This window comes from Phocoena sinus, chromosome 6 (genome assembly GCF_008692025.1).
Source record: "Phocoena sinus isolate mPhoSin1 chromosome 6, mPhoSin1.pri, whole genome shotgun sequence".
In the NCBI taxonomy this organism is placed as follows: Eukaryota; Metazoa; Chordata; class Mammalia; order Artiodactyla; family Phocoenidae; genus Phocoena; species Phocoena sinus.
Window position 1 is genome coordinate 53,701,222 of NC_045768.1, and position 144,179 is coordinate 53,845,400.

At 42.6% G+C, this 144,179-nt stretch overlaps 1 protein-coding gene and 1 long non-coding RNA gene across 8 annotated transcripts; one reads left to right on the forward strand and one right to left on the reverse strand.

Annotated features, from left to right (window-relative positions):
- Window positions 1-18,271: 18,271 nt before the first annotated feature.
- On the reverse strand, window positions 18,272-86,178 carry LOC116755670. Its single transcript, XR_004350424.1, has 3 exons — window positions 86,063-86,178; window positions 50,843-50,999; window positions 18,272-18,420 (listed from the first exon to the last, which is right to left on the reverse strand). It is a non-coding gene; the product is annotated as an uncharacterized LOC116755670 (long non-coding RNA).
- A 22-nt stretch (window positions 86,179-86,200) lies between these two features.
- Window positions 86,201-119,060, forward strand: VLDLR (very low density lipoprotein receptor). Of its 7 annotated transcripts, none has more exons than XM_032635449.1 (20): window positions 86,204-86,269; window positions 87,000-87,163; window positions 99,763-99,882; window positions 104,293-104,415; window positions 105,801-105,923; window positions 107,582-107,953; window positions 108,056-108,178; window positions 108,269-108,391; window positions 108,831-108,950; window positions 109,055-109,180; window positions 109,687-109,858; window positions 110,462-110,680; window positions 112,413-112,531; window positions 113,142-113,281; window positions 113,604-113,745; window positions 114,593-114,739; window positions 115,955-116,038; window positions 116,426-116,506; window positions 117,347-117,516; window positions 118,406-119,060. In XM_032635449.1, exons 2-20 carry the CDS (start codon window positions 87,082-87,084, stop codon window positions 118,439-118,441), a joined length of 2,622 nt encoding a protein of 873 aa, XP_032491340.1. In that variant the 5' UTR covers window positions 86,204-86,269; window positions 87,000-87,081; the 3' UTR covers window positions 118,442-119,060. The 7 variants fall into 7 exon arrangements, with proteins under 7 accessions (XP_032491345.1, XP_032491340.1, XP_032491343.1 ...); XM_032635452.1 differs by lacking the exon at window positions 86,204-86,269 and adding an exon at window positions 86,434-86,675 and having other exon boundaries at window positions 117,356-117,516; XM_032635451.1 differs by lacking the exon at window positions 86,204-86,269 and adding an exon at window positions 86,605-86,675.
- Window positions 119,061-144,179: the final 25,119 nt, after the last annotated feature.

Genomic DNA, 144,179 nt, shown 5'->3' on the forward strand with positions numbered 1-144,179 from the left:
TTCTATGGGTTTCTGACACATGCATAATATCATGTGCCCACCATTACAGTTATCATACAGAATAGTTTCACTCTCTTAAATAATCCCCTGTGCTTCACTTATTTCAACCCTTTCCCATTTTCCCTAAGCTGCCATAGAACTAGAACAAATAATTTTAAAATTTGCATGGAAACATAAAAGACCCCTAATATCCGAAACAATCTTGAGAAAGAAGAACAGAGCTGGAGAAATCCCATCCCCGACTTCAGACTATACTACAAACTTATAGTAATCAAAACAGTATGGTACTGGCATAAAAACAGACACATATATCAAAGGAACAGAATAGAGAGCCCAGAAACAAACAAACAAACCCACGCACTTATGGTCAATTAATCCACGACAAAAGATGCAAGGATATACAATGGAGAAAAGATGGTCTCTTCAATAAATGGTGCTGGGAAAACTGGACAGCTATGTGTAAAGGAAATTAGAACATTTTCTCACACCATGAATAAAAGTAAACTCAAAATGGATTAAAGCCCTAAACATAAGACCCGAAACCATAAAACTCCTCGAAGAAAACATAGGCAGAACACTCTTTGACATAAATAGTAGCAGTATTTTTTTTAATCTGTCTCCTAAGGCAAATGAAACAAAAGCAAAAATAAACAAATGGGACCTAATTAAAAAGCTTTTGCACAGCAAAGGAAACCATCAACAAAACAAAAAGACAGCTTACTGAATGGGAGAAAATATTTGCAAATGATATGACAAATGAGGGGTTAGTATCCAAAATATATAAACAGCTCATACAACTCCATATCAAAAAACAACCTGATTACAAAATGGGCAGAAGACCTGAATAGACATTTTTCCAAAGAAGACATACAGAAAGCCACAAATAACAAATACTGGTGAGGATGTGGAGAAAAGGGAACCCTAGTGACCTGTTGGTGGGAATGTAAATTGGTGCAGCCACTGTGGAAAACAACATGAAGGTTCCACAAAAAACCAAAAACAGAGTTGCCATGATACAGCAATTCCACTCCTGGATATATATCTGAAGAAAATGAAAACACTAATTTGAAAAGATACATGCACCCCAATGTTCATAGCACCATTATTTACAATAGCCAAGATATGGAAGCTATCTCAGTATCCATCAACAGATGAATGGATAAAGAAGATGTAGTATATATAAAAACAATGGAATACTACTCAGCCATAAAAAAGAATAAATTTTGTCATTTGCAACAACAGGGATGGACCGAGATGATATTATTCTTAGTGAAAAAAGTCAGACAGAGACAGACAAATATTGTGTGTTATCACTTATATGTGGAATCTAAAAAATAAAATGAACTAGTGAATATAACAAAAAAGAAACAGACGCACAGATATAGAGAACTAGCGGTTACCACTACAGAGAGCGGGGGAGGGGCAATACAGGGGTACGGGATTAAGAGGTACAAACTATGTATAAATTAAATAAGCTACAAGGATATATAGCACAGGGAATATAGGCAACATCTTATAATAACTATAAATAGAGTATAATCTATAAAAATTTTGAATCACTATGTTGTAACTAACTGAAACTAACGTAAATCAACTATACCTCGATAAAAAATAAAATAAAATAAAATAAAAAACTTACTGGCAGGGCTTTGGTAAAAGCAACAGTTTGGAATACCCCAGCATAGGGATGAGCGTGTAGCAAATGACCAGTCAAAATGAGCTCCCTTTTCTCCATTTTAAATGCTTTCTTGACTGTTTTCATGGTATACTCTTTGACCATTTTATTCCAAACATTATGAAGGACTGGCATAGTTATTATGAAATATCTCCCAACAGATGCATAGACATGCAAGATGGGTTATAATCTAGAGTTTTGCTTCTCTTGGAAACTGGCTACCTAGAATAAAGAAGTAAGCCTATTTGACAATCTTTTTTAGCAGGAAGTGATTCATGTTGAATCCACAGGAAGTTAATACTGGTCTATTTTTTAACTATTAGGGGAAGGGGTGAGAATTTACTAACTTCATGGAAACAATAATAAGTAGCAAATAGCACATATGATTAAAAAAAGGGGGGGGGGGGCGAAGAAAGTGATTTTTTTTTTTTTTTTTTAACAAGGCAAACAGGAAAATGACCAGGAAGAACATTTTTTTGAAGCAACAATGGACCTTTTTATGATGACACCTTTGTACTCTTAAATTTCTGGACCCATATACAGGCAAGTAAGCAAGCCAGAAAAGGTGAAAAGAGGGAAAAATAAAAGAACTATATTTATCAAGTCTTTATGCTCCAGGCACGCTAGGAATTACACATGTTTAAATTATTTAATCTTCATGACATATTTATACCGTTCTCACTTTATAGATGAGAACTGAGGACTCAGAAAGCCTAAGTAACTTGCCACATATGGTTCACATGGCAGAGACAGGAAGCCAACTGTGCCTCAAATCCAAGCTGTCTAGTCCCATCTCAAAATCATTGTACCATAAAAGCTCTAACTCTTTAATTTCTGAAAAGGGGAAAGAGCGTGGAAAATTTAATTTCCCAAAATACTGCCAAAGTTCCTAGATATTTTATAAACTCAATCCTAAATTCTGCTTATTTTCTTGTATGGATAGCCTAAGAATTCCTTTAGCAGTTCTGAAAGGAAAGAAATCACCTTTCATTTCTTGTAAGATACCGACTGGTGCATTTTCACAATGACCTCCCTAAGACAGTAACCCTCCTCTTGCATCTCCCCAGTAGTCATTAGTGAATCCCAGAGCCCTCCATTCCTGCTTTCAAAAGATCTGCCAGCCCAGCAGTAGTGGCACTAATGAGAGCTGGCCATGGCATAACAGACGCCAGTGACTCATAGGAGAGAGGGGCCAGGTCTAGCGATGCATCTCCCTCTTGTTGCAAACATTAAGCCCAACCAAATTCTTCACAGTAAAACTGATGATGAAACTCACAGAAGGGAAAATGTCAGGGGGTCAGAAGTGGTCACAGAAACCACTGTAGAACCCAATTAAAAGTGGGGATTTTCCAGCTTCCCTGTGACAGGTATTTTTGTGAACATTCCCCTCTCGTTTCCCCAAGGAGAGGTGGTGAAATATAAACCAAGAGTAGGAAACACTGCTCTAAGAAAGGAACTTACAGAATTTACAGTAGTGGGTGCAAAGCAAATTAATTAGGAGTAATTAAAGATACTCTAAGAGAAAACAACCCTCTGTCATGTCACCTAGGCTGAGATGGGGAAATGGTAACTGTTAACTTTTAGAGATTTTATTCCCAAGAGAGAAATAGGGCTGTCTCCCCACACTCATGCTGAGAATCTCAGGTGGGAGTGTTTTGAAAGCTACTCGTCTAGGGTCTGATCTTCCATTTTGCAAGTCCAGAAATTCAATTTTGTCCACATATTCAAAGCTACTCAGGTTCTCAGGGACCTTCCTGCTCACTGACTTATAAGATCCTAAAACACAGAACAGAATGCCAAAGGTGGCATTTCACTTATAATATTTTTGTTTCTATTTTATTTTGTTTATTCTATTTTGTTTCTATTTTATAAATTTAAAATAGTGGACAAAATTTTTTATCAGTTATAATACTAACATCAGGGAACCCTCTTGTACCAGCTAGCTACCGCTGTATAACAACCATGTCAAAACTTAGAGACGTAAAACAACAAGCATTTGTTTTTTCTCACACATCTAAATCCAGCAGCGCCGTTCTGGGCCAGGCTCAGCTGATCTCTCCTGGTCTCACACAGGCACTTGTGGTCAGCTGGTGGTTGGGCCATAGGCGGCTGATCTAAGATGGCCTCACACACATGTCTAGTGTTACGTGGCAATCAGCCATTGCAATATGAGTGAATGGGTCTTGTTTCTCATCACTGGGCAAGTTGGCCTGGGCATGTTCCCGTGATGGCTGTGCAAGGTTCAGAGATACAGAGGAGTATTCAAGACCTCATGAGACCTAGGCTTAGAACTGGCACACCAACACTTCCACCAAATTTTACTAGCCGAAACAAGTCATAAAGCCAGCCTAGGTTCAAGGGGTGAAGAAATAGTCTCTACCTATTAATAGGGTGAGTCACAAAGTCACATACATGATATAGGAAAGGAAATCATTACAACTATTTTAGCACCAATCTTCCATACCTCCCTTTCTCAGGTTCTTAGAATCTGAATTAATAAGCAGAGGTCACTTGATAAATACAAAATCAAATCTAGTTGGAGAGTGCTCCGGGGTTATTTCAACCAAGCTTCCAAAGAACTTGATCAACTATACTTGCTTCAAACCCAAAATGTACCGAAACGCCAGATTGTCCCTTTCCCTCTCCTGCCACACCCACACGCCCCAAATGTCTACTTGGAGATTATCTCTCAGACTGGACTCTTTCTGCAGATGCCTGCCACTAAACCCTTCCATTCTGCATTGTTCTTTGTTGGTTTCACTCTTCTGGTGACACCTGTTTTCACATAATAGATTTACTTTCTGTAGTCTCTACAATAATGACTATTTTAGGTTTTCAGTCAATAAATATTTAATTGCTGCTAAAGTTGATGCAGGAAAAGATAGAGGAAAACATTCTTCATCTCCCACCCCCTCCTCAGGGGTACCAAGGCAACAGCACTCCGGAATCTGGAAGGAGAATCCTTTTCTTTTTGCTTTCATTAGCTATTGCTGTAACGACTCGGAGTTTCTGGCCCTATGGTTCATAATTCAGTGGAAGAGCCCAAACATCTGTGGACCACAGGTTTCCTGCATACACAGGGACATTTCCTCAACTCTACCGGAACTGAAACCAAGTTATTTTGCAGAAATTCAAGGAGCTCAAACCCTGTGAGAGTAAATTAGCATTTAGGTATTCGACACGGCTTTGGGATGAGTCTTTCAGTCGAAATTAGTTTTCTAGGCCGCTATTCCATTATACAGTGCCCTCCTTAGGAGAGCCCAAGGGAGAAATTTCTCTCTGATCTCAGAATGGGAAATAGTTGGGCTGCTTCTTAGTACTTGGAGTGGTTTATGTGGTGGCTGTTACTACAGATAATGTAGATCATGCATATGAGGGCACCTCCTTGGTGTAGCGCCTAACCCGAGACCCATTTCTAGTAAATCTATAGGACTTTGGGTGTGAATTTTAGATATTAACCTCACACCTCACTTTGCCTTATCTTTTCTAGTTCTATATACTCTCTCTTCTGCTCCCCTCATTCAATTACTTTTATTTTTTATTTTTTTGGTCCTACTTAAGATACTTATAAAAACAGACTTAAATGCCCTTCAGAGCTTCAGAGAATAAACCAGCAAACAAACAAATAAGTGCCAATTTCTCAAGAAATGTATAATATTTTAAACACTTTAAAAAATTCTTCAATTTAATCCATTTTGACAGAACACTCCCTTTTCAATTTCAGATACTATGGCTAAGTTAATCATCTTCTCAATGGTTCATTATCATCTTTGGCTTAAGACCCCTCACATCTTTTTTTCTTTTTTTCCCCTATAACCCACTGCTATTCCTCACCTAGCCCAAGGCAACCATTTCAATGTGCTCAACGCAAGCCCTTTTGTTAACATGTGTTCTTATAAAACATATAGTTTTATATGCATGGATCTTAACAGTGTGTAAATATTGTTGTTGTAAACCTCAATCTCTCTGTTTTCATCCAGCACTATGTTTTGAAGATCCATATATTTTACTATGGGTACATCTAGTCTCTTACTTCTTCCTGCTGAATAGCATGAACCTTACACATTCTGCCTCTCCACTCCCCAAAGTGCCTCCAATCCCCTACCACCACAGAAACACTGTGAAGACAACCCTTACACACAGGGTGAGCACTTTTAAGGAACAAAAGGGTGCTATTCATAATTCCACCGAGACAGCATATGTACATTATAACTGTCCCAGACAAGCTAAAATGCCTTGTCACCTTACTCATACAGGACCTTAATAAACTCTGTGAGAATTCCTTCTAGATATGTACCCAGGGGTGGATTTGCTGGGTCAAGAAGTATACCTAGACCTAATTTGCTATTACCACCAGAATCCTCTGCAGAACTTCTACACCAGTTGGCCTTCCCATCAGCAGTGCGTAAGGGTTCCTGTGGTCGCACGTCCCTGCCAACACTTGGCATTAGCCTAATCTCGCCAGTCTAGTACATGCAAAGTGATATCTCAAGTTATCTTGTATTTTTCTGTCAACTAATGAGTTTGAGCATTTCTTCACATTCTTAACTTTTTGTATTTTTTCTTTCTGTGCATTTTGACTCTACCTTTGCCCATTTTCCATTGATGTATCCATTTTGTTGATTTGCAACAGAAATTTTTCTAAAGTGAGCACACACTTCTTTGTCTCTATAGTGTGTAACTAGCACGACTATCTTTTCTGGCAGAACTAGAGTCAATGATGATGAGTATAAGTAACAATGCTGGGGTTATAAGATGCTATAGAATCTAGAGTTATTTGGGTACACACCAATGGTTATGGACTGAATCATGCCCCCCCCCAAATGCAGATGCTGAAGCCCTAACCTCGCATGTGACTATATTTGGAGCTGTGGCCTTTAAGAAGGTAATTAAAGTTAAATGAGGTCACAAGTGTATGGGGGTCCTACTCCAATGTGGCTTGTGACCCTATAAGTCGAGAGAGAGACACCAAGCAGGTGGGGCACACACAGAAAAAGGTCACGTGATGACACAGTAAAAAGGCAGACGTTTGCACACTGAGAAGAGAGGCCTCGGGAGAAACCAAACCTGACAACACCTTGATCTCAGACTTCTAGCTTCCAGAACTGAAAGAAAATAAAGTTCTGTAATCTAAGACACCCAGTCTGTGGTATTTTGTTACAGCAGCCCTAGCAGACAAATACACCAATCAACATATAGGAAACATCTTTACATTTAGTCATTTGCATCTTCCTCTTAAGATAAGATGAAAGATGCCCAGCCCAGCCGTGTGCTATACCTGGCTCTTTCCGGAAAATTATTTACCAAGTCAAGAGCAAAAGTAGCCATATTCCAAATGATTTCCTCAGACCCCAGCAAATCTTTTTTTTTAATTGCAGGTATCAGTGTCATCTGTCTCAGCAGCATCTTCCAAAACAGCACAAAAAACAGATTGTGCGTACTGCCAGCTCTCTTTTATATAACTCACTCTGCTTACTCAAGGGTTTGAAGGAGGATTATCTCTCATCATTTAAGAATCTGAATGGAATTTCAGTGGAAGGAGTTTGCTTGAAAACATCAATTCTTCATCCTCTGGGGAAAATCACAGTTCTGAAGACATAATACCAGAACAAGGATGGAAAATAAGTTTGATTTCACATAACACCAATCAAATTGACAGTGGTTGTGCAGAGTGTCCCGTTGAGAACAATGCAAAGGTGAACATGAACTCAGTAGGTAAAAGTGCCATAATGGATTAGTAATGTCTGTCATGGCCCTGGGTGTCAGGTGGGGTAGGCCATATGTTTGCCATCTCTGTCTGTGTAGACCTTCACTTTGCTTTTAGTGTTTGGCTATGAAAAAAATTCCTGATGTAGGCATCTTTCAAAATTTCGTCTTGAATATTATGAGGCAGGAAGTTCAGTATGTTACTTACAAGTTGAAGAAAACCATTTGGGGGTTTCACCTCTCAACTCCATTTTCTTTTCTGGAAAATGCTTGGTTAATAGCAGCCTTGAGCACTTTTATGTACTTGGCACTGACGTGAGCACTTTGTATCTATTAACTCAAACTACACAGAATCCCCTTTTTACAACTAAGGCCACTGAGGCCCAAAGAGGTCAAGCAACTTTTCAAAGTCTTGGAGCCAAGAAGTGGGGATTCAAACCCAGAAGTGTGATCACTTTTAAATATTACATCATTTTGATGCCTGCAAAAAAGATGGTGAACACCTTAATAGGAATTAACGCTATTTTTCACAATGAGCTGACAATAAAAATGGTTTCTTATCTTTAGGTAAACTCATGGTACTGATGTAAAAATTAAAAGGAAAAATCATGGAACTAATCAGAAAAAAAATGTTGTTTATCCATCCATGTGTTTCTGGAGTGTCCGGGATGTGCCATGGCCTGTGTGGAGCTTCATGTAGATTATCTCATTTAATCCTCTAAACCATCCTATGAAGTGGTTATCCCCACTTTACGGATGAGGAAGTGAAGGCAGAGAAGTGAAGGAACTTTCTTCCAAATCACACAACTCACAAATGATGAAGCTGGGATCCCAAACTGTGTGGTCTGACTCCAGAAGCTCAGTCTTTAAAACCACTCTTTACCCTGAACCCCAAATTTGCAGTTTCACTAGGTGGGTCTCCAAGTTAGATACAGGTAAAAATCTTAAACTCCTTTAAATTGCTTACCTCTTTGGGCACTTGGAAGCATCAAAACTTGCTGTGTGACACTTGGAGTGCTTTATAAAAATCAGTTCCGTCATTTCTAGGAAACTGTTCAGGATATAGACTGTGTTCAGAAATCAGGTATTTCTTCCCCCGGTAAAGTCAGTGAATTCTTTTTCAGCTACATGATTTCTTTTTTTTTTTTAAAAAAAAAAAAAAACTTATTTTCCAACGTGATATCCTCTTCTGATTCATCAAGACCCCCTAGAGAAAATACACACGGCTCCAACACCTGTGTTCTTAAAAACCTTTTGCTTCTGCAATTTATAATGGCCCAAAGATGCTGGAGGGATCTATACGTTTTCCAGCTGGAGAAAGTTTGCCGTAGGTCCTGTAGGATGGTTTAGGGGACACTGCTAATTATTTTGCTTTTTGTGTGTATGCTATTGGCAACGTGTATAATCTCAAAGATTAGGATCAGGGAACTGACTGCAAGCCGCCATCATAAACTCCACCAGAAATGATTTACAAAACCTAATTTAACACCATGTTTCAGAATTCTCCAGAACTGACCTTATCTTGCTGGACTGTTCCCTATCAGACTTCAAATCTCCAAGTCACCAAACCCTTCTGGAGAGCACCCTTGAATTTCTAATGAATGTCCTGTGACTCCACAGAAGTTAACCGCACTTGGTCCAACTTTTCACTAACTGGCACCCTCCATCACCACCTTTGCCACCCACAGACCCCACTGGCGAGTGACTTCTGATCCTTTAGAGTAGCATCTTCCCTTAAACTTAAAAGACTTTCTCTTTTCCCCACTGTGGTATTGCTTTATCCTTTTTCCCCCTCTCTTCGCCACTGTATTTCTTTTGTTTACTGTTAGTATCATATCTGCTACTTACAACCTTCATGGCCACTGTTCTCTCTTCCTTCCCCTCCCACTCATATATTTTCACTTTCTCTTTTGACTTCTGTCTTCTCCCCCTATTGCTTCTCTCGTGCTCCCTGGCTTTGGGCTGAGCTGAGAATCCATTTGAGCGGCTCTCTCTTAGTTTGGCCCTATAGAGTGGCTCCCCTCCAACCCCCATTTAGAGAAACCCCCTGGAACTGCCTGGCAAAGTTGGATGTGTGTGTACATGTGGATGCATTTTTCTGGGGAGAGGACTGTGGCAGACCCTATGGACGGTTTACCCCCGCACAATTCACCATTTCCTATGCCCTTGACTTCCTTTGTCAAAGAGGCCAAAAAGCTAAAAATTTCAATTTCTCGACTTTTCTCATTTGACCAATGACAAGGAAAACACGCCTTTCTGAATAAAAAGCAAAGCTTCCCTAGGAGAAAATCCCTTCCCCTTTACTTTTTCCCATTATTCCTGTCTGGAATGTGGATATAAAGGTTAGATGTGTAGCAGCCATCTTGCAAACATGAGGCTGCCAGCCTGAGAGTGAAGGCCTGTATGTAAGGTAGAAGGGCAGAAAGTTGGAAAGAGCTTCAGTCCCTGGTGGCACCCTTGAGCCACCATCCCAGCTCTGGATTGTCTACCTCCAGACACATTTTTACATGTTATGAAATACACACAAACACGCACACACACACGCACACACACAATTTTTAAAAGGAGAGGTGAAAGCATAAACAGGAATTCTAAAATTTTCTTCCTGCTTCCTGATAGATTATCTTGCATGTGCCGAAGGGGCAAGCATCCCATTTTGGAGACCTCTGCTAAACAACCAAGGCACTGTTATATTAACAGAAATCAGCAAAACTTAAAACAGCAGTGATGAGGAGGGGGGAAATATACCCAGGAAAGTACACTATAAGACAGGGTGGGCTTCCCCGGTGGCAGCAGTGGTTGGGAATCCACCTGCCAATGCAGGGGACACGGGTTCGAGCCCTGGTCCGGGAAGATCCCACATGCCGCGGAGCAGCTGGGCCCGTGCGCCACAGCTACTGAGCCTGCACTCTAGAGCCCACGAGCCACAACTACTGAGCCCATGAGCCACAACTACTGAGGCCTGTGCACCTGGAGCCTGTGCTGCGTAACAAGAGAAGCCACAGCAATGAGAAGCCCGCACACCACAACGAAGAGTAGCCCCCACTCGCCGCAACTAGAGAAAGCCTGCAAGCGGCAACGAAGACCCAACGCAGCCAAAAATTAAAAAAAAAAAAAGACAGGGTGATACCGTGAGGTCACTTGTGTCTTGTATATAAATGACTAGAAGGATGTACATAGAATGTTAATGGTAGTTGTTTTAAACTACTATATGTTCATAGTTTTCAGCATCAACCATGTACTGGTTTTCTTATTTGCAGTAAGAAAAAAAAAATGGAAAAAGAAATGTTACTTTAAATATCCCAGTAGTGCAAGACAGGGCTTCCCCACTTTATAAAATCACTTTTTCCTTCAAGGTGCCCTTGTCGTGGAGCTGAGTGTCTCTCTGCCCTGCACAAACACGTTCTACCGTGAGCTCCAGCCAGGCAGGTGGGGTGGTAAGGACCCGAGATGAGATGACAGCTCATTTCAAGTGGCCTCCAGCCTGCTCTGGGGGGAAGGAGGTGATCAGAGTTGGGAAAATGAAGGCCCTGTGGGACGTCACCCTTGGTGACCAGACCACCCTCCCATGTATCAGTGCACTTTCCCCACGGCTCACTCTACTTGTCACAAAATTGCCCTAATTTCCATCCCTGTCACAGAATGATGGGCTTTTATCCTTGGAACACTGTCTAGTCCACTTCTACCTCTTCAGAGCTGGAGAAGAGCAAGCTCTAAAAAGCTGAGGGTACGTCCAAGGTCAAAGTGGAGACATCAGCAGCAGAGTGGGGACCAGAAATCATTTAGTCGTTAACAAGCACCATATAGAATCCTCCCTGCAAGCTGGGCATTGCCATCTTTCTTACCCATGCAAAAGTCCTACAGGACAGGTGTTGTCATCTCCATTTTAAAGCTGAAGAAACTAAGGCTGAGATAGATCATATGATTTTCCAAGGCTAAGAAAAGAAGCAGAGCTAAGAGTTGAACCCAGCCCTATCTGGCTTCCAAATCTGGGCCGTTTCCACCATCTCAGCTGACTAAACACAGTGCTTGTGTGATCCTGTGTTACAGATGTATCCACAAAGCAGTTTACCACCATCCCTCTATAGGCGTCCTTAGCTATGGGAGCCTCAGAAAATCCATTTCAGGGCCACCTCCCTCTCCTCCTTGGTATAGGAAACGCTTCCTGAGAGCCTGTTCTCTCAGCAGCTGGTGATATTCGATTTGATTAACACCCTGGGACCTATCACCAGACTTAAAGATGATGCTTAATTAATTGCTTGCATTAAAGAGCTGGCATTTTCTGCATTCGGGTCACACTTCCAGCCTCAATCATGTTTTCATTTCAGCAATAATATTTACATGATTAGCAAATAGTCAATTCCTACTCTGGTGTGGACTTAAGCTGTGTGTGGGACTTCCCAAAGCAGATGTCCTTGACAGGTGTAAAGAAATAGGCTTTTTTTTCACAGCAAGAGCCATGAACAGGATCTTCTGCTTATTTTTTCAATGAAAAATTGTGCCTGGATCAACAAATATTCATGGAGCACTGACCTCGTCTATGTGTCAGTCAACATTTCCAAGGTCCCAAGGGAGCTAAAAAAGACGTGCACTCACTGAGAAGTCACATTAGATTTAACTCTGTTTCTGTTTTCCCATTTTCTGGTCCAAGACCTAGATGCATAGATTAGGAAAGACATTTTATATGAGACATGCATAGTTAGAAAAGACATTTTATATTAGACATCTGAGTCTAATATAAAATAGATATTCGCATTCGCTAAGGTTTCCCAAAACATTATCATGCAAATGGAAGAAATACATGGCCTGCATGACACTACAATTAAGTGAGTTTGTGATGTTAAATGACACTAGGATGTGAATAGAGGTCAGACTGGAAAGAGGTGATGTGCTACAATATTATCCTATGCGATATTTTTCATCAAGAACCTAGATACTGACACAGAAAAGCATGATTACATCTTCCAATAGCTGCACGTTGGAAGGAATAAGACAGCATTTTGGATGACAAAGTTCTTGACAGACTGGACAGTGGGCTGAATTCAAACACCATGAAATTTTGTAGAAACAAATGCCATAGAACCACCAGAACCAGTACTGTACGGGGAGGGCATGGCTCTGAGGGGTGCCATCAGCCACAAGCTTCACATGAGGCAATGGTGGGATGTATGACCCAAGTCACTAATGCATCTGCTTGACTGCACGTGTCAACTACCGAGATGGAGGACAGTGAAAGCCCTACTCTCATTTTTACTTCTCAGCCCACCCTTAGATAGTGCAGTCGCTTGTAAGTAGGTTGACCACATATGATAATATTTCTAATCAGGACAGTTTTTAGAATAAAAGGGTTTGCAGGTGATAATTAAGCCTGGAAAATAGGCAAAAACTAAGACTCCTGGATAAACTGGGACCAATGTTACCTAGTTATAAGGGATATAGACAGATTGGAGGGGATTCAGAGGAGAAACTGCAGGATCGGCAGGTCTCAAAAAAAGAGATTATGGGGACTTCCCTGGTGGTCTGGTGGCTAAGACTCCACGCTCCCAATGCAGGGAGCCTGGGTTCAATCCCTGGTCAGGGAATTAGATTGTGCATGCCGCAACTAAAGATCCCACACGTGGTAACAAAGATCGCGTGAGCTGCAACTAAGAGCCGGTACAGCTAAATAAATAAAAATAAATTAATTAATTAAAAAAAGAGATTATGGTACATCTTTGAAGAGAAATGTTTCGCCTGAGGAAGAGCCGAGAGAGGTTTATATGAAAGCTATCTTGGGATATTCAAAGGCCAGCATACGGAAGAGGTGCGGGACTTGTGATTATGGGTCTTGAGGGATTCTGCTATGAGGTATCCACTATAGAGAAAATGACTGCTTCTCAGGGGTACTCCCACCCAAGAGGGGGTAATGAACAACTGACCTCCAGCTATAAAAAAAAAAAAAAAAAACATTTTGGAAGCCTACCTGGGTACATCCATCAATTCCTGTTCATGTGCTTACTTAGTTCTCCAAAAAAATTCCAATAAAATAGGAATAATTCCTTGTTAATGAAACCCAGCTTCTTTTCTTTTAAAATATTACTGTTGTTTAAATATATGGTGGTTCTTCTCTCTTTTTTTCAAAGAGAACATCCTTTATGGAAATAGACACACACGGGTCTGTGATTCCCTGGTCCTCCTCTATAGGTTTATATATGCTTTCTGCAGGAGATGATTTAGGGGAGAATTTTCTTCAATATTCTTAGTTGTAAAGACCAACACAAATACCACATTACACTGAATCTAAGACACCACTGATTATAAGATGCATAACTACTGTGGGGCATTTGAGAGAGAAAAAAATGCTGCCAATGAACTATACCCCGAACTTCACATTTAGATTCTAACCCTTCCTGGGCCAACTCAAAACTGTCATATTTGTTTCGGTTTTTCACGTAATATTAGTATCTGTGTCATCGAGACCATTAAAAATGCAGTATTCCCTTTAAAAGCATTCCACTATTATCTCCAGAATTTTCCCCCAAGCAACTAACACTTGATCTGAAGGTTTTGATGTTGTTGCTTTTTTGATCTAACCAGCAAAGGACAAGAGTAAGTTTTCAGACAACAACCAGGATTTTATTCTTTCTCCAAACAGTCCTTAAATTGTTTGCTGACTGAAACATTGAGGAAGTGAAGTCGCCCAGTTATGCCACCAAGAATAACAATAAAATTAGCTCTACATTGACAATGACAGCTCCATCCCAATTGGCACCCAGCAAACAGATGCCTGGGATGCTACAATGTGAAATACGGATGTTTGAGAATTGCTAACAGACAGCAACTCCATCTCCCTATCTGCTTTGTGGTCCTAGGTTATGCCCTTTGCCTGCTAATCCCCTGCCTGCTTTCCTTATTGGCTGTGAGAACCTCTACTAGCTCCTCTTTCTTTAGCTGAGAGTCTCCTCAAGTGCTCTCCTGGGTTGTCATTTCTATTTTATGCCCAACTTTGTCTACTTTGGAAGTATTTCCAATCTTTCCGTTTTAGCTACTTTTCCATTATATGCCCATCAACTGGTAGAACACAAAGCAAAAATGAAAACGTCAAGCAAGATTCTGAATCTCAAAAGAAGACACGCTTCATCTCTCACTGTTTTTAATAAGAAGCGCTATACAGCTTTATGGTAAAGAGGTAGTTCTAAGCTCTGGTTGTGAAGTAAAATAATTTGTAGAGATTTTTAAAATGTAGACTCCAGTGGGCTATCCCAAGACCTACTGACTCAGACACCCGGGGTTGGGAGTGGAATCGGGGGGAAGCAGGCACTTGTATTTTTTAACAGAGTAACGTGGTACGCCACCTATGTTGTAAACCCTCAGGAGGACATTAGGCATTTTCCCGTTCATGCAGGGATAATTCTACTGGCAAACACCAACACAAATTTGAAACCAAGAGCCCCAACTCTACATGTGCAGCAAAAAAAAACAATTCATATGGACAGAGGCCACAATTTTATTCATTCAAACCATAGTATTCATACCACCCTGTTTTCAACGTGTTTAAACTAAGGGGTGTGAAGGCGATCGTAATGATCGGGCATGGGGATGGGCACGGTGGGAGCACATGCTGGAAACAAAGAATGAGATTTCCTTTTTCCAGTCTTGCAACAACCCCCATGTTGACTGGTCTGAGGCCATGGGGAAGGAAATCTCATCCTCCACACTCTTTGCTACAGCTTTCCAGGGCCATTTCAGGAACAAAATGATCAGGGCACAATTCTGATTCCCTGATCTGAGGCTATTCTCTCAGCTGAGAGTGGAAGGCTGTACTAGTGAGGGCCTACACTACAAATCTCTGCACCAAAGGGCTCGGGAAGCGGTGTTTAGGGCTGCAGGAGAGTCCCGATATTCTCTACTAATCCTCTCCATTTTTAGAAAAGGTTCTTCTGAATTTCAGGCAAGCATGAAGATTCCCCACCTTGTGTGGCTGTAAGTAGATAATTGGTGATTCTACTGCTGGCCTTTTAATTGTGCCGGGGAGTTCAGAATGCAGTTTCCACACCAAAGCCCAGATTCCTCCTGCTTACCTCTTGGAGCCAGGGACCTCATGCTCATAACCAAGGATGAGTCTGAGATTCACTGTCTCTTACGAATTTCTTTTCCTTTTGGGCCTAAAGCAGAGGCTGCAAGCAAGAACTCTAGAAGCACAAACCATGCAAATCCAGTGCCGATGGCTGAAATAAATATTTACATTGTACTTTGTCTCTTGCTACTATGTAGTGAACACACACACTGTGCCTGGCCCTTTATCTACATTATCTCCTCACCACAGCCTGTGAAATAGGTTTCAGTGGCCTCCTGTTCTACAGAGCGGAAAGCAGATGCAGGTCAAGCAACACTCCCAAAGCCATGCAATGAGTAAGGGCCGAATCCAGGAATGAATCCCGGATCCGATTTCAGAGTCAAAAGTCTGTCAAACATCGGTTGTATGTGAAAAGCAGTGAGGAAAACCTAATTTGGATTGATGGCTAGATGGACAGATAAACAAGTAATACTACATAAATATATAGATACACACATATCATAGAACATACATTACAGAACCTAGGTGGTAGTTATATGGGTGTTCTCTGAAAGATTCTTTTAAGTGAAAGAGTAGCATTGACATATACGCACTACCAAATGTAAAATAGCTAGCTAGTGGGAAGCAGCTGCATAGCCCAGGGAGATCAGCTCTGTTCTTTGTGACCACCTAGAGGGATGGGATAGGGAGGGTGGGAGGGAGACGCAAGAGGGAGGGGATATGGGGATGTATGTATACGTATAGCTGATTTACTTTGCTATACAGCAGAAACTAACACACCATTGTAAAGCAATTATACTCCAATAAAGATGTTAAAAAAAAAGTTTCGTATGTTGGAAAAAATTTGAAATCAAGTGTTGGGGAAAAGAAAGAAAGGGAATGAGGGAAGCAAAGATATAGCCAATGAAACATTCTTTCAAGGATCTGTCTCATGTTTCACTAAGTATTTTAGAATTTTAAATTCAACTTAGTTTAACAACTATGTATTGAGGCTTTATTGTGTACCAGGCACCAAAACACCTGCCAGCCTAGGGTGCTAAATTCATGGCAGGTGCCATAACCACACACAACAGAACACTTCTGGGGTTCACATCCAGAAGCTCACCCTAACTTAACCTGCAGTACGAGGCTGACTTTGATAAAGGGCCGTAACGAATGGGTGAAGAGCTACAGAAACACGAGGACAGATGAACTAATAACTGACAGCTCTGGGAAGATGCCTGGGAACAGGTGAAATGTGAACTGTGCCTTGGAAAATAGGGAAGTCGGCAAAAGGTCTGAACTGTTTTTACTCAAAACTCTTCTAACCCAAACACGTGGTTCTTTTCCCCACACCAACCAATCCTCTGATACCACCTGAGTGTCCTACAATGCAATTCAATTTTGATACTACCTGCTGGAGGTAGAGTCAGATCCCACAAGTTAAGGGCTCAGTCCCCCCAAGACTGTCCCCAGTTTACTTATTTATTTTTGGCTGCGTTGGGTCCTTGTTGCTGCGCGTGGGCTTTCTCTAGTTGCGTCGAGCGGGGGCTACTCTTGGTTGCGGCGCGCGGGCTTCTCATTGCGGTGGCTTCTCTTGTTGTGGAGCATGGGCTCTAGGCACGCGGGCTTCAGTAGTTGTGGCACACAGGCTCAGCAGTTGTGCCGCACGGGCTTAGTTGCTCCGCGGCATGTGGGATCTTCCCAGACCAGGGCTCAAACCTGTGTCCCCTGCATTGGCAGGCGGATTCTTAACCACTGCGCCACCAGGGAAGTCCCTGTCCCTAGTTTAGATGCCAATCGAAGGTTGTGGGTCCTTTGTCATAACTCTGGTGGCACTTTTGAACACAGAAGACTCACAGCCGTGTGCTGTGTGCACTCAACTCCAGGAAGCTAGCTCAGACTCTCTGTACCTTAGATACCACTCATCCATTTCTATCCTGAGGTTTTGCAGTCTCCTTGGGCTCTACTTGGAAGTCATGACACCCCAAGCCATGTAGGGTTTCTGCATTTACCACCTTTCCCCCTGAGAAGCAGGGCCAAAGCCTCTTTCTCAGAAGGGAGAGGGGCCACCAGCTTCTGAGAGCTCTCTCTGCTCCCCTCTCCCTTTCCACCTACCCTTCCCTCCTCCTTACCAGCACACCTGGAAAACTGCATGTTCTCTCAGAGGTAAGAAGCCTTGGTCCAACTCGTCTTATCATTTCTGTGCCAAGTGCCTTTAGAGTCTTGACTTTTGAAAATCAAAAGCTTTTTTTTTTTTTTCCTGTGCTTTGGTGAAACTCCTTTCTTCCCTGATACAATAAATGATGCCCGAATGAGGTTAGGGGGAGAGGTCAAGGCAACGGGAGCTGCCAGAGGGGGAAATCTGTTCATATATTAAAAACATCACTCTTCCAGGGTCCTCACCACCCTTTAAATTTGGTTCATCCCTTGAGCAGAGGGCAAAGTGCACTGTGCATCCTCCCTGATAATAATTACCCCTCCCTGTTCTTGTGTCTCAGAAGAATTTCAGTTCCAGGTGACCTGCTCTAGACCGGCTGCAGATTGAATCCCAAGGGAAGTCTAAAACCTAAGAAGGACGCATCTCACACCTCGCAAGTTGCCTCAGTCTTAGAGAAACTTCTGACTCTCTGGAGGTTTTCTCAAGAAATTCAGCAGACAGGTCCCCGAGCTGCTAATCACCAAGGTGTGTAAATGACTCAAAACATAACTATCTTAGTCGTATGGCTGGTGTGCCCGCTATACGGTCTTCGAAAAATTATTACAACACAAGATCCTTAAGTTGGGGCGATGTGCTTCTCGAGCTTTCTGTGCCACCACAGCAAATTAAATATTTCTCATCCTCCTACCTGGCCACGCACAGCTGGTCTCGTGCCCTGTTCGTTGAGACGTCTGCTCCTTGTCACCCCTTGTGGCATGTCTTTGGCTAGACACTATGGTCCTTCCTTTGGTTTCAGTTACCCTTTCTGGTTCATATGACAGTCTTCTGTATCAACTATGGGGCCTGAAAGAGAAGTAACTTGTCAGTTGAAAAAAATCTAAGTCAAAAATGCAGATGTTTGAGAAAAAGATTAACTTGATGCTTTTATTCACCAGTTGCACACCCCAAATGAGGACCTAGGGAGTTTTAGTTCTGAAACATAACTATATATGAGAAAGACCCCTCAGTTCAAGTTAATAAATACCCATAGGGTCTCCCACCATAAACCCACACAGATAAAAATCAGAGACGCTCCTCTGCATTCAGCAGAAAGAAATTTTCCTTGTCACAAACTAAATCCTCCCTTATGGCTGTGGATTTCTCAGCAGACTCGCTCATAATGGGCACCTTATGAACGACAGCTGGGAACAATAAATCATTTCTTGTTACAAAGGCTGCTCGATCTGGTTCAAAATGGCAGACTTCCTGCTGGAATGAACCTTCTCTGGGCCAATAATAATATTTCTAGGGAAAAAGTGGATAGGATGGTGGCTGCAGTAGAGTGAGACACACACGTGTAGGATCTGAAAGGGAACATTCAGCAGCTTGTGGCTTCACCACCGTACATCTGTTCTAAAACAACACCCAGAGGAGATATCGACCTCAGATATGCTGAGTTTTTTCACCCACTCAGAGTTGAACATTAACTATTCAACTGAACTTTTATTATCTAGTGAAAAATAATACAAATGCACAAGATCATTCAGGGAGTAATGTTGTACGGCTGATACCATACGCCCCTCTGTTCCTCCCTTCCACCAGGGATGAAAGAAGCTTTTCACTTCAAGAACAGAAATTGAAGACATGTGACCAATAATGCTAGAAGATATGAATAAAACATTGATTGGGCTCTGCAATTCTGAGAACAAATCACCAACAGCTCAGCAGTGATCATTTAACCAAGACCCTGAAATATATTTGTTTAATTGGTGTTTTATCAATCACTTCCATTGTCTTCTTGGCACTGGGAGAAGTGCACAGGCAATTTCTCTCCCAACATACTCCCTGCCTCAAAAATAAAGCACATGCTACAAAAGATCTCTCTTACCTAACCAGACATTTTCTGAGAAGCACATACGATGGTGTTTTAAACTCAAGGCAGCACTCAGACCTGTGAAACATTTTTCAAAGCCCCTGAAAACTTCACTAAAGAAGCAGAATCCACATACTTCACCCAGTCTGCCTGACTTAAACTAGCGTGAGGCTAGAATCATCCACATGTAGAGTTAAACAATAACATTCTCCCAGGAGATACATGCTGTGAGAATCAATAACCTCCTCTCAAACCAGCAAATTGGCTTCACGTGTTTCGGTTCACTGGTTACATCCAACAGCCACGGATAAGAGGCCACCTCCCGAGTGAAAGGGAAGGGGGTGATGAATTCCTGAAAAATACGTTCTCATCAGAATTCGTGTGTCTCATACTACATGGATGGTGTTTGTAAAAATCTTTGGAAAGTACACCGGGGTTTACTTTCAGGCAATCCTCTTTGTTGGAATTTTAACAAAAATGCTTTTCTCAGAGCACTGTGTACTGTCTAATTTCGTGAAAACAACTCACTGCCAAGTAATTGTTTAAATAATTTGATATCTTCATGATTTCAGGTTTTTCTTAACTTTGCAACCGTATTATTCCTTCTAAAACAAAACATATTTTCTAGAAAAGTTACTGGTCCTTCTACTGAGCTATGGGCTCTGGGAATATTTGTCAGAAAATCTGGTCATTGAACTCGCACAAAGTTCATGTCCCTCATTCTCAGGCAAGTAGCCTGTGTTTTTTCTCTCTTTCTTTTCATTCCCTGAGTACCTTTCACCCTTCTCTCCAGCAACGTCTATCATCACCTCCATAAGTTGACTTCGCTCCCCTGTTCAGAGGGCTTCTATACCAATCTTTCTAACTTTGGAAACGCCTTTCCTCTTCCTCCTCTTAGAGTGGAATATTTATACAGAAATTCTAGCTCAAAGTACAGTTACTTCTATAGTCTAGACGCAAGAAAGGTCTTCCTCTAGAGGAACAGCTGTATCTTCTACTTAAATTCACACACTTTCAAAAGGGACATACACAGAATAAAGGAAAAGGGACTTACGCTAGCCAGTCCTATCAGCTGCCTTACGAGGTTATTCTTCCCTTGAATGGTCCCCAAGGCTCCTCTCCAATGCCATCTGCCCAGTCCCATGCTCACTACTAGAATGGCAGACCTCAGGACACACCTGTCAGAGAAGCCTTCCCCTATGGACTTCTGGGAGTTTCTAGTAATTGGAGTCCTCTTTCCCTCCACATCCCCTAAGTCCCTCTCAAGGCCCACAGGGTCTTAGTAGATTTCAAGGCTTGAAACTATGGTTTTAGTTCTATTCTTAATATTTTGAGGAATCTCCATACTGTCTTCCACAGTGACTGCACCAATTTACATTCCCACCAACATTGTATGAGCAGTCCCCTTTCTCCACATTCTCTCCAACACTTGTTATTTCTTGACTTTTTGATAATATCCATTCTAACAGGCATGAGGTGATATCCCATCGTGGTTCTCATTTGCATTTCTCTAATAATTAGTGATGTTGAACATTTTTTCATGTGCCTGTTGGCGATCTGTATGTCTTCTTTAGAAAAATGTCTATTCAGTTCCTCTGCCCATTTTTTTAATCAGGTTGTTTGTTTTTTGTGGTTGGGTTGTATGAGTTCTTTATATATTTTGGATATTAACCCCTTATCAGATATATGATTTGCAATTATCTTCTCCCATTCAGTAGGTTGTCTTTTCATTTTGTTGATGGTTTCCTTTGCTGTGCAGAAGCTTTTTAGTTTGATGTAGTCCCATTTGTTTATTTTTACTTTTTTCCCCTTGCTTGAGGAGACAGATCCAGAAAGGTACTGCTAAGACCAATGTCAAGGTGTGTACTGCCTGGGTTTTCTTCCAGGAATTTTATGGTTTCAGGTCTTACATTCAAGTCCTTAATTCATTTCAATAGATTTTTATGTGTGAAGTAGTAGTCTAGTTTCATTCTTGTGCATGTGGTGTCTAGTTTTCCCAGCACCATTTATTAAAGAGACTGTCTTTTCTCCGTTGTCCATTCATTGCTCCTCTGTAATAAATTAATTGTCCATTTATGTGTGGTTTTATTTCTGGGCTCTCAGTTCTGTTCCACTGACTTATGTGTCTGTTTTTTCTGCCCATACCATGCTATTTTGATTACCATAGCTTTGTAATATAATTTGAAATCAGAGTGTTTGATACCTTCAAGGTTTGTTCTTTTTTCTCAGGATTGCTTTGGCTATTCAGGATCTACCATATAATCTAGCTATTTCACTTCTGGGTATTTATCCAAAGAATATGAAAATACTAATCAAAAAGATATACGCACCCTCATGTTCACGGCAGAATTATTACAATAGCAATCATATGGAAACAACCTAAATGCCTATCAACAAATTTAAAGGATAAAGAAGATGCGCTATAGGTGCTTCCCTGGTGGCGCAGTGGTTAAGAACAGGGGACAGGCCAATGCAGGGGACATGGGTTTGAGCCCTGGTCCGGGAAGATCCCACATGCTGCAGAGCAACCAAGCCCGTGTGCCACAACTACTGAAGCCCACGTGCCTAGAGCCCATGCTCCACAACAAGAGAAGCCACCGCAATGAGAAGCCCGCGCACCGCAACGAAGAGTAGTCCCCGCTCACCGCAACTAGAGAAAGCCCGCGCGTGGCAACGAAGAACCAACACGGCCAAAAATAAATAAATAAATAAATAAAATTTTAAAAAAGATGTGATACACACACACACACACACAATGGAAAACAAGTCAGTCATAAAAAAAATGAAATCTTGCCATTTGCAACAACATGAATAGACCTTGAGGGTATTATGCTAAGTGAAACAAGTCAGACGGAGAAAGGCAAATACTGTACTGTATGATTTCACTCATATGTGAAATATAAAATAAACAAACAAACACATAGATACAGAGAACACAGTAGTGGCTATCAGAGGGGAAGGGAATTAGGGGAAGGGCGAAATGGGTAAAGGGGGTCCATAGCATGGTGACAAATGGAAACTAAAGTTTTGGTGGTGAGCATGCTGTAGTGTATACAGAAGTCAAATTGTAAACATGAAAGTTATATAATGTTATAAACCAATAAAAAATACTTTTAAAAATTTCAATTACTGCTTTAGAGACACTATGGGTTCAACAGGCCTTTGTGAGCTATCCTAGGCATCCTACTAACAGTAATTCTATTTTAGCTATTGATAACCTCATATACCTACTACATTTAGAGATGGGTTAGATATGATGGCCAATGTTCAGAAAGCATCGAGGAATGACTCACAGGTTTCTTAGGTATCCCATTTTAACTATTTGGTCCTTCGCTTAATCACGGACTACCCCTCTACGGTTTTTAGACTTATTATTTTTCTTTCTTCACACTCTTACTTCCTCTTGAAGGACAAAATTCCTATTACGTCAAAATTAACAGTGTATACGGCCCTTCAGCATTATTCTACCAATCCCCCAAATCAATTTTAATACATATAACTCCCAATTGATTTCTGTTATAATTTTTAAACTACGTTTAGTCTTTCCCCTTACATAGTTTTTCTGTTTAGTATATTTCCTTCATTGAAATGAGAAAACTGAATTTTGATATAGTGGTAGAAGATTTTTAGTTACAAATAATGGGAACCAAACTTGAACCAACTCAAATACAAAAGAGAATTTATTCAAAGAACATGACGGTGTCTCACGGATCAAATGCAGAAGTGCAACCAAGAGACTGCCCATTCCAGAATGGGCTAGAATCCCTTGGGAATTTCACTCAGTAACCTGTCTGCTCCTCTCTGTATGCTGGTTTCAGCCTCTTACCTTAGAAGTCTAGTTTTCTCCAACATTCAATCTATAATACGGCTCTGTTACAGCTCCTGTATTTTTATGTTCTGGGTTTATCCACAGAGGCTGACCCTCAGCCCCTCAGTGTCTCTACTCCAAATTTCAAGGAGGGGAATGTGGCCCTGATGTAGTCAGGTGATCAGCCCTGGTCAGTTGACTATGACTGGATGTGGGTGGGTGCAGGAGTTCAGGGCAGAAATAGCCAACATCAATTCTGAGTTCCCAGAGAAGGGAGAACTGTTACAAACTTGGCAGACACCCCATATGGAGAAGGAGGGAAACAATAGCTCCTTTACTTTAGTAAACATGTGTTAAGCGCCAATCATGTACCAGGGCCAGGCTAGGCTCACGGACACAAAAATAAGTGCAGCAAATTCCACCTTCAAGGAGTGTAACACCCCACGCTTCCTGTGAACACCCTGGCCTCCACATATGGTCACAAACCTATAGCAAATAGCTAAAAACTCAGTGTACTACATATAGACCCAACATGCAAGATAGACATTCTGTGGAGTCAACGTTCAGCTCTCATCTTGGACAAGAACAAAACATTTGCAGAAAGAAAACAAACAGTTAAAGTTTTATTTCCAGTTGCTGTCAGATGCTAACAGACGAGCAGAATCAAATATAAAATTTATAATGCAGATAACTGGTATTTCTATTTACCATCATTCATACATCTTCAAGGGAAAAAGGTATATGTCCTATATGTTCACCAGTAGGAAAAAAATGCTAATTGAAGATCTACAACATGTCAGTCAAGTTGCTAGACAGGCCCAGACACCAGAGTAGAGAGCACATAAGATTCTGAGCCAGAAGACCTGGAGTCTTATTATACTAGCTGTGTGACCCAGAGGGCCATACACCCTGTACAGTTTTACCTGTAAAGTGAGGCTCTTACCTCCCTAACAATGTCAGCATGCAGATGTAAGAACTAAAGGAAGAGTAAGAAAGTAGAAAATGAAGCACTGAGAAGGCAATCCAAATAGAAGTATCAGCTACAAACAGAAGTAAGGAAGCAGGAACCCACAAGAACTACTGGGAGGTTGGGAGGGCTGACCTGAGGAGAAGAGAGGGTCTGTAGAGATGCTGTGGTACGACGTAGGCTGAAGCCTCAGACAGGACCCTTCTGCTGAGGAGTGAGGAACTAAGGGAGTAGATAAAAAATGGGCCAGGCCACATAAAGATTCCTTCCAGACCTATGGCCTGATGACCAGATAGCTAACCTATAGGCCCTAAGCTTCCAATTTTTCCCTCACGTGACATGCCCCTCTCTTCGCAGATTTAGCTGTGCCTAGTCTTTCCTTTTCAAACAAAGCCGGGGAGGGGGGGGCGGTAAGCTTCCCTAGTTAATTAGTAACTTTCACCTACAAAAATAAACGTTACGAGCTTCCCTGGTGGCACAGCGGTTGAGAGTCCGCCTGCCGATGCAGGGGACCCGGGTTCGTGCTCCGGTCCGGGAGGATCCCACATGCCGCGGAGCGGCTGGGCCCGTGAGCCATGGCCGCTGAGCCTGCGCGTCCGGAGCCTGTGCTCCGCAACGGGAGAGGTCACAACAGTGAGAGGCCCGCGTACCGCAAGAAAAAAAAAAAAAAAAAATAGAAAAAAGAAATGTTACTATTATTTCCTTCAGCTTCCTTATCCAGCCCAATTTCCCTTCCCTCCTATTGCCTCTCAAACCTTTCTTTTATGTTTCCTTTTCTTGAGAAGCTTAAATTCAAATTAGCCGCCTCTCTAGAAAGCTTTCATCTTCTCTTCAATTTCTCGTATTTTTGCCCTCTATCAGATTTTATTTTTGCCTTTTCAGACTTCACTAAATCGCCATTCATTTGCATGAGCATTGCTGTCCATTTAAAGTGCTATAGACATTTGATCCTTATATAGCCTATAGGCACTTTAAATCAGCAGAATTGTTTTTGAGTTTTCTATTGCTCTCTCATACGATCCCAAATGCAGAACAAGTGATATTAAATGACTTTTAGTTTAATAAGTAATCAAAACATCATAAAAAAATATTTTTTACTTTTATAATTCATTCCTCTTTTATTTTAGAACATGCCTTCTCAGTGATGGTGCTATTGCCGCAAGAGGATGAAAATTGGTTCATGTGGGGCAAAAACTCATCTTAGATATCACAGAGGTTTGTGGCCCCCCAAACCTTGAACCTATCTAACTAGATCAATAGACATACAGCACACTTGTAGTATTAAAATTTCATGGTGGGAGAAAGCAATCAGTGAAGAAAAGTATCTACAGAGGCACCGTAGTAGGGAAATAATGAAAAAAATTTTAAAGGCTGAGGAAAACAATTTAGAACTAACCTATACTTGCATAGTACATCAGTTTATAAAAGCATTAAAGTCTTCCGTTTAATGTCCACAAAAACCAGGTGAATTGGGTACTATTAACCTCTTTTCCAGACATGTAAATTGATGATCAGAGAGCTTACTTCCTAATTGTAAAAGTGTGATGGCCAATTCCCCCTCCATCTATGACAGTACAGCATGTACATTTATTAAAGCAGGGCTCCTCAACCTCAGCACTATTGATGTTTTGGGGCAAGATAATCCTTTACTGCAGGGGGTTTTCCTCTGCAATGTAGGATGTTGAACAGCATCCCTGGCCCCTATTCAGTAGCATCCCCTCGACCACCGCCTCCACCAGTGAGGACAAACAAAACATCTCTAGGTACTGCCAAATGTCCCCTGGGGAACAGGGTAGGGAAATCACTCCTGGTTGAGAATCACTGATTTAAAGCCTGCTTATGAAGAGAAACTACCATCTACTATTTTTAAATTTGTATATAGTGTCATGAGAGCTAAGAGTTCTGGAGCATTTACCAACATACCAGGCATTTTATATGTATTGACTCATTTAATCCTCCCATCAACCCTATGGGGTAAATAGTAGCATCCATCGTGCCCCTTTTACAAACAAGGATACCAGTTGGAAGGACTGCAGTCAGTAAACTGTGAAGCTAGGGTATGTAGATACTGGTGCTGCACTATATCACAAAGAAGTGTTTAAACTATTGACCCAAATATAACTATTTAGTCCATGCAAAATAATCTGTGTCATGATTATGATTATGTTGATTTTGAATTTAAACCCAGAGGTTGCTGTAAATGGCATTATTTCATTCTTTTTTATGGCTGAGTGATATTCCATTTATACATTTATGTGTGTGTATATATGTGTTTATACACACACACACACACACACACACACACACACACACACACACATACCACATCTTCTTTATCCGTTCATCTGTTGATGGACACTTGGGCTGTTTCCATATCTTGGCTACCGTAAATAGTACTGCTATAAACATTGGGATGCATGTATCTTTTGGAATTAGTGTTTTCTTTTCTTTTTTTCCAGATATACACCCAGGAGTGGAATTGCTGGGTCATATGGCAGTTCTATTTTTAGTTTTTTTGAGCAACCTCCATACTGTTTTCTACAGTGGCTTTGCCAATTTACATTCCCACCAACAGTGTTGTTACACAAGGTCCCTAAATTCAAACTGCTTACAGGCTAGCAGAAGAGGAATACCATGTCCACAGATAACTGGAGATTACACCAGTGGTTCTCAAAACTGTAATTCTCTAATAAGACTGATTAATAACCTTTCCCGAATTTTCAAGTATAATTAAATTTAAAAAGAGAATTTAAAGTTTTTTACATTTTCTTTAAGTCTTAGATATCTGCCTCTTCTTGTTCCTAAAAAAACTACAAAAAGGCAAAACATGAACAAGTATGAAAATATGAATGAGTAGCAAATAAATGTCTGGGGCAGAATTTGGACACTTGAGTAGCTTAAAGTACTTATTTTGTGGACTAGGTAGTCATGCAATTTATATTATTTCCTATTTTGATGATAAAATTAAATATGAGTATTTCATGACTTCCAAACACTCTAACATCTAAATAAGGTTGAACTAGATTGATTTCCAGGGTGGGCTCTGCCCCTGATTTTCCTTTACAACCCCCATCAACTGGCATGTTGTACAAACCCTTTATGGTATTAATGGGTTTAATTATTAATGAATGAATACAATGAAGAAAGAACCTTAAGAAGAATAAGGAAAACAAATGGCATAAGAATTCAGAGGAGAGACTCCAGGCTGAGTTGGTGAGAGAGACTGGCCAGTTGTTCACCAAATAATTTCTCTCTTTTTTTCTTTTTTTTCAGGACACACAAAGTTAAACATTTACCAGCATATCTTGCATTTAGAGATAGAAATACAATTGATTTACATCCAAGGGAATGTGGGAAGAAGGCAGGAAACCATTTCTAGACCTGGCCCATAAAACCCACCAGCTGAGGAGAGAGGATTTTGAGGACCTGGAAGTTCGTAGAGCCACTAGCTGCAAGCAGCCTGAATCCCCGCAACACTGCCTGGAGGAAAACTACCCAACCAGGAACAATGCTTCCACAGTTCACGAGGAAGAAAAAATGTCTTATATTAGGTCACTGGGATTTGGAGGCTCTTTGTTACATTAGCTACCCTGACTAATACATTTGACTAACCTGAAACCAACCATCCCAATGCTCAAAACCAACCATGACACTGGAGTCTTTTTCAGATAAGCTGCTTCATAAAATCCCTAACACTTGCCTCTGTTTTGCCTCTAGAGACAACAGTACCACTATTTTTTAGGATAAAGATAGGTTTGTGAATAGAACACCTAAGGTCACACCTGAAATAAGCCTTATGGAATAAGGAAACTCCATTGAACTAAATGTGCTTTAAAAAGCCTGTCTTCATTTTCATGTACCTTTAAATACTACAAAGAGCATGCCTGTTTTCCCCATGGGCAGGAGATAAACATTAACATCCAGAAATATGCCAAGAACAAAAACTTGTCTGTGAGAAAATACAGACAATGGTTGCCCAGCAGACCCAGAGTATTTAACTTAGATCCTACCCTGCCCCATCCCACGCCATCCCATTTCTGATTAAGGCTTACTGAGCACCTACTGTGTGTGAGCCACTGTGCTTGTCACTAGGGACACGAAGATGAAGGAGGCAGCCACTGTCTGCAGGAAATACCCTGTTCAGGAGACAACTGTGTACACGATCAGTTCTACAGTGTGAAGTAGATATTTCTAGTCTATTCAAACAGGGCATAGTGACAACACAGAAGAACAGTGTTTACCACTACCTGGGAAGAATTCCCACAGGAAGTGCTCCATAAGGGTCCCAAGTCCCCCCCTGAAGTGGCAGCTTCTTTGACTTTCTTCCAATTATATATAAACTGACAGCTTTGACTGAACACTAGCTAATTATCCAGATATGAAAATACAGTAAAAAAAATTTGGAGGCCCCCCTCATCATCAAGAATTTGAACACTTGCCACCTATTTATATGTATTGGTAGTTAACATCTGCTAATGCTATATAAATATTAGAAACATAATGATGCAATGTTAACTTTAAAATAAATATTAAGAACCATTTTTACTGAAGTATAGTTAATTTATATTAGTTTCAGGTGTACAACATGGTGATGCAATATTTTTATAGATTATACTCCAGTTAAAGTTATTACAAAATAATGGCTATATTTCCCCATGTTGTACAATATATCCTTGTTGCTTATTTATTTTATACATAGCAGTTTGTATCTCTTTATCCCATTCTCCTATCTTGCCCATCCTCCCTTCCTTCTCCCCACTGGTAACCACTAGTTTGTTCTCTGTATCTGTGAGTCAGTTTTTGTTTTGTTATATTCATTAATTCTATTTTTTAGATTCCACATATAAGTGAAAATATACAGTATTTATCTTTCTCTGTTTGACTTATTTCATTAAGCACAATACCCTCTAGGTCCAACCACATTGTTGCAAATGGCAGAATTTCATTCTCTTTTATGACTGAGTAATATTTCATATCTTCTTTACCCATTCACCTGTTGATGGACACTTAAGTTGCTTCCATATCTTGGCTATTGCAAATAATGCTGCAATGAACAATGGGGTGCATGTATCTTTTCAAAGTAATTTTTTTCATTTTCTTAGGATATATGCCCAGGAATGGAGTTGCTGGATCATATGGTAGTTCTATTTCTAGTTTTTTGAGGAACCTCTGTACTGTTTTCCACAGTAGTTGCACCAATTTACATTCCCACTAACACTGTACTAGAGTTCTCTTTCTCCACATCCACACCAACATTTGTTATTTGTAGACTTTTTGACAATAGATAGCCATCGTGACAGGTGAGGTGATATCACATTGTGGTTTTGATTTACATTTCTCTGATAATTATTGTTGTTGAGCATCTTTTCATGTTCATCCTTTCATGGTCTGTTGGCCATCTGTATGTCCTCTTTGAAAAAATGTCTATTCTGGTCTTCTACCCATTTTTTAATCGGGTTTTTTCATTTTTTTAATATTGAGTGGTATGAACTGTTTATATATTTTGGCTATTAACCCCTTCTCAGGCATATCATTTGCAAATATATTCTCCCATTCAGTAGCTTGCCTTTTTGTTTTGTTGATGGTTTCCTTTGCTGTGCAGAAGTTTCTTAAGTTTAATTAGGTCCCATTTGTTTATTTTTGCTTTTGCTGCTTTTGCCTTAGGAAACAGACCCAAAAAATATTGCTACAATTTTGTCAGTGTTCTGCCTATGTTTTTTTCTAGGAGTTTTACGACTTCAGGTCTTACGTTTAGGTCCTTAATACACTTTGACTTTATTTTTGTGTGTGGTGTTAGAGAATGTTCTTATTTCATTCTTTCACATGTAGCTATTCTGTTTTCCCAGTACCACTTATTAAAAAGACTGTCTTTTGTCCCTTGTAAATTCTTGCCTCTTTTGGCATAGATTAATTGACCATAAGTTCATGGGTTTATCTCTGGGCTCTCTATTCTGTTCCATTGACCTATGTGTCTGTTTTTGTGCCAATACTATGCTGCTTTGATTACTGTAGTTTTGCCGTATAGTCTGAAGTAGCATAGTCGGGGAATGTGATACCTCCACCTTTGTTCCTTTTCCCCAAGATTGCTTTGGCAATTCAGGGTCTAAAATAGATATAAATTCGCTATCTTTTCCCCTATAGTCAACAAATGTCTTGGGCGAGATACTTTGAGACTCTGCAAATCCTTCTGTTCCTCAAACCTTTGCCCAAGGTTCCAGCATCCATCAGTGGATCCATCTATAACAATGATTCCTGTGGGGGTTACCTAGTGGTCATTTTCTAGACCCTTCATTCTTTTCACATTTATTAATTAGAATTCTACTGCAAAGAAGAGCTGTCACTTCTCCTAAATATACAGTCCATCCTTGTTATTCACAGATTATGTATTGATATTTGAGAATTTGCCTACTTGCTAAAATTTATTTGTAATGCTTAAATCAATACTTATGGCACTTTCCTGGTCATCCATGGACATGTGCAGAACAGTGAAAAATTTAAGTCATCCAAAGCACACATTCCCAGCTGAGGCTGGAGAAGGCACTGTTCTGCCTCCTTGTTTCAGCCCTCATACTGTGAACAAGAGTCCTTTTCTTGTTATATTTAGCGCCATATTTTCACATTTTGGTGCTTTTTGTTGATAACTTCACTGTTTAAAATATCCCCCAAGCATAGTGCTTAAGTGCTAGTCCTAAATTCAAGAAGGCTGAGGTGTGTCTTACAGAGAACATATGTGTGTTAGATACACTTCATTCAGGCATGAGTTATAGTGCTGTTGTCTATGAGCTCAATGTTAATGAATCAACAAAATACATTAAATAAGGTGTCTTTAAGCAGAAACTTAAAAAATAAAGCCAGGTATACAGCAAAGTATATTGATCAATTGATGAAAAGGTTTTGACCAGAGAATTACAGGAACCTAACCCTGTACTTCCGCCAGGAGCAACAGTTCAATATTCACAGGGACTTTACAGAACATAACTACCGCGAATAATGAGATTTGACTGTATCTATTTTAACAGTTACTTATTTATACCACTATGAACTCGTGGATATTTATATTATCGTATGGGTTACAATCTGGCACTAGCATTATCTATTTTATTGCTCAAAATGTTCCATCCTTAGCCATTTTGGGAAAGTAACTTCAGAGTGAAAAGTCCAGTAGTGACTCTCTTGGCCAGACAATCAAGATCAACAGCACCAACAGTAATACATATCAACATCATTAATGCTGTGATTTGATGTACTGAGAAGGATGAGGAACCATTTCTGTGGCATTTCTGATGGGGACCTCAGTCCAATCATGAGAAGACTCCAGACAGGCCTAAATCAAGAGGCATGCAGCAATATGATCAATATTCTTTGGGGGGTGTCCAGGTCACAAAAGACAAGGAAAGACTGAGGAACTGTTATAGAGTACAGGAGACCGGAGAGAAATAACTCAATGCAGTGTGGAATCTTAAATCAGATCTTGGGAACAACCACAACAGCAAAAAGATATTAGTTGGACACTTCAAAGTGAAGTTCAAATGCAGTCTTTAGTTCATGGTACTATGCCAATGTTAATTTCCTGGTTATGATAATTATACTACAGTATGTATGATGCTAACATTGGCGTATGCTGAGACAGGGACATATAGAAATTCTCAGTACATCTTGCAATTTTTCTGTAAGTCTAAAAGTAATTCGAAAGTTGACCATTGGATGGTCTTGCATACCCCTGGGTGCAGAAGTTGGAGAGTTGGGGGAAACTTCATTTCAGAGACTGTGGAGACAGGAAAGTGCTCAATTTTCCAGAGAGTCTTTCTACATTCAAAAACCTTTAGGGAACAGTGGAGAAAATAAATACTTTCTACTTTCAGATATTATAGAAGATTTGGTTGTTCAAAGACAGGAGACTTCTCTTCTAGCTGTTGACCTTGGGCAAGCCATACACATAGTTTCTTTATCCATAAAATAAAAGGGCTAAAATGAATAATCTTACCTTATATCTTATATCTGTTATATAATGAAATCTTATTATTCTAAATTAACCTTGTTATTCAGCATTTGAAATCATGTACTGTAAGAATATCCTTTTAGGATGCTTATTTATTCTACTTTCTTAGTAATAAGCAGTAGTAGTGACATCTCACAGCAACGCCAGGAATCAAATGGCAATAGTCTGAAGAAATTCTGCAGCAGTGCCCCCTGAAGCTCATTTATAAAATGGATATAGTTTACATACTCACAAACAATATAAATATATCTAAAGAATCAAGAATTATGCAGCCCTCTAAAATGTCTAAGTCACTAGACCATTATATGGAAAACCAGATCATAAATGTGTATAATGATTTTCAGATAACATTTTCCAACACAAATATTTTTAGATGGAGATAAGGTAGAACTTCTAATTATAGTCTGGAAGAGTATTATTTTAGAAGACATAACTCACTGACAGAAGGAAATACACATTATATACTGATAAAACATAACATTTGGAACAATAAAATATTTATTACATTTAATCTACTCTCTATTATAAGGGAAATCATAATGTTGTCAGATGTTGCCAAGTTGGCTGAGAACTTAGATTTCCTGGCCATTTCATAATTAATACCATTGGGGAAATATTAGGAGACTGGAATGAGAAGGAAGCAATGGATTTGATATTCATGAGTGTGTAATGGTCACTCTTCCAGGGCAACAGAAGAAGTGAGTGAAGGGAGTAGGTGAATGTGAATCCTTTGTGGGTTAATGAGATGATTTCTCCTCCTGACAAATTCATCAGTTCACTTAGGACAGTTAAAGAAGAAATGAGAAATGAAGAAAATGACAAGTTCAGTTTATGGCATCTCATATGGGTAATAATTCCCTGACCCATTTTATGGAGGACAAAAAAGGTACTGCTAAGAAATTTATGTATTTTTAACCATCATTAATACACATTAAATTATTTTTCTCAAAGATAATAACTCTTTAAAAAATTAATCCTCTAATCACTAATAAATTTAATTAAAATAATGAAATCTAATACTAATGAAGTAGAATGGTGACCAGAATAGTGTATCATTAATACTGTGGGCTCCTCTCTGCTTGAGTTTTCATCCTTACTTACTTTGGTCAAGTAATTTCATTCTCTGAGCCTTATTTCCTCATTTAACATGAGAACAATAGGTCATACTTCATAGGGTTATAATGAAGATTAAATGTAATAATGTACATAAAATGCTTGGCATAGAGCTAGTACACAGTATAAATATAAGCTATTATTATAATGTAACTTTTTAACAGAGAAATTGTATGCAGGTATCTGTATAATTAGCATATAGATGAAGGAGACAGGAAAGAAATACAGCAAAGTATTAACAGTGGTTATCCTGTGTGGTAAGATTATGGGTGATTATATTTTGCTTTATTAGTGTTATTTTGCCAAACTTCCTACAGCGGACAAGTACTTCTTCTGTAATCAGGAAATGCATGTTGTTTTAAAAACCAAGTAAGGTGAACAAGAACTATAAATTCACATATACTTTCCTTTATGTCCTTCTTTCTTTTCAATAATACATTATCTAGTCATTTCTGACCCAGGAACAAAGAAAGTAGGGTACAGACAGCTCACTTCTACTTGATCAGGTTAGGCTGGGATATAAGGAATCTTCAAGAACGGAATGAAATGATAAAAATCGATGGGGGAGGGTGGAGAGCTCCCGGTAGCACAGAACTTGAAGAAATAGATACAGAAGAGGACACACTAAGAGAGGGAACACTGCCCAGATTCTCACAGGTCAGAGAGGCTTCCAAGAGAAAGTCAGAAGAAAGAAAAGACCAGATATTTTAGTGTGGAGAATCTTATGCAAGAACCATCCATAGGAAGTTTTTTTTTTTAATCTATTGTATATCTAAAAAAAGAAAATTAGAGTCTACTGTGGTAAATGAACCTTGCCATGCCACTGAGTAACCATTCTCGATGGCTCTTTTCCAATCATGCTCACAGGTTGATGATTATTTGTATTTCATTTCAAAACTTTGTGAAGAAACTTCTGACAGTAATAAGGATCCAAACAACCAACAGATTAGACACAGAGCTTTCTATTTGCCCTTTCTACTCCTAATTAAATGTCCAGTTTATTCTTCATGACTGCTATTCCCAGTTTTGTATACAACTGCAAAACTCACTCCTTGTGGTACAAACTGGCAATGACCTCACATAACTAGGTGTGACCAGAGTAGCAAGGTAGACTAGAAAGTAACCTCCACTGCCTTATCTTGGGTTATGCATTTCCTTTACCAAAACATGATGCTACTGACCTACCACTCATCACTGGGATGTATTTTCCAGTGAGACTAAGATATTTATGCTTATCCAACCATACATGCTACTACTCAATTTTTCCCAGGGACCAATCTGCCCCTGGTGAAAAGTTCAGCCTGTGGCCACAGGAGAGAATCAAGAATGACAATGAAACTAGGGATCGAATCCATGACTTGGTTTCATTGACTCTATGAACTAGACGGCTGCCCATCAGTCAGAAAGGGTACGGGTTAGGGTGAGACATAGGATAATTCCACCAACTTATTATAAATGGCTAGAGGCTATTTACTGGTAAATTACTAAGTGAATTACTAAGGGTTGCTAAGTGTGTTATTAATAAACTAAACTTAGTATATTGCCAAAATTTACTATGAATTTATTCTACATTCTCTTAAGATGGCTTAGTGCCAGGCAACACTTACCAATGTTAAAAACAAACAAACAAAAGCCTCCCACCAGGCATACCCCACAAAGAAACAGAATTTCTGTAAATTTTTAGCAAGGATATTTAGGGAGGACCCTCACCACTGTAGATTTGAGCTGGTGAGGTTTTTTATTACTGTTAGTTTTCCTTTTTAATTATAAATGCTCTTAGTTTAGCATCTTCATTACAAATTTAGTTTGTTGTGGGTTGTTGATTAATAATAACAACTACTGTTTGAGTGTTTTTTTTCATCCAGGCCCTATGCTGAGATTTTACATACTCATTTATTGCTCTTAAGACCCCGTTGAGGCAGGTAATAGTATTGTACTCATTTTACAAATGATGAAACTAAGGCACAGAGAGGTTAGATAACTTGCATGACATCACACAGCTGGAAACCACAGAGACAGAATTTGAACTCAAGGATCTCTACTCTAGATTGGGGGTCAGCAAACTTTTTCTGTAAAGGGTCAGTTGGTAAGTATCTTAGGGTTTGTAGGCCATATGGTCTCTACTCAGCTGTGCTATTGTAGCCCCAAAGCAGCCACAGACACTAGGTAAACAAATGGGCATGGCTGTGTTGCAGAAAAACTTTATTTATAATAACAGGTAGCATGCAGGATTTGGCCTACGGGCCATAGTTTGTTGACCCTTGCTTTAGAGCCCTCACTGTTAACCACTATACCATTAACATATGCCTTCTGAGCTTCCACTGAAGCACATATGAGATTAGGAGACTAAAATATACTAATAGCTATACTGACACACTCAGAGACACTGCAATTCAAATATTAATCATTCACGCCCTCATTGATAAAGATGTAAGATATATGCTTGTACATTCATTGGAGATGTGAGAAAATTTTGTTTTTTTTTAAATTGCAACATATGATCAAGATGAGCATAATAAGATTATTTGATTAAGTCCATGGTCTAGGTTGTAAAGATCTATGACGTAAAAATCTATACATAAGCTCATCATTCGATTTTAAAGTAAACATATGATCCACATATTTTGAACCCAATTGCTTTATATATTCTAGCAGAATACATGAAGTAGGGAGGTCAAAGGACCTTCTGAGCTACCTATAATGGCTACAGTCCAAAAATGTTTGAGAGTCAGCATTCTAAAGGACTGAGCTAGGGAAGCTTCTGAGTCCTGAATACGTCTGGGAGGAGATCCCAAATGGGAACAGTAAGGCACGAGGGCATTTTGTTCCATTCAGCAGCAGTCTAACTCAGTGGTTCCTGTGAACCACTGAACTGAACTGTGTCCCCCCCAAATTCATACGCTCCAATGTGACTATATTTGGAGACAGAGCCTGTAATGAGGTAGTAAAGTTAAATGAGGTCATAAAGGCGGGGCACTAATCTGATAGACCTGGTGTCCTTCTAAGAGTCACCAGAGTTCGCCCTCTCTGCATGTGACAAAGAAAAGGCCACACACAGTGAGAAGGCAGCTGTCTACAAGTCAGGAAGAGGGCTCTCATCAGAAACCAATCCTGCTGGCACCTTGATCGTGGATTTCCAGCCTCCAGAACTGTGAGAAAAGAAGTGTTCATTGTTTAAGCCACCCGGTCTGTGGTTTTTCATTATGGCGGCCCAAGCAGACTAATATAGTTCCCAACTTTATAACGTAAAAAAAATCATATTAACTTCTGCAAGGTATTAATTGGTTGAATATTCACTAGCTGTTGACTGAGGTTATATATAAATACATATATACACACAATTTGATATGATGAGCTCAGTAGTGCCTGTTACTAATCATAACAGTATATAAAAGTCTTTGGGGAAAAAGTTGTATATACATTTGGGAGATATTATTTTATTCAGTCTGCAGATATGTTTTCATAGTCAACCGTCTACAATCAGTAACCCTGTTGACCCCCTGGCATCTTTGGCCTTTGCGGTAGGAATCACCTATTCCCAGATCCTTTTAAGTCTGGCTAAATTTGCACTACCCTTGGCTTCGTCTCCCTCCCTCACAGGCCCTCTGACTGAGGGCACGGCACACACAGAATGACATGTGTCAGTTACAGTTTGAGAAAATGATCTAGTTGCAGGGATCCCAAGAGCCAGGTCAGCTTTTAGGCCAGGGAAGGATCATGGCAGCAATCAGATTGAAAGCTGACCTGTTGCTATGTAACTCACCACATCAGTGTTATTTGCCTGAAGCTCAATGAGAAACTACATCATCTTCACCTTACATCTCTTTCTCTATCCCTTGTGGCATTTATCATTGTAAGACCTTAATTAATATTGTTAAACAGTAGAAGGGTCTAGACCAAGGGTTTCCGAACCTGGCTTATCATCAGTATTACCCAAGGAGATTTAAAAACTATGGGTACCCAACCCCATCCTGAGCATCTCTGAGGGGTGGGGATCTGAGGACCTCAAGTTTACTATCATCCCCCTGGCAACTCTGCTGCAGCTATCTTTTTTTTTTTTTTTTTTTTTTTTTTTTTTTTGCAGCATGCGGGCCTCTCACTGTTGCGGCCTCTCCTGATGCGGAGCACAGGCTCCGGACGCGCAGGCTCAGCGGCCATGGCTCACGGGCCCAGCCGCTCCGCGGCATGTGGGATCCTCCGGGACCGGGGCACGAACCCGTGTCCCCTGCATCGGCAGGCGGACTCTCAACCACTGCGCCACCAGGGAAGCCCATGCTGCAGCTATCTTGGCACCATTTCTCAGATTTGCATTCAACAGCTGCATTAAGTAAATAAAACCAATAGCCTCAATTAATGGCCACCCATATCCTTGCCCTTTGCCCTGTAACTTTGCAATACGCTGTCACTCTGAGCTTGCCCAAGTGACTTGTTCTGACCAACAGAATCTTAGCAAACTTGATGCAAGCAAATGTTTTAGCAACTTAACGCATGGAAAAGTGTTTGCTTGCATGTTTCTTTCTTCTCTTCAACTCCTGTCACCACAATGAAAATAGCCTAGGCTAGCCTGCTGGAAGGATATGAGAAGCACATGGAATAAAGCTGAGTCATCCCAGCCAAGGCTAGGCGAGACCTGACATACCAGAGCCTACTCATCACTGCAGATGCATAAGTGAGCCCAGCCAAGATCAATCACGACCAGCCCAGATCACCAGAATCACCCAGTGAACTGTAGACATGGGGGAAATAATAAACGGCTATTACTTATTATTAAGCACTAAGGACTGGAGTGGTGTGTTCCACAACGCAGCTGCATTGCACCAGCAATCAGGGGGACAGAGCATCTAAACTAAAGGCTGGGCGTTGATGGTGCCAGAGAATCTTGCAGAACTTTTCCATTTATATTCTGTAGGATGGTACTAAAAAGAAGAAAGGGGTTTTTCCAAGATCAGGTGTCTGGGAAATGCTAAGTTAAAGTTTAGTTCAGCTGCTTTCTTTGCTGCAGAATTACAAAGCCTTTCACATGAGTCATGATAAATCTTCCAAAGGAAGAGCTTATAAGTAATGTTTCCCAAACTTATTTGACCAGAGAACTTCCCTTGTCCCCCATCCCCACGCTGAGCGTCATACAAAATGAATATCCCATAAAACACACTCGGGATATGATTTAAGAGGAATTGGTCTTTGTCTTGCTTCAATGTTGTTTCAGAGAGTAGAACTGCACTTAAGGCACGACGGTTACATGGAGCAGGATGGGAACTATGCAATATTACTCAGCCATAAAAAGAAACGAAATTGAGCTATTTGTAATGAGGTGGATAGACCTAGAGTCTGTCATACAGAGTGAAGTAAGTCAGAAAGAGAAAGACAAATACTGTCTGCTAACACATATATATGGAAATTAAGGAAAAAAAGTGTCATGAAGAACCTAGGGATAAGACAGGAATAAAGACACAGACCTACTGGAGAACGGACTTGAGGATATGGGGAGGGGGAAGGGTGAGCTGTGACAAAGCGAGAGAGAGGCATGGACATATATACACTACCAAACGTAAAATAGATAGCTAGTGGGAAGCAGCTGCATAGCTCAGGGAGATCAGCTCGGTGCTTTGTGACTGCCTGGAGGGGTGGGATAGGGAGGGTGGGAGGGAGGGAGACGCAAGAGCTATGGGAACATATGTATATGTATAACTGATTCACTTTGTTATAAAGCAGAAACTAACACACCATTGTAAAGCAATTATACTCCAATAAAGATGTAAAAAAAAAAAGATTAAAAAAAATAAAATAAATAAATAAATTCAAGCACGGGCTTGTCAACCATAAGAGTTATCCAAAGATGGACCTGCCTGCCTTATGAAGCAGTGGCTCAAAACCCCAGGACTGAAAGCATTCAAAGAGAGGCAAACGAGGTTTAGTAAATTTTTGTGACTACTAGTTATCTTTATTAAGATTCTTATTCAACAACATGCTAAGAAATTCAGATTACTTCTTTTAGTTAAAAGTAGTAAGACAGTTCATTTTATGTGTCAACTTGGCTAGGCTATGATGCCCAGTTGTTTGGTCGAACACTGGCCTAGGTGTTGCTGAGAAGGCATTTTGCAGATGTGATGAACATCTACAATAAGCAGATCACTCTCTGTTTACACGTGAGCGGGTCTCCTTCAATCAGTGGAGGGCTTTAAGAGCAAAGACTGAAGTTTCCTATAAAAGAGAAATTCTGCTTCAAGACTGCAACATAGAAACCCTGTCTGAGTTTCCAGCCTGCGGGTCTGCCCTGCTGATTTTGGATTTGCAAGCCCCATAATCACATGAGTCAATGCCTTAGAATCAATCTCTTTTCTCTCTCTCCTCTCTTTTCTCTCTCTCCTCTCTCCTCTTATCTTTGTCTCTCTCTCTCCCCTTCTGTTTCTTTGGAGAACCCTGACTAAATACAAGCAGGTATCAAACATCATTTATATTTTGTCACAATCCTAGATTAAAAATAGCCTCTAAAAGTTCTACTCTGACTGCTTCCTAACACTTGCCTTGGGCAAATCAAAGTGTTAGGTTTCCCAGATTTCTCTCTTGGTTCTTCTGAGGACTCTGGGTAGTCAGCTGAGAACTAGACTCATAACTGCATTATAGTGATAGCCAGGAGGTGACATTTCTAATAGTCCCTTTTATAGGGGCAGATTTTATGAGTCACCTTGGGTGGCACAGTCATTTTGCAGCTGTGCAGTGTTTGTGAGGAACTGACAGTCCCTTTTGAGCCACGGTGACCCAACCTGGCAGGGCCCCAGCACCTATTTATGGCCTGAAATACAGGGGAAGAGGTCACAGGAGATGGTTCTCTCTTCTGGAACTGAGTCAGACAGATGGCAACTCTCCAAGTCAGAGTTAACACAAAGTCTGATTTACTGCATCATGTTCTCTGAATGACTTCCTGGGAGCCTAACTGAACTACTACAAATCCTGGGTTGATATCTAACACTTAGTCATTTAAAAAAAGAAAGAAAAGAACTGGAGGAGGTCAATAAAAGACAGGACTTTAAAATAGGAGAAATAAGTAAGAAAGAGACCAAGTGTAGTCCAGTGACCGTCGGGACACAGAGCTGGAACGACCATCCTGTGAAGTTAGGTGCCCTGTTCAAATATTCATCATAAGACTTCCACACTGAAGCAAGAGCCAGCCATAACTGCTCCTTGAGGACAAATCCTTTTGCCAATCCATCTTGTATTTCCTGTACCTAGTTCACTTCCTGGTACATAGCAGGAACTTAAAAAATACTCACTAAGTGAACGAGCTAGTAGAGACATAAAGCACTTCACATCCACAGAGCTAGGGTATCCAGGATTATTTCTCATCCCACCACTATGCTTAGCAGTCCAGCATGATCCCGCACCTGAGAATATTTCTTTCTAAGCTAGCCCTGTTACATATGTGCAGTTGTTGAGTACTTAAAATCTCCAGCGCTAGAGTCCTTTTACTTTGTGTATTGTGTCATTTTGCTAGGGGTGCCATCACAAAGCACTACAGACCAGGTAGCTTAACCAACAGAGATGTATTTCCCCACAGTCCTGGAGGCTAAAAGTCTGAGATCAAGGTGTTGGCAGGGTTGATTTCTTCTGAGGCCTCTCAGGCTTACGAGAGAAATGTCTGTCTTCTCCCTGTGTCTTCACATGGTTTCTCCTCTGGGCCTGTCTGTTTCCTAATCTCTTCTTATAAGGATACCAGTCATGTTGCTTTAGGGCCCAACCCAATAAACAAATTTAACTTAATTACCTCTTTAAAGACCCTATCTCCAAATATAGTTACATTCTGAGGTACTGGGGGTTAGGACTTCAACATATGAATTTGGGGGGGACACAAATACAGGCTTACCTCAGAGATATTGGGGGTTTGGTTCCAGACCACAACAATAAAGCGAATATCCCAACAAAGTGGGTCTCACGAATTTTTTGGTTTTCCAGTGCTTATAAAAGTTATGTTTACACTATAGTATATTCAGTGTGTAATATGTCTAAAAACTGTAATGTACTTATCTTAATTTAAAAATATTTTCTTGCTAAAAAATGCTAACCATCATATGAGCCTTCAGCAAGTCCTAATCTTTTTGCTGGTGGACAGTCTTGCTTCGATGTTGATGGCTGCTGACTGGTCAGGGTGATGGATGCTGAAGGTTGGGATGGCTGTGGCAATTTCTTGAAATATGACAACAACGAAGTTTGCTGCATGGACTGACTCATTGTTTCATGAAAGGTCTCGCTGCAGCATGCAAGGCTGTTTGACAGCATTTTACCCACAGTAGAACTTCTTTCAAAACTGGAGTCAATCCTCTCAAAACTTGCCACTGCTTTATCAACTAAGTTTATGTGCTATTCTAAATCCTTTGTTGTAAGCTGGGAAGAAGTGAGAGAGTGGCATGGACATATACACACTACCAAATGCAAAAGAGATAGCTAGTGGGAAGCAGCCGCATAGCACAGGGAGATCAGCTCCGTGCTTTGTGATCACCTATGGGGTTAGATAGGGAGGGTGGGAGGGAGACACAAGAGGGAGCGGATATGGGGATATATGTATACGTATAGCTGATTCACTTTGTTATACAGCAGAAGCTAACACAACATTGTAAAGCAATTATACTCCAATAAAGATGTTAAAGATAAATAAATAAATAAATCCTTTGTTGTCATTACAACAATCTTCATAACATCTTCACCAGGAGTAGATTCCATCTCAAGAAACCACTTTTTTGTTCATCATTAAGAAGCAACTCTTCATCCATTAAAGTTTAACCATGAGATTGCAGCAATTCAGCCACAGCTTCAGGCTCCACTTCTAGTTCTCTTGCTGTTTCCACTCTATCTGCAGCTACTTCCTCCACTGAGGTCTCAAACCCCTCCAAGTCATCCATGAAGGTTAAAATCAACTTCTCCCAAACTCCTGTTAATGTTGATATTTGGACCTCTTCCCATGAATCACAAATGTTCTTAATGGTATCTAGAATGGTGTATCCTTTCCAGAAGGTTTTCAGTTGAGTTTGCCCAGATCCATCAGAGGAATCACTATCTATGGCAACCATAGCCTTACGAAATATATTTCTTAAATAAGAAGACTTGAAAGTCTAAAAAATGACTCCTCGATGATTAGGCTGCAGAATAAATGTTGTGCTAGCAGGCATGAAAACAACACTAATCTTGTTGTATATCTCCATCAGAGCTCTTGGATGAGCAGGTGCACTGTCAATGAGCAGTAATATTTTGAAAGGAATCTTTTTTTTCTGAGCAGTAGTCTCAAGAGTGGGCTTAAACCATGTTGTAAACAGAGGTGCTGTCTACCAGGTCTTGTTGTTCCATTTATAGGGCACAGGCAGAGTAGATTCAGCATAATTGTTAAGGGTCATAGGATTTTTGAATGATAAGTGAGCATTGGCTTCAACTTCAAGTCACCAGCTGCATCAGCCCCTAACAAGAGAGTCAGTCTGTCCTTGAAACTTTGAAGCCAGGCATTGACTTCTCCTCTCTAGCTATGAAAGTTCTAGATGGCATCTTCTTCCAATATAAGGCTGTTTCACCTAGAAAATCTATTGTTTAGTGTAGCCACCTTCATGAACTATCTTAGCTAGATCTTCTGGATGACTTCCTGCAGCTTCTAAGACATCAGCACTTGCTGCTTCACCTGGCACTTTTATGTTATGGAAATGGCTTCTTTCCTTAAACTGGTTTGATCTTCTAGTCAGATCACTGAAGTTGTCTCCATATCAGCAGTAAGGCTGTTTCACTTTTTTTTTTTTTAAATCATTTATGTCTTCACTGGAGTAGCACTTTTAATTTCCTTCAAGAACTTTTCCTTTGCATTCACAGCATGGCTCTTGCCACAAGAGGGCTAGACTTCAGCCTATCTCAACTTTCCACATGCTTTTCTCACTAAGCTTAATCATCTCTAACTTTTGACTTAAAGTGAGAGACATGAGACTCTTTCTTACACTTGAACACTTACAGGCCATTGTAGTGTTAGTAATTGGCTTAATTTCAACATTGTTGTGTCTCTGAAAATAGGGAGGCATGAGGAGAGAGGAGAGATGGGAGAATACCAGTCGATGGAACAGTCAGAACACTCACAATATTTATCAGTTTAATTCCCTGTCTTAGATGAACACGGCTCATGGCACCCCAAAACAATTACAACTGTAACATTTAAGGTCACTGATCATAGATCATCATAACAAATATAATAATAATGAAACAGTTTGAAATATTGCAAGAATTACCAGAATGTGACACAGAGACATGAAGTGAGCAAATGTTGTTGGAAAAATGGTGTTTACAAACTTAATCATCACAGGGTTGCCACAAACCTTCAATATGTAAAAATGCAGTATCTGCAAAGTGCAACAAAGCAAGGTATGCTTGTATATATGTGTACACACATATGCAAACACACAAGATATACATAATATATATGCAAATATTTTCATTGCTTTAAGGTCAAGAAGGAAGGGTCTCTCCATCCATTGTATCTTAGTATCATCTCTCTCATTGCACAGACACCTCATTAGGTGTGAAGGGGGATGAACTGCATGGTATGTTCTCTGTATCTTTCCTCTAACTGATCATTAAATCATTAAACCTTCAGACTAATCAGTTTCTTTTTCATTTATCTCAATTTTTACGTTCCCTTTTATAATTCTTGAAAGCTGAAGGAAATAGGAACACAAGAGTCTCGAAGTGACCCACAATGAAGTCACTAGATACTGAGCTTCCTGAGAACTGTCTGACCTTGTGTCTGTGTGTCACAGCATATAACACACTACCTACCGTATAATAGGTGTTCTAAAAATATATGGTTAAAATGCTGTTTGTAGGAAAAAGGACCTCTTGCTAGGTTCCTGTTTTCAAGTTCCAGAGTCACACTTGCCCCCTAAGCAGTATTCCCACATGCTGACTCATGCTGAGCCCATTGCATCTTACTTTTTTTTTTTTTTTTTTTTTGCAGTACGCGGGCCTCTCACTGTTGTGGCCTCTCCCGTTGCAGAGCACAGGCTCCAGACGCGCAGGCTCAGCGGCCATGGCTCACGGACCCAGCCGCTCCGCGGCAATGTGGGATCTTCCCGGACCGGGACACGAACCCGTGTCCCCTGCATCGGCAGGCAGACTCTCGACCGCTGCGCCACCAGGGAAGCCCTGCATCTTACTTTTTAAAAAAACATATTTATGTAGAGTCACTTATTTCCCATAGTTTCAGCAGACTTGTGCTGGCAGCTGTTAAAGTTAAAAGAGGGGCTAGAAGACTTTAGAATTTTACCTACACATAAACAAAAACCAAATGGCATCAACCTCAGACAGTCAGCATTGTCCATTCAGAGACGAACCACACTGACACAGAGACCAGCAGCCAGCCATAGAGCCCATTTGGCTTCCAGTTGCTAGGGCAATGTGGTCGACAGGTGCCCCTGACCTTGCCTTTGCCCTGGCCCACGAGGCGGCATTAAGAGGCAGGTGTGGGCACTTGGTTAGTCTCTAGAGTCCTCCCTGTCTAACACCAGACACTCCTACAATGGGGCAGTAGTCCATCGATAAAGAAGACCTGACTGCTGAAAATCCTGGAAACGTCACATCTAACACTCTGTATCTTGGACCTGTAGCTGGTTATGGGACTCCGATCCCTGAATGAACGATTCTGATCTGGTTAACCTCCTGTCTTCTGGCTCTGGATTCAGTCTGTATATACTCTAGGTCCTGTTATTGTTATCTATCTGAAAAAGGGTGAGGAAGTAAGTAATAACTACCACAACACAAGGTCCAATCATTAAGTTTCTGACCTGTTAATTCAGAACAGAATGTCAAGAAAATAGAAAACTAAACTCCGCATTCGCCGTGTTGAGACTGAGGAGTCCTGATTGATAGATATGTGGATGGGCCACAGTTTAGCTTCTTGAGAAATTTCATCATCAGCTGTAAAATCAGCAATAACCTAATGATTCTGTGCTGCCACTGAACGCCAACGACCAGGTCCTGGAAGGCCACCTCCCAGCACTCACTGACATTGCCCTATAGCTCCACATCACTAGATGGGGGTTAAAAGGTGCTGCACAGGGAGATCAACTCAATGCTTTGTGACCACCTAGAGGGGTGGGATAGGGAGGGTGGGAGGGAGGCTCAAGAGGGAGGGGATATGGGGGGATATGGGGATATATGTATATGTATAGCTGATTCACTCTGTTGTACAGTAGAAACTTACACACCATTGTAAAGCAATTATACTCCAATAAAGTTGTGGAAAAAAAGAAATAAATGAACAATAAATGCTTTAAAAAAAAAAGCGTGCTGCACGAGACACTGAACACCAGGTCATGAGGACCAAAATCCAAATCTCAGCTCTGTAGTATCTACATTCTCTAAGCAAGTTAGTAGGCCTGCTTTTTCCGTTTCTTTACAAAATCAGATTACAGGCACCTAACCCCTAAACGAAGTGCCGTGAGGATTCAATTAGATAAGGAATCATTCTGTCAGTTAGCCAACAAATATTTACTGAAGGCACACTAGTTGCCAGACACTGCTCTAGGAACTGGGGACATAGCTGTGAACCAACTCTAGTGGGGATTATGTTTTAGTGGAGGGAGTTGAACCAAAAAAATCAATGAGCAAATAAATGATCAGGGCAAGGAGAGACACAGAGGAATACAGCATAGGGTGGGAGGCTCTTATTTTAGATAGGGCGGTCAGGGCGGGCTTCTCCAACGACAGGACATATGAACAGCACCCTGAATGAAGTGAGGGACCTAGACATGCACACATCAGGGGAAAAAACAGGCCTACCCACTGCACGCTCCCCCCCGCCATCCCGCGCCCCCACAAGGGTACAGCAAGGGCGGAAGGCTCAAAGCAGGACCATGCTTAGCATGTCGAAAGAAGCATTTGGAGGCCAGCGTAAGTGCAAAGGGTGAGCAAGGGGGAGATGTTAGAAGATGAGATCAAGAAGGTGCCCTTACACCAGGGAGGGCCTTGTATCCAGTCAATGAACATTTGGATTTTATTCTCTCATAGGAAGCAGTTGGATGATTTGAGCAGAAGAGTGATATGAGTCTATCTGTATGTGGCTGCTGTGTTGAAAAAGCCCAACAGACAAAACTGGAAGAAGGGAGACTTGTTAGGAGACCATGGCAGTGTCTAGATGAATAAGAGTGGAGGCCTGGGCTAGACTGACAGCAGTGGAAGTAGGAGAAGTAGAATCAGGATATATTTTTTATATCCACTAGGCTTTGCTAATAGATTAGATGTGAGTAGCAGATAAAGCACTTGGTACATAGTGTTATTCAGTACCTGTTGATTTGGGGGTACTACACTGAGGCATCCTCCTCAAGAACACAGATTTAAAAGAATAAGACTATACCCAGGCATAAACTCTAAAATCAGGACATAATGGCTCATAACCAAGATCTGCAGTGTCACCTTAACAAGACAGCCCAGGACCACTGCCAGCAAGATAAGACCAGACCTCAAAGATTTTAATATAGCTAAAGAGGGTTGTATCAGCCAAATGGGGGTTTTTATATATGAAAACATATATAAAAAGAGAAGTATAGAGGCAGAAGCCGACTATACCTTTCCAAACATCATCCAGAGTATGGGGAGGCTTTGCCAAGCAATGTCAATTATTACGGTCCCATTGGCAAGGCCATCTCTAGTGTAGGGATTGATATAGGGAATTGCAGCCAATGGTCTTCGAGTATCCTCGACTTTTGGCAAGATAAGTCTCACTGTGGAGATGGATGCTGATTTGTTGGTAAGTATGGCAGGCAGCAAAAAGGGAAATCTGGCCATTGCAATCACAATAGGGTCCAGAGAAAGGCTACTAACAGGAGAGAAGGCACTAAGACAAAAGGCAGACAAGTCAGGAAATCATTGTTCCTTGGCCCAGGTGGAAGAACTGTGGTCAAACCTAAGTTTTCTCTTCTATTGTACCCCTGATCTCTACTACCACCTTTAAATTAAAGGGCAATGAGATTGGTATGCATAGACATGCTTGGATAAAAGAGCACTGTGATAAATTTTTTCTACCTTGGTGCTAAGTAGTGAAGAACCCGATGGATTGCTTTCAACAGCTGAAATATCAACACTAAATTTTGTTAGCTCTTGCATAAGTCAGTTTAAAAGAAAATTGTTCTTTGGAAATGGTATCCTACTGACTGACCCTAAAAAATACTTATTGTTTATTAATGCATGAGATTTATCAGGTTTCAGAAAACCAACCATTCCACATAAATGGATGTTTCACAGGACTGATTGCAACCTGCAGACACACCAATATTTTAAGTACGCTGACAACAATAAATCTAAAATAGATTACATTCATTTCAGTGCCCTCTTAAACAGAGAGCACTGAAGATATTTCATCCTTTTTTTAAATGAATCAGACTCATTATTATGAACATGAGTAACCATGATGCCCTCAGGAACCACTCACCTCCACAGAGCAACATGTTCCTGAACTAAATGGTCCCTTTTAACAATAAAATGTTACAGTAGTTCTTCTTTGATCCCTCCCTATCAAGGGATTACTTTCTCTTTTGGCTGCTGCTGGTATATCTGACTTTTGCAGAGCGCTATGGACTGAATTTTGTCCCCCTAAAATTCACATGTTGAAATCCTAACTCCCAATGGTATGGTGATAGTATTTGAACATGGGGCCTTTGAGAGGTAAGTAAGTTTATATGAAGTCATGAGGATGGGACCCTCATGATGGGATTAGTGCCCTTAAAAGAAAAGACACCAGGGAGTTTGCTCTCTCTTTCTCCTCACACACGTGCTCTGAGGAAAGGCCACGTGAGAAGCTGACTGTCTGCAAGCCAGGAAGAGGACTAGGAAAAATAGGACTGCACCTTCACCTTGTTCTTCCAAGCTTCCAGAACTGGGAGAAATAAGTGTCTTGTTTAAGCCACCCCATCTATGGTATTTTATTGTGGCAGTTCAAACTGACTACAACACAGGGCAACCACATTTCCATTTCCGAGTCACTACTTCTAATCTGCTATGAACCACTTGCCCAAATTTTGCTTAAAACAGAAGTTTGAATGTGATCCATGGAGGCTATTTCATTTATTTTGACTGCCTCAAGTTTCTTCATTATCCACTTTCAAATTCCAAGTTAAATCTTGGCATTCAGAAGTTCGGTATTTACATTTATTTTCTAGGCTTCTAAAAGCTGAAAACTGGTTAATAAAATTAAAAATCTGTACAGACCATAATTTGTTTGTTTGTCTTAAGGAAGGGAGAAAGTGTCCAACTGTCTCTCAGGTCTGAGTTAAGAGAAGATTCTTAAAGTCCTCTTAAGTTCAGAGTAAGCGCTCTTTTTGAGAAATCATAATGATATTCTTTCTGACTTTTAGCATTTTTGGTGTGATGGCTGAAAGATTCGGCAAGGGTGGGAGCGAGGTGGAGGAACAAATATAAAATGTGTATGCTGGAATTTATTTTGTCTTCGGGGATATAGTTAAGATGGTATTTTTAGACATTCGGGAGTTTGGGAGTATTGGGGGCAAGGGAGGACTGTTGCTAATGAAACTTCTGGAATAATAAAAGTAATTAGTATGCAGTTCATGTCAAACATATTATTACTGTGGTTGGGTGACAAGATAAGCATAAACTGCAAAAGACTATTATTCTGAGAGTAAATAATGTGACTTCTGACCAGTTTTAGCATTTGTTCTGGATAGGGGAAGCTATTAGCTTGCAGTAGGGGTCGGGGGAGGCTCCCTTGAGCTGGTTTTTTTCCCCTGATTTTTAGTAGGTGGCTTAATAATGATTGGTGAAGATGCTTAACAGAATGGAGTCAAGGAATACCTGATGAGGACCCTGCTTGGGAGATAAAATTTTAAGATTGTCAATTGCTAATAAGGCCCCAGAGAGGAAAAAAATGTACTTTGCAAATAATGACTTGTTATTTCATGTGCCTTTTATGCAGTGTATATATCATAAGGACCCCAGGATACAAGAGAGGGAAGGAGATAGAGTTTAGTTATAATAGGAACATTTATTTCAACTTCCACCTTTGGAGCAGAGCCAAGCACATAGTCTGAGCAATATGTACAATGAATGCAAATATTCTATAAGTCAGTTTTAGGAGTGGCAATTGAAAAATGAAAAATAAAAAAGCAAGAAAGAAAATTATGTGATTCTCCCTTGCCTGTTTTATAAGGACAAGGTCCTATGTAGAAGTACCATTAGGTGCCTACGATCTCTCCCCCAGCAAATTTTCTAACCTGGCCAAGCACAATAGCTTAGACATAGTGGGGCAGCTCAAATGTTTGTGCAAGAAATAGCTACATTTGTAAGAGTTTACTAAGCACTTTCACCTAAATTATTACAACAGTCTCCTACGAGATTGCAATACTCTTAATAATTTGTAGATAAGGAAGGTGAAACTCAAGAAGTTAAATGCTTTCCCCAAGATCAAATAGCCAAGGAAGATCCAAGAGGGGTCTCCAAGTTAGATCTGACTCCAAATTCAATGCTCTTTCCACTGACTGCCCAGAAACAGTATACACCAAACTAGAGGAATGTTCATCCCCCAGCACTGGGCTTGACCACAGCCTGGCAACACGATAAAAATGAGCTCCAGGATAACAATCCACATACAAATAATTGGTTTCACACAACACCTTCTATCCCCCAACTTACTTCAAATGCCTCAGTCCACCCAAAAGTAGAGTCACATCCTGGCTTAGAAAGAGCATTTCATCATGCACCCATCATGAACCCTTATTCACTGGAAAACTACGTATCTGCTCAAGAGTTCTTTGACTACCACTCATCGCTCAGTTTTCAATCGGTTGTCTTTTGGTAGCATCTGAAATGACAGAACTTGTTTGCAGTGAATGACTGCAATGGTTATTTCCAGTGAATGCAGGGTTATTTCCAGTGAAGCTCAAGTTTATGAACTAGTAAGACCAAATGTGTAAAGTGAGATTGAAAATGCCATCACAGGGACTTCCCTGGTGACACAGTGGATAAGAATCCACCTGCCAATGAAGGGGACACAGGTTTGATCCCTGGTCCAGGAAGATCCCACATGCCACAGAGCAACTAAGCCTGTGCGCCACAACTACCGAGCCTGAACTCTAGAGCCCGCGAGCCACAACTCCTGAAGCCCACGTGCATAGAGTCCATGCTCCACAACAAGAGAAGCCACCGCAATGAGAAGCCTGTGCACCACAATGAAAAGTAGCCCCCGCTCGCTGCAACTAGAGAAAGCCCATGCGCAGCAACGAAGACCCGATGCAGCCAAAAATAAATAAAATTAAATCTTAAAAAAAAGAGAAAATGCCGTCACATTGGTTTTAAAGGTTTTTCGAAGTTTAAAGATTTTTCAAAGCATGCACGAGAATCACCAAGTTACTCATATATGTCATTAGTTTGAATGGAAAATAATTTCAAAAGCTACTTTTCCATGCAGATTTTGATCTAGAGTTTTGTTTTCCAGAAACTTCTTATTTCAGCTCCACCTGGAGAGTTTTCTATTCTATTCTACCACACAACCTGACTTACCTCCACCAAAAGGTCCTGAGGATTCCAGGGTGTCTCCCTTCCTTGAGCTGCTTTGGCCTTCTTGTGTAAATCCATCAAAGCTGACACTTAACACATGGTCATCTGTCATTTCTTCATATACAGACGTCTTTTGTTCCTTGTCAAGACCGTACCTTTCCTGCGGATAAGTACTGCGTATTACACGTTTCGTACTGTAACAAAACCCTATAGACAGGTAAAGTAACTGCACTAGGTCTTTAAAATAGGGGGTATTATTATATGGTGGGAATTTGGAGGTAAATTTAGAGGTATCACTGATTACACAGTGATAGAAGGGTTGAGAAGCCAAAAAGAGTAAGGCAACCCACAGGTTAGCAACTGTAGGAATACTCTATCGTTTTTAGGGGTGGGGGAAACAATGGGAGGAGATATGTTACCACAACCCAGAAGCCAGAGCCTTTCAGTAAGAGCTAGACCATGAAGGAGACCCAGCTACTGCCAGAGACACCAAAGGAAGCAAAAATAGAGGTAAGAATACCCTGACATCTCTGCCCTACTCTCACCCTCCAATTTTCTACCAGGGCCTTCTTTGGGTACACCTACTTGGAAGCCAAAGAGTCAGAGAGCCTGTATTGTGACACAAATCAGAATGAGAAAAGGACCCGAGAGTAAACAAACAGCTTACAGAAACAGCGATTAATAAATTCTTACTGGTAGATATAGAAATCAATTAATCCATAAGCAATCATTGTATACTACAATTCAAGTTGCCCTTTAAAAATGATTAGTAAAAAAGACTGTAGGATGATAGATTGTTTAAGATGTGTAGAATAGGCTTTCGCTTCTAGTAATGGAAGACCAGCAGATCTGGACCAATCTTCTTTCTGAGGATAACTAATGTACACACACATATTCATAATACACATATATTGATTCTGCTTGAAAGCACTGGACAGTTAATGAGATAGTAAAGATCTAATGTTTGGGTTTTTCCTCTGACGGAATTTACCAATTCAGGAAGAGGCAGCCAAAGGGCTATGCAGCACTTTTAGCAGTTTCATGGAGATAAAATCACAAATGTTGTCGTCTTGGACTTGGTAAGAGAGCCTAGGTCACCCTAACAGAGTGACCCAAAGGAGACTGGTTCTTGCAGCCGTTTCAGCTCAGCTTTGAATCATCTTCGTCCCTGAAATTGGATTAAGATGATTCCAGATTCAAGAGCTGCCAGGCATGTAGCAGAAGAAAACATAAATCTTCCCTACAGAAAGAAATTATCCTACACATCAAATTATTTCTACAAATAATTTTTCAATACAGTTTCTGAAACCCAAAGAAATAATAGCAAGAAGACAAGAAAAAGAGACATAGAGCCAACAGACAATGGAAATAGACCCACAGTGGATCCAGGTATTAGATTTATCAGGCATGAACTTTAAGATAACTATGGTTGCTAAACGTTGATAATTGTTGAAACTGAGTAATGGATTCTTGTGAGTTCTCATACATTTTCCTCTACTTCAGTACAGACTGTGAATTTTTCATGACAAAAAGAAAAAAGTCTATGGATCAATCCAAAGAGAATCTTAGTTGGCTCTTTTGATATCACCACATCAATAACACATTGAATACCATTGTCTAGGGAAACATCACATCATCTTTCTGACATTCATCAAAGTATGGTATGTCATGAATAGTAACAAAATATAGAAAGCATAAAAACAAAACTATGCTTACTCTTTTAAGGAGTTAAAAGACCAGATTATGAATTCAGCACAGAATAGAATTTATTTTTAAAGGACATTTCAAATTGAAAAAGAACTAAGTAGAAATTCTAGAATCAAAAAATACGATAACCAAAATTAAGACCTCAATGGATCAGTTTAGAGCAATTTATACAGAATTGAAAAAAGACTTAATGAACTAAAATTAGTGAATAAAGTAAGAAAAAAAATACTTAACATACAGAGACAAAAAGTTGGAAAATATTTTTTAAAGAGGGTAGAAAAAATAGTGAGAAACTCCAACATACTTCCAGAATCCTAGAGAGAAAGGAAAGAAAAAAATGAGTCCAAAATAACACTTTAAGAAATAGTGGCTGAGGGCTTCCCTGGTGGCGCAGTGGTTGAGAGTCCACCTGCCGACGTGGAGGACAGGGGTTCGTGCCCCGGTCTGGGAAGATCCCACATGCCGCGGAGCAGCTGGGCCCGTGAGTCATGGCCGCTGAGCCTGCGCGTCCAGAGCCTGTGCTCCGCAACAGGAGAGGCCACAACAGTGAGAGTCCCGCGTACCCCAAAAAAGAAAAAGAAAAAAAAAAAATAGTGGCTGAGAATTTTCCAAAATGATGAAAAACAATAAATTGTGGATTCAAGAAGTCCTGTGAACTCCAAATAGGATAAATAAGGAAGTCCTCGCCTCGGACTTCACTAGGCAAATCACAGTAAAACTGCTGAAAGCCAAAAACAAAGAGAAATTTTAAACGCAGTTAGCATACAAAGAAAATTGCTTTTAAAGAAGCAACGAGACCAACAGCCATCTTCCCAAAACGTGAAAATGAATGCCGAATGAAATTGCTTCAAAGTAGTTGCTTTTTGAGAGGCACAAGGAGTGACTGGGAAGAGACATGAGGAGGACTTAAGGGCTGCTCTCAATATTTTACTTCTTGACTTTGGTGTGCTTACATGGATATTTACTTCATGAGTAACCATTGAGCTATATATTTATGTTTTGTGTACTTTTCTGTATGTTTGTAATGGTTCATAATATGTTTAAAAAACAGACTGTGGTAAAAAGAATTCTAATTATTAAACAATCATGCAATAACTGTCATGCTGTGCTTAGCTCTATTTGAAAGCCAACTTTACTGTACAATAAAATTTTAGGCTACAGAAGGAAAATCCTGAATATCTGAGAGAAAAAAGTTTTAGGAGGCCCAGGTAGGTAACTAAAACCAGCCTATCCTCTTCTTTCTTATTTGTGATCCTGAAGAAGCCTGATTCTAGTGACCAAATAAATATGCTAATCACAAATAGCCGTGACAATAATATGTTAAATACGCTTTCAAAGGGCTTAGTTGAAATCTTTGAAAGCCATTTGCCTCCAAATATATACTATATTTAACTATACACCATCTGCTGCTATTATTGTTTGTTTGTCCAATTTTACATTACAAAATTTAATAAATAAAGGGGCAAGACTAGGTCTTTTACAATTATTTCATCATTAATTGTACTATCTTTGATGGCTGACTTTTCTCTAGAATAAAATATATATACACTATCAAAATTATAGGATAGAAATGGATTGATGCCATTCATTCTAGAGTAAGCTGCATCCATGCTGCTTCTCATACACCCCAACGTTGCCATGAAAACACAAAAAGCTAATTGCATAGAGTAAGAGTTTTAATTGACGAGTACCTGACCATTACAGAAATTTCTACTTCCAGAAGCATCCCAGCTGACACTGTTATAGAGTAACATAACTGAAAAGAGTGGGACTAATTGGAACAATTAATTAAAAATACATAATTAGCTTCCACGGCAGAGACATTTTTTTAGTTCTTACCCTCATCACTTGAGGCCCGGGAGGATTTTATAGAGTCTTATCACATGGGGGTTGTCTGTGCTGATAATTAACAAGGAGAGACTGGGAAAGAGGGGGAGAACTCACAGGCCAACCAGGTGATGGAGTCTGGCCCGTTTCCTCTGGGATGAGCCAGGAACAGAGCAAAGGCCAGGAGCCTGAATGACAACACAGCGTGGAGTCTAAACGAGAGCCCCAGAAACTGAGAGGTTTAATTCTCTTGCCAGTTCCTCTGTCGGTATAGAAGTAAGGTAACTACTTACTAACTTGTCTGCTTCCTAAGAATGTGGAGAAGACTCAGCAATGACTTCAGTATTGTCAGGGAAGAACACTGTCCCTTTGCACTTGACCATCACTGCCACCCAGCCTGAGGTTGGGGGACTTCAAGGTTTGGCAGCTGGTTTCTAGAATAAAATCTGATTTCTTTGGTTCCAAGTCTGAATGATAAGAAGGAGTCAGAACATCTCTAGAAGGACATGAAGAGTCAAGAAAGGGACACAGTCTCCTCCACTCACACCCTGATCTCACAGGGAACTGACCTAGCTCTCACCTGAAACATGCAGAGAATATACCAATGAGCCTGGGGTACAGAGTAGACCACAAAAATCCCTTTTATATATTTAAAATCAAGATGTCAGGGTGAAGCTTGCACCCAGTTATCAAGCCACAAAGGAAGCTGAAAGGGAATAAGTAAAAAGGAAAGATTCTTATTAGTAAGAGTCTTTTCTGGGAGGAGGTCACTACATGATCTCATGTGTCCATGTGCAAAGGACCTGCCTGGGTTTTCCTTGGCACCCTTTTCCTGGGCACTCTGCTAGGAAGTAACGTTCTACATAGGCTCGCTTCTTTCCATGATCAATCTCTGTTCCAATCAGATGGAGCTAGAATCATGGTGACAGGCTATGTAAAGAGGATGCCCCAGTGAGCAGGTAACATGACTTAGGCTCCGAAGAAAGCTCTTTGTCATAGCTGTTTTCATGGTCCAGTACATGTTACATCTGAAAAAGAAGATGAACTGGGTGATCCTTGGTTACAAATAAACTGTTTCAGCAGTTTAGTTCAAGCCCAGAATTGTAAATACCTGTTTTTACATGATACTTCCACAGACCTAAGATGACAAGTATAGGGGCAAAATACGGACCCGTTCTATAAATTCCTACACATTTAATAGAAACAAATAGTGAACAGCTAGAAAACAACACAAAACCAATCTAAAATTCGCTTAGCTAAAAATTTGAAATAGGTAAAGCTAGTGATGATTATATGGAGGAAAAGATTAAATTTACCTTTATTTTCCCTCCTGACTCAACACTTAGCTACCATAGCAACGACTGGATGTTTGATACATTTCTCTTTAACCTCAAACATACTTGCATTTTCTTTACAATCCTCTAGTTGAACTCATATAAATCACATCTACTCGTGCTCAGTAAATATGCTCATCACATAGCCAATCAAAAATTTACGATGCTTCAGTGACTGATGAAAAACGCCAAAACATTTAAATTGTTTTATATACCCGTGGCTTCAAGCTCACTCTAACAAAACCAGTTAAGGCACTGGCATAACATTTGGTAGCACAGAACAAATAGATGTAACCTCAAATTACATTCATTCCCACAACTATGTCAGTCATTAAAGATGAGGGAAATTGTGTTAAATTAGAGTAATACAGATGGACTTAGAGCAAAAGAGGTACCAATATCCCGCTTAGATATCAGCTTCCCCACTTTACCAGGATTGTAAAAGACAGAAATCCGCAAGAAACAAGAGCAAAAAGGAAGCAAACAACTATTATTATGTGTGTCTGTGGGCCCAAAATCAATAGTGAAAAGCTTGGAGAAGTTGGTATAGACAATAACTTCCCTTTTTTTTCTATTTGAATTAAGCCGAAATAGCTTTAGACTAAAGCAAGCTGACCTACCAGCAGAGGCAGAGACATAATCAAAGAGACAATAAGAAGCAGTGACTTTCCCCAGTTCTTAGCCCCAAAACTGGCCCAAATCTGACCATTGCCCAAGGGAGAAGAGAATAAAAGGGAGAGAATGAGATAGCTTGGCCTTGCCCCACGTAGGAACGGTCTTGGACTTTAAAATTCAGCTCTTATACGGAAGAAACAGGAAATAACAAGCTACGGTCAATGGCTAAACGTGATACTAATATCTGCGTGAACCAGGAATGCTCTCAGCTGAGTATAACAGAAAATCCATCTAACGTTGACTCAAATAACAGCATGTTTACTTCCCAAAAAAAGTCTGGATGCAGGCAATGGTTAGTGTTGGTCCACCAGCTCAAAGATAGCAGAGCCATGTTTGCTATTCACTTGGTCTTTCTCTCGGGTCTGTTACCTCATGGTTGCAACATGGCCATCAAACTCTAGGCGTCACATCTAAATTCAAGGCGAGAAGGGAAAGGGGTTCCATTATCACTGCACTTTTATTTGGAAAATGAAACTCTTTCCCAAATCTGCCAGCAGAATTTTGTTCACATGTAATTGGACAAAACTGTATCATAGGGTCACTCTTGGCTATAAGAGAGTACTCGGGATGTGGGAAAGAGACTTCTCCTTCTTGGGTAAGAGTGAGGTGTGGCACCAGGGGCAAGATAGAAATGAGGAAATAAAAGCCTTTAAGGAGATTAAGTAATTATCTGGCATCAGAGTTTCAGGTAAGATCACTAGAAGTGCGTAGGAAACATTCCCTTCCCTATTTCTCATGCATAGGAAAATATTTCACCAAAGAGCAGACTATTTCACACCAACTTACCCTAATAGGGTGAGCGTCAAAGGTTTCCCTGGACTAACAACCAGAAGGACCCAGAACATGCCTGGAGCATCATCAAACCTGACAGGTCAAACTACTTACAGGCCTTCTTTAGTATTTCTATCAGGCTATTTATAGCCTTCTTTAGTATTCTTATCTACCAAACAACAAATAAGATGGGGAAATGCTGTTACACTGAAATACAGAAAGACTCTTGCATGGACAACGCATGGCCTGGTGCAGAAAATGCCAAAATAAATGAAATACTTGACAAACAACTGAAGAGCGATGAGAAAGCCAAGACAATTAAAATGTACTACTTCTGAAGGAGCCTCAGAGATAGGAAGTTTAGAGATGAAATCGGAAAAAGTAGAAAAGGCCCTGCAAAACTTTTCTAAAAACTAATTGGTAAGATGGTAAGGAACGGGGGGAGCTATTTTGAGGCAGAGACGACCTTATTTTTTTCCAAGCATGTGAAAATCCACTTGGGGCCAAATATTTTGGCCAGACCCTAATTGCACAGTATGTTTGTTTTTCAAGCTAATAAGGCAAACATATACCACTTAGATTCTAATGTGCTATGATATCAAAGGGCTTTGAAGTATTTTTCATTTACTCAGTTAGCAAAGTGGTTCTGAATCCTTTCTATCCACTAGATGCATTTGGGAGCTTTTAAACTTACAGATGCCTTGGCCCTCCAACTCCCCAGAAATTCTGATTTCATTGGTTTACGGTAGAGCTCGGGCATAGGCTTGTTTTGTTTGTTTGTTTGTGTTTGTTTTTTGTTCGTTTAAAACTCTTGTACTGATTCCAAAGTGAAAGCCAGAGTTGAGAAAAACTGGATCAAAAAATAATACTCGGTGGCATTGAGGGTACAGTGAAGTCAGAACACACAGAAACACTAATGAGTGAAAATCAGTATCATCTGTCTGAAATGCAATTTAACAATATGTCAGACGCCTAAACAAATTGATTCCCTTTCTAAGAATATATCCTAAAGAAATGGGCAGAAAATCAAAGATTAATACACTGAAATGTTCACTGCAACATTAGTTATTAACAATATCTAATAATGGGTACAATTAAATAGCCTGACACATCTGCGTTAAAACGTTTTCAAAGAAACACTTCAAAAGTGCTAACAGGGCTTCCCTGGTGGCGCAGTGGTTGAGAGTCCGCCTGCCACTGCAGGGGACACGGGTTCGTGCCCCGGTCCAGGAGGATCCCACATGCCGCGGAGTGGCTGGGCCCGTGAGCCGTGGTCGCTGAGCCTGCGCATCCGGAGCCTGTGCTCCACAATGGGAGAGGCCGCAACAGTGAGAGGCCCGCGTACCGCAAAAAAAAAAAAAAAAAAAAAAAAAAATGTGCTAACAATGGTCTCATAATGGGGTTACATTACTAACATTCATTTCTTTATAGTTTTATGTACTTTTTCAAATAATCTATGTACACGTTAATTTTACAACAATCAGGAATAAAACAAAAAACATTTCTTTCCAAAGCCTTTGGTTGTAGTATTTGTGGGATCTTCTTTTGGCTGGAAAAGTCTGATTACTGCCATATTTCCTGAGTATCAGGTTTTTAGGTTTTAGTTTGAAGAAAAACTTAGGTTTTCATCATTAAATGATCAGGTCAAATAAGCTGTAGAGAAATACTCAGAATACTTTTTAGAGAAAGCTTTCATAGCTTCTTTATAAAATTAGCTCTTCTATTTCATGAAAAGTATAATTTAATCTTCAAAATATAATTTTAAAGGAATATAACTATATACAGTCATTATGTATAATGAAATTAGCCCAAATTTTCTATAGCATTGTTGCCAAAGATACTATTCCCCTAGGAGAAGTTTAACCAGAACTGTTTTTGAATATGTTAAATATACCAGATAATGCATGATACAGTAAACAACACAGAAAAGCTGTGGGTATTCATTTATAAAGGTGTTCCTCCAGAACTGGACACTTCATCTTTTTCTCTCCTTATTCCGTACTTCTCATTTTGTCCCCATGATCCTTTCCCCAAAAAAGAGAGGTAGTCTACTGTCCCTCTGAACTCAAATATTTACAATATTTACAATTGCAATATTTAGTTTTGCTTCGTGGAAACTCACAGCTGAGCCAAGCACACTGCAGCTTTGGTTTCCAATTTCACATTCCCCAGAAAAAAACAGCTAGCTTAATGTCATGGCTATCGAGTTAATTGCTGCTTTGATGACTTGGGGTAATGACTTGCACAAGCCCCTAATTTAAACCACTTCAGAAAATGTGCACAAGCTCTGTTGGGTATGGACAAGAGTCCAGTCTGAGTCACTATGTTACAGAGAAGGATGACTGTTGCCACACTGGCTGAGAAGGGAGAAAGAGAACCCGGCCATGCTGTTAGCACTATGGGTGAGAACCACGGGCTATTTGCTTAGCCGTCATGGGTAAGGAAAAGGGTTCTTTCTCAATGGTTTGGGCGAGTCAGACGTGAGCTACTGTTCAGGTCACAAGCCTCGAATTCGCTAGAGGGGAAGAACACGTAGGTTACCTCTGGACACACAGAGGAATAGTTTATTTGGACTAGGCTCAGCCAATACTGCATGGAAGAAGCCGAACTAAGAGCGGGTGTGGTTAGAGAGTCTCCATTTGCTAAAGGCAAAGACAATGGGCTGTAGACTGCAACCTAGGGAGGCCCAGCAAAGGAGATGAGTGTAAATGAGCTCAGGAAAACCTATAAAACGGGCAGTTTGATGTGGGTACTTTCCACCAGCTCAACACTAGATGCTGAGTGGCTCCCCAGGGCCCACCCAGGTCCTGTCTTTGTTTTCACACAATTGTCAGTTAATTCCCACTAACTCGAAAACGGCGAAGGCAGGGCTGGCTGACAACATCCCAAGTGGTGACACTCATTGCGTCTATTTACATTTTAGACAGAGAGGAGAAGGGACGTACAGAAATCCAGGAAAAACTCCGGTTGCTGCCCGGCAGGACTGGCAGCTCCCCTCCTCCCAAGCCCTCAACAGCAGCTTCGGTGAAGGGATCTAAGGCAGCTCCATTTCTCTGTCATCTTCTAGGGATTGAGGGTAATGAGGACGCAGACTGTAATACAACTAAAAGGACCTTAGGGATCACTTGAGACTCGCTTAAATTTAAATGAACAGATCAAGACAGCACGTCTTCTCTGAAAAGTCACTGATTATTCTTCTAAACTTCATACATATTTTACCCCATCCCCATCTCAACTCCACCAGCACCCCAGAACTTCAGCAGGGATCTAAGACTGCCATCCTTGAAAGAATATTAATAATCATGTTATAATAACAACTGGTGAACATTTACTATGCTTCAGGCACTGTATTACAACGTGAACTCGAGTACGTCACCCTCATCATCTCCGCCATTATCGATTCTCAGATACAGAAACAACCTCAGAAAAGGGGAAGGTTTTATCCCAGGTGACATAGCAAGAATGCGTGGGTCCAATATCAACCCCAGGAAACCCCATGACGGAGCCTTGATCTGAAGCACTCACTATAGGAGGGGGACGAGGGGAGAGGAGAGGGAGCAGAGGTGAGTCAGCCATACCTGAGCGCTGACTGTATGCCAACCTCTTTGCTAAGCGCCTTTCACCCACTTCGGCTTATTACAACATCCTAAGATAGGCTTGTTTCATCAACTCCTATGTTACACATAAGAAAACTGAGGTTCAAAGGGGTTAGATGATTTCTCTCTGGTCCTCCCAACTGGTAAATGCTGGAACTAGCATCAGGATCCAGACAGCCAGATGCCCAAGTGTTTTTGGACCCAATATTCTTGCTGCTACCAGGAAGAGGAACTCACTGAGACGTCTGGCTGGTAATTTGAACCTTGAGCATATTCTAATCTCTAGGAGGATACGGAAAGTTTCGTTTTGTGTTGTTTGATGTTTTTTTTTATTTGCTTTGTTTTTCTTAAAAAGCATGAAAAGGAGGCAGTTAAGAGGGTCCTCCAACACTGTAACTCCACCTTAAATAGAGATGGTGCAAAAGCACAGAGAAAAAGTTGATCGATTACTCTTCCTCATGAACCGCAAGTTTAATCACTAGGGGGTTGTAAGACCAAAGAACACTAAAACTAGTATATGTAAAAGAGGGTTGTTCTTTAGTACTATTATCTTTTTATAGACTCCAAATAAAACTAATTTCCCCACAGTAAATACAATCTACAGCATGACACCTGAATCGCAGATGCCTGTTGGAGTCCATTACACACCATATTATTTCCCTGGTATCTGATGAAAGCGAGAAAGGATGATGAACATTTTGGCATGCTTTATACAAGGCTGATCAATATTTTCCATTTCTCCAGTTATGTGCTACTACAATTCACCAGCCGAGAGGACAAGTTAACGGGATACAGCAGGAGAGAGCAGGCCAAGCAGACCCATACGTCAAGGCAAAAAGAGAAGGGAAAAATTAACGGAAAGAAGCTGGAGGAAGAGGAAGGATTAGAGATGCACAACAAGCTCATCAAAAATCCTGTGAAGTGACCAGTACACATATCATGAAGGTGGCGGAGTGAGCGAGAAAGCACCCACCATCCACGCAGCACCAGCCCAGTGTTGTCAGTCTGTCTCCACATGACCGTCAGCAATTCCTGGAGCCCCGGAAAGCAGAAGCTTCAGATCCTAGACTCATCACCAAGAGGAGACCCAGAAGAGAACTTTGAAACCCTGGCCAGTTGCAGCATCAGCTCACTCCCTCTAAGATTGGTCTCGGTAGGCTGAAGGCTGCCCGTTAGAGTCAGTGTTGACAGGTTAGACTTGAGGCTCCCTGACACTGCTAGGTTGGGGTGCCTTGCTTCCTGGGTCCCCATTTTCCCCAAGGACTTGAGAGTTGGCAGTAATGGAAGAAAGGTGTGCAGATCTGGGGATAAAGTCCAGTCTTAGCCAGGTGGATTACCAGCAACTACCTATCTCCTAGCATGCTCTGGTGGGTTAGCGTGAGGAGACTATATTGGAGCCCATCGTTGAGTTCCTTCAACTAAATAAAGCAGAGCTTGGGGATATATTTAAGAATATCAAAGCCAAACCATCACATGACCAGGGAATCAGGAAATGGCCACGAGGCCAGGGTTAGAAATGTGGACATTAGAACCCATCAGAAGCCAAGAGAACAATGAAGAATAAGGTCAGGAGTGATGAAGACCCAAGTCAGGTTTCCTGGGAAGAAAAGGAAAATCAGAGACAGTCACTAAGGATCCGCCTGCTCAGACAGATGGGAGACTAGGGAGATGGAACTCCAACAAGAACATCTCCTGTGGCTTCAAAGCACCTGCTGCATCTGCTCAAGTCTCCTGGACTTGATTCTTCCATGAATTTACCCCAGGGGCCACTCGATCTGCTTGTTTTTTTGTTTGTTTGTTTGTTTTGCAGTACGCAGGCCTCTCACTGTTGTGGTCTCTCCCGTTGCGGAGCACAGGCTCCGGACGCGCAGGCCCAGCGGCCATGGCTCACGGACCCAGCCGCTCCGCGGCATGTGGGATCTTCCCGGACCGGGGCACGAATCCGCGTCCCCTGCATCGGCAGGCGGACTCTCAACCACTGCGTCACCAGGGAAGCCCCAATCTGCTTGTTTAAAAGTGGATGTTTATTAAATTTGCTTCTGGGATACCCACAGCCCTCACTACACGTAATAAACTAATGACCCACAAAGCAAGAGGACAGCCTTCTGTGAAGCTCCAGTTGACATGACTGTCCAGACAAAGAAGGGCCATCAGATGAATCTTTGGCCTGATGGGATACATACTTGATAAGGGTTATCTCTAGGAAGGGCAAGGAAGAATATGGGACCAAGGCATCAAAAAGGGCTTTAATTTTACCTATAATGTTTTATCTTATTAAAAAAATTCGGAGTTTGAAATGTTAATTATAAATTTTACATGGTGGAAATAAATTGCTATATTATGCTCAGCGCTTTCCAATATTTTTTCTAATGAATCGAAATAAAGAGAAAGAAACCAAAAAAAATTATGAGAGCGAGGAAGGGAGGATTGGGGGATAGGAGGGGGAGGGGGAGGGGGAAATAACAGGAAACGGGGGAGCTGGATGGGAGTGAGAGGAAAAGAGGAAACATTCATGTGGAAAGGCTCTGTGAGGCTATTAAAGAACCTAGGGCTCAACTGACACTGAAACCCAGCTCCACAGAGGTCCTTACAAGTATCTCAACTAAAGGGAGAATGAAGAAGTTTTAGAAGCCATGAACATCGAGACAAACATTCTTAGAATCCACAGATAGACCCAGAGTCCTCTTCCCAGGAACGGTGTGACCCGAGCCTCTAAAGGAGAGAAGACAATTACAGGTGAAATCCATTGATGTTCCCAGAATTTCAGGGACCCAGTAACCCTCTGAACCAATCGTCACACGTTTTCGAAGTCATTTGTCTAGTCTAGCAAGGCAGTTTCTCTGCTTTAGAATAGAAGCTCATGAGAAAAGAGGATTCACTTTGCAGTTAAATGCTGAACCAATCTGTCAGGAAATTGACATTTTCTATGACGGAGTACCTAGACTACATTTACATTTCTGAAACAGAAGTATGAGCAGTAAACATACCACCTAGGGACAGCCTACCTCTTATGCTAGAAGCACAAGAATCCATTCCCTCTTGCGACAAGAAAGAAAACTGGAGTTTTTTCTCTTTTAAGACTTTAAATATCCAAAACTAGCAGCTTATAAAATTTTCGATGTTGGAGAGAAGAAAAAATCCCAAACATGTACAGACTGTTTCCTTTCATTAACTGAATACTGGTAACCGAGAAGGATTCATAACTGCAGGCAAAATACATTCTCTCATTAATCCCAGCTGCTTAATTAAACCAAATGAAAGGTTCTGATTTTATTACGTCTTTTCAGATACTTAAATTCATTTATTGGGAAAGGAAGAATTTAGAAGGTTCAAGTCACATTTGGTTAAATTTCCTCAGAAGAAATCATCTTTTAGTGCAAAAGGGATTGTCTGAGACAACCTACTGATGGATTTCCTGCCCCCCACTTTTTAAGGCTGTCAGAGAACAAAGCAACCATAACACTGGGTCTGATTTCTACAAGCCTCATATGATAGGAAGAAAAAAGCTTAGCTTCTTCACTGGAAAGTCACACTTCAGTCCCAGGAGAAGGTAAAATCTGACCATGGCATCTGGCTAGCAGAAAACTACCTCAATTTAAGAAAATGCATTTATATATCCCTTCCTGGAACAGAAGGTAATTCAAAGTCGCAGAGAAAAAAGTGACACATTTCAAAGCCATACAGTAAGGAGATAAGGAAATCTACACAAGGTCAGCAAAGAAATATCTGAACCTAGAGGTCATTCCAGACATGAGTTCAGTGCATTTGCGCTTGTATTTAAGCATCAGAAATGTTTTATTTCTGGGAGGGAGAAACACAAAATTGAAAGAAATGAGCAATAGATTACTGGGAAGTTTTGTATATGGGGACTAGTTTAAATGTAAACACCAGTGTCTAACTCTATAATCGGTAACAAATTTTTGTCCATCTCGCCCCAAAAAAAGAAAAATTCTTGACCGTGAAAAAAGGGACTCCTGGGAAAGCTACTTTAAAAGAGGAGAAGACCTGCCAAATAGTACCATTCTCGTCTCTTTACTGATCACCGATCCATTTAAACAGCCTCTTTTCCTAATTTTCCCAAAGCATTATTTTCTCACAGCATGTGGGTGTATAGCACTTCACCGAAGGCCTAAAACCATGGTAGGAATTATATCACAGCACCCTACATGCCCCAATAATAGAAAATACAATCACTGATTTTATGCAGCTTAGTTAAATGAAAAATGATATAAAATTATATGCAAATTCTAATTTTGTTAACATTACCCATGGTAGATGGCGGGCATGGGGAGGAAACATACAAAAGTGCTAATAGCAGTTACCTTAAGGTAATAAAATTATCGTTAACTTTTTTCTTCTCCTTCCTCCAAATTATCTGCATCTTCTCTGATGCACCTGCCCTTCAACATGCAGGAGTAGACGGCCTCCTCTTCGCCTCCCACACCTTTGCGTTTCCTTTTTACATTTATAAAGGAATGTCATCTCTGCCCCAGCTTATCGAACCGTTTCAAGTTTGTGTCTCTGCACTTTCCCATCTACAAAGAACTGCCTTCCAGTTACTTATCCGAGATGACTGCCAACTCTTTGCTGCTCAATATTTTGCACAAGTTCATTTGAAAATACATAGTATAAATGGAGAATTGCCTGAACGCTTTCTTTTCCTTTATAGAATCACACTTTGGCAAAATGCCAGCAATGAGGGACATTCTATAAAGCAGTCCTATAGAATTCAGTGGCAGTCACTGTGGGGCATTTGAGAAAATTGATCCTCAGAGCTCAAAATATACTCTTTATTTGTACCTGTGAGAAAAACGTAATTCTGTTCTCAGTGCCAGGGACAGTTGAGCTCCTTCTAAGAAACTTTATTTTTAAAAATCATGTAACCAAATGAGATTTTCCTCTTTGCCCTGGTTGCCAAATTTTCATCCCACAAGCACACATTTTCTACCCCCAACTTTGCCTTATTTCTCATTGTCCTTAGTCCTCGTTACATTTTATCTTTTTTTTTTTTTTTTTTTTTTTTGCGGTACGTGGGCCTCTCACTGTTGTGGCCTCTCCCGCTGCGGAGCACAGGCTGCGGACGCGCAGGCTCAGCGGCCATGGCTCACGGGCCCAGCCGCTCCGCGGCATGTGGGATCCTCCCGGACCGGGGCACGAACCCACGTCCCCTGCATTGGCAGGCGGACTCTCAACCACTGCGCCACCAGGGAAGCCCCTATGTTCTTATGTTTTAATTATCTTAGTCTTTATGAAACAAGATAGTTACAAGAAAAGCACTTGCCTTAATGTTATAAAGAAAATCAAGTTTGAAAAAGTGTCCATGGACTGATGGAAGCATATGATCAGAACTTCCTTTCACTCTTCAGTGAAAAAGACAGCCAGCATCTTCTTTGGCAAAACAACACTGATAAAGGAAAAGAATACTTCTCCAACCTTCAATATTTTCTCTAAGAATCCTGGGCTGTTTTCCATAAGAAAGCTGGATCTTTTTAAGAAGTTCTGAGCTAGCAAAATGTTTTCATTAAATACATCCAAACAGTTTTTCTCTGCGGTTTGTCCCAGGGAAATGTGTGCACATGAGAGGACCTGCTGGTTGCTTGTTTTGCATCAACAGAAGCACACATTATATTCGCTTTGGGGGGAAATAGCACAGATAAGGAAGACTCCCATGAACTTCTGTTCCAGGTCCTTTCCAAACAGAATAGTAATAGGTTCTAACTCTGCTTAGCTAGAGATAAGTCAGCATGACAAGGCAAACCTGCAATTCCAAAGCAGCCACTGCATATACCCCCAATTGTATAAAGGTTATTGTATGATGGTCATTATGCCATGGCTGCTCAGAGGTCCCTTGGGACTGAGGATGAAGTATTAAGAAGAAATTCCCTTAAGTATTAAGGGTCAGAGGGAAGATGTCTGCTTTCATATTTAAAACATTCCATGCAACATGATCCAGAGTTGGCTTGTTTTCCCCCTAAATTACTTTCTAGAAAAAGTCCCATCACTTTTTGCAGAAATGGAGCTGTACTTTGTCACAGCGTTGTTCTATGCAGCCTCAGTTGTGACAAATGCTCTTCCCCGCAAAAATGAGTCCTCAAAGGATGACTGTTTTACCATAAGCAACGACAAAAATAAATGCAGTGAGTTCTAACCAAGTGCCTGAAACCCTGCAAAGCTTTTCACTAAAGATCTCATTACTCCTCACCACCAACCTTCCAGGTAGGCCTATGCCCATTTTCACACTGAGGCTCAGGCTGCCGAGTACCTTTTCCAGGGTCACACAGTTACCAGATGACTGAAACAGGATTCAAACCCAGATCTGTCTAACTCCCAAGTACACACTCTTAAACATGACTTGATTGGGACTCTACTTGTCCAGAAGAGCAGAAAGTCTACATTCCCTTTCCAGCACCTGCCCACCCCAAAAGATCTAAGAACTCCCCAGGCACTTCCTCATAAACAAGGGGTTTCTTCATCCCTCTTGGTTCTAGGTAGCCCCTAGAACCAGAACTCAGATGTCTCCTTTGATCCCAGAAGACCATAATAGCTCCTGACAGAAGATGGGTGCTTTAGAAAACAAAGACCAGAAACCTGGTGTTATGGACTTATTGTTTTCATCACCCCAAACTTCATACACTGAAGCCCTGGAGGTAAGGTCTTTGGGAGATAATCAGGTTTAGATGAGGTCATGAGGGTGGGGCCTCCATTATGGCATTTGTGTCCTTATAAGAAGAGGAAGACAGACCAGAGCTCTCTCTCTGCTACGTGAGGACACAGAGAGAAGGCAACACCTATAAGCCAGGAAAAGAGGAACTAAATCAGCTGACACTTGATCTTAGCCTTCCCAGCTTCCAGAACTTTGAGAAATAAATTCCTGGTGTTTAGGTCACCCAGTTTGGTGTATTTTGTTATTGCAGTTCAAGCTAATATACCTGGGGTCCCATGAAGTTCAATAAGGTCTTCCATTGGCTATTAATCCCTTCACTAGAAGGCCTGGTCACTTCCAACTGTCTCCAGAGCAATGGAGGTGAGCTGGACCTCTACCCTTGTGCTTCTCAATGAGAATGGCATGACCTACAGAGGGTGTTTTAAAATTAGAAGGGCACATTTTGGTTGTCACAATGACTGAAGGTGTGTTACTGGCTTTTAGTGGGCAGAGCCAGGGATTCTAGACATCCTGCAAAGCAGGTGGTACATCTTACTCATCAAGAACAATGACCTACATGACTCAACCATCCAAAAATACTCTACCAAGCATTAAAGTTTTATCCCCTGCTTATAATTATCTGAGCCTAGATCCTGATTCTGTTTTACATATAAGCACAAAAGATCGTGGCAAGGTTTTAACATACACTGAAATTTCCAGGAATGCAGCTACCACGTTCAGTAAAGGGAAAATTATTGGGTTATTTGTTTGGAACGTCACCAGTTGTGGCTCACCATTTCAGAAGACTGTATCACTAACAGCTAAGCTGCTTGTAATATGACAGTCTTCAACCCACTATACCTGTATCAGTTGGCCTATGTGGCCATTGTGCTCACAGAGATTCTACACGTGTAATATCTGACTTTGTATTGTGTCTTCTGGTATAGTTGGGCCATATTGCTTTATTACAAATTGGTTTCCATTCATTTTTTCTTTATATTATACTTAGGACATTAGGTTATTTTTTGTAGATCATATAGGTGTATATGTGCTATTATCTATAACTTTCATTTCAAGATAGAAAAGGAGCATTTTAAGATATTTCTTATTAAAGGGGTAAACTGATAGCATTGGGAACCACTCTACTCCCCCACCAAACAGAGTGCCAAATCCTGTCTAGGCAACATGGATCTTCAATTAGAAAGGAGGAGGGTTCCCTACTCAGAGTTATCTCAGCTGTGGGTGTCACATGCCAAACGTGACTTGGGCTCCCAACTGCCATCTCTTTAGATTCACCCACCCAAGACATTTGCTCAAGGCCAAACCCTTTGCTTTTGGGAACAAGGCAACATCCAGCATCTCTGCTCACATCCAACACATCTTTCTACCCTGAGTGCTTTTACAGAGGCCTTTTTATACTCCTATGGTACTAGATCACTCAGCCCACCCTGAAGGTTTCTATAGCCTGAAATTACTAGGAAAGAGGGTTGAGATTTTGGTCTCTTCCTTCCCAGGAAGGTTATCAAAGTCCTTATGCAAATTTACGTACCCCTACCTACCCCTTCATATGCACTTTCTCTCTTTGGAGCCAGATGAAATGCTGTAGGAGATAAGTAGGGCAGGAACTATCTCCTTTCCCCAGTTGAAGAAAGTGAGGCCCAGGAGGAGTTCAGGAGCTTACTCAAAGACACAGAGCTCATGAGCAGCAGAGTCTAGACTCCAACCCCAGTTTTTGAATCCAAATGTCAGCACAGGTCATATCACATCAAAGTGATGAAAATGGAAAATGTTGCAAAGCCATCCCAGAGTCAAACAAGCCCCTTCTGCAACATGCTGTAAAATGTATTCACTGTTTCGTAAACAAGGTAACCAGAGTCACCCCCGCTAGACAAGTAGAGAGGATAGGACTTACAATTTGGACAGTACTGGGTCACCAACAGGAGCCAGAAATTCTTTTAACACACACACACACACAAACTCCCACCTGTTACTTACTCAGCTGCTATTAATGGAAAATGCCCAAATTGGAATTATCAAACACCACTGCGTATTATCCCCTGCGTTGCTGAACTCGAAGGTCGGCGGAGCCTGGGAAAGAGCAAGAAGTTTCAAGGATGCCTCTTTTTCGTGTGTGTTCCTCATCACAGCAGGAGAGCTAAGGCCGCTTTCTGCTCTGAAACTCCATACCGCTTGGACAGAAGTTATTCTTCCTTTCCCTTACCGAGCACGGGCACCTCACCATTTCCCTTCAGTGGGTGCCCCTGAACTCCGGGAGAGCACTCCAGGAGCTGATGGAACAGCCCTCCCACTTGCCTCTCAGAACTAACCTAGATCTGTGAGCAGAATGCAGCTCTGTGAGTGAGAAGGGCTGTGGGCTTCTGGGATCTGGAAACCAGTACTTGCTACAAGCAACGGGAGCACCTCCAGGCTGTATGCATGGGACAGATGTGCACCCCTAGTGCCCACCCATCAGAGTTCATCCCTTAAGGATGGCACTTGTTCTGCATAATCTCTATCAATGAACAAGTACCACAGATCACATTCGGTGGTTCAAATTACACACAGTGGAACCCCACTGTTAACTTCTCTCCACAAAGCAACTTTAGCACAAGGTAAATGTTTCTTGTGTCCAGTCCCCAACTTAAGCTGCCAAGTTACACAAGGATTCCGGTACAAAGTGTCACATCTATGAGAGGTCCACGTTACATGCTCCAAAGGACAGAACTTTATGAAGGCTTCAAGCATTTGGGGTCTCAGTTCTGATTCCAGTAGGAATTTCAGTAGGTTACAGAAGGTAAGTCAGTACAGGCTGGGGACAGACATTCCTCATGTGTGTATGTGCTGAAGCCTCCCAGCGTGGGCACCATGGCTGTGGTCCCAAACATTACAGGGAGGTCAACACAGTTGAAGAGATTGGACAGCCTTAAAAGGTTAAAAATAACAAAAGGAGGGCAAAGTTACACAGCAAACAAAGAGCAATGTTTTGTGATCCCCAACCTTATTGAATATGACATGTATATAATGGCCAAAATTTCATAGACCCCATCTCACATGACACTAGCAACCAAAGGCCAAAATAAGCCACGAGAAAACACGTGACCATAGCAGGGGGTTCTGGGTGGGAAGAGAGGGTGATGCACTCACAGAGACAGGTCGGGGCAGGAGGCTCCAAGTGTCCATAATAAGGGGGTTAGCCTTTGGAAGGAAAGACACTGGAAATTTCTCAGCAAGAGTAATGTGTACAGTAGGAAAAGCTGAGAAGATGAATTCGGCAGTCCATCTACACATGACCCTTGAACACGTGTGTATGAACTGCACGAGTCCACTTACATATGGAGCTTTTCCAATAAATACACTGGAAAAGTTTTTGGAGATCTGTGACAATTTAAAAAACATGCACGCGAACTACATGGCCTAGATATACCAAAAAAATTAAGAAAAAGCTATGCCATGAATGCATAAAATATATGTAGATACTAGTCTATCCTTACACAGGCACAAAGGTAAGTGATACTGCATGTAAAATTAATCACATATTAGTTTCCTTACTGTTTTATAACTTTGCTTTCAAACAATTACATTACCATACAACATGCCTCTCTCTGGTAATTGGAGAAACTGCATATCAGCCTATCATCACAGGTAGGTGGGTTTTGAAGTGTAACAACGTTTCCAACACAATATCCAATATGAACATCACTGTAATACTGTATGCCATAAAAATTTTATAACGATTCATTCATTAGTGTGCAGGTTAGGCTACTGTGAAGCAATCGTATTGATGACACTAGGCTACCACAGGGCAATCGTATTGCTGCTTCTTTGTTAGCAACGCACGAATCATTATACCATATGTCATTATATCATCATAAATATGAATTTCTTTGTACATTATCTTTTTACTTTTGATGCTAGTGTTAGTATAACATCTACACTGTTTTATATCATATAAGACGGTACTGATGCAGGTATTAACAGACAAGGCATCTTGTAAACAAAGTAAACTTACAGTATGGATAAAAACAGTACAGTGTTGTAAATGTATTTTCCCTTGTGATTTTCTTAACATTCTCTTTTTCCTAGTTTACTTTATTGTGAGAATGCAGTATATAATACATATACAAAATATGTGTTAATCGGCTATTTATGTTATCAGTAAGGCTTCTGGTCAACAGTAGACTATTTGTAGCTAAGTTTTGGGGGAATCAAAAGTTATATGCAGGGCTTCTCTGGTGGCGCAGTGGTTGAGAGTCCGCCTGCCGATGCAGGGGACACGGGTTCGTGCCCCGGTCCGGGAAGATCCCACATGCCGCGGAGCAGTTAGGCCCGTGAGCCATGGCCGCTGAGCCTGTGCGTCCGGAGCCTGTGCTCCGCAACGGGAGAGGTCACAGCAGTGAGTGGCCCGCGTACCGAAAAAAAAAAAAAGTCATATACAGATTTTTGACTGCATGGGGTTGGGGGGTTGGCACCCCTAACCCCTGAATTGTTCAAGGGTCAACTGTATAAATAAATGCCACAAACGATCACAGTCTCTTTTTCAATCCAATTCAATCAATCAAAGACTCCCACTATACCCACAAGAAGTTTTTTTGGTTTTATTTTTTTTTCAATTAACAAGGGAGTATTTGGGGAGAGAAACACGAAGAGCCCGCCAAAAATCCTGGTAAGCACACAGTAAGGCACAGGGCTTGCTGCTGTGATTGTAAACCTAAGAAGTACAGTGTCATGTCTAGATACAGGACAAGTATTTATAGCATGATTGAAATGGCCAGCACCATTTCCTTCCAGAGATATTCTGGTGATTAAGAAAATAAAGATTCTAATGGAACAGCTACTTCATCTGACAGAGTATCACACCTGTCAGTGGAAAAAACACTGAAGCCAGTTCATCTCAGCGTCAAAGGAAATGGGAAGAGAATCTGACCTATACTGCTAAACAGTTCCTGTTTTCACCTTCAATTTCTAAATAACCCTTGTTGCAATACTTCCAGTAATTCCTCCAGTGAATCTTCCCCTGAAGTGGACCTTGATTTGAGGAAATGATTTAAGATCTACGAGGCACCCTTCCATTCCTCTTCATATCCTGTGAATTTTCTGCCATGGGCAGGACCTCCCAAGATTTCTTAAGAGAGCCAGGCAGAAGGCAGGGCAGGGACTGGGAAGTGGAATGAAGAAAAGAAAAATAAGCAAATTTATTGGATGTCATTACATTTCCCTTGCAAAGGCAGAAAAAGAAATAACTACCGCATTTGTTCTTTCCTTCAAGTTAACAGAATTTCTAATTACCCTACTTTGCCACAAGATCCTATCAGAACAACAGAGGGAGGTACGACGTCTCCATTTCTCTCTTCAAGGAATCTTCTCTAAGACTCCAGGTTTTGCTGAGGTGAGTCAATTTGGTGTTGTCATGATGACACAAATACTTCTTGGTGTCTCTTGTTTTGTTCTGTCATTTTATTTTTGCCTTGCGCCAAAAAACACACAAACAAACAAAATGGATGGAGGCTAGATTTAAGCATGGCCATTTGGGAAAAAGAGTAAGAAACAAGAAAAACATAGTGTGCCTTCTTAAAGCATGAGACATAGAGTTCACCAAGAGACTGCAACGTAAACTTTATCTGGCCATGTTCAGTATTAACACCCATCTTTCTCTATGTGAGATTTAGAACTCAACCAATCTGGGACACTTGCTTAAGCTGAGTCTGGACACTGATCTCTGCTTGAGCTCCTTCCAAACTGCTGAAGAGGGATTATTCCCCTGAAAGTCTGTCCACAGTCTCCTCCCAGGGAGTAATGATGTCATGTTTGTAGAGTACTTTGAACATTCTCAGAAGAAAGGCAGTGCACAAATTCAAGACATTCTTCTCACACTATGTAAGACATAACCATCATTTTTTGTTGTTGCTGCACATTTAGAAAACAGCCCCACCAGCCAGGCAAGTGCTATGGAATCACTATAAAACGAAGAGAAGATCTTCCATGACCTTCAGAGATTTTCTGTTGGGTGTTCTGCACAGTGTTTGTGCCAGCCAGCCTGCCCTTTCTCCCTCATCTCTTTGTTCTTTGTTGGAGTCTCCGGCAAACGGAAGAGAGGAGTAAAGGAATGTCAAGAGAGAAACCTCAGCAGTTACCCATCTTCCTTTCAGTCACTTATTCACAGAAACATGCCTTTCTGGAGTTCACCAAGAGAACCTGATTAAAAGACCTGTTCATATATTCCAATTCAATTTCACAAACATGGCAAATATTTAAACCATAATTTTTGCTTACTATTTGTATCAGGAAAGGAGTAAGTTCTGATTGCAAAGAAGAATACTGGTGATATTGGGGTGTTACGGCTAAGAAGGTGAAAGGCAAGTATTAGATTCAGTAGAAGTCTCAGCTGTGTCTCATTTCCCAAGCTCCCTCATCCCAATCCCAGTACCCTCCCAACTCCATCTCTATCTACATAAGACCTCTGATCTGTGCTTCCCAATGGCCTTCTGTTATCTTCTTTTATTTTTCTTAAAGGTCCACATGTGTTTAGTTAATTTATTTATTTTAATTTAATTTATTTTTGGCTGTGTTGGGTCTTCGTTGCTACGCATGGGCTCTCTCTAGTTGCAGCGAGCAGGGGCTACTCTTCGTTGTGGAGCACGGGCTCTAGGCACGCGGGCTTCAGTGGTTGCAGCAGTGAGCTCAGTAGCTGTGGCACGCGGGCTCTAGAGCACACGGGCTTCAGTAGTTGTGGCACGCAGGCTTAGCTGCTCCGTGGCACGTGGGATCTTCCCGGACCAGGGATCGAACCCGTGTCCACCGCACTGGCAGGCGGATTCTTAACCACCGCGTCACCAGGGAAGCCCATGTTATCTTCTTCCCAAGTCAAATCCAAGGAACAAGGTTTGATTTGGGTCATTAACCATCAATCGTCCTTCAGTTTGGATCAGTAACCATGAACCTTTCTTCAACTCTAGAAGGAAACCCCGCCCAAAGGGTGAAGCTTTTTTATTTCCCTCACATGTAAGAATTGTCCATCCAGAAAAACAATCAGACCCAGAAAATTACTGTGGTAAACATACTCTCTGAGAGAGTTCAATTTCCCCTGGGGTAGGGGAAATAATTGTTAAGGTCTCAAAATAGAATTTCAATTTCCACCAGGTCTTACATGTGTTCCCACCACAGTTTAGAAAACAACCACAACTTGCATGTTGTTAGCCTATGAGATGATCAGCTGAAATCACTATTCCTTAATGTTCAAAAACATACTTTGTCTCCCACACAACTTATTCAAGGGCTCCTTTACGACTTCAGTGGGGGCTTCTCTGGTGGCGCAGCGGTTGAGAGTCCGCCTGCCGATGCAGGGGACACGGTTTCGTGCCCCTATCCGGGAAGATCCCACATGCCGCGGAGCGGCTGCGCCCGTGAGCCATGGCCGCTGAGCCTGCGCGTCCGGAGCCTGTGCTCCGGAATGGGAGAGGCCACAACAGTGAGAGGCCCGCGAACCGCAAAAAAAAGAAAAAAAGACTTAAGTGGAAAACCCAGCTCTTGCTCAAATTGCCTCTCCTAGTACAACGGAATCCCCTTAACCCTTTGATCTGTCTATCCATTTATTCCAGACTTCTGACTCTAGGAATCATTAAGTGGTCTTTCCTCTCTTAGATGGCAAACTCTGTCAGGCTTCATAATTGAGTGGGCACTCGATAAATGAATGCTACAGTGCTAGGAGGAATAATACACTTCCTATTGGCAGCAAATCCAAGAGAAACTTCCTTAGAAGGAAGGACTGTCAATTACCACTTAACAAGCCTGAATTTTGGCTCCTGTAGAAAAGGCAAACAAAACAATAACAACTCACTCCTCAGTGGCAGCCACATCGCTATCTGGTTACTGCCCTCCAGTCACCTGGCAGGCGGCTGGGCCCCAGAAAGTGCTCAGCAAGTCCTTGCTGGGGGACTGATGTGCAAAGGCATGAGACTGGCGATATATAATCTATCGCTGATGGGGAGGCACCGGCTGGGTTCCTAGCAGTCTGGTTGTGCAGAGCTTCTGACTTCCCATGGTCCTTGGCTCTCTTACAGCTGACAAATCTAGCTGAATGTGGGATGCCAGGCCAGGAGCGGGACACACAGAGCGAGGACAGCGAGGCTGTTCTGGAACACAGACGGGGGATTTGCTCGTGTTTCCTCTGCAGCCGCCGCCATGGCATCCCTGTCGCCCTTGGGGTGAAGTTCATTCAAGTGTTACCACCCAGCTTTTCCTGTCTTCTCTGGGCCAGGCAGGGCATCAGGCCTGACACCAAGTGAGTCATAATTAGAATGCAAGTCACTTGGGAAGCTTAAAAATGCTCACATCTAGGCCCTGTTTCCAGACACTGTTATTGAATTGATCTTGAGTAGGACTGCAGGGTTGATAGTCTTAAAAAGCTCTCCGGGGAATTTTAATGTGCATATGGGGTCCAGTACCACTGCCTTCCAACGTTCCAATCCTGGGCCCACACCTGTAATCCCTTTGCCTCTCTTTTACACGGGAGGTGCTGATAATAATAAAAACAGCAACAAAACAATAAATGTCATTACTATTAACAAGAGTCGCTAACAATTCCTGAGCACTTATCATATGCCAGGCATATTTCTAACTGCTTTACTTGTATCAATATGAGTGCACTGAATTCTTTTTCCTTTTTATTTATTTATTTATTTATTTATTTATTTATTTATTTATTTATTTTGCATTACGCGGGCCTCTCACTGTTGTGGCCTCTCCCGTTGCGGAGCACAGGCTCCGGACGCGCAGGCTCAGCGGCCACGGCTCACGGGCCCAGCCGCTCCGCGGCATGTGGGATCTTCCCGGACCGGGGCACGAACCCGTGTCCCCTGCATCGGCAGGCGGACTCTCAACCACTGCGCCACCAGGGAAGCCCTGAATTCTTATAAGAAGTGGGCATACTTGTTATCTCCATTTTTCAGGTGAAAAAACTAAGGCATATCGAGAGGTTAAATAACTTGCCCAAAATTTCACAGCCAGTAAGTGATCGAGCCAAGCTTTGAACCCAGGAAGACTGGCTCCAGCACCTTCTCTCATAATTGTTAACCTACATTGCCTCCCTGCACGCACTGAAGGCACAAAGGCTTTCAGGGACCACATAGGGCGACCTCTGGATCCTATACAGCCATAATCACCTTCTCAAATAATCATATTTCTGAAGACATATATCTGATCCATCATGTCTTGATCCAAAACCTTCAATGGTTTACCAACTGCTTATGGGATACAGATCAAAACGATACACAAATAACTTCCCCAACTGTACTTGGCTACCCCTCTGGTATCTACTCCCACCTTAAGCCACTCTACCCTTCAACACTTCAGAATTACTTGCACCTCCTTCAAACAACCATAAAAAGCAGGCTGGAAAACCCAGGCTTCCCTCCACACTCCAGACACAGTCATCAGCATTTGAACTCCTCGTAAATGTGTTTCTAAACGATTTAGAGATGCTAGGACAAAACCTTCTCAGAGAGCCAGGTTGGACAGAAGCATAACCATGTAGAAACTCAGCCCTTCAAGGAATGCAAGCAGCAATATCACATGAATTTAAACTACATACATAGCCAACTAAAACAACATTAGATATACCAACTATCCATTTCCACAAAACTCCTAAAAGTTTGAAAATGGAACTATCCTGGTGAAATGGTACATGCTTTACAGCTCACTGCGTTACTCATAACTTGCAGATTAAAATTCTTATGTTCTAATAAGCATCTATACTTAGCTAGCACGGTAGGGACCACAAAGCCCCTACTTCCCAAAACACTCCAGTTGTAAGAGTGTTCTAAATGCTACAGCACTACGGTCTAAAACCTCTTGTAAATTGCATTTATGACAAATGAAAGCAATCAAATTTGGGAAAAGGATCAGAGGAATTAACTATCAGAATTAAAGCAGAAGTGGTCAAGCACTTCATCCCTGCCTTGAAAAACAAAACAAAACCCTTGCAAACTAAAGGGCACTATGAATTCACAATGCAGCCAGAATGTAGATAGCCTACACTGGTCTACCTCAATTTGAATGTAACCTACTTGTCATTTGCTTTACATCTCCCAGGTCTGTAATTCTACACATTGCCCTTTGATACTGCATTCACAGCTGTCATCCACTGGACAAAACCCAGTTTGTCCTTTCGTTGTTCAAAGGGAGAACATCCTTCTAACGGGCCATCCAAGTTCCAAATAATGTTCCCCTACCCTGTTCGAGGTAAAAAGCTCCTACATTTCAGAATCATCTGACTTTACCTAGTCTAGCCCAGGATATCTCAACTGTGGCACCATTGATACAGATAATTCTTTGCTGAGGGGGCTGTTCTGTGCACTGTAGGAGAAGCAGCAGCAGCCCTGGGCTCAACCCCCTGAACAACTACTGTAGTACCTCTCCCTGAGGCATGACAACTTAAAAATGTTCACTGGGGGCAAAACTGTTCCCAGCTGAGAATCACTGGTCCACCCTCACACTCAACCCATTTTGGAGTTTCTCTCTAAACATAACTCTATTTTTACCACATTTGGCCACACTTCTACTCTCTGAAATTCTTCAAAAGCCATCTGCAAAATAGTCTTTGGCCTTGGGATTTTAAAAAAAAAGTGTTCTTATTAAATCGTAACCCTCAATAAAGGTTCATTTGTAATAAGCCCATATGGAGTTTTTGATTCAGGGCTGAGGTATGGTGGGAGTCGACTTGGTCAGGATGCCCAAGAGAGCAACTGTTTAAGACGGTCCTTACTGATACCTGCATTCCTCTTCAAAACCACGCCAGAAGGGGTGGGCATGTTATTTCCACCGTAAATACGTCCACAGGTGGAGTTTTGCCCAGTGCTTTATCATATAGACGCTACTTCCCTCAAAAGGACACCTCTATCAGCTAATTACTTGTTAACAATGGAAAACTCAATCCATACTGGGCTTAAGCAACACAGGGAATTTATTTGCTAAGAAAAGTGAAAGTCCTACAAATGGCAGCTTTCAGGAGAATCGCACGTGGGCTCCAGCTCCAGTTTGGGTGCTATTTCCCTGATTCTCTCAGCTTCCTCTTCTCCATGAGTCAGCTGGTCTTCAGATTGGCTTCCTTCACAGTGGCACAATGGCTACAGAAGTCCTGGCCTAAGTCCACACACCACATTGCTTATAAAAGAGTGCCTTGCCACAGAGGGAACCTACCTCAACATAATAAAGGCCGTATATGACAAACCCACAGCCAACATCGTTCTCAATGGTGAAAGGCTGAAAGCATTTCCTCTAAGATCAGGAACAAGACAAGGATGTCTACTCTTGCCACTTCTACTCAACATAGTTTTGGAAGTCCTAGCCATGGCAATCAAAGAAGAAAAAGAAATAAAGGAATACGAATTGGAAAAGAAGTAAAACTGTCACTGTTTGCAGATGACATGATACTATACATAGAAAATCCTGAAGATGCTATCAGAAAACTACTAGAGCTCATCAATGAGTGCGGTAAAATTTCAGGATACAAATTAATACCCAGAAATCTGTTGCACTTCTATACACTAACAATGAAAGATCAGAAGGAGAAATTAAATAAACAGTCCCATTTGCCATCGCATCAAAAAGAATAAAATACCTAGGGATAAACCTACCTAAGGAGACAAAAAAACCTGTACTCTGAAAGCTATAAGACGCTGATGAAAAACATCAAAGCTGACACAAACAAATGGAAAGAGATACCATGTTCTTGGATTGGAAGAATCAATACCATCGAAATGACTATACTATCCAAGGCAATCTACAGATTCAACGCAATCCCTATCAAATTACCAAGGGCATTTTTCACAAAACTAGAACAAAAAATCTTAAAATTTGTATAGAGATACAAAAGACCCCAAACAGCCAAAGCAATCTTGAGAAAGAAAAACAGAGCTGGAGGAATCAGACCGCCCCCCCCACCCTGCCAACTTCAGACTATACTATAAAGCTACAGTCATCAAAACAGTATGGTACTGGCACAAAAACAGAAATAAAGATCAGTGGAACAGGATAGAAAGCCCAGAAATAAACCCACGCCCCTATGGTCAATTAATCTACGACAAAAGAGGCAAGACTATACAATGGATGAAAGACAGTCTCTTCAATAAATGGTGCTGGGAAACTGGACAGCTACATGTAGAAAAATGAAATTGGAACATTCTTTAACACCATACACAAAAATAAACTCAAAACAGATTAAGGACCTAAATGTAAGACAAGATACTATAAAAGCTCTTAGAAAAAAACAAAGGCAGAACACTCTTTGTTGACATAAATCACAGCAATATCTTTTTGGATCTGTCTCCTAGAGAAATGGAAGTACAAACAAAAACAAACAAATGGGACCTAATTAAGCTCAAAAACTTTTGCACAGCAAAGGAAACCACAAACAAAACGAAAAGACAACCCACAGAATGGAAGAAAATATTTGCAAACAATGCAACCGACAAGGGATTAGTCTCCAAAAATTACAAACAGCTCATATGACTCAATATCAAAAAACAAACAAACAACCCAGTCAAAAAATAGGCAGAAGACCTAAACAGACATTTCTTCAAAGAAGACATACGGATGGCCAAGAGGCACCTGAAAAGATGCTCAACATCTCTAATTATCAGAGAAATGCAAATCAAAACTACAATGAAATATCACCTCAGACCAGTCAGAATGTCCATCATCAAAAAATCTACAAACAGTAAATGCTGGAGAGGGTGTGGAGAAAAGGGAACCCTCCTACACTGTAGATGGGAATGTAAATTAGTACAGCCACTATGGAGAACAGTATGGAGGTTCCTTAAAAAACTAAAAATGGAACTACTATATGATCCAATAATCCCACTCCTGGGCATGTATCCAGAGAAAAACATGGTTCAAAAGGATACATGCACTCCAATGTTCATTGCAGCGCTGTTTACAATAGCCAAAACATGGAAGCAACCTAAATGTCCATCGACAGATGAAAGGATAAAGAAGATGTGGTACATACATTCCATGTATTTATATGTGTGTGTGTGTGTATGTGTGTGTATATATATATATATATATACACACACACACGCATACACACACACACACACACACACAATGAAATATTACTCAGCCATTAAAAATAATGAAATAAGGCCATTTGCAGCAACATGGATGGACTTGGAAATTACCATACTAAGTGAAGTAAGTCAGGCATAGAAAGACAAGTATCATATGATATTGCTTATATGAGGAATCTAAAAAAAAATGGTAAATGAACTTATTTACAAAACAGAAACAGATTCACAGATTTAGAGATTGAACTTATGGTTACCAGGGGGAAGGGGACGGGGAGGGATAGATTAGGAGTTTGGGACTGACATGTACACACTACTATATTTAAAACAGATAACCAACAAGGACCTACTGTATAGCAGAGGGAATTCTGCTCAATATTCTGTAATAACCTAAATGGGAAACGAATTTGAAAAAGAATAGATACATAGATATGAATAACTGAATCACTTTGCTGTACACTTGAAACTAACACAACATTGCTAATCAACTATGATCCAAAATAAAATTTTTAATTAAATTAATTAAAAATAACAACACTGGAAAAAAATTAAAAATAAGAAGTCAGTGAAAAGGAAAAAAAAAGAAAAATAAAAAAAGGGTGCCTTTCTAACCAAGCAAAAATCCTGAACTTCATTATAACTGGATCGACTTGAATAATGTGCTTAGGACTGAAGTATCTAATCAGTGTGGCCAGAAGACCACAGGCTGACTGGTTGAGACCCTTGAATTGATCACAGTGGCTGAGGGGGGAAGTTATGCTGATGGATTTAGAGCAATGGTTCTCAAAATGTGTTCCCTGACCAGTTACATCAGCATCTCCTGGAAACTTGTTAGAAATGCAAATACTCTGGCTCCACCCCAGACCAGCTGAACCAGAAACTCTGGGATGGTGCCTAGCAATCCGTGTTTAACCAGTCCTCCAGGTGATTCTCATGAAAGCTAAAGTTTGTGAGCCACTGGTTTAAACCATCAGATCCTACCTGTAAAGCCTAGAGTGGGGTGAATCCCGTTTATTTCACTGGCTGCCACACAATTAGAAAATGGTGGAGCGGAGGCCTGAGAAAGTACCGTCAAAATACTGTAGAAGGAGAAGGCTCCAGAAGGGGACAGTTCATTTCACTTCTTACTTCCTATGGTAAGGCTATGAAGTAGAAAACACAGTAATGAGTGCTTCAGCCTAGCAACATGGTTTGAAGATGACTTCTGCTGCCCATATTTATTAGTTTCCAGGGCTTGAAGAAAAAGAAATGCCCAACATTGACCTTCCCGTTCTCTGTGGGCCCTAACCCACTTTCCCTGGGGAAATTGGACAAATATATACATACAGGTTTTAGAGAAGTAAAGCTACTTAGCAGTTAAGACTGCATTGAAGAAGACATTCTCTAGGAAGGTTTCTTAATCACGGCTAATCCTAAGAGTCGCCTGGAGTAAGGTTACAAGTCCAGCCTCTTGGGCTGGACTAGACCTACAGAGTAAGGATCTCCAAGGGAGGGACCTGGGAATCTGTGTTTTTAACACACATTTCCAGGAATTCTTTTTTTTTTTTTTTTGGCGGTATGCGGGCCTCTCACTGTTGTGGCCTCTCACATTGCGGGGCACAGGCTCCGGACGCGCAGGCTCCACGGCATGTGGGATCTTCCCGGACCGGGGCACAAACCCGTGTCCCCTGCATCGGCAGGTGGACTCTCAACCACTGTGCCACCAGGGAAGCCCGAGGGATTTTTTTTTTTAATAAATTTATTTTTGGCTGCATTGGGTCTTTGTTGCTGGGCAGGGGCTTTCTCTAGTTGCAGAGAAGGGGGGCTACTCTTCGTTGTGGTGCTTGCGCCTCTCATTGCGGTGGTTTCTCTTGTTGCAGTGCGTGGGTTCCAGGCACGCAGGCTTCAGCAGTTGTGGCTCACAGGCTTAGTTGCTCCGCGGCGTGTGGGATCTTCCTGGACCAGGGCTCGAGCCCGTGTCCCCCACATTGGCAGGCAGATTCTTAACCACGGCGCCACCAGGGAAGTCCCCAGGGATTCTTATGGATTGACCATGGTTGGAAAACACTGTTCTAAAAGCTGTATGCAGGGCTTCCCTGGTGGCGTAGTGGTAGACAGTCCGCCTGCCGATGCAGCGGACATGGGTTCGTGCCCTGGTCCGGGCAGATCCCGCATGCCGTGGAGCGGCTGGGCGCGTGAGCCGTGGCCGCTGAGCCTGCGCATCCGGAGCCTGTGCTCCGCAACGGGAGAGGCCACAACAGTGAGAGGCCCGCGTACCACAAAATAAATAACTTACTTACTTAATTAATTAAAGCTATATGCAGAGGACTGGGGAGAAAAATCTCATGAAAGAATTACGTGAATATTTCTGACTGCAAATAATAGCTTCTTCCTGTCCTTTCTTGGTGGCTTCCGTCACTACCAGGGCCTCTAACTATTCTTCCTCTAGTCTCATCCTACACTGCTTCCCAAAGAAGTCACCCTACAGACCACTTCACGTCAGAGTTCTAAAACACACTGCATGTCAGGCCTCTGATCACAATCTATCACGGTAGAAATCCATCACAAGTCCTCACCATGGCCAACAGCATCAAGTCCGAAGTGTCGGCATGAAAGGGGGGGTGGATAAATTAGGAGTCTGGGGTTAACAGATATGCAATGCTATATATAAAATAAATGAACGACAAGGACCTACTACTATACAGCACAGGGAACTATATTCAATATCTTGTAATAACCTATAATGGAAAAGAATCTGACAAAGAATATATACATATTCTCACATATATGTATATGTATAACTGAATCACTTTGCTATACACCTGAAACTAACACAACATTGTAAATCAACTATACTTTAATTTAAAACAAATTTTTTTTAATGCAAAAAAAAAAGTGTTGGCATTTCATACACAGTTCCATATAATCCAGGCCCTTTCTTCCTTAGCCTTACCTCCTGCCGTCAGCCCAATGCAACCCCATTATGGAACCATCCTGAAGCCCCTGCATTTCCTCAACACTTGATGTTCTCTTTGCCTTTGTTCCCTCTGTTCACCAAGGTCTTCCTTCCCCCTTCACCCAGAGTATCAGTCAAGTTAACGAACGAGAGGTCATGCTGCGGTAACAAAAGCTCAGTAGATAAAGACAGCAAAGGGTTATTTTTCACTCTATGTCAGGAGGTGGTAAGTTTTTTCTCTAAAGACCCAGATGGTAAATATTACACACTTGGTGAGCAACATACAATTTCTGTTGCCTTTTCTTCTTCTTCACTTTTTTGCATAACTCTTTTAAAAATGTAAAAACCACTCTTTTTCATAGGTCATATAGAAACAGGTCACTGGCCATCTGCTGACCTCTACGCTACATGATCATTGCCAGAGACATGGAGACAGCAGAGTACTACTCAGTCTAGTCATTCAGACCAGGCTAATGGAGCAGCCATCTCTTGAGCATCTCTAGTCACCATGCAGACCAAAAGAGAGGGTCTCATGCAAGTCCCACTAAATGCCCCAGTCCAGAAGTGACACCCTAGAACTTCTGCTCACAAATAATTGGCCAAAATTGGTCTTTCAGCCCCACCTAACTATAATGGAGCCAGGAAGTGCAATCCTACCATGTGTCCAGCAGTAAAGAGAATTGGAATTGCTTGGTAAAAGTCATGACTTCAGCTCAGAGAAAAGTGCTCTGGAAAGCCTTTTCTGACACTCTGGTCCCCCAGTCAGATTAGCTACTCTTTGCCTATAACCTTATAGCACCTTGAAGCCTAAGCGTGTACTGTGCATAGGGTACCACAATCGCCAACTTCTCTGCCTCCCCCACCAGATCCTGAGCTTCCTTAGACAAGCATCTCCGTATACCTACCGCCTAGCACAGCGCCTGCTGCCCAGGGATGCTCAGTGTGTGTTGCTTCAACAACTGAACGAATGTGGTAGATTGTGGGAGTGGGGTTGCCTATGCATTTACCTGAAGGCTCTGTATGCAGCAGTGTCAGCCTCTCTGAGCCTAGTTCAACCACACCCATCTCCACTCATGATAAATTTATCATTTTGGTTATTCGGTTACTTTCTATATTAATCAAATTCACTCTTCCTTACAACCTTTCCTTCTAATAATCAACACTTTGCAGAGAGCTGGTCCTTGAGGCCACAGAGCACTTTGACTTTATGTGAACGGCTTTGTGTCCAGTTTGTAGGTCAGAAGGCAGGCACAGAGAGGCACTGAGATTTTCCCGAGTTACACAGCCAATGAGAGGTAGAGCCAAAAGTTATGCTTCCTTTTGATCCAACAAGAGAGCTACAGGGTTGAACACAGAGCCGCAGCTAAGTGCACCAACAGGTTATGTATATCCTTTGGAGAGATAGAAAGCATAACATGTATGTCAAAGGTAAATCTTATTATACCATATCAGTGTTCAGCTTATAGTATACATATTTATCTCTGAGTAAAATATTAGAAACAAACCACACGACTATATTAATGTGCTCTTTCAGAACCCCGAGAATACTGAAAATGCCACACACCTGTTTTACCACCATCCCTTAATGCCTGCTAGGTGAGCAACACCTTCACTACTAATGGCATAAAGCAGAGCTCAACTCAGTTTCACACGCAACACATGTGCGTCTGCTGCAGTTTGTATCAAACGTGTAACCACAGAGCGAGCAAAACAGAGTTCAAAATGAACTGTAGTGCAAGTCTCCACCAATACATATTGACAGAGTTAAGCCCCTTCGTGTAGACCATTCACAATCTGGGTGTCCTCTGACCCCACCCCAAAGTGTATCCTGACCTGGAATTTTCCTCTCCTCTCCATCTCCTGGATCCAGTAAGTTCCTAATAAACATTCAATCTGATGGTTAGCCTTGACAAATGCCCTGGAGCACCAAGACAAGAGGAATATAGCTAGCCAGGAGCCCTCTACTTCTCACATCATCGACAGAATAGCGTCAGAGCTGGTCCTATTGAAATCGGTGGAGTTTGAGTCATTCGAGATCGAAACTACTTTTTAAAAATATACAAACCCTTTATTTAAGAAGGTGAAATAGCCCGGTGTGTCCTCCCCATCTGGTTAAACGGGGACAACCAGGGAAATTGTGCAAGAAAACTGAAGTATACAAAAGCAAATTACAGGCTCAGTATTGCCACACACAAAACAGGAATCAATCCTTTACAGGAGTCTTGCCTTTGCTTCCTTCTTTCTTTCCTTGAGCCTTGTAATTGAATGTTGCAAACTATATCAAGAAGAATAAACCGGGTTTCCCCTCCCCCAAGCAAGAAAAGGTTAAGTTTCTAATTACAGGTCCTCTGACTGTCATTTGTGCAATTAGCAATTAACTATAATCGTTGATGAGAGATTGCAGAGCTGAGCTAGCGATATCCCCCTCCTCCTCAGCCCAGACTGGGTTACTTTCGTCCCATTCTGTTACAGAGGACCAACCACAACCGCGCGCACTCTCCTTACACACACGCTCTCACTTAAAGACACATTTAATTTTTAGCAAAAATGGCATCTTAGCGTTTGACTGAGACAGGCATCCCCAACCCCACACCAAAGTAGCCCAAACGTTTAGATCCACTCCTCTTCATCACTTTTAAGTGGAGAGAGGAGGCCCAAGAAAGAAGCTACCTACCAGCCTCACAGGACCAGCCTCCTTTGAGGCGCAGGAGAAGGTGGTAGAGAGACGCTTGTTGCCCCTGGAAACTGCAAGTCCCCCCCCCCCTCCGGACTGTAAGCCGCGTTAGTGGGAAGGCGGTGGCAATAGCCTCAGTAGTTGCATCAGTGCTAACTGCTGCTGCTGCTGCTGCTGCTGCATTTACGGTTGGCGGCTGCCGGGAAGGTACAGTAATGACTGTAGGGAGCGCACAGCTGCTGCGGCGGCAGGTTCCCTGGATCAGGAAATTAGGGCAGGCACCGGGGATTGGAGGCGAGGGCGGCGCGCGAGCCAACCAGCGGCCGCCCCGGGCCCCCGTGAGCCCCGGGCGGACGCGCGGAGCAGCCGGGCCCCGGGAGCACTCCGGGTGGCAGCGGCGGCCGCGGCCACGGCCACGGCCACTCACGCTCACACTCGAACGCACACTCACACAACCCCGACGCAGGAACCTGGCTGCCCCGAGCTTATAAGAGGAGCGCGTCGAGGGTGGGGAGGGAGGGCTGAAGCCGCCGCGCCCGCCCCCACCCCCCGCTGACCACTCCCCCTCCTGCCCCCTCCTCGCTCCTCACCCCGCGCTCCAGCGGCCGCCAGGGTGGGTGCTCCGCGGCCGGCTCCTCTCTCTTCTGTCTTCTCCGCTCTCGGCTCCCCACCCCCTCTCCCTTTCTCCCCTCCTCTTCCCTCCCCTCCTCTGCAGCGCCTGCATTATTTTCTGCCCGCGGGCTCGGCTTGCACTACCGCTGCAGCCCGGGGAGGTAGGTGGGTGGGTGGGTTGGCTGGTGGGGGGTAGATTGTGCAAGTTGTAGGGGAGGGGGTGCGCCTCTTCTTCCCTGCTCCCTTTACCCCCCTTCGAACTCCTTCCCCTCCTCCCCTTCCCCCTCCTCCCTCCCCGCCCCCACCTCCTTCCTCCTTTCCGAAGGGCTGGTAACTTGTTGTGCGGAGCGAGCGGCGGCGGCGGCGGCGGCGGCGGCGGCGGCGGCGGCACCATCCAGACGGGCACCATGGGCACGTCCGCGCGCTGGGCGCTCTGGCTGCTGCTCGCGCTGTGCTGGGCGCCCCGGGAGAGCGGCACCACCGGAGCGGGTGAGTGAGGACGCGCCCCTCCGCGGCCTGCCCGGACCCAGCCGGGGCGCCAGGGGGCCCCGAGGCGCGGGTCCTTTTGCCCACCCCCCTCCTAAGAGGCGCCTCTTCACTCTCGTCGCCTTCTCTCCCTCCCCACCCTGGTGGCGCCTCTGAGCTGTCAGCACCGCGGCTCCCGGGAGCCAGGATGGGGGTATAGTGGGATTTGGGGTGTCCTAAAGCCTTGCCCGAACTAGTCTTCATTCCCTTACATTGCCTCCCCTAAAACCTGTGCTTTGCCTCGTTTTTCACTCCGCTTGGCCGGGGTTGGGGAATATGGGCTTCTGAGCCGTTGAACAATGGTTGTGTCTCTTCTGCCAGGCGGAGTGTTAGGAAGGAGGCAGGGGGCCGGGTGGGCCGGGACGTGCGCGGCAGCCCCCGGAGCGCCCCTCGGACCTCACGGAGGGTGGGAGCGGGCGGTGGGTGAGGAAGGGCGCCTCCGGCGATGCGGGGCGCCGGGTGCCGACCGGGAGTGGGGTTCCCCGCGGCGGTGAGGAACCCGCACGTTCGGTGGGCTGCCGCCGGGAGTCTCCGCCGAGCGGCTAGAAGTGCGCAGCGTGCGCACCCGGACTGCGACTCCCCGGGCGCCGGGCAGTCTCTGTGTAGTGCGGGTTAGAGGAAGAGTGAGGCTTGAATCAAATAGGACTCACCTCTAGATGTTTCTCCGCTCTCCGGGGAGCGTTTGTAAACCTCTCGGGTCTCCAGGATAGCTGAACGGGGGAGGGGAGTGGAACGAAGACTTAATCAGGTTAGTTTGCTGAGCCTCGTTCCCGGTGAGATTTCCTCGAGAGGAATTGGGTCCTTATCTGCTGACTGTAATTAGCCTTCATTCTAACCAGTAGATCAAAGGGAGTAGCACGAGAGCTGGGAGAGCTGGTGTGTGACTGTGGCTTGTTGGGGAGGGCGGTGGGGACAACTGTCGGGTCCCCAGGGTGTGCCGCACTGGGCCTGGGAGCCCTGTCCTCAGCCATTCTCTCATTTGGGGCCGCAAAACTTTCTCAGGCAGGCGACAAGAAGCCCTTCTAGGAGGATTCGGTGAGAATCCTGGCAGGCCCCTGAAGTGATCTCGACATGACACCAAGGGGCTGGCTCGCCAGCTCTGGGGAAATGGGACGGAAAACTGCCCCCGTCCTAAGTACCCACTCCAGAGTCCCTAGCTCCTGTCGCCCGGTGGCTTGGGAGACCCGCCTGCCCGCAGTCACGAGTCTCCTGAAGTGAGAGCGAACTTTAATGTATGGGCAAGCAGCCCCTCAAGCAATACTTGTGGGGGTTGAGTCTCCGAATGCCCCCTGCCCTTAGGTTCTGACTGTCCCGAGCGTGAGAAGCTGGGACGGGCTTTTCTGCGCTCTGCGATTGGCTGGCCGCCCGATCACGTTTAGGTTGGTCACGTGGCTCCGCGGGCTCGTAATTTAGCAGCCTGAGAAATGTTATCTTTAAGGGAACGTGAAAAACTGACAGGCTCCAATGGACTGTTCTCTCAAATGCTTTCCCCTGCCTGGACTCCTTGAAAAACGGCGAGTGTCTAGTGAAGATGACCCCTGATGTGTAACCAAACTAAGAGATTGGAAAAGCCCTGAAATGTTTTCAGACTCTAACATTAATCATTAATGGTTGAGCAATACTAACTTATTAAACGATTTCTCAGAGTAGTGCCATGGCTTACATTACACCTTTCATATCATTTCAAAAGACTCCGATATACCAGAAACCACTGATGACTGTCCAGAAAGGTGGGACAGAAGATTCGTTTTTGCTGCGTTCTTTTCATATTCTTTTAATTTAATGTATAATAACTTTCCACTGGAGGTTAACTTTATCCTCTAGAATGCTATGAATGCACCTACATTGTCGAAATGAGTTAGTTGAAGCCATATGTTCACCTTGTATCAGGTAGGTGAGCCTCCCTTTTGCTCCCCTAGGCCACATGTGAAATATGTGACATGCCGTGAAGAGCGGAAAATAGCAGCCCACGTAAGACTTAAATTCTTCGAAGGAAAGGAGACACGTCCTTTCTGAGCTGGAGGAAATTTGGGGTTGGCCGAGGCAGGGATTGACCCTAAGCTAACCCAGGCTGGCTCCTGTCTGAAGTTCAAAGCCCCAGGGCATATGGACTGACTTTCTGGCCCTGGTCTTCTACACTCTGCCCATACACACGCATGATGCTGGTCTAAAATACTCTAGGACAGGGCACGTGTGCTTTAAGACTCTGCCAAGGAACTTAAGTCAGGCTAACAAGAGAAATTAAAATTGAGTAATGGAGCATACCTGATGGAAAAAAATTCCTCGGAGTTCCAGGACATTTTCCTCCAGCCTAGGTAGTCAAGATTAGGATCTGGGGTACTATATATTCATTAAGGCCAGAGCCTAGAAGAACCAGGGTTTTGTGAGAGCTATTCAGATATGGCTAACCACCAACAAAAGAGTCAACGGAACTTCTCCTCTTGTGGGGAGTGGGTTGGTGAAATTGGCAGTACCTGGAGGGACAGGAGACCGGAGGGCAGAGGGAAAATAAACCTGACTTATCCAGATAGCACCAAGAGGAGATACGACAATAATCGTAATCCTCATCTAGATCAAAGAATGAGCATGTGAGCAGGGACTCTTTAAAGGAGGGTCACCAGTCAGGCCTTCATTGGCAATGACGGCTGCCCGTGGTCTGGAGCAGCATTGTTCCCCAGATCACCCCTTTGCCCAATTCACGTTACATTTAGCTATGTACCTGCCCTGGCTCATTTTGGTTCTTTGCTCGAATTGTTTGGAGTCCCTAGATACCTAAAGCACGTATAAAGGCCAAGTTCAGTAGGGCTGCCAAATGTTAGGACTTCAATATAACCATACTGTGTATTTTAATTATAGCAGCCTCCGTGCTCAAAAGAAGTGCTTCTGCCTTTTATAAAATTGGATACCCATAAACCCAATCTCACTTGAGTAGTTTTGTTACAGTTCTAGGAGAGGTGAAAAATAGTCACAAGCCCCTTCTGTTCCAGGAGGAATGTCAGACTGATCAGACTTAGCAAGAACTCCTAGAGTAGAGCACAACCGGAAGATCAAGGGAACAGCCCCCAGCCGTAGGGCTTCGGGTTTTGGTCCAGAGACCAGAAGACCTGGGGCACCACATAGAAATGTAGATATTAGCTATTTAGACCATTTTCTAGTTCTTACAGAATGTGAATAAAGTTGTCCCTCTCTAGAGGGAATAGTGATCAAATTTAGGTGGTCATCTATACAATTTCGAGGCATAATTGAATTTACTTTGGATACTGACCTTTCTTTGGAAAGCCACCTTCACATTACTAGGCTATAAAAAATTAAATCCCTCAAAGGACTATGATAAGCTCTATAATGAAGCTTATGATAAAAGTTCCTGCCTTAGAAGCATTTCCCAGGGTGGGCTAATACAGCTGCTCTCCAGGTGGTTATGGGATAGACTCAAAATTGCTTCGTTTGTTCCCGTCTGTGCTTAAGCCACAGCACGGAGACTGCTTTCAAGAGAAAGAGTCCAAGAATACCTTGGGCAGAGATGGATGAGATGTACCTGTTGAGCAGAAGTCAGTGGTCCAGGGGCAGTTTTTTGGCCCACCTGAAGAGTTGTTGGCTAGGAAATCTGAAGACTGGTAGCTTTTCGTAGGACTTAAAGACAGAGGAATGACTTAGCTCTAGGAGAATCTGGCTTTGTAAATGACAATTACCTCAGTTTCACTCTGCATTTTTTCAGTCCGAATTGGTGTCTCTGCTAAGCTTTTCTGTTGGTTTTCAATAAAAATTCTAAACATTGTTAACACTGCCTAGTTAGATACACTAGATGCACTGCAGGGACTAAATGAGATGGCAGGTGATACCTTAAACTTAGCACACGTTTCCCTTCATGCGAAGTTTCCTAGAAAAGTTTGGGCCTGATGGCTATATGGTGGCTCTAAATTAACAAGAGAACGCCTGCCAGGTGCTGGGAGAATAAATACAGCGATTCTGCTAGAAGTGGCTTAATATCTGCTTAGAGATCCTTTGCCCACTTTGTATTTTAAAGATGCTGCATGGGTGGGCGGAGCAGGGAGAGGGCATTCATGGCCCTGTATTTAAGAGAGAACTTTGGGGGCAGAACCTATAAGATAGGACCATGGTTGTGGGAGAGGGAGGGGTGGGCTATCGGGTCGGGCTTGTAATTTGCCAAACAAGGGAGGCGATAAAACCCTTGGTGACAGACAACATTTCCAAGTTACATCGTGTGTTATAATTCTTCCCCCAGATACTATGAGTAAATACGGTTCTTTTATAGACTGCCTCTAATCTTTAGTTTTCTTAAGATACCTTTCCAAGGTCTGAGCTACTAACTGATCTATAGGTTCCCTAAGTAGGTGGTAGCTTGATGCCAGCATCCTTTGTACCTCTGCTCAAAAGCACTTGACTTCCATTTACTGAGTGCCCACCACATGCCATATAGCACCAGGCATAAGCGACACAGCGACCAAGAAGTTGGGCTCTTCCTTCATGACATTTAGTGTAGTGGGAAAGTCAAACAGGAAATCAGTGATCCAAAGACAGCCTGGAATAGAAGCTCTGGATGGGAGCGAGCAGACCCAGTGGTCAAGACTTAATCATAAAAGAGGCAGGTAGCAGCTGAAGATTGCTGGAAGTCCCACACACCACGTGGGTTACAGCTTATGAAGATTTCTCAAAACTCACCGAGAGCTTAGACTCTCATGTGACAAAGCCAGGAATTAGTCCATCTCTGCAGATGATCCTACAAAGGTGATAGCACTCAATCAACAATAGATGGCTGCCAACGTTACCGAAGAACGCTACAATCCGTCAGAGGTAAAAGCCCTGAAATTTCTAACTTTACCAGTGAGCGCTGCGTGCCGCCACCTCTCTCCTCACGTGGAAACGAAGCTAACGGACCCACACTGACACACTCATTCTGATATATAAGTGCAGGAAGGTGCTCTGTTTTTAAATGATAAAGTTTCTGAAGATGAGGTGAAAGTACCCTCGTAGGCATTGAGAACTGTGGCCTTTGTAACCTAAGAGTCTTTCAAAGTATGCTAACTAGTGAAACAACTGCTCATACTTGGTTTCAAGTTAAGAAAACCTGCGAAGAATGCTTTGGGAAAAAAATCTGTAGTTCAGACCAACGTTATTAGTGAACTAACAAGTCAACGGATGCATTGGGGAATACTCGCTAGTGCCTAAAAAATTTTTAGACGTCAGGCACCCAGTCCCAACTTACAAAGACACGTTCCAGGCCCTGCCATAGGGGATCTCCGCTTGTAGAGATGGAAACACGTAGGTGAGCACATCTCAGTATGTGACGGCTCTGTGACAGGCACAGGAGACGGTGAGAAAGCAGCCTGACCACACCTAATTGGTCAAGAAAGCAATTGAGGGGCTCGTTCAAGGATGACATTTGAACGGGTGGTAAGCAATAGGAAGAAGCGGGGGAAATGGGTAGGAAACTAGACTCAATCCTAGAGCCTGTGAGAAGCCTGCAAGTGATCCCATCCCTGGCACTCTGGGCCATCCTTGGCTGCCTGATTCACCACGTTGATGTGGACAGAGAACATGGCAGCCTGGAGGCAGAGGAACAAGAGACAAATTTAGATCAAGTGAGAGATGAGTGCTTGGACATGCCCAGGACTTGATGGCAAAATGTCAGGGGAGAAGAATCTAGGCTCACGGTTGGACTACTGATTTAGAGTGAGTGGTGGGTCAGTCAAAGATCAGGCACATGGGGATGGGAAGACAGATTTTAGAAGAACCTCTTTACCGTGTACGCCTATTAAGATATCCAAGTAGATTTTACCTGATGGCACAAAGGTCGTCATCATAATCTCTGTTGTTCGATTGGCAGTTGTCACCTATGTCCATCCAGTGATGCACACGACTTATGGGGTGAGTACTATAGAGTCCAACCCTGAGAATGAAGTAGTCACCCGCATTGTGGGTAGAATCTTAGCCTCCTAACCTTCCCCCAGTGGTTTCAGAGTGTGGTCAGGGACCAGCAAGGTCAACAGCCTCTGGGAACTCAATAGAAATGCAAACTTGGGCCCCATGCTAGACCTACAAAGTCAGAATCTCTGGTGAGGGGGCAGCATTGTGTTTTAGTAAGTCCTTCAGGGGCTTCTGATACAAACTTGATCTTGAGAACCACTGACTTTTACCACCCACAAAACGAATAACTTCCCAAATATATCAGGAGGGCCTTAGCTCTTTCTAGACAAGAAAACCAAGCATTATAGTCCTTCTAGGAAAAGACCTGCTAGGGATACTGAGGCAGCATTTTTTAAAATTCAGAATGGGGATGGGAGGGTGGGCTCTATCTCAACAATAAGGCTGTGTTAGGACAGTGACATCCTGACAAGTGATAGTACCTAATTCTGGATTAATTTAAACTGACACTACTACCCACATCACAAGTCAGCAGAATATTCTGGAAGGAGGTGGTCCTGAGTCAGGTGCTCTAGTCGGTATGCGTGCTCAATCACATGGTATCTGGAGCCAGACTGCCTGAGTTCAAATTCTAGTTCTGCCCAAGGTGATCTTGGGCAAATACTGTCCTCCCTTCCCCAAACAGGTTCCCTGGTATGTAAAAGGGGAACAGTAGTGCTGACTGTGTAGGATTGAGAATTAAATCAATTAAGAAACTGAGGTCTTAGAACAGTGTTTGGCTAAGAATAAAAATTAAGTTATTTATCCATGATTCTCAAGATCATCTCAACCTGATGTAAATGGGAAAACTGACGATTGAACTGTAGGATTGAGTGAATCAGGATTAACCCAAGTATTTCACAGTTTTTAGTTGGCCCCCGCCTGGTTCTCACAAGGCTTGAGAGGCTGTCTGTAAGGCCAGAATACAGCTCAGTCCCTCATCCTCAGTTCCTCTTACTAACCTTCTTCCCTTGTAGGAAAACTTCTTTGCTGACTTGAAAAGCTGCTTGTCCTAAAAGGAGTTTTAGCCTATGAATAGAAAGATTGGCGTTCAAGTGGCAAGCAGTAGGAATGAGCTGGACTAAAAATAAATGCCCTTGGCAGCCCCAGAAGTGCCAAAGCAAATGGACTGAAGAAAATTCCAGGAGATGATAACACCCGTACACTCAAGCAAATGGGAGGGCTGTGAAAGATGTGAACACTTGGCCTTGCTAGTCCCAGCAGTGTGGCAGCCGCAGCCCCTCTGTGCAGGCTGAAGTTCATGTCTGAGCCTGACACGCAGAAACATCTTACTGTGGGCATCCCTTCTGGAGCACTCCTGCAAAGGTGCCACTCGGAGCCCTACAGGGAACTTCGTAGCCCACTTGGAAGGCTTGGTATTTACCGTAAGATCTACGCAGTTTTTTGTTGTTTTTTTTTAACCAAAGCTTACGTACTGTTCTTCCATGTTAACCGTTGCAGGGACAATTAGACAACAACGGCAGGCTGACTTCTAAATGCATTAAAACCCCTGAGTTGCTTGGAGCCAGTGAACTGCCAACATGTCTGGGTAGCAACGTTAACTATTTAGGTAAGCAAGGCTCCTGGGACATGGGCGCCTTGAAGTAAGTTTGCAGAGTCTGATATCAACTGTGTAAGCGCAGAATTAGTGAGGAAATCTTCAACCCTTCTGGGCCTTCAGTCATTCATTACAAGTGTAAACAGCCATGTGGACGACTAGGTACAAGTGACTTCCAACCCCCTGGCCCAAAGGGGTAGGGGTATTCATCCTAAGTATTAGAGCTGAAAGGAAACCCAGATCTAGTCCAACCGTTTGATTTCTTAAAAGTTATGGAACGCTTTTCAAATCCTTACACAAAACTCCAATGTTGAAAAGAGACGCTGGTTGAAACAGAGGCTGAATACCCAGGTTCCCTGCTGTCATAGCCTTTGCCCTGACTGCAGCCACCCCGATGCTGCCAAGGCATTCCTGTGAACCCCGTGACTTTGAGGAACCCGCTAAAAATCACATTGACTCTGACTTTTCACCCTTCTGAGCAGATAGACCCTGGGTTGTAGGATGCCGAGCGCTTCTACTTGTAATTTATTTTTTGAGGCATCATTGGCTTTAGCTTAACCTAAGCATTGAAAGGACCCTGGGTGTCGATCATTTCAAGCTTACCCTGTTCTCTCTATGAAAGTATAATGCTGAACTTGAGACTGAACTGTCACGGATGGAAATAGACTACAGGCCCACAATCCTGTAATCCCCCAAAGCTTTGCAAACCGAAAGCTTAATTCATTTGGTGTTTTCGATTCTTTTGGAGCTCTGTACGGCAGCATTCCCAGGTAGGCACCACAGGTGTAAAGGGAGAAGCTTCCTGAAACTTGGGCAGGAAACCCACCATGCTGCAGTCAGGTGGCTGAGCTCTCCCCGCTCTGCACGATACAGGGAATTAAACAGAACTAGGGAGTCCTTTCTACCCAGGAGCAGTCTTTCAAAACAAGGTGCTTAGGAAACTTAAGAAACCGAGGCGCGGCCATAGAGCTTAGGGTCTTTCTTCTCTTCTCTTTAAAGAAAGAGCCCTTTATAAAGCCAGCTAGCTTTACCCACCCCCACTCCCACCACTCTCCTCTTTTAAAGAAGCAGGGATGGTTGGTTAGCAGCGTACTCCATTCCTCACGCCATTGTTCTCCTTTCTTAACGGAGAGCCGTGTGTGTCATGGTAAAACACAGCTTTATGACCATCGGGCAGAAGCTTGGGTGAAGTGGAAACGTCTGAGATAAGAGGTAGAAATTAAACTCCTTTTTGTCTCGAGATATTGGAATAAACACTAAGGAAATGCCCGTGTCTGTCCTGAGCCCGCTCAACAGCGACTCTTAAAGCAGCATTGCTGGCATTTTAACCCAGCATTTATTACTGTTGATTGCCTGTATGTTACAGTTACATTCAGAGAGCTTCCTTAAGGTGACAGTGGACTAAACACCAGCCTTACGCTATTGTGCGCCCATATTTAATCCCAGGCCAGCTTGAGTGTCTATAAAATCTGTAGTTACAGTCAAGGCTCATTGTTAAAGAGATCTGCCAGGTACCTAACCCCAAGTGGAAAACCATCATCTGACGCCTACTTTTAAGTCCCTGTCCAAGTCGGATTATATGGTTACCTTTCTGACAGCATAGATGTCAACATCGATGTTTTTGTCTCATTTTGACCAAACAACTAAAACCTTTGGTAACTAACACCTTTTAAAAAGGTATTCTAATTGCAACCTGACTTTTCTTTCCAAGTATATGTATATTTCTGTTCTCTGACTATCATAAATTGTTCTTTTTTTACTTTCCAAGTAAAGTACTCTAAGTAGATTCTTACCACTCCCACAACAGTCAGAGGTCGTGGGGATAAAGAACTACAGCCAGTGGGCCCTGGAACAGATAACCCCAGCATTGAGAATATTAAGACTATATCGAGACTCCAGTGATAAAAGGGGGAGGGTGAGAGGCAACCAGGCACTTCATACTTGGTTTCGCGGTATAAAAACTAGCGTGAGATGCTTCCTGACAGCCTCTACCCTCTCCTTGTTCCCCCTTCTTGTGCCCAATAAAATATTTGTGGAGGGCTTCCCTGGTGGTGCAGTGGTTGGGAGTCCGCCTGCCGATGCAGGGGACGCGGGTTCGTGCCCCGGTCCGGGAAGATCCCACATGCCGCGGAGCGGCTGGGCCCGTGAGCCATGGCCGCTGAGCCTGCGCGTCCGGAGCCTGTGCTCCGCGACAGGAGAGGCCACAGCAGTGAGAGACCCGTGTACGGCAAAAAAAAAAGAGAAAAATTGTGGATTGAATGAATAGTATGAAATACAGGTAGGAAGAGGAGTTCCCTGGTGGCCTAGTGGTTAGGATTCCAGGCTTTCATTGCCATGGCCCGGGTTCAATCCCTGGTTGGGGAACATCCCTCAAGCCACGCAGCACGACCAAATAAATAAATAAATAAAAATGGTTAACATGGTAAATTTTAAGAAATGCCGGGGGTGGGGGGGCGCGCAGGGTGGATTTCCTGGTGGTCCAATGCTTAGGACTCAGCACTTTCACTGCTGGAGGCTGGGTTCAGTCCCTGGTCAGGGAACTAAGATCCTGCAAGCCACGTGGTGTGGCCAAAAAGCTAATAATAATTATTAAAAGATAAAATAAAAAACGAACTACAGATAGGAAGTGCCATTGATTCATCCTGCTTTGTATCTGGGTCCTAGCTTAACTACACGCTTGTGGGCAGAGTGGTACATATAGTTTTTAGACGAGTACCTTTAGTACCTAAGTAACCACACACCCGTATGGTAAACTAGGACCAAATTTTAATCTCCCTGGGAATGAGCCACAAAGTATAGAATGTTCCCAGACAGCAGGGAGTAGCTGATGGTATGGATGCCAACTAGAGCATTGTGTACATGACACAAGAGTTCCAGTCTGTGCTTGTCACTGTAGCATCTGTTCTTATACCCACATGCCACAGCTGCAGACGCTGAAAGGTACAGGAAGTCGCAAGGCTTTCTGCCGGGAAGACCTCCCTAAGGAATCTGCATGAACTAGATGGCTCCACTGTTTTTCTCGAATATTTGCAGTGTATTTGCTGTAAGCAACCAGATCTTTGCCTTTTATCTCGAAGAAATTACATCCTCCAGAAGGATAGACCTGCTAATGATAGGAAACACCTGAATATCAGCTGTCCCCTTCCAGGCAAAAAAAAAACTAAGTGTTTTCATTCATGCCATTATGTGAATTATATTCATACACTGAGCATAGGAAAACTGAGTTTCAGAAAAATAGAATCCAGGTCTGTGGCTCCCACCTTGCTTTGCTTTTCTCACATCACTAAGTTAAAAATGATCTCCCTTTGGGTGTGGAGAAAAGCGAACCCTCCTACACCGTTGGTGGGAATGTAAATTGGCGCAGCCGCTATGGAGAACAGTACGGCGATTCCTTAAAAAACTAAAACTAGATCTACCATATGACCCAGCAATCCCACTCCTGGGCACATACCGGAGAAAACCATAGTTCAAAAAGATACACGCACCCCGATGTTCACTGCAGCACTGTTTGTTTACAATAGCCAGGACATGGAAGCAACCTAAATGTCCATCGACAGAGGAATGGATAAAAAAGATGTGGTACAGGGCTTCCCTGGTGGCGCAGTGGTTGAGAGTCCGCCTGCCGATGCAGGGGACGCGGGTTCGTGCCCCGGTGTGGGAGGATCCCACATGCCGCGGAGCGGCTGGGCCCGTGAGCCGTGGCCGCTGAGCCTGCGCGTCCGGAGCCTGTTGCTCCGCAACGGGAGAGGCCACAACAGTGAGGGGCCCGCGTACCCCAAAAAAAAAAAAAAAAAAAAAAAAAAAAGATGTGGTACATATATATATATACAATGGAATATTACTCAGCCATAAAATGAATGAAATAATGTCATTTGCGGCGACATGGATGGACCTAGAGATGATCACACTAAGTGAAGTAAGCCAGACAAAGACAAATATCATATGATGTCACTTATATGTGGAACCTAAAAAAGTGACACAAATGAACTTACGTACAAAACAGAAACAGACTCACAGACTTCAAAAATAAACTTACGGTTACCAAAGGGGAAAGGTGCAGGGGGGGAGGGATAAATTAGGAGTTAGGGATTAACAGATACACACTACTAGGTATAAAATAGATAACCAACAAGGACCTACTGTATAGCACAGGGAACTCTACTCAATATTCTGTAATAACCTATGTGGGAAAAGAATCGGGAAAAGAATCTGAAAAAGAATGGAGATATATATATGTATAGCTGTATCACTTTGCTGTACACCCGAAACTAACACACTGTAACTCAACTATAATATAAAATAAAAATTAAATTTAAAAAAATGATCTCCCTTCACCTCTTAACTGTACCTTCTTCATGCTTTTTATCTTATCTTGGAGTCATTTTGTAAACATGTCTTTTTCCAATTAGACCTCCAATTCGGAGATGAGGAAGCATGGATTAAACCTCACGCCTTTTCTAAATATCCTTTACTTTGCTCGTAATAGAAGCATCATTGATGAGTAACAGCATAGAATGTGGACAAGAAATGCCATTAAAAGATTAGGATTTGGCTGCATGATTATAATGACACAAATGAGTTAAAGGAATGGGAGAAATGAGTCCACAGGTGAATCCCCTGCCCTGCCACCTGCAGTCTCTGGGCAATCTACGTTCCTTCTATCTTGGTCTGGCTCCCTTGACCCAAGATTACTATTCCAGCCACCATGCCTAGTTTTCAGGAACCAGAAAGGAATAAAATTAAGGAAACTGGATCCCCTGTGCCTTTGAGGATATTTCCCAGAAGTTGTATATACCCCTTCTGCTTACATTCCATTAGCCGGAACTTAGTCCCATGGCTATGCCTCCTGCAAGAGAGGCTGGGGAATCTAGTCTTATCCAGATGGTGTGTGCCCAGCTAAGAACTCAGTTACTGGCAGTCACTGCCCCAAGGCCCATCCAGCTCTGGCCCCTACCGTGTTATGGCCTCTGAGTCTGCAGCTGTCCCTCCAAGAGGACTCCTATCCATGGGTTTCAGGTAACGAGCACCTCTAACTTACCATCCTTGTGTCCCAGCTTAGCCAAGTGTTCCTTCCTGATTTTAGGAAGAAAAGCCAAATGTGAACCCTCCCAATTCCAGTGCACAAATGGCCGCTGTATTACCCTGCTGTGGAAATGCGATGGGGACGAAGACTGTGCTGATGGCAGTGACGAAAAGAACTGTGGTGAGTAAAGAGCTGGACAGTCTCACTTGCCACCTCACTAGGACGTACGCATTGTATTGAAAGATGATGATATTATATCTTAGTGTCTACAAATGTATCGAGATTCTGAAAAATAGAATCCACTCCTAAGAACTGCTTTGAACTCGAGTCCAAAGATTCTATACTTCCTGGTCTGGAGGGATATGATTGTTTGATGTGAAGTTAGCGACTTGAGTATGGAATTTTGAAGATATAGTGGAGTTCTTTTCAAATGATAGATGCGGTTGATCTTAGATCAGACAAAATTTTGGTGTAGGAAGCTAGAGGAAGGAAGGGGGGGAGGACCAGAAATAGAGACAGACAGAAAACTGCTTTGAACAGACTTTCTTTTTTTTTTTTTTTTTTTTTTTTTTTTTTTTTTTTTGCGGTACGCGGGCCTCTCACTGTTGTGGCCTCTCCGGTTGCGGAGCACAGGCTCCAGACGCACAGGCTCAGCGGCCATGGCTCACGGGCCCAGCCTCTCCGTGGCATGTGGGATCTTCCCGGACCGGGGCACGAACCCGCGTCCCCTGCATCGGCAGGCGGACTCTCAACCACTGCGCCACCAGGGAAGCCCCAGACTTTCTTTTTTTAATTCTCAAATGGTTCCGATCCCCAAAAAGCAAGCCGTGGACAGTAAGAAATCCCCTGCAGTTTCAGGAATTAATTAACTCCTGGTATAGAAACTATAAGCCAGCCCAGATCAAAGATCAGATAAGGATTCTTTTTTTAATTCCCTGTCTACAGAGATGCTGATTTTAAAGCACTAGGTAAGATGGAAGACATTCTCTCCCCCAAGAAAATAGGGATACGCCATCATACCCATTGATCAGCATCTATTAAAAGATCATTATGAGGGCTTCCCTGGTGGTGCAGTGGTTAAGAATCCGCCTGCCAATGCAGGGGAAACGGGTTTGAGCCCTGGTCCGGGAAGATCCCACATGCCACGGAGCAATTAAGTCTGTGCGCCACAACTACTGAGGCTGCGCTCTAGAGCCCGCGAGCCACAACTACTGAAGCCTGAGCACCTAGAGCCCGTGGTCCACAACGAGAGAAGCCACTGCAATGAGATGCCTGCGCACCACCACGAAGAGTAGCTCCCGCTCACCGCAACTAGAGAAAGCCCGCACACAGCAACAAAGACCCAACACAGCCAAAAATAAATAAATTTATATATAAAAAAAAAGATTATGAGAAATGCCGGTCTTTGCAACCTATATAACCTCTCATTAAGCCAGGACAGCTGAGAACTACATGTCAAGATGGCATTTAGGTACCTTGAGTACATGCTGAAGTTTGCTTTATGATCCCTTTGTTCTCTGTTGTAAAACTCTTGAAATAAGGTTGTTCATGAATGTCGGTGATAACATTGCCATTTGCCTTTTAAAAGACGTTACATAATAAGGTAGATAGCTAGTGGGAAGCAGCCGCATAGCACAGGGAGCATAGCACAGGGAGATCAGCTCGGTGCTTTGTGACCGCCTGGAGGGGTGGGATAGGGAGGGTGGGAGGGAGGGAGACGCAAGAGGGAAGAGATATGGGAACATACGTATATATATAACTGATTCATTTTGTTGTAAAGCAGGAACTAACACACCATTGTAAAGCAATTATACTCCAATAAAGATGTTAAAAAAAAAAATAAATAAATAAAAGACGTTACATAAAGATGTCCACTATACAAACTAAAAATCCAGAAGAAAAATAGAAGCTAAATGTAGATTTCACCAACTGCCATCTTGTTATGCCCTTACCTCCTTCTTCATGCATCATTACTAAACTGCTATAGTATAAACATACTGGCAGACAGTCCTGTGCTTGAGCTCTCAGAGCAGCATCATGGGTGTCTGCATGCCAATATGTAAATTAGCAGCTCATTTGGAAGCAGAGTAAACCCATGCTGCAGTATCAGAAAAGAAGCTTATCTCCAGTCTCAGGACCAAGAATAGTTCTCCAATGTGACACATTTATATCATTTGCATCCTAACACTAAGATTTTAATCTATTCTACAAGATATCGAGTTCCATGCTCTTTCCGGGTTACCGGGGTGATATAATTCTCTCACTAATTTTCTCACTAAAGGACCTCACTCTTGTCCACTGTTCTCTTGGTGTGAGTAGCCATTCTTCTTCTGTGCTAAACTATATTTGGCAAAACCCATTTGTTTTTGTTTTAAGAGAGTAATTATTCTCTCCATGGTGTGAAGTCTTACTTTACCGTTTGACTACCTCAGTAGAAACTAACCTGAGTCATTGTAGGGGTCATCGCTGGCTTTTCCTAAAATAGTCTCTGCATAAATCGATTCTAGCCACGTAACAGGAAGGTTTGGAAGAGGCAAGGAGGTAGATGTACCTACAATCAAGATCATGCAAAGTGGGAAAAAGTAAATACATTCTTGGCCAGAATTTGTCTCTGCCTCTCAGATATGAAGGTAGAGAAGGAAAGTGGGAGCTTTGCTCGGGGAAGCTCTGAATGCTTATTTTGAGATGTTCCTCCATGGAAGGGAAAAACTACACAACTACTTAAAACTTCCAAAGCCAATTCCTGTTTTTCCTGTCCAACCTCTTGATGTTGAACTTGCTTACAATTTCAGCAGGGCCTTTTCTTTCAAGCATGTCAACTAGCATATTTAGTCAACTTCAGCTTGGATTCTGCAAGCCATGTTCCATCAGTCCTAGTAACTCACTCTTCTACAAGTGTTAGGCTGAACTGATACATCAGTGACTCGGATACCCCAAGAATGGAACTGGTAGTTCTCTTCCCCGGTGGCCCATCTAAATTTCTATCCACCTCTCAAGGCCCAGTTCAAACAGCCTATCTTTACCCTCCCAGTCTGTGCTCAGAATGGAGAGAGAGGAACCCTAGCAATCTATCTGACCCTGTGTATCTTGTTCACTTTGTAGTATAACCAGTCTTTTCTATCCCTGTAACATCTTATACTTCTTAAATTCATGAGGTCTCTTTACAACCATTCCGTACTCTCTCTTTTGCAACTTCTGAAGAGTATCACAGGGTGAATTACAATAACTGACTCTGAGACCCTCTGGCACCTTCCTACATGCTCAGGAGAAGATGGGCCTTGGATATCACTTAAACTGTTAACACTGGCGTTTTGAGTACTTCAGTGATTTTAGAAGCAGGTATGAATCTAGAAAGTAATATGGCCTTTCACGTTCCCTTGGCTACACAATTTTAGGAGGTAAATAATCCTTTTCAGGTCATCATAATTGATCATCCCATCTTGAGTTCTAGAAATTGACTATAATCACTGTCTCCCCATTAACAGTATCTGAGGCTAACCCAGAGCGGCTGTCTGGTTTACTACACTCTGAACTCTGAGTGCTGTACCTGGCTTAAACCCCTGACCTGAGGTGGTCCCTTTCATCTTTTTAGCAAATTGTTGGCTTTTAGCTGATTTCCGATTACAGAATATTCGTTAGAGAAGAATGTTTTAAACTGGAAATTCAAGTAGAAAGTATAGGCACACGGGCAAAGAAGAATATAATCTGAGGATGACCCTAGAATACCCGATGTGGCTCCTTGTCAAGCCCCTTCTTACTCCCTCACTTCCTCACAGGTAGGATGACCAAGCTGCCTGCTTTGCTTAGCACAGTCCTGGTCAACGCTCATCTTCCTGGGAAAATTAACACTGTCCCCCTTCTACTGAGATTGTGTCAGTTTGGACAACAGAGCGCGTGGTCTCCCTAATTGAGGAGAAAAGGCTGCCCTAGTAAGAATTAGTAGCAGAACTGATACCTTGTCTTAGGCTATTTAAGTCTGGTAGTCAGTTACGGGTGCCGGCAGCCTCCATAGCAGGCTCAGTGACTTTTAGCTGGTTGATGTGAGCCCGCCCTTCGGATGCTAAATACAACCTCTCTTATACTCAGGTTTGCGCTTTCTCTATTTCTTACCCAGTGGGTTCCTCTGCCCCAATAGACCTGTAGGGGTGACAGTATTCAGTACTGGAGCTGGGTCTTCTGCCTCTGCACTAAACCCATGTGTTGTTACGAGATGCCGCTAGAACAGTTATACTATGATCCAGTCATTTGACTGTTAAACTTGAATGACTTGGAAGAAATGCGTGAAAGAACAAAATTATTACTTAATCTCAACATTATCAAGCAGGGAAGAAGTTCATTATAAGGGATCCCTTCACCTCAGTGTCCTCTAAGTCTCTCAAATGATCGCCTTCCTCCTCTGAGGAAAAAGAGGAAAAAAAAAAAAAAAATTTTTTTCTCTAAGATTCTCCGGGATATTGGCAGTTGAGTGCTAACTGACTCAGATTTATTTTTTAGAGTAAAACACATCAAAATGCAGTTGTACCCCCAGTGGGAATGTAGGGCTCTTGGGTGAGTGACTTCAATTTTAACCCTGCAAATCAACTTTCGTAGTGAAGAAGACGTGCACCGAGTCTGACTTTGTGTGCAACAATGGTCAGTGTGTTCCCAACCGATGGCAGTGTGATGGGGATCCCGACTGCGAAGATGGTTCTGATGAAAGCCCAGAGCAGTGCCGTGAGTGTGACTTGCTTTGGACTTGAACTTCTCCAAGCTGTTCCGTGTCTCATAGCTCTAAGTATTGTATAATCTAAAACTTGATTAGTTTTCCTTGGCCTCCCTTAAAGTTAGGCCAGTTGACTCCGAGGTCAGTCAAATCACTAACAGCCGATCTTGAAAAACATAAAGAATGTTCTTCCTAGTCTAACAAGACTGACGTTCTCTTGGGTAGCTTCACTATTGAACATTTAAGACTGAAGCCAGATTTCAAGAACTCCTTGACTAGGTGCATAGATTTCAAATGTTTGATGATAATGACTCAGAGTGGATGGCACTCTGGTCCTGGAAGCTAAGTCAAGATGTGAGGGTCCCCCCGTGGGCCAAGTGTAAGCTCTTAGATGCACAGCTTCTCACGTTGTGAAAAAAAAATCTGTTACTGAAGGGGTAAGGTGACTAGAAATAGGATGATAGAGCAATTCTTAAGAAACATGTAACGTAAAGTTATTAAAGTAGGGAGCTTACAGCTTGTTCTTAAATAAGAGAAACTTCATAGGTATGCAAATACGTATGTATCCTCAGCTGATATTCAGGAAAAAGTCTATGAGATCATAGAGGAAGATGATTTGGGACAGTTAAATCAGAATCATTTGTATGTCCTGGTGAAGAAAGTCTCCGTGTTCCTTTTAAGGCAGTAGAGGCCTGTTAAAGCACTAAAAGTGGAAGTCTAACATGAACAAAGTTTAGGTCTGGAATCAAGCAGAAAGGAAGGGATGTGTGTTAATTTCGGTTTTCCAGGCAAGAAGTAAGGGAAGTTATATGAGCATTGGCCAAGGGAGGTGAGTTACCATAGGTGAAGACAGGTTCCGTGAAGATTCAGCCCAAGTTTTAGCGGGGGATGACCCCATAAAGTCAAGAATTAGGGGGTGTCCCTACTTTGCAAGATGTCCGTGGAAAAGAGGTTGTGAAGGAGGCCTGTGAAGGAATCCAGGCAGAGGAAGACTTCATAGGTGATAGAGCATCTGGCTTTTAATGAAGTTGGGATTAGGTTGCCAGTATCCGGGCCTGTCACTTGATACCCAGCAGATCAATAATGGTCAAGGAGCAGGCCAGCCAATGAACATAACCACGCCAAGTAAAACAAAAGCCAGGACTGCGCACACCGCGGAACCTTGACGGAGTAGCACGGTCAAGGCTCTCCGGTGGACTGCCAGGTAGCCTAGGTTGGCATGGCTTCCGAGACATGGAGCTGTCGAAGGATCTGCCCAGGCTTCAGCTAGTAAGTCGAATTTCCCCCGTGTGCCCGGCCACTGAGTTACAGATGCCACCACTTCCAGACAGCACAGGGGCAGCAGCTTTGCACTCACGAGTTTGGAGGCTCTTTTGAGACTGTATATCATCAACAGATATGAGAACATGCCGCATAAGTGAAATCAGCTGTGGTGCCCGTTCCACTCAGTGTATCCCAGTGTCCTGGAGATGTGATGGTGAAAATGATTGTGACAGTGGAGAAGATGAAGAAAACTGTGGTAAGAAGATCAGTGTTGAGTGGCTTATCCCAAAGACCCTTTTGCTCAAAGAAGGGTGGGCATGAAGGTGCAGTTGACTTGCCTTTTAATGACCTCACTCTCTGCTCTACTACTTGTCCTTCTCAAATGCCCTCAAACTCTGAGAGAAGTTCGCATGGTAACTGACCATTGCTTGCTTGGGTGTTTCTTCTAGGCAAATAGAAATAAGAAGGTAAGTCATCCGAGGCACTTCCATGTAGAAGTAGCTCAGTGAAGCCGCAATTTTGTGGACTCTCGTCTCAGCCAGGACAGTAACTCGTGGGCCTTCCTCACTTGGGCTCAATCAAGCTAGAAGGGGACTAGGGCCCCCGAACACATCCCTAGGTCGAAAATTGGATCTTCTTAGTGGAATAAACTACTGGAGTCTCACACAAGCATTTCTCAGTCCCCAAACTAGTTTTTCTTTTAACCTTTCCAAAAGTTAAACTGGCACAGAAGTAGGAATTAACATCTTGCTGGCAGATACCCAAAGATAACTCTACCCAACCGGTGGTACCTTTGTCTCCTATCACACAGTTCCTGCCTGTAAAAGCTAACTCTGTTTCCTAGCCTTTCATGTTTCTGCTCTTGGAAAATATGTAATAAAATGCTCAATGTTAAAGGTGAGGCCCTGGGAAAATCTCTAGGTTAAACAAACATTGCATTGAATGTTCTTTCAAGCTACCGCCCTTTTTATAGGGCCTCCTGAGACTGACAAGCATAGGCCTCTTGATGCAGTAAGTATACAATGAGCTGAGGGTACTTGTAGTTGAAACACCAGTCTTGCGCGTAGAAGTCACCTCCTGAGGTCATTACCACTGCACCTAGTCCAATGAGTTTTGGCATTTAATCCTAGAACTGAGCTTTATGGATTGGTAAGCTGTGGCGCTGCCACATGTTTCCCTCTGAAATCCAGACTTTGCTTCCCAAGAGAGTCGTGGTCTCCACCCCAATTACCACCAATTATCGACCTTAATTAATTTGGCAGGAATTTGAGTCAAAGTACAAACTGGCTAGTCTGACTAGCTTATCGTTATTATTGCACCTGGCTGCTAGATTGCGGTTCTAGCCCCAGAAGTGACTTTCTAAAACTTGAAAGTATTGAAGACCTGTTATTCCTGAGCCTGGTTGGAAGGACCAAAAGAGAAGGAACCGTGTATGGTGTTATAATACATGGGGGCTACTTTTTGGTGATGGTGTCATAATGCTTATTATGAGTGAATGTTTGCTTATATACCTGATGCATAATAATCTCATCTCATGATATGTGGCCTGGCCCGATGAGCAGTATATCCATTTAAAGATAACTCACGTCTGCCTTCCCCAATGAAGTCTCTTGTGACAGTTTATTAATCACTGTCCCTTTAAGATGCATCTCATCTCAAATTAACTTCTAGTCTTCAACTCTTCTCTCCGTCCTACATTTCTCTTCTTATTCAAATGTCCTAGCATCTCTTACATGGTAAGACTGTTTCCTAGTATTCTGGGAACTGCCTATTGATATAATCTGACTTTAGCTTTTAAGTTAGGCAAGAAAGCTTGGATTCATGATCCATGATCTGCATGTTAGAGTTTGGGACAAGATGCTTGAAAGGACAGGTCTGGATGCATTTTCAGTGGGGCGTCCTCTCTCTCAATAGGCAATGTAACGTGCAGCCCTGATGAGTTCACTTGCTCCAGTGGCCGCTGCATCTCCAGGAATTTCGTGTGCAACGGCCAGGATGACTGTAGCGACGGCAGCGACGAGCTTGACTGCACCCCACCCACCTGCGGGGCCCACGAGTTCCAGTGCAGCACCTCCTCCTGCATCCCCATCAGCTGGGTGTGCGATGACGACGCAGACTGCTCGGACCAGTCGGATGAGTCCCTCGAGCAGTGCGGCCGCCAGCCAGTGATCCACACCAAGTGCCCAGCCAGCGAGATCCAGTGCGGCTCTGGCGAGTGCATCCACAAGAAGTGGCGATGTGACGGGGATCCTGATTGCAAGGATGGCAGCGATGAGGTCAACTGTCGTAAGTAGCTTTCCTATCAGTGTGGCACGTTCGGTTCTCTCCCACGTGTCAACCAGGGACTCTTTGGCTGGCTTCATCCCCTGCCGTTCCCTCCCGCTGTAGCTTCCCGAACCTGCCAACCTGACCAGTTTGAGTGCGAGGATGGTAGCTGCATCCACAGAAGCAGGCAGTGCAACGGCATCCGAGACTGTGTGGACGGTTCTGATGAAGTCAACTGCAAAAATGGTAAAGGGTCCCTAGGTGTGGGGTGTTAGTCAAAGGACTGCTCTGATCAGACCCACGAATGGAATGTCTCTTCTGTGTTTCTCTTTGTAGTCAATCAGTGCTTGGGCCCCGGGAAATTCAAGTGCAGAAGCGGGGAATGCATAGATATCAGTAAAGTGTGTAACCAGGAGCAGGACTGCAGGGACTGGAGTGATGAGCCCCTGAAAGAATGTCGTAAGTGAAGGGGTTGCTTGAGGACAGATTTGGGAAGGTTAATTAGACCCGGCAGAGCTAATGCGGTTTGGAGAGCCTGCCTAATGCCTGGGTAAACTACTTGGATGAACTAGGTTCAGTTGTTGGGCTTCAAAGTGAAATTTTATGACTTAGAAGTAGTGACAAAGTAGTTCCTAGTTTCACCCCCTTCAAGGTAACCAATCAGCAGTAGAGAAACTTGACTAAATACTGCTTAACTAACTGGTACCGTGCCAAGGAGGTTGGGTTTACTCTTCCCCCAAAACACGCTGAGATGCGTATGTGTAAGACGGATTATTAGATCTTAGAAAAATCATGGGCTTGACCAGACTCTCTAGACAAACAGCCTGGATTTTAAATGTTAATAGGACAAATATCAATTTGAGTGTTGAGTTACTACTCTACTACCTTTTGATTTCAGATGTAAATGAATGCTTGGTTAATAATGGCGGATGCTCCCATATCTGCAAAGACCTAGTTATAGGCTACGAATGTGACTGTGCAGCCGGGTTTGAACTGATAGATAGGAAAACCTGTGGAGGTGAGTCGAAGGACAGAGCCCAAGCCCCGGGGGTGATGGGAAAGGTCTGTAGATCTCCATAGGTTATCTAGGAACAGCAAGACTAACTCTAATTTCCCTCCTAGATATTGACGAATGCCAAAATCCGGGGATCTGCAGTCAAATTTGTATCAACTTAAAAGGCGGCTACAAGTGTGAATGTAGTCGTGGCTATCAAATGGATCTTGCCACTGGCGTGTGCAAGGCAGTAGGTAAATGGACTTGGACTGGTGTGGCTCTGGTACCTTTCTGAGTACGTGATTATGAAAGGTACAGCCAGTGACTACAACAGTCAAACGAAATATAAGATCTAAAAAGTACTTGAGAGCCACGGTACTGAACTCACAGCGCAATATCATAGGTTAAATAGCAAATTGTTGCCCCAGACCCCTGCCTTGGTCAGTTTCTTTTGCATGTGGTACCTTGAATATCTACTTACTCTCTGCTTCCAGAACTTGAGTGCAATTCAAGTAATTCAAATAAGTAACTTATCATCAGCCGCCCTCTTACTGAATGCTGTGACTCCAGGGCTGTCTTCTTAAACCGTGGGAAGTGCTGAGGCGCTTGCAGGTCCCAGGGCATGGACTTCAGCAAGAGTACTCCTGAGGTGTTCAGCAGTGCCCTCACTTTTTAAGTGCTCCTCTGTTGGGAGGAGGGGACTTGGAAGGACGTTGCCTTCTTACAGCGAAACTAAATTAACCTGACTCCTGTCTTGCAGGCAAAGAGCCAAGTCTGATCTTCACTAATAGACGAGACATCAGGAAGATTGGCTTGGAGAGGAAAGAATATATCCAACTAGTTGAACAGCTGAGAAACACTGTGGCTCTCGATGCTGACATTGCTGCTCAGAAACTATTCTGGGCTGATCTAAGCCAAAAGGCCATCTTCAGGTAACTTTCCGTTCTTGGTGTCTTCGCCTAAGTCATTGTCACTGGCCTTTGGGAAGGTTTGGAGGAATTTCTCTTGTGTCTTGCTCCAATCTAGCATCTAACTAGTTGGCAATAATAATTCTAAACACTGATTCTTTATTAAATTACTGTCGGTTCCTCATTAGAAACTAACGATCGCCTATAAAATAAAATATGGCTACAACTGTAAGATTATAACAGACAACAGCTTAATTTTTCCAATTTTCCCCCCTTTCTCTCCAGTTAGTTGAGAACTGTGCATAGTTGCCACAAATAGAAATGGTAGTGATAGCTTTTTCTTAACGGCAACTATAGAAACTCGGATGATGGTTACTGAAACAAATAGCTTCACTTAGAAGTGTGGTGTTCTTGCATGTAGAGTACAGACCAACAACGAGATAACCTGCAGTATTGTTTAGGATCAGTAAGCAAAATGGTTACATAATTTGAGTGGTGAGCTGAGCTATGGGGTTTGCTAGAGTTCTTTCCGAACAAAGTTGTTGACCATTTTGTGAGCAGAAAGTCCATTCTCCAGGCTCCGATGGTGTCAAACTCTTAAATTTCTTGTGACCTATTCTGTTTCAGTGCCTCAGTTGATGACAAGGTTGGTAGACATGTTAAAATGATCGACAATGTCTATAATCCTGCAGCCATTGCTGTTGATTGGGTGTACAAGACCATCTACTGGACTGATGCGGCTTCTAAGACTATTTCAGTAGCTACCCTAGATGGAACCAAGAGGAAGTTCCTGTTTAACTCTGACTTGCGAGAGCCTGCCTCCATAGCTGTGGACCCGTTGTCTGGGTTTGTATTCTGTGTTTTTCGTCACGTAGCCTTTCGGATGCTATCTGCATAGGTCAGGAGCTTTCCTCATGCCTAAAGCAGTACTTAAATCCCAAGACTTAGCAGCTCCCCACAACAAAGAATCATCCAGCCCAAGATGTCAGCGGGGCCACGGTTGAGCAACCCGGGAATGGCCTCATCTATACGACAGGCCCTCCCTGAGCAGATAACTGCTGGTTCACATTAGTGAAACAACATTTCTGATTTGAGGTACACCAAAAGCTGTATCTAAACCCTTATGCCCACCCAGCTTCCATGCAAGTGATTTTTTTTGATTGAAGTATAGTTGGTTTACAGTGTTGTGTTAATTTCTGCTGTACAGCACAGTGATTCGGTTATACACATATACATTCTTTTTCATATTCTTTTCCATTATGGTTTATCACAGGATATTGAATATAGCTCCCTATGCTATACAGTAGGACCTTGTTGTTTATCCATTCTGTGTGTAATAGTTTGCATCTGATAACCCCAAACTCCCAATCTATCCTTCCCTCACCCCCGCTTCTCCTTGGCAACCACAAGTCTGTTCTCTGTGTCTGTGAGTCTGTTTCTCTTTCATATATAAGTTTGTGTCGCTATGCAAATGATTTTTAATTTCTGTCTGAACACTTTATCAGGTCAGCTCTGGATGATCCAACCTAAGTAGTAGCATGAGTTGTAAGGATTTTGGTAACCACATTACCTCTAGGCTTTCATCTAAATGTGCAAGTTGTCTGAAAGTCCAGTGGAAATAAACAGACCTCTCTAGAAACATTTCACTGAGGACTTCCCCCAAACTGCCCCTAAATATAGAAAAGCAGCTGTTAGGAATTTGACTATAAAGAATATGTGGTACATATATACAATGGAATATTACTCAGCCATAAAAAGGAATGAAATAGTGACATTTGCAGAGAAGTGGATGGACCTAGAGACTGTCATACAGAGTGAAGCAAGCCAGGAAGAGAAAAACAAATATCATATAATATCGCTTATATGTGGAATCTAGAAAAATGGTACAGATGAACTATTTGCAAAGCAGAAATAGACACACAGACGTGGAGAACAAACATATGGATACCAAGGGGGGATGAACTGGGAGATTGGGATTGACATATATACACTACTATGTATAAAATAGATAACTAAGGAGAACCTACTGAATAGCACAGGGAACTCTGCTCAGTGCTCTGTGGTGACCTAAATGGGAAGGAAATCCAAAAAAGAGGGGATGTGTGTGTACACGTAGCTGACCCGCTTTGCGTTATAGCAGAAACTAACCCAACATTGTAAGGCAACCATACTCCAATAAAAATTAATAATTAAAAAAAAAGGAATTTGACTAAGGCTGTAGTAATCACAGTTGGCCCCCATGAAGCTTCACTAGGACACAGTCAGCCCGCCCCTACGGTAAAACTTAACAGATATTCATCTTTTACTCCACTGAAAGAATTGGCCTTTTATACAGGAAATATATAACCTGTGACTTTGGGCTGAAATTTAAATATCAGACTTATATAGTTTAATATAGTTAATAATGAGCTTGTAGATTCAGTGTTAACTTCTGTTTACCCAGAACATAATTTAGACCCTTAAGTGGCACAATTTGTACCCCAGAGTTTTCTGCTCACTCTTTGAAAATGTCTGTCTCAAGCTGCAACTTTATTCCTTCTAAACCACCAAGGCTTATTTCTAATCTAATTCTTCCCAGCTTTGTTTACTGGTCAGACTGGGGTGAACCAGCTAAAATCGAAAAAGCCGGAATGAATGGATTTGACAGACGGGCGCTGGTGACAGCGGACATTCAGTGGCCTAACGGAATTACACTTGGTATGTATGTTCTTCCTTCCTCGACCACGATTCGACTGTCTGCAGAGTTTTAACTCATCTCCACAGTTAATTCTGGACTACAGCAGACAACTCTCATGGTGCCTTCTTTAGCAGGGACTTAGGATGAGAGGAACCGAACAGTACAAGTGGAATGGTGGACTTAACAGATGACATGCTCCATAATTACTAGCTTCTCTATCCGTTTGGAGCTAACATGTGACCTGCGTTAGGTGAATCTTGGGCCTTGTGAACTCTCATCCTACATGCTCCTGGCCTAGGTGTCGCAGCATTTCCTGAATTGCAGGCTCATAACGGTTTTCTTCTGGCTCCTAAGGGGAGAGCAACAAAATGCTCACCTCTTTTCATACTTCTATAACGTCACTAATACTTCTTAAGTCAGTTACTTTGACAATCTCAGGTACCCCTTGAGCCCCCCCAAGTGAATGTGGGTACAGATTCTGCATGCTGCTTCACAAGGTTGGTGGGACCCTGTTAACAGCCCCTGCTGGAGAAGGAACCGTGAAAGTAGAGTACTGGATTCCTTAGCTATTTTAAATGGAAGCAGGGCAGTACTGACTTCTTATACAGTGACCATTCTTCTCCCACCCAGACCTCATAAAGGGCCGCCTCTATTGGCTGGATTCCAAATTGCACATGTTATCCAGTGTGGACCTGAACGGCCAAGATCGCAGGGTGGTCCTAAAGTCTCTGGAATTCCTAGCTCATCCCCTCGCGCTCACAATATTTGAGGTAAGACGTGTGTCTCACATCTAAGTGTATACCTCTGAGTTACTGTAGCACCTTGGGGAGAAGGAACCGGGGAAGGAGGGAAGGACAGAGGGGCATGACTTGAGAAACTGCGTTCACCTAAAACCTGGGACAAATGACGTACCGATTCCTCACAGCATTTTAAGAAACCTGAACTCGTGCTTCCCTCAGAGTTTTACATCCGATGTCCCAGACCAGCTTTAAATAAACTTGGTCCATTAAATTGCCAGTAAATAATGATGACCTCAGAGACTGACGCGTGTTAATCCTACACGTACATACTAACATGGGGGTTCTGTTTTAGGATCGTGTCTACTGGATAGATGGGGAAAATGAAGCCGTCTACGGCGCCAATAAATTCACTGGATCGGAGCTGGCCACTCTAGTTAACAACCTTAACGATGCCCAAGACATCATCGTCTATCATGCACTTGTACAGCCATCAGGTACCGTGGGGAAGCAGAGCCCCTCGTGGCTACTTTCAGGGTAGCAGCATGACACAGTGCCCCTGGGTATCTGTAGCTCCCTAGCAACTCAGCTTGCTCTACAATGGAACTTTCCCCTCCTGGACCCTCCCTCAAACCTGGTGCTCGGTTTATTTTATTCTGACTTCCAAGTCGAAGAGCTTGAGGACTTCATCTCTTAGCCGCCCTCCCAACCATCAGTGTTCTGTCTTTTATTTCAGTCCCTTCCATATCTCCTTGGCATTCATTCCTTCTTGCTAGGACTGTTGCACTAGCCTCCAAAGTCGCTTTTATGCCACAGCCTTTTCCTCCCTCCCCACTATGGCACGTCGTATATGGAATTGTGTGCTTCCTCAAACACTGTGGTCTCCTGCTCAGAATACTTGACTGGTTCTACCCAAATGAAACCCTTAAACCTCCCCATAGCTGGGTTCCTTCTGTGTTGTGGGAGTGAGGCAAAGCCGCAGAGCATGCTTCTCTCCTTCCTCTGAGCCTCAGACTAGCCAGTTTGTAAGCTTTGGACCAATAGTGAGGCCAGGTCCGGTCACCCATCTCCTTTCCCCACCTCTTCCCTCACCACCCAACTGTTTACGGCATAACTCTTGTCCTACTTCCAAGAAGTTTCTGTGGCACTTTGCTGTCCTTAGAGCGTGCTGCCTGTACCCTTACATTTATCCTTCACTGGTATTGGTTTAACTTTAGGGTTTGACAGAGTATACGAGTTTAGGCTCCTTGGAGACAAGGAGTCATGTCTTCAGCATCTAGAACCAAAGTTTATGTACAGCAGGCACTGGAAGACCCATTTTAAAGGACTTTTCTTTCTGAACAGGTAAAAACTGGTGCAAAGAAGACATGGAGAATGGAGGATGTGAATACCTCTGCCTGCCAGCCCCACAGATTAATGACCACTCTCCAAAATATACCTGTTCCTGTCCCAATGGCTACAGTCTAGAGGACAATGGCCGAGAATGCCAAAGTAAGGCTTTTTACTTTTCAAACACAAGCAGGACATGCAACAGGCATTAGACTAAAACACTAGCTACAGAAACTAGCCTGGGTTTTAAGAATTCTGTTTTAACTCACTCTTGGAATAGATTGGAGAACATATCTGCTACTGTTGCATGCCAGGAGTTCACATCACTACTTCAGGACTAACTCATTTCAACATTAGATGAGTCTACAGGTGACTATGCTGATTTATACCAATTACAGCACTGAGCCAGCCAACTTGCAGATAATTAAACAAAGTCTTAACATTTTCCTCCAAAGAGAGAGGCCTGAAATTAGTCTTAAAAAAGGCCTTGGGGGACTTCCCTGGTGGCTCAGTGGTTAAGAATCCGCCTGCCAATGCAGGGGTCATGGGTTCGATCCCTGGTCCGGGAAGATCCCACATGCCACAGAGCAACTAAGCCTGTGTGCCACAACTACCGAGCCTGGGCTCTAGAGCCCACGAGCCACAAGTACTGAGCCCGCATGCCACAACTACTGAAGCCTGCACGCCTAGAGCCCGTGCTCCGCAATAAGAGAAGCCACCGCAGTAAGAAGCCCGCACACCGCAATGAAGAGTGGCCGCCACTCACCGCAACTAGAGAGCAGGAAGACCCATCGCAGCCAAAAAAAAAAAGGCCGTGGTTACAGGAAACCTTCTGGCCCCCGTGGGTGACATTATCTTAAACTCCTACTTAAACGAAACGTGCATTTTAGTCTCCTGTTCTTAGCTTTTGATTAACCGGCAAATTAAACCCGCGGGTTGTGAGCGAGGATCTCATATTGTGAGGTTTTTATTAGCGTGATACTGAGTCCCTACGGGGACTAGCTCTGTTTACTGAGAAAGCAGTTATCAGACAATTAGGCAGGAAGACTGGTATGCCTGGTGGTCTGGTTTTGAGAGCATTTCTTGCAGCTTCCAGGAGCCTGGGACTTTGCTTAGAGGGGTCCTTAAGTGAGGCCGTCGGTCCTTTTGAATTGTCTAACTCCAGATGCTTGCGATTCTGCCCGAAGACCCCAGTGTCTCTCTGGTTTTGCTGCTGTTTCCCTTGGTTATGGCACACCCACCCTGCAGTTTGGTTTGGCAGTGGTTTGTCAATTTCCCGCAGCGTTCAAATAACCCATCGCATGGCTTGTCTGGGCTAAACGGCTATAGCCACTCTGGAACCTTGGCATTGACCTGGTTCTTGGTTTTATAATTCAGGTACTGCAACTACTGTGACTTACAGTGAGACAAAAGATACCAACACGACAGAAATGTCACCAACTAGTGGACTAGCTCCTGGAGGTATTGGGTTCCGTTCTGCAAACTGTTCATCTCAGCTAACAGCCACACTCTTTGTACCTAGCTGTTCCTTAAATCATTAATGCAGCCTTTAACTACTCGTTCTGCCCCTAATTGGTAACCTATATTTAAACTCCAAAGACTTAGAACCTGCAACCCTTAGCCTGACCTGACCCATTAAGATTTCTCTGAGACAGCTGTTAGTGAAACGGCTATTATAGCATGAGACTCACAAATACTTCTAGACCGGTTATTCTTGGTACACGACTGTAACAGATATTGAACATCAGTGGTGGATGCAAAAGGGCATGAGGCTTTCTCTACCAGGTGGTTGAATTTCTAAGTCTGAATTCAGATCCTTCTAAACTGATTCCTTTTATTCCCCTGTAGAGATCAATGTGACCACAGCAGTATCGGAGGTCAGTGTTCCCCCAAAAGGGACTTCTGCTGCCTGGGCCATCCTTCCCCTCCGTAAGTAGATTCCCCACATATCTGGATCCAAGGAACTTCTTAAATACCCGATGGGTATTTCTAGTTCATCTAGAGATGCCCTTCCCATGGCCCCTTGTACTGTCATAGCACTCGTGACACTGAATTACCCTTGCTCCCCTCACCAGCCCGGCACACTGATTTCAGAGTCCACAGCCTTCTGTACAGTGGTATCCTTAGCACAGCAACCGGCAGTGATGAATGGGGCTTACTGCTTTCTACTTCAGAGCTGTTCGTCTGGCTTTATCCCCTTTCATAATAAGTCCTTTCCAGTGAAGAACACTGTTCTGTTCCCCTTCGAAATATGTATAACACTTCATACAGAGGAGCTACACAAATGCTAAAAAGACTTCTTGAGGAGTCATAGAACTTGTAGAGGGTAAATTAAAAACAGTTAAGAATTTTCAAACGCTCTAAAGCTATTCTAGGGCGTGTGAATTCTAAAGCACTATGCCAAATGGCCTCTTTATCCTAAATTGTGGGATTCCAAGCTTGGCTAACAAACCAGGAGGACCACTTGAGGAGCCCTCCAGAAGCTTCCGCCGTTCGAATTCAGTCAGCCTGGGGAGGGGCCCAGGACTCCACATTTGCCCAGATGGATGTGCTGAGCTGAGCACCAGAGTCTATAGAATAACACAACCTCTGGTCTGAACTTGTTTTAAGCTCCCAGCCCATTTATAGTCTAACTTCTAGTCATCCCAGATTCCTAAAACGTGAAGCTTTTATTAATTAAAAGCTCGGATTATCATGGATTCTTTAGCATGATCTTTTTCGTATGTTTTGAAACTAGACCTTGTTTGTCACCTTCTAACTTTTCTTCAGTGCTCTTAGCAATGGCAGCGGTAGGTGGCTACTTGATGTGGCGGAACTGGCAACACAAGAACATGAAAAGCATGAACTTTGACAATCCTGTGTACTTGAAGACCACTGAAGAGGACCTGTCAATAGACATTGGTAGACACAGTGCTTCTGTCGGACACACGTACCCAGCAGTAAGTCAGCTTTGTGTCTTTATGTACCATGACTCACAGTAGGACTTTTTGGAAAGGAGACCACAACTCGAGCTATGGCTGTCTGGGCTAGAAAGAGCCATTAGAATCATGGAGCCACCAAATACTTCATCTGCTACCTGGAGATTAGACAGTCTAGGCTGTTAGAACTTAAGTAAGTCAGTTGACAAGTGTCTGCCCCAAACAGAATGACAAGTCAATTAAGGACATCGCTATACAATTTGAGATATTCTGGGTTATAGAAACTACATGTAAGCATCAGCGTGTATCTAGGAGCCAAGTATCTCCTTTCTGAACTGTTCCATCAGTCGCCTGCTGGATACTTAAAAGTAAATTCGCATATCATAGATTGGGGGGTTGACTTAAAGTCAGTGTATTGAGGGAGATTCATTTAGCCAAAATGACCAGATACCTGAAAATGACCTCTCACACCTCGTGGAGCTAGCTTCCCTTTCAACAGTAGTCAGTCACTTGTTCTTCAGTTGAAACTCACGTGCAGTATATGGCCTTCACTTACAGAACTCTGAACAGAACAAGTGCTGAGCACTTCCTCAAGCTCTGGTGAAACAAGAGTGTGGTCAGTTCACGGCACACGTGTGTCTTTTCACATTTTTCTCCAGGTTCTAAAATCATTGAGTAGAACAGGCAGAATTAGTCACACTGTTTTCTCTCTCTGCCAAGTAGCTGGAGTTGAATTCAAGTTAAAATGCATTAGTGATGCAACTCAGTACTGCCTGGGATCTGGCTTCCCTTCTGTGCACCTTTGGTCTCTGGATGACCAACGCAAAAGCAAGGTTCATTTTAGAGACTGAAGTTGCTACCTTCAGTGAGGGAATCACCAGACACATTCCGTGCTTTTTCTCTTCCACAGATATCCGTTGTAAGCACAGACGATGATCTAGCTTGACTTCTGAGACAAGTTGTGACCTCTGAGGTCTAAACCAGTAATAACCCACTTCGGAATGGTAACCGAGCCAGCAGCTGAAGCCTCTTTCTTCCTCGAGTTGGGAAGAACATCGAAATATCTTTGCGTGGATCAAGCTTGTACACTTAACCATTTTTATATTACTTTTGTAAATATTCCTGTCCACATTCTACTTCAGCTTTGGATGTGGTTACCAAAAGTATCTGTAACCCTTGAATTTCTAGACAGTATTGCCACCTCTGGCCAAATATGCACTTTCCCTAGAAAGCCATATTCCAGCAATGAAACTTGTGCTATAGCGTACACCACCTGTACATACATTGTATAGGCCATCTGTAAATATCCCAGAGAACAATCACTATTCTTAAGCACTTTGAAAATAGTTCTATGTAAATTATTGTAAACTTTTTCAATGGTTGGGACAATGGCAATAGGATAAAACGGGTTACTAAGATGAAATCGCCAAAAAATTTGTAAACTAATTTTGTACGTATGAATGAAATCTTTGACCTCAGTGGAGGTTTGCAAAGACTAAGTATTCAAACTACTGTACGTTTTTTTTCCAAGCGCTAAAAAAATTAAACCAAGCAGCTTAACCGTGGTTTGTGCCTATTCCTCTAGGATGAACGTCTATAAACAAGCTGAGTATCAGGTATTCTAACTAAATATTTGAGCTATGGATCTTGATATCGTATTATATAAGGAAGCCTACAATTTGGCTTGTTTCTCTTACAATCAAGTGCTAAAAGGATGAGGTACCACTTGATACTTGCCTCCCGAAATATTTATCTTGTAAAAGAAGCTAGCTTAACCTGCACCTGGAATTCTTCTTCTTTGAGGAAAGTTCCTATTCTCTTTCATTTGTTGCCTGAGCCAGAAACACATGCCAAGATTTCTGTCAATTCTGCTTCTCTGTACTTAAGTCTCTGTTTTACATGTCCTATCATTATATAGTGTTCAAGGGCAAGTGCCTTGCAAAGCATGGGTAAGGACTTCCTCCTTTTACACGCCTAGACAGTCAACCCTGAGGAGAGCTAGGGAGGTAACAAGCAGAAATGCCATTCCTGAACAGTCTAAAGCAGTGGTTCTCAGCGGACTTAAGGTTAGCATCTGCATCACCTGGGAACGTGTTAAACATGCACATTCTCAGGCCCCACCCCAGACCTGCTGAATCAGAAACTCTGAGGGTAAGGTCCAGGGATATGCGTTTTCAGAAGCCCTTCAGGTGATTCTGATGTGAACTAAAATTTGAAAACCACTGTTCTAAAGTGACTTCGTGGAGAATCTGTAAGATGATCTAATTTGTCAGGCTGGCTGGCATAGGATGGACTCCTTCTGTGGACAATTTTTGAAACGTGTAATATGAAGAGTAGATAAGAACTTTGGGTAGAAGAAAAAGTAGCACAGAGCTTGCATAAGTTTTTCATCAGACTGGCCATTTCTTTCTCTAAAGCCACAGGAAGCCAACAAGCAAGGGAAGATACAACGCTTTAACCGTGGGAAGATGCTCTAGGTGAGAGTCCACTGCAGAAGGTCCAGCAGTCTTCATGAATTGAATGATCAGTGCAGTAGCCAAAGGATGAAGAGAAGATGTTTTGAGTAGCTAAATGGATCAGTGGATGAGTCAGAGTACACCTTCATATGGAATATAAATAAGACAGTGGACCTGTGGCCTGTGGCTCAGGCAAAGAGATCAATAATCCTGGATGAAGAAGGTGCTTCTGTCATCTTGTTTAATAGATACCCTCTTGAGATTTTGGTCAAATGGATGAAAGTGAAAGAAAGAATAGGCGTGAACCTTTTTTCTGGGAGATGTGGAGGTCAAACATGTAGAGCAAAAGGACGTAGTTATGAAGGTAGGACTCTTCTGGCCACCTGTTGCTCCATCTTCAGGTAGTCATAACACTAAACAGGATGTGGCCTGCTGATGTCAGGTGTCTGGAGTGCCTATTTGATAAGTAGGTGAGCATTCATCTTATGTAAACTCTAAAGGCCATTTGGTTGATTGGGACTTTGACCCTGCTCTGGTACAAAACCCACTGATTGGTTTATTCATTTGCAGCAATACAGAATTCCCTCCTAGGAAGCTTAAAGACACCAGTGTTCTCCGCCATTACAAGGATTATACAGTATTAATCAACTCTTAACACTCAAAGTCATAGTTGCTAAGAAGAAAATCAAGCAGATTCTCCATCATCTCTTGGATTCCAGTCCCTAGTGTGTTCCTCCAGGTTCTGGGTCCCAATTTCCAACCTTCCAAGAGTCTAAAGCATCTCATTCTTTTAGCCAAGGACAGAAACGCTAACTTAAAAGGTACAAACTCACTTGAAGAAGTGACGTAACTAGATATTTCTGTGGAAATTAGAATAGTTACATTGCTAGCCAATTCAGCATGAATTAAGAGATCATGGGAGGCCAGAGCCTGTGCATCAGTACCCACACAAGAACTTTAAGAATCCTATGTGAAACCTTTTGCTGTAAGTTTGCTGTGTCTCTACAGTTTAATGTGGGAAATGAGAATGAATTAAGAGGTAAAATATGAAGCTTAGCAAATGCTTAAAGGAGACTGTTTGAAGCTAAATGAGCCTGTCATACAAGTCACAGAAAGGAAGTCCTCCAGAGGCTTTACCAACTGCTAGAAAGACTGATACTGATAGATGAATAAACAGGTTTGTGGCCTCTGGTAAGGAAATCCAGTCAGGTCTTTGAGTCCAAATTTTTAAATGGCCTTTACAAGCTATCTACTTGGCAAGAAACAGTCCCAGTTGATCAGCCAGCTCTCTTAAAGCATTCTTATAGCTATTTTAAAGCCTTGGTATCATTTCCGAACCTATGGTGTTCAATTCTTGATGAACACAAGGCAAAAAGATGGAGACTTCGACTTTGACACTTGCTTCTGTTCCTTATATCTTTGGAAGTCTGATAGCCCTTCTCAAAAAATGAGAAGACAGGCTTTCGATAGCAAAACTATAGGGCATTTAAAGGACTAACTCTTCAGTTAACACTTAGAAACGGGAGACCTAAATAGAAGTTGTTTTTTTTTTAAACCTCTTTATTGGAGTATAATTGCTTTATAATGGTGTGTTAGTTTCTGCTGTATATCAAAGTGAATCAGCTATACACATACATATATCCCCACATCCCCTCCCTCTTGCGTCTCCCTCCCACAGAAGTTTGCCTTTTAAGTATCCTCACACCCTCACACCAGAAGATTCTGATGGGGTGTACTCCCGTGTCGTGCAGCCCAACGAGTAATTTCCTAGAGTTCTTACCTTGGGAAGCAGTTTATTATTTTGAACCCAGTAGAAGCTTGACTCCTTGCTTTAATGCTGGGGAAACTTTCAAAAAGCATCTACACTTTTGCTGCGACAACTTGGGTCTGAGAATGAAGAATACAACCTGCTAGTTTTTATCGTTGATTTTTGGGCTCTCAGTTTCATAATCAAGTGTTCAGCCTGGCTCTGGGAAAACTGAGAATTGTATGTCCATGTTTCAGCCATAGTGTGGACCTAAACTGTGGAAGTTCAGGAATACATAAAAGTCGAAAAAGCCTTCAAAGGTATCTTCCAAATGCAGCAGGAACAAATTTGAAGATTAAACAATGGCATTTTTTGGACTTCTTTCTCTCAAATCAAGCATAGAAGCTTTCCAGCTCAAAATAAATTCATGGGAAGGGTGATCAGCCTTCTTTTTACATGAAAAGCTGAATGCGAGATAGTGGTGAGGCCCTATATGTGAAATGTCGGGGTCCAGGGATAAGCTACTAAGAAACAGCCCACAGGAGTGGCCCATCTCTCTGTCCTGTCCCCCAGATGCGTTCAGTGTTTCTGAGCCCGGCTCATCTGAGACACAGGAACGAAGCGGGACCACCAGCCAACAGCCCCACCGTCGGTCTCCTTCCAACCACAGTCACTGAGGCAGAAGGAAGGCAGGCTGAGGGTGGAGGTACAGGCTCTGCGGGCGACCCTATGGCACATCAGAAACAGTTTTCTTCTTCACTGTGCTCAAGGGCAAAGTCAGATTGGCAGCAAGGAGGTTAAGGGCGCTGGATGCTGCGTCAGCCTTGCATGTGGTACCTTTGGGCAAGTCACTAAGCCACTCTGTACACAGAGGTGCTGGGGACTGTCTTGCTATGACACGGTAAGGATTCAGTGAGAAAGCACACGAAAGCTCATCCCTGCATCTGGCATTTAGAGGGTGCAAGGCACACGTCACTGCTCTATGTCACTCTCAAAGGTATGCCTCTACTTGTATTTATGGTGGCACGGTCTAGAAACTAGTAAGCGACCTGCCCAGTGAGAATTACAGGTAACTTAACTCATTGAGTGTAACACGCATTCGACCTTGTCCCAACTGTTTTCCACTATACCTATCTGATGAGATCGAAGTCTGAAATTCAGGTAGAAAGAGTACCTTTTATATAGATAAAAAGGCTTAAAGGATTACATGCTTTGAACCCTAGAAACAGAGCAGGTGTGTTTCTGCCTCAACCTTTTGACTTCACTGCCTAAGACGTGGAAATAAATATTTGGGGGCCTGCACAGGCTTTGGATAGCAGCCAAAGCACTTTGAATCTCCCTTAACTTCTCATCATACGTTTAATAATGTGCTAAATAAATGCTCTCATGTATTTGATCTTCACAACAAACTCAATAGGTAAGTATTACCTCCATTTTATAGATGTGAAAACTGAGGCTACAAATAACAAATGATTCCAAACCCTATGTGCTTACTGGCATCTCCTCTCAGGAAAGGAGGCAGTGCTGTGTAAATGTTAAGGTGAATGTCACGTTGTATGTTTGCTGAGTTCCCTTTACTAATGACCTTAGACTGCTTCCACAGTTTCTCAGACGCCCACAATGGCTGACTTCCAATATGGCGGCACAAAGGGGTGGAACGCTAGCACCTCCACATCAGGTTGGCACAGAATAAGTGTACTAGCTCTGTGCCGTGCCTACAAGATGCTAGAAGTTCTGGAATTATTTTCCTTGGCCATCACAGAAGCAGGAGTAGATTATCGGACTGCAAAGTGAAAGATAAAGAGTCCCTAAAGGAATTTATAGACATGCAACATCATTCCTGTGTATGAAGACACCGAGGAGAACAAGCTGTAACACAACAAATCTTAAATGTTACGGTTATTATAAGGAGACACGTGCCCAAGAAGACAGAAAGAACTGGAACTTGAGTCCACGGAGTGATGACGCTGTAACTCTAAGACTGGATCTTAGGTATTCTGGAATCTACCCCTGAGACCTGGGCATTGCTCACATTTCACACATACGCAAGGAGGGGGAAGAATTCTTTGAACGAAATGACTGGCTTTGACAAAACTCTCTTGCCCTTTTAAAAATGTCACCTGATACCAAGATGTGATTTAAGAGCATGTAAGGCCTCAGGAGTCCAGAGCGTACCACCAGTTATCACGCTCAGAATCTTCAGAATTCTAGAGGCGCATGTTGGGACACATCCCATCCTGCTGACCTGTAGATAAACATTGTTTTATTAATGAACTGTACGTTTAACCTAAATAAAGTTTATTTTTGAGAGAATTATTGTGAGCCTTTCCTTTTTCTAGAGAACTTTTCCAAAAGTGTTTACCCAAATCTTTCTTCTTTTCTCAACTGAATATGGCTCAGTCACCCCTTTCTGGGAAGCAACCAGGGCCACCAGATCTGGGCCCATCAAGTTGAAAGAATGAGAGATGTCCCTTTTCTTGCCATCTTTAGAAGTATAGTTAGTGCCTCACTATAGACAGCCAACGTGCCACCCTCTCAAACTCCCCCTTTCCACCCCTCCCAGGAGAGAAATGAAAATCAAAGCCACTATTACCAAAGAATGTTAGGCCAGAGCTTCCTCCCTGTGGATGACGGAGAACAGGCCCTAAAGGTAGGAAGCCCCAGGGTGACAGGACAAGACAGGCCTTGACAAGCAAGAAAAATCATTTTGATACTTTCCCCTCATCAGCTCTTAAGTGGTCTGTGTTGAAATTCATTTATGATAAGGCTAAATTTTTGTGAGCCTTTAGACACAGATATTCCATCCGAAACTTTTTCCAAGCAAGGGCTCCCAAATGTCTGAGTGATATTGGGTGCTCAACCTTAGAAATGGCTCAGGGAGTAGTGGGAAGAAAATAAGGAAATTGAGGGAAAGATAAACTGTCAAAAAAAAAAAAAAATCTTTAAAAGCTCAACAGAGAGTCTGTAATGAATTTAAGATTCACTTAATGAGTGAAATGTTGAGTGAATACCAGCTTTGCAGTGACAGGAATGTAAGTTTGTTCCCTCCTCCACCTGACTAGCTGTGGCCACGGGCAGGTTGCTTATCATCCAAACTTCTGTCCTCTGAAAATCATAACACCTACTTGCATAGGGTCCTCCTAAGACAGAGAGGCAACACTTATAAAGTGCTTTACTCAAGTAACAGCTGCTGTTCTCCAGTGCCAAAAAAAATCATCATTCATTTTTTTAAAAAGTTAAAACTCTTGACTTGTGTCCATTTGGAGATCTGATTTTGGTCTGCACTCATACTCAATCCCATTTGCAAGTGTTCCCTCTTAGGTCTCCCCTCGAAATGCTAGCATTTGGAGATCTTTCTTCACTCCAAGAAATCAAAATTAATCGTGCTGTACCTAAGAGCTCTGCAGAAATCCTTGTATGTGTGACCCTCTGCTGATTAAAGCGCACAGGTGACTGGTTTAAGTTCACCGGTTATGCAGAGAGGTCTGTTTAATCAGTGGGGGGGGAAAGATGTTAAACTTTGTACCACTCCAGGAGGTGAAGTTAGCACGATCTTTGGATTTATCACGCTCAGCAAATGTGATGGGCCCGTAACCTAAGAGATGTGGAAGAATGATAAATATTGGGTCTGAACATTTAACTAACGCTCTAGGCTCTTATTTAGAGGTATTTCTTGCCTGCTGGTTGATTAAGGGCATAGAGTATGGCTTAAACCTATAGTCATGTATTTTTTCTTAAATTTGTCCATTTACATGTGATATTTGCCGAGGACTACTTCTCTAAAGCTAAAAGCAAATTTGCATTTTTACCGGACCCCAAACAAATAGCCCTGTGATTTCCTGAGAAGGGCTTATAAATGCTGGAGGATGATTTTAGATAACTGGATAAGCACTGGCATTCCTTCTCTGGTGTCAGGGTACTTGCAGTGAGAGTTTCTGGAAGGTTCTAGGACAGTTTTATAATTGGCATATCCTAAATTGATCATCAGTTAGGAGGGAACTCAAAAAGCTCTTGAACTTTTAATGAAATTGAGGAAAGATATATATGCACCAACCCCTTCAAAAGGTACCGCCTCTACACACACACACACACACACACACACACACACACTTCATTTGTCCTTATTTCATGCATTTGTTCAATGCCACCTATGTGCCATACTTTGTTCTGGATTCTGGGGAACCAGTGGAGGACAAAACAGGCCAAAGCCCCATCCTTCATGGTGCTCATTCTAGCTGGGAGTCAGGAATGGAACAGACATTTAATATGTCAGGGAGTGGTAAGAACTCCAAAGAAAAACAACCAGAGTAGAGGGCAGAGAATGATAGAATGAGCTATTTTAGAAACAGCCACCAAGGAAGCCCTCCAAGGAGGTGACTTGGGCAGAGAACCTGGTAGAATTGTGGAAGTGGCCTACTGAGGACAGAGCAGAAGCAGAAGTCCTGAGGCAGGAGCGTGCTTGTTTCACCTATGACAAAGCAAGGTGGCCATGTAGGTGGAGGTGACCAAGGCAGAGAGGGAGGGGAGAAGGGAGCAGCAAAGACCAAGTGATGTAGACTTCTAGGGATGTGGTTGGGGTTTGGGATTTTAAGTGATGGGACCACTTAAGAGGGTTTGGGGGCAGTAGAGGGACATCTCATTTTAAAAGGATCGTGCTGACTGCTTTGTTGAGAATAGGCTGCAGGGAAACAGGGGTGGAAACAGGGAGGTAAGTTAGGAGACTATGGCAGTAGGGCAGGTAGATGGCCATGGCTTGGGCTGGGGGGGATGGAAGAAAGCTCTACTCCACATGCAGCAGCCATGGGGATGGTGAGGGCACAGTACGTGTACAAGCCGTGTCTCTGGAGTGGAGAATGCGTCATGATAGCTGGTCCCCTCCTCCAGGAAAAGCTAGCTGGTTTCCATCCCAGCTGTGCTCTCTACCTGCGGGTATCGGTTTGGCTGCCCCCCTGACTGGGCAGGGGTGACAGGCATGACTGCAGCATCAGTGGAGAAACTCAATGAGGCTGCATGGTAGCCGGAGGGAAAGTCATGCTTCTCCTCCCTAACAAAGGAAGTCTGCATCTAGAAGAAGGTACGAGCCTGGAGCATAAATCCCAGTCCACAGAAGTACAAGCTTTTCACCCATTCAAAGGGTGTCCTCCTATCTGGCAGGGTCCTTTTTGTACAGAGTTCTGTGCTAGCTCTTGAGCAATGTCCTCTACAGGCATGTTTTCTATAGGTCGCACAATGTTTTTTTCAATGTAATGGCTTTAGACAGGATCCAGCATTTTCCATCTATCCAACTGCTATGTATTGATATGTTTCCTGTTACCCACCTGGTCTTTAAAGGCGTTGGCAGATTATCAGAACTATTTCCCCCAACAAATTTCAGAATCCTGGTATTTCTCAGTTGAAAGGGATCCCAAGGTCACTGAGTCAGGTACTTGTCTGATACCGTTGGTAACAGGTCCCAGCTGGGGAAGCAGAAAATGTCTGCCTATATCTACCCAGCAAGGAGACCCCATTCATCAGACAACGACCCACAGAGTAACAGTTACTACCCAAAATCTGAGGAAAGGAATTTTTTTTTTCTGTCCTCTTTTCGAGGAAAGGCTCTTTAAGTGAGGTGAGTCTCTGAAGGGCACCCATGCATGTCACAGAACAGAAGCCAAATATTAACAAACAGCTTAGAGACGGAAAACAGCCTCTTCCCAGACGTCAGCCCTGGTACCTGTTTCCATTCAGAAAAGAGAAGCAACCTTTCCTATCTCAGGATCCGGTCACCTCCGGAGAGGACAAGGCTGGGACTAGAGGCTACGTGCCATTCTCCCTGGCTTCTCCCTCCCCTGCAGCAGGCACTGTGTGCCCAGCACTCTGCGCGCTATCTCTACTAGGAAACAGATGAGATTTCCATGGACCTCATTAATAGTGCCAGTTCGCCAAAAGCGGCACACCGGTTTCGACGGAATCTCTAGTTCTCTTAGAAATCCAGTGACATGAAGGTGAAGAAAAAGACGACTTAAAACCCAAACTAACTGTAGCTTCTTTTGCCTTGGCAGGAGGGCTGGGAATGTCCTGGGAAAGGAAATTTCTATACTGCTGTGACAGAAGGAAAATCTTTGGAGTTGACAAAGGAAGCCCTGGGCTGGGTTTGGGGAGTGAGTGACAGACTGCTGAATTGCTCTGCATTCTAGAAAAGAGGCCTCAGGAGTGGGGTGGGGAAGTGCTGGGAAGCAGTAAGGTGGAGAAGAGGGTGGAGCTACGTGGTGTGCACGGACCTCTGGGGCTCCAGCTGCCGGACAGCAGGAACGTCTAACAGGCAATTTGGGACCGCTGACATTTTCTGCACTGTGAACCCTTCCACCTCTTCAGCTCTTCAGGAAAGTGTGTGGCTTCACACCTTGTGTGAGTGGCTTTTGATGAACGTCCTGGAAAGGAGCCCAGTCCCAGATCTGGGTAGACGTGGCAGCAGGACAGGGAAGGGACTTACAGAACAATCCAGGAACTGAACTGAACTCAGTAGCTGCGAGAGCTTAGACAGCAGAAGCCCCCCAGGGACGCTTAGAACGGGGACCATGGACTTTCTACAGAATGTGAGATGGAAGTTCAAGCCCATATTATCTGGAGCTTAAGGGACAGAGTCACTCCAGACGATGCCGCAAATTATGACATGTATTAGGTGGGGTCAGGTGGCTTTCGATGGTGCACGCTCGGTGTTTTGCTAGTTAGTCAGTGTACAGAACTTATCACAGCAATGGCCTGCAGGGGCTTGGAGTAATTCAAACCATGGAGTCATCTTTCCAAAGTGCAAATATGACTGTGCCACTCCCTATCTTAGATGACTTCTTGCTGCCTGCCGACAGAATGAAAGCCGGCATTCTTAGGCTCAGGCTCGAGACCACCATGACCGACCCCTGCTACTCAATTCTCTTCTATCCTGCAATTCCCCAGCCCAAACTCCACGCTCTGGTAACACTTGACTGTTTGTAATCTCCACCCCACTCCACAAAAGGCTGCTTCCCAGACAAAGCTGTGCCTTTGCTCATGCTCTTCCCTCTGCTTTGTGTGCTCTTCTCATCTCTCACTTGGCTCTTACTCTTCTTTCAAGACTCGGTTCACATGTCACCTCCTCCAGGAAGCCTTCCCTGTTGACCCAACTTGGCTCATGTGTCTCTTATCTACCCCGTTATATAGAGATTATCTATTTTTATGTGTATACCTTCCTGACTGAATGAAATAAAAGCTTCTCTAATGTAAGAATTCGGTCTTGGTTATCTTTGTCCCCCCCCCCCCCAACCTCCCCCTCCCCCGCCCATGTATAGCACACAGTTGGGCACTTTTTAATGCTCGAATACCATTCGTTAATCTGAAACCCACAAACGCAAGCAATATTTTATAAACAAGCATACCAGCACGATGCCTTCAGGTGAGCATAATCTCATTAAAGAAGTACCCTTGAGAGGTTATTTACCTATTCCAACGTATCCTACACCCCGCACAAGTTGGAGGTCCTTTTGTGGACTTAGGTTCATGGGGCATACGGCTGTCTTTTGCTCACATATTATTACAACAAAACTTAACATCCTTGAGGGTAGACTGAATATTCTGAAACAGCAAAAATCACTGAGCGTTCTGTCAGGGACCATAGTAATTTTGTCATGTTGATTAAAACCATTTTGACACCCTCCCTGGCCATCCTAATGAGTAACTCTAACAGAACATACTTCCAGCCAATAGCACCACCTTTGAAATAAACACATAACCAGCCAAGGGAATTACACCGACTAGGGTAACACTCATCTAGGTTACTATATACTGCTGAGACAATTTAAAAAGTTATCCTGTAACTTGATAATCACAACCGTTACTTCATTTTAGTGTTTAGAATTAATTTGCTAACGAAGTACCTTACATAGCACGGCTACAAAAAGCTTGATCCCACAAGCCTTCGTGAATTCCGGGAAAAGCGTTACGAGATTTGAGTTCCAATCTTAGTTTTGCCACTTGCCTTACAATCCTGGTAAATTCTCTTCCAGCTCCAAGCCTCCATTTTTTCATCTGTAAAACGAGTCAATGATAAAATCCGACTTAGTTATCAGAGAGTTGAAAGTCAACACTCATGAATCCGTGATTTACTAAGCACTTCTACTACACACAGGAGGATTCTGGGTACTCTGAAACAAACACAAGTGATTAAGATGAACTCTCTCTTATTTATAGATACAGTTAGGTAACAAGGCAAAGCTGTGCTCAATGGGTACCCAATAAACGTGGCAAACAGACAATAAGCTCTCTGATTGCTTAGGAGATGGAGAAATCTTTGGGGGCTGCCTTGGTGTGGGAAAGGGGGAATTGTTTTTGTGTCTGTTAGAGTAATTGTTCTTCAAGAATAATCACATCGCTTTTTAAAGTTTGATGAAACCAAAGGATCTGCCCAGAAAAAAACAAAACAAAAAAATTTTTTAAACATACAAAACTTTACATTTAATTTCAGGGATCCCTGTATCTCATGGTAACTATCTATGGATTCTAAAAATGTCCTGTAAACCTCGGTTTATACATTTAAATACACTCACATTTTCCATGACTGTCCCCTTTTTCCCTAAGATTCTACACATAAGCTCTCTGAGATATCATCAAAATGGTATATTAATGGACAGAATTAATTAATCTTATTTAATAACAAAAACCTAACAGTTTTTTTCTCTGTGGAACTATAACGTTTGGGAGTTGATTTACAAACTATTCAATACGAGGGGTGTAATATTAGCTCACCCTTTGTTACATACCAGGTGTGCGTATTTTGAGTTCTGCAAGCTAGGAATCGCTTCATCATCACATCTGTGTTTTCACGCCAGGGAGGCAGTGTGCCATTAATAGTAATAGCAGGGGAGCCAGCGTTAAGAGATTTGAGTTCCGATCTTTAGTTTTGCCACTTACTTGCTTTATAATCCTGGTAAATTCTCTTTCACCTCCAAGCCTCCAACTTTTCATCTGTAAAATGAGTTAACGATAAAATTTGAATAAGTCACTTCACATAGTTATTTAAAGGGCCAGATGAGATTAACAAATGTGTATTATCCAAATGTGAGCTTTTTTTTTTTTTCAGGGATGTTTGAAAAAAAGACCTTTGCCTTGTGTACATTTTGTAGGTTCACTTCCCAGAAGGGCATTTTACTGAAGCTTGACATCACGGACTTTTTTTTTTTTTTTTTGCGGTACGCGGGCCTCGCACTGCTGTGGCCTCTCCCGTTGCGGAGCACAGGCTCCGGACGCGCAGGCTCAGCGGCCATGGCTCACGGGCCCAGCCGCTCCGCGGCATGTGGGATCTTCCCGGACCGGGGCACGAACCCGTGTCCCCTGCATCGGCAGGGAAGCCCCGACATCACGGACTTTTTGTTTACAATGAAAATCACTGTGCATGATGTTCTGTGTTTAAAATGACACCACCCATATTGACAATGCCAAGTCATTCACGCTGATGCCAAATGAAAGTCATTCCCTAATCCATTGAATTTTCCATTGATGTCAGTTGTGTCTCCCTCCCAACAGCATTGCATTATATTAGAAAGGTGTGCCTGCTTTACTAACATATAGGCATTGTTTGAGTTGCCGTGCAGAAGAAAACGCTGAACAATGTTCTCATGAAACTTATATTTGGGGAAGTATTTTCACTCATGAGTTGAAAAGAGCTTGTAAAATATGATGGCTTCAGTCTTAAAACAAATAACACATTGTTATTTTTGCAGTTTGAGTTACTAAGCTCCTTGGTTGGCACTGGCCTATCCTATCCCTAGAGCTGATGCAATAAAGTGAAACTCATTGAGAGTGGCCACTGCAATCAGATGATCAAATTGCAATATTGTTCTTAAAATAATGAACAGTGTAGAAGGACATATGTAGAATATCATGCCCAGAACAGAAGACTGTGCTTGTTCAAAATGACAAATCTCCAGCGTTGAGGGCAGGCAGCAAATTTACAGAGTTGTGTTATGAACGAGTCCTTAAGATGTGTGTTTCTTTTATGACTCTTTAAACCTATAAAGAAAAGAAAATGTGAAATAATTGTGGCGCTCCAAGGACAGTGATGCTTCAAGGACAAAGGACGACCCTGCCTGAAAAGTTTCAGTGTTACACCCACTACCGGACTCTTAATCCCCCTGCCCACCATGTTGCGATGGTTACAAAATTCCTGAGCCCACCTTGGCGACGCCCACCTGGGCCAGGGGACCTGCCCCAAATAAGGAAAGGCATCTGGCCTGTCCCACTCCCACCCTACAGAAGGAAGGTATATGTGCCTCGACCAATCAGTAAACGAAATTTTCACCTCGGACCATTCCTTTGTTTTCTGGCTCTAAAAACTGATCAATAGCACATGTTCGGGCTCGACTCTCCCAGACTACTAGGAAGTCAGCTTGCTGTTCTGGCAGCGACCCTTCCTTCTAATAAATTCTATCTTCTTTACATTCTGCCTTGTGTCTGGAAATTCTTTTCCAAACCGCGTTCAGACCACAATAATCACTTTCCTTTTAAAAAACTTTCAATCACTTAAAAATACTGCAATCTAACTCTGGTTTGGGGACTTCATAAAGCAGGCATAAAGCCAGACTGGACTTATTTAGCCTAACTAGAAACCTTGGGCACCAAGATAAATTTTTCAGTGACAACAGTTGCACCACCCTTAGAGCCTCTCCGTGAAGCAAAGGCACCTTCCAGCCTATCTGCGGTTTTCATCAAATGGAGTCACTTTCCTTTTTATGTGGGGAGTTCCCTCAAGCCTGTGAAAAATTGAGCAAAGCTTTATGTGCAGAACTTTTGGAAATTATAATGTTTTTCCTGCTGCTTCTGTCTAGGCCCTCAATGCCAACATATCTCCTGCCCACAGCTACCAGATCCATATTCCCAAAACACACGTTTCAGCCATCATCTCTTTACCACAGGGACCAGTGAAGGTTTCAGAGCAAAGGCCAAGCTCTTGAGCCTAGCATTCAAGGTCCTCTAAATGGCTTTTCTAGTGAATTCAAGCAAACATTCAATAAGAAAGAAAAATACCCTTTCTACCTGATCTCTTCCAGAAAATTAAAGAGGAAGGTATATTTCCCAAGTCATTTCAAAAGGTTCTAATACCAAAGCCAGGCAAACATTATAAGAAAACATCAATAACCCTCATGAACATTGATGTAAAAATTCGAAGCAAAATATTAGCAAATCAAACCCAACAATATATTAAAAAGTTAATACATCATGACTACATGGGATTTATTCTAAGGATGCAGAGCTGGTTTACAATTTGAAAATAAATCAGTGTACTTACACTATTAATAGATTTTTTAAAAAACATGGTTGTCTCAATAGATGCAGTACTAGCATTTGAGAAAATATAACATCTACTCCTGGTAAATACTCTAGGCAAACTAGGAATAGAACTTCCTCAGCCTCACAAAGAGCATTGTCAAAATGCTTATTGCTAACATCTTAATAATAAAAGACGGAATGTTTTCCCCCTAAATGCTGTTTTTTTCCAAAGATGTTTGCAACTTGCTCACTTTCATTCTTCATTTTATACGTCTCGCCTCCTGGCCTCAGGGGTTTTTGGTTTCCTGAGTTCATGCCTCTAAAGTTTGCTGCAGGGTCCTGGATAACTTGGTATCAGAGAGCTTGTACCCCACTTCCTAATTTGGCTAAACAATCATGCAGAAGCATCTGTGAGCCATAGAGATGAAAAGATTAGAAGTAGAAAATAAATAGCCAGACTAATTGGAAAAACTATTTCCTTACAGCTGTATTTATCAGATGGGACAAAAATTTTTTGGAAACTTTTCCATCTTTTTTTTTTTTGAGGTACGCGGGCCTCTCACTGTTGTGCCCTCTCCCGTTGCGGAGCACAGGCTCCGGACGCGCAGGCTCAGCGGCCATGGCTCACGGGCCCAGCCGCTCCGCGGCATGTGGGATCTTCCCGGACCGGGGCACGAACCCGTGTCCCCTGCAGCGGCAGGCGGACTCTCAACCACTGCGCCACCAGGGAAGCCCTCCATCTTATTTTTAAAGAGCTCTATCCTCCGGATTATTTTATGAACACATCCCTCGTCTTACTACTAAAATATTTATAGAGATAGAAAGTTTACAGTAAGGCAGTTTTTAGTTTTGTTTTAATAAAAACACAGTCACATTTTACACATCTCTTACAGCCTTCACCTTTTTTCACGTAGCCATACAAGACGACAATTTTCCTATGTAATGTATCTTGTCTAAAAGCATGACTTTAGAGGCTATATAGTACGTCATGATATGGCTGTATCACAATTTACTTAACCTTGTCCCTGTTGATGAGCATTCATTTTGCATCCAATTTTTCCAAATTTGCCATTTCAAAGAGTATTTCCATTACTTTCCACCTATACAATAAATAAGAAACCCCTTAGATTTTTCTCATAGCCCAGAGGACTTACTCCCTAATCCTGATAGAAATCTGCAAGCTTATACTCTGGAATGAATAAACCAGAAAGATTTTGGATGAAAACAGGGTAATCAAGTTGGCAGTCAACACTGTCCATCTTAAGAGCCCCAACTGTGTTAGTTCCCAGAATGATTCAGGTAGATTTATACTCCTGTACACACACACACACACACCAAAAATTTGAAGGTTTTAATTTGACCAAGAAAAAGTATCTTTAGTTGCCAATGGTTCAATTCCCTCTAAAAATGGCCAGGTCGTGGACCGAGTCATGGATGGGGAAAACCACCAGCCAGCAAGCCCACCTAGTGCTCACAGAGCTTTAATAAGCATTTGATCCCCTTACTCTTACATATGAATAAACAACCAAGGGTCACAAAAATTTTTGAAAAATCTCCCACAATGAAAAATGAACAAAATTAGACAAACAGGAAAAAAAAGAACTTCAGAAGAAAGAGTGTCAATGGAGAAAACAGATGAAACTGTCCAAAATTATCTCTATAATTCATAACTTTAAGACAAAAGCTATTGCATGCATAAAATAAAGCCAGGATGCTGTAAAAAAGAACATTCAGAGAATAAGAAAAAGCTCTTGGAAGTTAAACACTGTAACCAAAATTAAAAGGTCTGTAGAAGGACTCAAAGATAAAGGTGAAAAATATTTCCCCAAAGTAGAGCAAAAGACAAAGGACAAAATAGGAGACAAAATATATGAGAACTAGAGGATGAGTTTGGGAGATCCAACACTCAGAGAGAGAGTTTCAGAAAGAGTTTGGAGAAAATGAAATAAAGAATATTAGCAAAGAAATAATTTATGAGTATTGATTGACTAAAAGAAAGACATGAGTTGCAAGGTTGAAAGGGCCCATGGAAGGTCCAGCACAGTACACACGTACACACACACACACACACACACACCGCATGATATAGCACCACAACACTTTTGAAAGCTGAGGACAAAGTGAAGATCATAATTACTTCCAGAAAAAAAAGTAGGTCAGGGGCTTCCCTGGTGGCGCAGTGGTTGAGGGTCCGCCTGCCGATGCAGGGGACGCGGGTTCGTGCCCCGGTCTGGGAGGATCCCACGTGCCGCGGAGCGGCTGGGCCCGTGAGCCATGGCCGCTGAGCCTGCGCGTCCGGAGCCTGTCCTCCGCAGCGGGAGAGGCCACAGCGGTGAGAGGCCCGCGTAACGCATAAAAAAAAAAAAAAAAAAAAAAAAAAAAGTAGGTCAAAAATAAAAGATCGACATCACAATGTCACTGAACTTCTCAATGACAATGCCAAAACTAGAAGAAATGTAATAATGGCTTTAATATGCTGAAGAAAGATTAGTTTTATCTAGAATTCGCTACTCGGGATACTAGTCAAACGTGGCGGTGAAGTTAACACATTTTCAGACATTTAAAGTCTTAAAAAGATTCACCAAACAAATAAAAAGTTAAGTGATTATTATTTCCAAGGAAATTAAAAGTAGTTGTACAAGAAAAATCATAAAAATACTACCATTGGGAATAAGATGTACATCATTCTAAAAATCTAGACTTTAAATGTTAATATAATGCAAAATTGTATAATGGAAAGATGGAGGGAGGGAGAAAGTGGAGGTAGAAAATTGGGAAAGATTTCTAAGTGAGTAAAATATTCATCTTTTATTCTAAGAAGTCAATTGAAAATATCTAACGTGAGGGAAAAAACAGGGTATAGCAATAAAGTCTTATCATTTAGAAAGTGGAGTGCAAGATTAGCAATAACAGGAGTAATTGTTAATAGCACCTGCTTCTGAGGGGCTGGGATCAGAGGTGAGGGAGGAGACGATTTTTCATCATAATCACTGTAGAACTTTTTGACTCTCAAAACTATACCTACATAATTTTTTAAATAAAAATAATTGTAAAAGAGAGAATGAAGCAAGGGCTCCAATGACCTCAACCCGTAGGATTGAGGAAGTTCTTTTACACTTTGGTGTAAGGAAGGTAAGACTCTGAATTCCCTGCTGCAATGAGGAACGTGTAGGCTGAGTCGGCAATGCCAGAGGCACAACAAAAGGAACGGGAGCTCAAGTTTGAAATAGCTGCACAGAAAGTTTTCAAAACATACACCTGGATCAGGAACGGCTTTCTCTATGGGAACTCTTCCCTGAGCCCAGCCTGGGAGATCCAGGCTGTTAGAGATCTAGGCCCTGGATCAGGGCACCACATGTTGTAAAATGGAAGAGATAGAAGAGGATGCTGGGAAGGGTGGTGAGCATAGTGAGATGGGGAGAGAGTGAGAGAGATATCAACTGACCGTTGATTGCCTGTGCTAAAGAGTTTTACATACATGATAACATTTATTCTCACATTATAATAATTCAGTATTTCTGTCATCTCCATTTTACCAGTGAGAAAACCGGAACTCTGAGAGGTTAACTAATTTGACCAAATCCACACCAGGGGTGTGGCTTAAATTTGAGCCAATTCTGTCTGATGCCAAAGTCCTCTGTACCACAGCAGAGAAAAAGAGTCAGAGAAAAAGATGGAGTTTCCTTTGCTTCCTGGGCATATGAAAATGTCAGGTTTTGTTGTTGTTTATTTTCTTAACTGTAGAAAAATGCACATCACATAAAATTTGCCGTTTTAGCCATCTCTAGTGTACAATTTAGTGGCATTAAGTAGATTCACAATGTTGTACAGCCATTATCACTATCCATTTCTGGAACTTTTTCATCATCCCAAAGAGCAACTCCACACTTATTAAACAACGGTTCCCCATTTCCCCTTCCCCAGCCTCTGGTAGCCTCTATTTTTGAGTTGCTTCTATCTTTTGGCTATTGTGAAAGTGATACTCTGAACATTGGTGAACAAATATCTGTTCAAGTCCCTGCTTTCAATTCCTTAGGGTATTTACTGTTTGTTCTTTTTTTTTTTTTTTTTTTTTTTTTTGCGGTACACGGGCCTCTCACTGTTGTGGCCTCTCCCGTGGCGGAGCACAGGCTCCAGACGCGCAGGCTCAGCGGCCATGGCTCACGGGCCCAGCCGCTCCGCGGCATGTGGGATCTTCCCGGGCCGGGGCACGAACCCGTGTTCCCTGCATCGGCAGGCGGACTCTCAACCACTGCGCCACCAGGGAAGCTCTGTTTGTTCATTTTTAAGCCTTTTCTTCTCCCTTCACCTTGTTCTCTGAAAGTTCCAAGCTTTCTCAAACCTCTCCTCACCCATTCTTCCACCCCCATTCCATGATTCACACCTCTCAACCCAAGAGGGAAGAAGAGAGGAAACTACACTTTTCCAATAGCACCTCATACTCTCTGGACTCGCTTAGTTAATGACCAACGCACTTGCATCTTTATTCATTCCTTCTGTTATTATTTACCAAATATTTTGCATGCCCATTCTGTGCCTGACACTCTTGTAAGCGCTTGGGATACTTCAATTCATGATCTCTGCCATCATTAAGCTTCCGTTCCACCTATTGGTTTTTCTGACCCAAGATTATCAGAATATTTCCAAATCACAGGAATGGTTTTTATGGGACAGGAGGAGACAAGCAGTGTTAGTCATTTGAGAATGCAGTTCTTAAATATGAGTAAATTGATGGACGATATGGCCCTGCTGAAAGATTTGGATCTCTTCGGAAGGAACAGAGCGATTCCTTGACTCTCCCCCACCCCCTGCCCCCCGCCATCCTCAGGAAATGATGAAAGCAGAAAAGTAGGAGGAGAAAGAAGGAAGATGCGGCAAGAGCCTTAGTTCCAGAATTAGCGTATCTCGCTTTGGTAAGTTCCATTTTCAGGAGCAAGCTACGATGGTGTTTGCATCCTTTCATCATGACGTTTGAAAGTTTAGGTCAAAAAAAAAGAAAGAAAGTTTAGGTCCCCCAGTGGTTTTACCGGATCCCTTAGTAGATGACAGGCAGTATTTTCTGCTGGACCCAGAGTCCACTGAGGATTGTAAAGGAAGTCTTCAGACTCTAACAAATTAGGAAAGATGACTTTTGCAACTGTGCTCCATAGAAAAGCACAGCCTCATACATTTCTTTTTAGAGTTCTAAAAAATTTCTGGCTTTACTATATATACTACGATGCGCAATCGGCAAGCTGTTTTAGAAAGAGCCATGTCTTTCTTGGCTCTGAAGGAATTTGAAAAACACCAGTGCCATTGCAAACTGGAGCATTAGGTTTTCCCCAAAAGGCATGAATTTAGGGTTCAGTAACTGGCATCAACCCAAAAGCAGGTCTTGGATGAGTGCGGCCCCAGCTGGTCTGTGGGCAGCACAGTGCAGGGGTTCCTTGATCTTTTCCGGGCACTAGCTAGAATTCAATGTACTTTAGTATTTCCAGATCAAAATCAATATGACATATGGACACAGAAAACTGATCTTGAAAGAATATGCTTCTCTAGTTTGGGCAAGAGGGGGCAGAGGAATAAAGAACTGGTTACGTTCAGTGACACATACCAACAGTAATCCCTCTACCGAAAGCAACTGTCAAATTCAGAGCAAATTCAGAGCATTATGGCCTAATACCCAAACAACATGACAGGAAATTAACCCCAGCAAAGCAAACACAAACAGGTTTACCAAGATGACACTGTTTGAAGACATGTAGTACTGGATTGGCCTTCTAGCCCACAAAGCAGCTGGAATGGGTTTTCTTGGGGGTCCTTTTTGTTCCCTTCTGCCATCTATTGATAACTTTTCCCCAAATGCGAATTCTCTCCAGCATGATTTTTCTGGGCCAATGATGTTCTTTAGGATATGAAGATAGTGTAACATTCTCAGGCAGGTGAGTTTCAACAAATGACTTTAATTTAAAAGCCTGGGTTATCCTCAAGGGAATGTTTACTATGTAAATATTCAAATGGCAACCTCGGTTTGGAGGGCCTTAGGACATAAGAAGGAAAAGCACATGCTAAGATACCGAAGGAAGTGGAAAGCTCCCTCAGTGGGGCATGGGAGTGGTATACTGCAAAGGTGAGCTCACTTGCAACGGATGCTCTTTTTGCCAATTACAACTCGCCCTCTGTGCCAACTCTGTGCATTTAACGAGGAGTGCATTTAGTTCCTGCACACCCTCTGCAGCCAGAGATTATTTTTCAGGTTCTTTATAATCTAATTACAGACCTAATTATAAAACTTACTAGGTTATAAATAACCTAATAAATAACAAGGGGCTTTGAGCCCTCGCAGCCCTTATGAAGAGGGTCCCGAACCCTCTTCCCTCTTGCAATCTTTACTCCTTCCTACTCTGTAATCGTGCTTGCATATTGCTTGACCCAGGACATCACCCCCTATAGTCCTCACTCACTTTTGGATGGGCTTCCCACCTGCTATTGGTCTTTTATGGCACCTAATCTCAGACTCCCCCTGCTTTAGAAGCCAGGCTAACTGCTTTGCCCAGGCCTGCCCCTGACCAAGCAGCTAACATCTCGGTGGGTCCACCTGTACCTCTTCATCCCAAGGAGAGACTTAGGCTACACTTTCCCCCTTCCCTAATCCAGACTATACCATTACGGGTGACGCCTGCAGGCGCTGAGGTTAAGGTCACTATGTTAAGGTCTCATACCGAAGGAGACGCTGAGCTGTAATGAAGAACTCCTGGTCTTGGATTTAGAAAACTTGAGTTATATACACTATTGACACTATGTATAAAAGAGACAACCAGTGAGAACCTACCGTATAGCTCAGAGAACTCTACTCAGTGCTCTGTGGTGACCTAAATGGGAAGGAAATCCAAAAAAGAGGGGATATATGTACACATAGAGCTGATTCACTTTGCTGTACAGTAGAAACTACCACAGCACTGTAAAGCAACTGTACTCCAATAAAAATTATTTATAAAAAAGAAGAAGGAAAACTTGAGTTCCCCCCTAGATCTACCTACCCCTTACAGGCTATGTGACCAAGTGACCTGGGTAAGCCCAAACTTCACACGTCAGCACACGAGGCCCTTTACGGTGGGATTCCTGACAAATTCTCTGGTTTCATCTCCTATCGCTACCTGCATCACTCCCTTTGATCCAGCCATACAATTCCAGTGGTAATTCCACATGCTCTGGGAAACCTTAGTGTCCTTACTACATTTCCATTCAAGCTGACCTACCCTTCCCCTCACTTCTCCTTTTACCTAATTCCTGCTCGTCCTTTGTAATACATCTCAGGGATCTTCATTACTACAGTGAAGCCTTCGCTGTCACTGTACCATCATCATCACCACCATCTCCAGCCTCCTCTGGGCTTCTCTTCTGGAATTCTTGGGGTCAGGCGGCACTGTGCCATATTTGGTTGTGAATTTCCTTACATATGCCTGGTACGGAGTACTCAAGAAAAGTTTGTAAAATGAGTGAGTGCTAAGCTGCTTCCCATGCCTCCTCCCACTTAATACTTACAAGGTCTATATTAATATCCCATTTGGCAACTGAAAAACTGAGGCTTCTCTTCTATTGGCTAATGATCTGGTTGACGTCATTCAATGACTGGGTAACACAGATGCTCTGTGAACTCAGGCCTGCTTCATTCTAAATCGCCATCTCCTTCCATTACATCGCGCTTCTTCTACCGCATAGAACTAACCTCAGTCATGGACTTGAAGCGTTCATGCAACCCTAATGTAATGTGGACTTAGCCCCCTCTGAAGGCTTCTAGACCTTAACAGAACGGAATATGCCATTTATCACACCCCCAACTAGTGGCTTTACAGTTAACATAGGACTTCTGTCTGTGAAACACTGCAAGATCACTTCTGTACTATTGTTAGGCAACATTTTCACCTCCTCGAACCTATGAGAAAGAGAGAAGGAGGGCAAATGGGTGGGAGGGAAAAAAAGCACGGAGGGGAAGAGAAAGCAAAATAAATGAAATAAGAGTGGTTATAAGGTGAAGAAAGTTACGACAGCTTATGACTAAGAATGTTATGATCACATAACTGAATGGAAAGGCTTCTTTGCTGCAACTGGTAGGACTTGTCAATCAAGGTTTCAAAGACCTTTTCTTCTAGCACAATCATCCAGTTGCTCTGTTTCTCTGTAACAACCTCATTTGTGTGGTTGTGGGACTCTATGCTTAGAGCTCTCTGGTGCTTTCTATAAGCAAAGATATCTCTGGAATAAGAGCAGGGTAATAGGCACCTGTTACCAGAATCCTGGAAAAATAAAGTGTAACCCAAAATTAAGTTTGCAGGGTCCTTGAGACCCGTGCTTAGTATAATCAACAGCCATTACTGTGGCCCAAGGTGTGTGTGTGTTTGGGCTCAAAAGAGAGAGATTCTGTGTGGAGGCAGAGATGAGATGTATCGAGCAATTAACAAATATTGACAGGTCTAATAATAGTTTATCCTCAGCTAATCCTATAATGTGCTCCCATAATACTATAGCTAATCACGTAGAGGCCCGAAACTCTAACAAGCTTACCTCGGCACCCAGCTTCCTGCTATGGGTGGGACACCAAAGAAATAATTGACATTTCTCTATTTTAAAGGTACTGACACAGCTGTGGGTGCTTTGCCTGTATTTTATTGATTCAGTTATTAATGCTAGTATCATGAAATTTACCCAAGTTATGGAACACCGTGCTTTTGCCTACCACCTTAAAGAAAAATCAAAGTCAAAAAATCTATGTAACCAATTACAAATGTTAACCCATTTTAAAGTGGAAATATTGTACTATATCTAGACTCACGAATCATTTTTAAAGCTGCCCAGTTCTGTAATATCTCTACACAGTTTACAAAATTTGCAATAGGTATGCTTTTTCTGTTGTCATCGGTACTAGACTCTTCCCTATCTAACAGTTTTTGCTTTTTACAATTTTCCATAGCATGTGAAAGGATAATAAAAATGCATCTTTATTTTCTACCCATTAAGCTCCAACTTATAAGCAATAAAGACTCTTGCATTTTCACCAAAGTCATCTGTATAATAATTATAAAAGTGACATATTATCAGGATGATTTTAGCTGCCTGTAAAAAAAATAACTTGACTGTCTAAATCATAAAGAATTTATTATTTCACTTCTTACAAAATCCAGCAGCAGGGCTCCTCCAGAGTTAGTTTCCTCAGGGCTTGAACACTGTCATCATGGACTCAAATTCTTTCCATATTTCTGCTCTATCACTCTAGGCTTCTCAACATGTCCTCAGCTGGCTCCCTCATGATTGTAAGTTGGCTGCAATCATCCCAGGAGTCAAGTAGACAGGACGACAATGGGCAATTTGCTTTACTCAAGGAGTCCCTTCTTATCAATGGGGAAAATTTCCTAGAGTCCTGCAGTAATTTTCCCCTAACTTATCATTACAGCAAGAATTATATCATGTGACAATGCTTAATCCAATCACAGGCAAAAGCAATGGAATAACTATGACTGGCAGGTGCCACCTTTCAGCACTGGGTCTGGAGAGCACATCCCCTGAAACTTAGGGATATGGAGGAGGGTAGCCATTTAAACAATAGCAGAGTTCTATTCCAAAGAAGGAAGGGGGAATGACTGCTGGGTTCGACAACAAGAATCTCCAACAAATGCAAAAGCTACTTGATACATTTATTTTTCATTCATTTAACAAACATTTCCTGGGTGCCCACTAAATGTCACACACTGTTCTAAGTAGCAGAAGAATATCATAATAAGAAAAAAAAACAGACACATTTCCTGACTTCCTCTGATCTATTGGGCATTTCTTGATTGTCCAGGTTGCATTGTCCTAAAGCTGGAAGGGACCGTGGAGAGCAAATATCTCAACCCTCCCATTTTAGAGGTGAAGAAACAGAAGCTGGGAATGACTTAAGTCCTTTGCTGGACCAAGAATAAACCTAATTTTGGATTATCTGCTGTTTGCACTTTCTGAGGCAGCAATTATCATGGGTACAAAGGCTATATATATGTGTAAATATGAGTGTCATATGCTAATCCAAACTCTGATTTATTATAAAACAAATCACTTTACGGGGAACTACTTATGCTATGAAATGATTCTCCAAAAGATTCATGTAGATGATGTCCATCTGCCATTAAAATAAAATTTAATTAATAAAATTAGTGCATAATCTTCTGGGGAAGTAAGTTCTTTTAAATCATGAAATTCAAATTTCTTCCTCCCATATCCTATCGTAAACCCAATCACTCTCTCCTCTCCAGCTCTGTGTGGCACCAGTCAGCCCCTGAGAGTGGTAAGGGAGCCTCTAATCTGTACCCCTAAGGGGTCATTCAGAGCCTTGGTGTCCTGTGAGGGGCGGGCTCACTGTGTACTCCTTCCCCTCCGTCCTCTGCACGCTGGTATCTAAGACATACCTGTACCTACAAATTCAGGCTCTACCCTCTAGGATCCCTGATAACAAGTGTCTCCTGAACCACCCAGGGCTTTGGTGTGGTCTGGACATGCCCCGTAATGAAATGCAATGAAAGTGGTCAAACCTCTGCTCAGAAACTTTACTTATATTTATGCTGAGTTGTTAGTACTGATAACTCCTTTGTGAATTTATTCTACAGACAGAATCACAGAGATGCACCAATGTACAAGAATATCCACTGCAGGGCTTCCCTGGAGGCGCAGTGGTTGAGAGTCCGCCTGCCGATGCAGGGGACACGGGTTCGTGCCCCGGTCCGGGAAGATCCCACGTGCCGCGGAGCGGCTGGGCCCGTGAGCCATGGCCACTGAGCCTGCGCGTCCGGAGCCTGTGCTCCGCAACGGGAGAGGCCACAACAGTGAGAGGCCCGCGTACCACCAAAAAAAAAAAAAAAAAAAAGAATATCCACTGCAGCATTACCTGTGGAAGGCAAAGATCAGAAACAATCTTTTTTTTCTAACTTTTAAACAAATTATTAATTAATTAATTTTTGGCTGTGTTGGGTCTTCACTGCTGCACGTGGGCTTTCTCTAGTTGTGGCGAGCAAGGGCTAATCTCCGCTGTGCGGGCTTCTCATTGCAGTGACTTCTCTTGCTGCGGAGCACGGGCTCTAGGCACGCGGGCTTCAGTAGTTGGGGCATGTGGACTCAGTAGTTGTGGTATATGGGCTTAGTTGCTCCGTGGCATGTGGGATCTTCCCGGACCAGGGCTCGAACCCGTGGCCCCTGCA

Bases quoted from the DNA above. Each gene is read 5' to 3' on its own strand.
- VLDLR (XM_032635449.1), top strand. From the start codon at position 87,082: ATGGGCACGTCCGCGCGCTGGGCGCTCTGGCTGCTGCTCGCGCTGTGC. The intron at 113,746-114,592 runs GTACCGTGGGGA...CTTTCTGAACAG, and splicing joins TGCACTTGTACAGCCATCAG to GTAAAAACTGGTGCAAAGAA. The intron at 116,507-117,346 runs GTAAGTAGATTC...ACTTTTCTTCAG, and splicing joins CTGGGCCATCCTTCCCCTCC to TGCTCTTAGCAATGGCAGCG.